This window comes from Perognathus longimembris, chromosome 28 (assembly GCF_023159225.1).
Source record: "Perognathus longimembris pacificus isolate PPM17 chromosome 28, ASM2315922v1, whole genome shotgun sequence".
NCBI lineage: Eukaryota > Metazoa > Chordata > Mammalia > Rodentia > Heteromyidae > Perognathus > Perognathus longimembris.
In genome coordinates, this window is record NC_063188.1 from 12,385,898 (window position 1) to 12,530,076 (window position 144,179).

The 144,179-nt window shown below is 38.8% G+C and overlaps 1 protein-coding gene across 1 annotated transcript; it reads right to left on the reverse strand.

The window, feature by feature from the left end:
* Window positions 1-2,042: 2,042 nt before the first annotated feature.
* Adgrg4 (adhesion G protein-coupled receptor G4) lies at window positions 2,043-116,493 on the reverse strand. Its single transcript, XM_048336485.1, has 23 exons — window positions 116,424-116,493; window positions 102,050-102,664; window positions 61,660-67,587; window positions 60,174-60,268; window positions 57,959-58,023; window positions 56,374-56,413; window positions 54,711-54,763; window positions 52,761-52,924; window positions 50,414-50,546; window positions 48,478-48,596; window positions 38,573-38,789; window positions 36,825-36,984; window positions 33,862-33,996; window positions 29,672-29,791; window positions 28,290-28,335; window positions 26,432-26,535; window positions 22,812-22,933; window positions 20,497-20,765; window positions 16,368-16,446; window positions 13,359-13,639; window positions 5,823-5,924; window positions 4,183-4,350; window positions 2,043-2,224 (listed from the first exon to the last, which is right to left on the reverse strand). The coding sequence occupies exons 1-23, from the start codon at window positions 116,491-116,493 to the stop codon at window positions 2,043-2,045; spliced, it is 9,267 nt and encodes a 3,088-aa protein (XP_048192442.1).
* Window positions 116,494-144,179: the final 27,686 nt, after the last annotated feature.

The window sequence follows — 144,179 nt, forward strand, 5'->3', positions numbered from 1 at the left end:
TTTTTGGGTGAAGGTAATTTAATGCTGCCAGTTCAAAGACATGTCGAACATTGTGTTAGTTCCTACACACACACACACACACACACACACACACACACACACATTCACCCTCCGTTACACAAAACATGTATGAAACCACATGGGGAACAATAGGTATAGAATTTGCTTACCACAAAAATATCATAGGAAAGATTCTGATATAAAAGGTACTCTGAGTCTTTAATGTGATGGGTCAAAGGAACCCAAGAGTTCTACATAATACACCAGGCACATGCTCTGGTCTGTTTAGTTACCAGAAATGATTTTTTCTTAGACGATCTAATGTGATACCTTTAGTGGAGCAGACATAGAAGATGGGGTCAGGAGGGGGTGAGTGGTGAATGTAAAAATAGAAAGAAGGTAAAATATACTATGGTTTCACTGGGCTAGAAGATTTTCAGAGCTCATGTTATTTAAGTTTCCCTTCAATTATTGTTACTTCTGGAGGTGATGTATTTAGGAAATGACAGACTGGAGCCAGGTCTACTGTCTCTGTGGTCTTCATTGCATCCCACATGTTCACAAGAGTAACAGGAAACTTGATTTACAGTTTAAAAAAGTCAAGAATTTAGCTTTCTTATTGGAAGAGTCTGTTTAAAACTTCATCTATTCACTTATTTATTGCTCAAATTTTTTTCTCTTGCCACAATATATCTAGTTCCCCTTTTGGAAGGCAATCACTAATACTACTTATGCCTATATGTCTTTCCATGATAATTAATGATTTATGCCTTTATACCTAAGACTAAAATATGAGTACTCTGCTTTGCTTGGGAATCTCAGTGGTAGTATTTAGGATGAGAATCTGAAGCCTTTTCATCTTGCTTAGTCACAGAATGCAAAGCTAGCAAATTCTATATTTTTTTACTTACCTTGGTTGCCTTTGAGTGATATTCTCTTCTCTGTTTCTCTACTGTCCTGCTCACTTTTCCCTATCCTTTCCTTTCAAGGGATAATCATTAGCTTCAGATAGTTTCTGTTCTGCTACAGTCCTTAGGATTTGTTCATCCCTGTGGAGTTTCCATGGCTGAGAAATCAGCCCCTACTTTGAATTCCTTATTTGTGAATTAGTGAGCCACCTTTCCCCCCAAAAATATGCTTATATTTTACTAATTGTTTTCCATCAAAGGGAAGACTTGAATAATTGGAAATTTAAAATCCTTTCCATAACAAACACGGCAACATTTTCCCACAAATGCATGACATCATGACTCTTCTTATCTATTTCCCCTGTTGCTATCAAAGCAGTTGGCCATTCTGATATTCTGAGCACCCAAAATAGTTTGGTGTCCAAGAAAGGGCAGGATTTTTTTTCTTTCTTTTAGGACATGAACACTTAAATTTTTTTTTTTTTTTTGGTTTTGGTTTTTGGCCAGTCCTGGGCCTTGCACTCAGGGCCTGAGCACTATCCCTGGCTTCTTTTTGCTCAAGGCTAGCACTCTGCCACTTGAGCCACAGTGCCACTTCTGGCCATTTTCTATATATGTGGTACTGGGGAATCGAACCTAGGGCTTCATGTATATGAGGCAAGTGCTCTTGCCACTAGGCCGTATTCCCAGCCCTGCATACTTAAATTTTGAAAACCATGCTCAGTGCTGTAGACATGTCTCCCCTAATATATCCTTGATAGGTTCTAACTTATCTTAAGAAAGAATGGATAGGGAATATAAAATTCAAGAGATAAAGTGTAAAAAGACAAACCAATGCAACAGCAATACTTACAAAACTATATGCTGTAAATCAACTGTTAAACTCATGGTGGGGAGGGAAATGAGGAGGGGAGAAAGCGGGCGGGGGGTAAGGAAGGAAGGAGGGACGAGTTGGATAAGAAATGTATGCACTGCCTTACATATGAAACCGGAACTCTTCTGTACAGCACTTTGATAATAAAGAAAGAAGCAACTATAACACTGTATAGAATTATTCTCATTTTAATATTCACTAACTAGTAGCTCATGCTGTCCCTTCCAAAACAATATTTAGAAGCAGACTGTTTTACAAATTTAACATTTTCCCCAGTCCAGAGTTGGGGGAAGATGAGCATCTGTGCTTAGATTTATTGAAAATGATCCTTGTTTGTGAATAGAATTCATTTTGATTTCAGCAGGTAATATTCTTCTTAAACAATTAGGCATAGCTTTACAACTCGAGGGAGAGAAACAATAGGGATCTCCATCAAAATCATCTGCATTAAAGAAAAAAAAAGAATTTCAACTGGGACATTAAGGACTTTGCATAGTGGAAGCACAAGAAAATTTCATGGAATGATGGAATGAGTAATTACGAGAGTGAAGGCTGTGCTGCTTTGTTTAGTTGTAATATAAATCTGCAGCAAATGAATTCATCCTGACAGCACTGCTTATACAACACCCATGTGTGTTCTTCCTTCTCTGTAAATAACTGCTGTCAATAACAGTGGATTAGTAACTTTAACCTTAACCTAGGGGAGGATATTCACAAACCTTAGAGGCCATCAGACAGAGAGCAAATCTTCATTCTTTATGGATGTGGTATACTTGCACTGCAAGTTTGGCTATATCTCAAGCTACAGAGTGTGTGTTGGTGTAAAGGGCATGATTTTTTACTCTGACTAATAGGATTAAGCTTCCAACTATCATAAGTTTGATGACAGCACTCAAAGTTCAGTTTTAGAATCTATGGTGTCTGTCTACCTGCCCACTTGCTGAGTTAGTCACAATTTATGAGCACTTTGAGAAGTAGACCCTCAGGTCAATGACTTGGCACAGCCATATTAAGATTTTTTATCTGTATTTGCTACCATTTCTTTGCAGGCAAATAAGTGTATATTTACACTGTTTATTTTGTAATGAGACAATATACTCCAAGGACAGCAGGAGAAGTAAACTTTTTGCCAAAATAATATTTCTCCATCAAGTTCAAATATTGTCTGCCAATATGCTTTCACAAACCAGGTCTTTTTTATGTTATGGCTCCTCATCACCTTGAAATAAGCACCAGAACATACTCACAGGTTCGTGGGCCAGAATTGGATAGAAGCTTGTGGCCATGGAAAGATTTGCTCACACACATCACTAACTTTTCCATATAAAGATGGAAACTGCCAGGCACTAGTAGCTCATGCCTGTAATCCTAGCTACTCAGGAGGCTGAGAGCTGAGAATTGTGCCTTGAAACCAGCCCAGGCAGGAAAGACTGTGAGATTCTTATCTCCAATTAATCACCAGAAAACTGGAAGTAGAGTCATCTCTCAAGTGGTAGATCACTGGTCTTGAGCAAAATGCTCAGAGACAGGGTCCAGGCCTGAGTTCAAGCCCTAGGACCAGCACAGAGAGAAAGACAGACAGACAGATACAGAAAGAGAGAGAGAGAAAGAGAGAGAGAGAGATTCCTTGCAATACTCAACCAGTCTAAACAGAAAATACCACTGCCTCACACAGGCCTTAAGCTTGTAGGAACTTGGAAGATTATCCATTCTCCACTACTCATACTAAAGGTAGACTTAATGTAGTTCCAAATACGAAGGTGGAGTAACCAAGGCCACTGCCAGTGTGAGAGTTAGGACTTGACTTCAAACTTTCCAACTCAGAGTTTTGTATTCTGTCTCTACCTACAAGCATGCTTTTATATGGAAGAAGGTAAGCATCTCAGAGTTACATGTAACTCTGTGGTTTAGGTAGAGTTCATAGTCTTGAGATCCAGAGAGCCTGAATTCTGGCTGTAGATTGTAGCTAATAGATTGACTATTCACAACTTATTGTTTTTACCCCGATTAAAGTTCTGCATCTGTACAATGAGAGAACTAGACTAAACAATGACTATGGTTCCTCCTGGTTTCAATACTTTGTGGTGATTGTTTTTAACTTCTCATGAATTTTAACTTTCTATTTCCTATCTGCTCCCTTAATTTAACAACCCATTGGATTTGTATGTACTAAGTTGTCTAGGTTAGTTTATACACACTTTCTCAACCAAGAATGACATTGAATGGGGCGGGGGGTTATGTATCTAAAGGAGGAAGTAAGTACATGGCTTACATTACTTACATGTGCAAGTACAAATATATACTTGGTCTTGATGTAGGCATATTATTCAAGACCCAGTGCATATCCTCACAATAATATAGCATCAATCTAAATATAGACAACACATTTTCTCCCCTCACCATTTGAAAAGCTTATTTCAGAAGGTGTTCCTTGTGCAGAGCCTATAGATTTGAAAGTACAACTAGTTGCAGTTGACTTGAGGGATGGTGCCAGCAATTTGTGCTCTATGGTTTTCTTCATTCTTTCTTGTTTAAACCCAACATGTATACCACATCTGCTGCTCCCACCTGAAATAGCATCAAAAAGTTAAAATATAAAACTCATACAATTTTACACTGAAAATGAGTTGAACTTTATAATTTGTACTTTATTCCTCTGTCATTACTCCTATGGAAAACACAAAGCAAAATGAACAGTGTTTGTTCATGATGGATGTCAAGTTTTCTATAAAACTATACTATAATGTATGGTGTAGGAAAAACAATGCACTGAGTGTGCCTGCATTTTATAGAATATAAGGACCAGTGGTTTACTGGTATGCCATTATCAAAGAGGAAGACCTTAGTGGTACTTAGAGAACCTTGGACTTGATTTTTTTTTTTTTGGCCAGTCCTGTGCCTTGGACTCAGGGCCTGAGCACTGTCCCTGGCTTCTTCCCGCTCAAGCCTAGCACTCTGCCACTTGAGTCACAGCACCATTTCTGGCCATTTTCTGTATATGTGGTGCTGGGGAATTGAACCCAGGGCCTCATGTATATGAGGCAAGTACTCTTGCCACTAGGCCATATCCCCAGCCCAGAATCTTGGACTTGATATGCTGCTTTCCCTAAAGGAAACAGGCTGTAATATCTTTTTCATACATAGGACATCAGATTCCCTGCACCAGAAGTAAGCAAAGAATTGGTCCTCAAAGGAAACTTAAGTGCTAAGAGGCAACATTAGAGTCCATTGCTTCTCTCACTTTGCAGAGAGGGCCATGAGAAGTATCACCCACAGAGCCCCCTGGCTAGATACCTTAGGAATGCCAATAAGCTTTTTCCAGTGCCACCATTACTCCCTATTGCTCACATCCAGTCCAACCACTGTTGGATATTGGCCAGAAGTCACTGCAACATGGTAGGCACTCAATCAATATTGTTGTGATTGAATTAACTGTATGTTTTTTGGTCTTTTCTTTTTTGGTACTGGGGATCGAACCCAGGATGTTGCACTTGCTAGGCAAGCGCTTTGCCACTGACCTATATCCCAGCCCTGTTGTCATTGAATTAAGACTGAGCTGACATAGATAAGAAACAATGTAAGGAGCCTGGGCCAAAACAAAAGCTCCACTAGGTTACAATATGTCCCAAGTCATGTTCCTCACTTGACTTTATTCATCTTAGCACAAAAGCACAAATCATTTTCATAACATGGAAACAGCCTCAAGTCTGATGTTCTTTCTGTAGAAACCCATTAGGAGGTAAGTAAATCTGATCAGTTTCATAAAACATGTAAGAAGGGAAGGGGAACAACAAAATGGTGAGACAAAGGAAAAAGGGTGAAGTAATGCAACAGCAGTACTCACAAGATAGCATGTTGGAAGTGAACTTTACAACTTGGGGGGAGAGGAATTGAAGAGGCAGGGAAAATGGGAGAAAAATGAGAGAGGGGGTAACAATGTTCAATAAGAAATATACTTACTACCTTACATATGTAACTAGCACCTTGACAATAAAATTATATTTAAAAAATTCAAAATCTTACCCAGAGTAGTAGCTTACCAGAAGAGTTTTCCAGTCGCAGCCACCTGCAATGGAGGTGCATGTGCCACTGCTTCCGTACACTCTCCTTCATCACACAGTAAAACACAAAAATGAAGAATCCTAATCCAGGAAAAGGAAGTCAGTTGTTTTCAGCCTGTCTTACCAACTATCACCAGTGTCCACATTCACGTCTTTTCTTGTTACCATAAATACTACCTCCCCAAACCCCTGGACCATTACTGGATTTCTCTTCTCATCTTTTTAGCCTTTCCAAAAGCATCTATAACTTTATATGGTCTCTTTTCACATTTATCAATAGTAGAACCAATTTACCAATGGTAAAAGTAATGACATGCACTTCCAAGATTAGGCTACAAAAGACACTTAAGTATCTCTCTCTGAGTCTGTCTCTGTCTCTGTCTCTCCTCTCTCTCTCTCTCTCTCTCTGCCTATCCCTGCATATTTCCCTCTCCCTCTCCTTTTCCTTCTCCCATTCCCCCTCCCTCTCCACACTCCCGTCTTTCAAAAGAAGCCAAGTATTTTATCCTGGAGACATGCAGGCATCCCTATGAGAGGCCCACATAGTGAGGAATTGAGGCCTGTGGCTCACAGTCATGTGATTGGGCCTTCCTGAAAGCAGATCCCTGGGTCAAGTCTTGAGATGACTACAAGCCCAACTGACAGCTTGACTCCAAATTAATGAGAGTCTCTATGCCAGAAGTATCTAGCTAAACTGTTCTTGGATTCCTGACCCTCAGACACTATAAGATAATAAATGCATGTTGTGTTGAGCTGCGGAAATTCATAGTAATTTGTTACACCATCATAAATAATCTATATACATCTCTGGTGCCAATGACACCATCAGGAAATCATGTATTTGGTGCCCTCAATTCCCACTGCCAGCTCTAATTTTGTTCTGCAAGTGAGAGGGAAGTGCTAAACATATCTGTCAGCAATATGGACACTTTTCATCCCCATTCTCCAAAATATCTCCTTAGAAGATAAAAGAAGGACTTAAGATGGTCATGACTATAAATTTTCTGAAGGGCCAATTGGCTTTCCTAAAGTTGGAGGGGGAAGTTGGCAAAAATAACTCATGCCAATACTCTGATTTTTATTTATGGTCCATGTTGAAGAACTTTATTCATAAAGCCTTTCTAGATGTCTCAAATTCAAACTCCTCTCCTCCCTTTGAACTCCCAAAAAACTCCTTTTTCTCCTAATATTTGTCATATTTAGCCACATGAGTCTCCATGTAATACCAATCACCACTTAGCTGCCAAGACTTTGATAGATTGAGGCAGGTTTCCTTTTTAACTTTTTAAATTTTTTTGGTACTTTCATTTGCTAGGCAAGTTATGCCTTATACTTGACCTATTTTCAATCTTACATCACCTTTCCCTTTGCCTCCACTACTATGTATGGTAGCTTAATAGATGATTGCTAACTTAAGTCCAAGGCACTGATGGATGTACAAATTCTCCTAGCCATCTACAGCGTTAGCAATACTTGCTTGGGCTTCAAAGTATATGTTTTAGCCTAAGTTTATTTTTTATCTTTTTTCCCCCAGGAAATTTATCTAAGTACCAGAACAGGAACATCCAACATTCTAGAGCATTGGTGTTAAGAGATTTGCTTAGTTCCCTTCTAAGGGATTTGAATTCCTCCCCTCCCCCCATTATTCACTTGGTCTAGCCCTAGAGAATAAAACTCCAACCAGGTGTATCCCCCCATCTCTTCAATATGGGCTGGCCCAAGAGCCAAGCTTAACTCTATTAAAGTAGATTCACTCCCGTTAATGTATATAGGCTGGCCAAAGAGACTTGCTTAACTCCTTGTAGATGTATCATCCCACTCTCACCCATCCCTCAATGTGAACTGGCCCAAGAGACAAGCTTAACTCCATGTAGGTAAATTATCCCCCCTTTAATATATAGCCTGGTCCATGAGACTTACTTACCTCCAGCCAACTGGATTTGCATGTCCCCCCCTCCAACCATTCAACATGGGCAGGCCAAAGGGGGAATTACTTAACTCTATTCAAGTAACTTCCACTGACCATCCCTTCAGTTGGGATGGTTCAAGAGGTACTTAACTCCATTCAGGTGGATGTACATCACCACCTTCATCTCTGCAATGTGGGATGACCAAAGAGGTTGCTTAACTCCATCTAGGGATTTGTATCCCCCTCCTCTTTGATGTGGGCTAGTCCACAAGGCTAGTTTAACTCCATCCAGGAGCTCCCACACTACCCATTCTTTCAATATGGGCTGGCTCACAGTGTGTATAACTCAGCCCAGGTGGATCTGCACCCACCTTTTTGCTAACATTCTAGAATATTGGAGCTAAGAGACTAATTCCCTCCCATAGGATTTGCATTTCCATCCTAGAGCTCTTCAACGTGGGCTAGTCCTAGAGACTTAACTCCATCCAGGTGTAGCCTCCCATCCCCATTTGGGTCAGCCCAGGAGACATGCTGAACTCTATTTTAGCCTAAGTGTATTTTGAAAGCTTTTATTTTCTATACAGAATTCAATTTGTTTCCACATTGGAAAGTTGTCCACTAGGTAAATTATTCATCTCACAATGGTCTTAACTCACTACAATCTTAGCTCAAAGCAAAAGAGTAATTCTTTCAAAGCTTATTTCAGTTACTGCATTAATGGAAGTTAAAGAATCTTGATTAAGGCCAGTAAGAGGCTCCTGTTATCTGATCTGGTTTGATCATCTCTCTTGCATGTTCATGTTGGAGGGCTTTGTTTTAAACGGATACCAACAGTATGAAACTGTAACCTCTCTGTACATCATTTTTGACAATAAATAAGAAAAAAAAACAAGAGACAAAGGGTAAAAAGAAAGAAAGAAAAGGATACCAACAAGGAGATGGGAGGTATGGTTTAATTGTCACAGTACCTGCCTAGTAAATGCAAGGACCTGAGCTCAAATCCTACTAACACCAAAGAAATTAATTCAATCCTAGGAGGATAATGACAAATAGAAGTAGTTAAAAAAACAGACCAAAGAAAAACAGTGATGAGCTGTTGTATGTATTTGGATTAAAAAAAACTTAGAGTGACAAATATAGTGTAAGGAGAAGTGTAGAATTAGTCACAGATCTGAAAGGACTTTCAATGAAAAAAATTCCATTGTTCTATATGGTTGCCAGGTTGTAACCAGAAGCAATAGGAGGAAGCAACAGCATAATCATTTAATAACAAATCACAGCAGGTGTTTCCTAAGCAATGATACTATGATATGCAATGTGCTATTAGTGTCAGGCTTATAGATGAGAAATTTCAAACTCCAAGAAATCTAGCATATTGATGCAGGTCACAAATCTCATACTGAGTTGGCAGCAGTGGGAAAGAAAACATCTATGTGATATAGAATCCAAGATCTTAGCCACTATACCACACTCCCTCAAATAAGGAAGCCTGCTATATTAATCAGAGATGATTTGGAGCTAAATGTTCTGATTTATGGAACAGTGAGCTTTTTTTCCCCTGGAAAGTTTCAGGCACAGGCCAGTGATTTCCTGTCAACTTGGAATAGGAAGATCTTGGTTCCCTGGCCCCAGCCCTGAGGCTCTCTTGTTCCTCTGATTCCAGAATAGCATGTCTCATTAACTCTCCAGAGGGCTTCATCTCCATTTGTAATCAAACATCTATGGCAACAAATTCAGCAGCGATCACTCTTTTGCTGAGCAGTGGCCACCTGGAAGGCAGTGTCACAAGCTGATGAGAGTCAATCCCAGTCCCAGAACAAGTAAAACTCCTCTGGCTTCAGTACAAAGAAGGGACAGCAGTGACACCAAGCACCTACGACTGCTCTGATATCCTGCATGGCCTTGACTTAGTTTTCAGACTTCAAAGTTTATTCTGTAAATTACAATGAGTTGCCCGCCAAGTCTCGCTATCCATCTGACAGCCTCCCTTTTCCTTTCCAATACCAGACTGATTTGCTTACCCACCAGAACATAGGATGAAGGACGAGGCCAAGGCTTTAACAGAAATATGGTAGATTCAGGGGAGAATTTGAATCATGTAATTCCTTAGAAAGAAAATCATAGTTTAATGAAGTAAACACCAGGAAACAGGTACTTGAAAGGGGTGGAATGGGGTCAAGGGAAGAAGAGTAGATGAAGAGAATGGGGAGAGTGCAATCAAAAAATCCAATGTATATCCTACAAAATTAGAAGAGTGAGAGAAGGGGCGGGTAGAGGAGGGATGAGTGAGAATGTTGAAAGGGGTGACCAAACTGCTTTGTTAAATGGAAAATCCTTTGTACAACTATTTAAAGATAATAAAAACAAAGAAAAAACAACAAAAAGTATTTTGGCTTCTGCTCATTGTGAGTGTGATTTTTTTCCCACTTGATATTGGACACTTACTTTCAAGTAATATCCCAAATTTGCCATTTCTTATTTAAATAAGTAGTTTCTTCAATATAACCTTGTTTTGAAGTTATTCAATGTGTGTGTGAGTGTGTGTGTGTGCACATGTGCGTGTGCTCATGCGCAAATTGGAGGCTCTGAAAATACCTTCACTACAAGATGGTACATTTTATTTTATAGGCAGGACTGGGAAGTTGGTAATTGCCTGACAGGAAGCATATCTGACAGACAAAGACAACTTCACTTGGTTGATGCTTGATCTAAGGGACTTTGGTTTCTATCTTTAAGAAAGGATTCAATAAAAAAAAAGAAAGAAAGGATTCAATCAGGGGGCTGGGACTATGACCTACTGGTAGAGTGCTTGCCTTGCATGCATGAAGCCCTGGGTTCAATTCCTCAGCACCACATATATAGAAAAAGCCAGAAGTGGCGCTGTGGCTCAAGTGTTAGAGGTGCTAGCTTTGAGCAAGAAGAAGCCAGGGACAGTGCTCAGGCCCTGAGTCCAAGCCCCAGGACTGGCAAAGAAAAGAAAGCATCCAATTAAATTCTGCTTGTATCTATGGAGGCTCCCTGCTTAGATACTACTTCCCCTTTCCACAAAAAGAATGGAGGACTGTTGAAAGCAACTCCCCTTTGAAGCTCAGAATTGTTTTTGCTTTCTTGATCTTTTGTTAGCCTTCCTCAAACTCTTCTTTTGACACAGTAGCATATTTCTTATCAGATCAATAAGCCAAAAAGAAACCTTGAGTTAGCATCCAGAAAACAATCTGTACAGGTGCCTGGTTTCTAATTCACTTCTGTGGACACCACATCAAAGTTGTTTAGTTCTTGAGATTACAACATCATGCTCGAATATTAGGTTGGAGCACTTCAGTATGAACCAGGTGGTTACATCCAGAGGAAAAGTATAGAAGTATCATATGGATCTCTGTCAGTAGTCTAGATTATAACCAAGGGCTATTAGCTTCATAAGGCAGCAAATGAGTGTGTGTGTGTGTGTGTGTGTGTGTGTGTGTGTGTGTGTGTGTGTGTTTCATCCCTACTGGCAGAGACAATTAAAATGGCATGGAGAGGAAAGTTAGCATATTTTTGCATTTATATAGTCCATTTGGAATATGGATATATAGTAGACCCCCCTTATTAAAGGGAGATGCATTCCAAGAACCCCAATGGAAACTGTGGACAGCTCCAAACTCTTTACACACTACTTTATTTATAGACACAGCCATGATAAAGTTTGGTTTCTAGGTTGGGAACAGTAAGGAATGAATAACACTAATTAGTAACAAAAGAGAACTATCATAACATACATGCTGGAATAAAATTTTTTAAGTTTTGAATTGTAACTTCTGGATTTTTTTTTCATTTGATGTTTTCAGATCATGATTCATCCCTGGTGGTGACTGAAACTCTACACACTAAAACTTCAGATGAGGGGCTGGGGATATAGCCTAGTGGCAAGAATGCCTGCCTCGGATACACGAGGCCCTAGGTTCGATTCCCCAGCACCACATATACAGAAAACGGCCAGAAGCGGCGCTGTGGCTCAAGTGGCTGAGTGCTAGCCTTGAGCGGGAAGAAGCCAGGGACAGTGCTCAGGCCCTGAGTCCAAGGCCCAGGACTGGCCAAAAAAAAAAAAACATAACAAAACAAAACAAAAAAAAACTTCAGATGAAGGGGACTATTATATTGTTAGGATCTAATAAAATTTCTGTAGATTTTTACTGTCCTAAAATGAGATGGATTTTGGAGACAGTCATAAGATATGAGAGAAAAAACTATACCTTATACTAGACCAGTCCACTACGTGCCTGCCTCACTTTACTATATAATAACTGCATATCAAGTCATATTTCCCAAAGCTCCTTGGGAATTAACAACCACAATAAGAAAGGGTTCTGAAGTTTTATTTTTTTAATTTAATGATTTTCCAAATCATGTCAGTACTTTTACCACGCTGATAATTATTCCTGAGACTAAAAGAATATCATTTGGCACATTTCCCAAATGTTTTTAACCATAGAACTCTTTTCCTGCGAGATCATACCATGAGACCACCAGTGAGCTGCACTTTGGAAGTGGGAGCTTACTGAATGAAAAACAGGTTGCCCAATAGGACAATGGATGTGAGAAGAAAAGCATGGAAAACAATTTCAGGTTTCCATAAAAACATTCGCATGTACCCCAATCTAATATTTTCATAGGCAAAATCAAGTTCAATTAACATCAGTTAAATAATCAGAGTATAGATGCCTAGATTTTACTTCTTGTGCCATCTTTTGTTTATCATTAATTACCTCATTGATCATTTGTTTCTTCACTACAATGTAAATTTAAGAACTCTGGATCTTTTAGTTTAAGATGAATTCAATATCTCATGGTAACATTTTAAGGAAGTTTAATGACAAAAGAAAAACAACAAGACTAGAGATCTGGTCTATTGCCTTGTCACATAGCTCTTTGCTGTCAACCTTTACTCCTCTATAGCTCTACAATTTCTTATCCTGGATCTTTTGTAAAATATAAAGGCAAAGCAATGCAACACCAATACTTACAAGACAATATTTTGTAAACTAACTGTACAACTGGGGGGATGGGGAGGAGGGAAGGTGGGAGAAAAATGAGGGAGGGAGTATCAAGTTGGATAAGAAGTGTACTCACTACCTAATGTGTGTAACTGTACCTCCTCTGTACTTAACCTTGCAATAAATAAATACGTTTTTAAAAAAGATATATGATGGAGACAGAATCTACGGGCTTTACATTTCAGTATTTCTATTGTCCAGTAATTGCTATGTTCAAGCAGATTGTGCATTTTAAAATATCAACACAAGTATGAATCTGTACATTGATAAATACAGTGGGTAGACACATGAGTTCTGTACAAAGTATTATCAGTAAGTGCTTGCGATAGATCTTACCAGTTAGGAAGAGTTGGGTTTGCTTCTCTGGGCTGCTTCCTATGTCTCTAAGAGAGAAGTTTGTGTATTCCTTTAGTAAAAGCTAGCATCTAGCTAATGTTTTCCAGTGGCTATATAAAATCATTACGAGCACAGGCATTTTGAAATAGTTTCTCCTTCCTTGAATCTCCATTAGGCAATATAAGGCCCCACTGGAAGTCTAGCTAGCCACAGGAAATTCAAAGAGGTAGAATTTACCTTGCAAAGTGTTACAAATGGAAAAAAGATACATGAAGAAGATCCTCACAGGTCCCCAGGCAAAAAAGGCAAACCCCCAAGTAAGGCCAAGTAAGAATGTCAGGCTTATTGTGCCTTTGAGGTCATGTAAGATCATCTTTCTCCGAGTCTTCTGGCTTTGGAACTTCACAGAATTCAGTTGAGCAAGAACCGTACAAAACATGGAGAGATTCATGAGAAATATGAGGCCAAAGTAAGCCACCACTGAGATATAAAATATAGAATCATCTTTAATCCAACAGCTGTAAGAAACAATGAAAAGAAGACTTGTGAGGTAGGGGAGCATAACCTTTCTCTACAGAATCTCTGGAGATCACCTAGCCAGTTTCATTCACTCTAAGGATACCTAGACCTAGTGAGGTCGGACAATGTGACAAACTTGACTTACATACACTGGAAACAGAGCATAGACTAGAACCACACTCTCCTGAGCCCCACTTCAACGTTAGAAATTTGAGAGGCAATTTCTGCCCTACATATGGACAAGCCTCTTAGCTTTAATTCCTTAGTAGACTATTGTCTTCCATAACAGTAGAAAGACAAATTAGGTACTTCCCAACGAAGTGGCTCTCTTCCTGCCACTTCACACCTGAGCTTTTATTTGCAGGATGAAGTCTGCTTTGCATGCTAAATATCATAGTAAAAGTACATGATCCATGGCTGGCTTTTCTGAACATAATATCAAACAATGATGAGATGGTCAGAGTTAATAAAATACAACAAAAAGAAGACAGTTCTAGTTGTGCCGCTTTAAAATATGATGTATTTGTAATCCAAAAGGCACCCCTGGCCTATGCACGAACTAATGGCACTACAATTGCTCTAAAAGGAGAAATGTACAGTGTTGTTCGAATGCACATACTCCATTATTCGGTTACCAGAAATGTTTGTGGTTTTTAATGGATTTTTAAATACACGCCAGCTTAACTAATGCAACTGTGTATCAACTTAGCTGTGATCACTTTTCTAGACAGAAGAATTCTTTTGGACATGTTATTCACAACTTTGTATTTGTGTGAATTCATATGCATGCTAGTTGGTAGGGTGTGAAATAGAACATTGAATTTCCCTAATGGAATCTAATACTTAGGGTTTTCTGAATCCTACGACTTCTTCAGCCTTCAAGGAAGGTATAGAAAACTTAAAATAAGGCACATAGTCTAAGCTTTGTTAAAGAATCATCCTTGAGAGACATCGTTCAGTGAAAACATATACAAAATGGCCTAAATCTATCATTCAGCGAACAGAGTGTGTAAGTCACTCATGTGTGGAATCTGATAAAGGTGATCCCATAAGAGTAGAAAGTAAAACAGTTAGCAGTGGCTGGGGAGAGGGGAGGGAGGGAGAATTGGGAGGAGGTTGCTTGATATAGTACAAAATAACAACAAGCAGAAGGAAATAAGCTATGGTGCTCTATTGCACAGTGAGTTGACTATAACTAACAATAATGTATTGTATACTTCAATCTAATTGGCAGAAAGGATTTTGAATATTTAACCACAAATGATAAATGTTGGAGGTGATGACTATGCTAATTACCTCAATTTGGTTATTATATAATATACATTATATATACATACATATACATACATGTGTACATATGAACACAGGTATATATGTATATATATATATATATATTTGGTCATCCCAGGGTACTCTATAAATATGTACAATTTCTACATGTTGATTTAAATTTAAAAACTTTAAAAATAAAACAAAAAAGCATGCAAGATAATAGCTTCATGCTTAACTAATGATAATAAGAACTACCTTGAAGGTGAGTATGTAAGGGCCTGAATGGGGCTTCCTTCTCAGCCTCTATGTTTTTGTACACTTGGATTATGTACTATGTGATGTATCACCTCTCAAAATATAACTATTAAGAAAACAAAACAAAACTCTTAGAGAAATTTGCCTCTTACTAACAAATTCGAATGTGAAAAGGTTCTTTTGGGGGAGGTCTGAGTTGATTTTGTTCTGTTTTTGTTTTGATCATTGAGGAAGAATCAGCATTTGCTAGATGCTAGGGACCTTTTAAGGCACAGAACAGGCAAAGAGAAAGGACAAGGAGATAGAGCTAAGAAGAAAGGGAAGGGAAAAGGGAGAGAAAGAATCGATAACAAAGAATGCTAATTAGACAGCATCTGGCGGCAAAGGACAATATAAATTTGACCTGCAGGAAACTGTCATCTCACTATAAAAGACAGAAGTCTTAGGAGCAGGACCTCTTACATTTGATTACAATCCAGCAGGAGAGGAAATCTATAGTGGACATGATATTCAGAAGCAACAATAATGGGAATGTAAACAACAATAATGGGTAAGTAAAAAAACAACAAGTCTTAAGTGATATTTTCCAGTCAAAACGATGAAATGGTTGTAAAAGAAGGTCATGAAGAGGTGGAATGGAGTGAATGTTGACGCTCTGATAGCTAGGATTGAGAGAACCATTGAGCTGAGCTTACATATCAAATGAGAAAAATGGGATCAGAAAGAAGAGGACATGGAAACTAAGCCAATTCCAAAGGAAAGTTTTGCTGTCTCCTTTAAGGAAGATCTTTGTTGCTGAAAGGTAGGAAACGTTTTCCAATTTAGCTCAGTATTTCATGAGAGTAGTCACTAACTCTTCAGTAATCTGTGAATTATGTAATCCTAATAGCTTCTAGATATATAGCACTTAACCAAGATCAGGCAACAGGCTGAACACTTTGCTTATGGAGACAGTTTAATCTGCACATGAGTTTGAAAATAAGATAAACTTAAGAAAAAACCGGAGAAGGCAATTTGCTCAATGTCATACAGAGCCTGGCACCTAAGGATTCTGTTCATGTGCTCATGACTGAATGTAGGCAGAAATGCTGAGACTGAGTGCTTCCTGAAGCTAGTGTTAAAATGAAATCCAGGATCATCCCACCATAGCCAGACTGGCCCCAGCCCCAGCACCTGAACAGCAGAATTGCTGATACTTACAATGGAGTTGTTGGACTCAGAGTTCCATACAGATCTTTCCTCACAATGAGTATGACTGCTACAGTAACAGCTGGGATTCCTACAGTGGGGAAAGAAGCCAAAGGATCTCTTTAAGTCCAAGGAAGGGATCCAGACCAACGATTGTGGGTGCTGGTATTTGTTTCCAGTAGCCACAGATGTGTAGGCATCAACATCCTATTGTTTGCAAAATGTTTGTGAATTCTTCCAAGTTAAAAAAAACATTTCTAGTTCTCCAATCTGCTAAACTAAACAGTATGCCAATGGGTCCAATAGAACACCCACTGGTTATTAAAAAATAGCTCGTGCCAAAAAGAATCAGCTTGGCGATACAAGTATCTAATTCATCAGAACGTAAGTCCACATCCAGCATTTCTTCTCAGATGCTGAACTGTCAATTTTTTTTGTCTCCCTTTTAACACTGCCCCTTAGTTCCCACGATCTTTATGTCAGTCACCTTGGAGGAAGGGAACAAGCAATCAGCTGCAGACTTCAGTGCTTTCTTTTTTTTTTGAAAGGGAAGCTGTTTCCCCGTATTACTAGTTTGACCTTTTGACTCCATTGACCAGTTAAAAACCAGTCAATTCAGCCAGACTATAATAAGGCAATCAGTTCAGACAAAATGGCCAAACGTGATGGGGTCTTCGACATGGGGTTTAAAAATCCAATTTTATGTACATGTACAAAACTTAAATGACTTCCTTACTTATAAAACTGTATTTCTCCTAAACTAAGAGCACACACACACATACATTTGAGCATTCTTATATGATACTTTCTAAAACTGTTCCAAACACCAGGGTGCTAAACATCTCAAAAAATCCTCTATTATTCTATTGTGTGATCATCAGAATAGCCCACACTCAACATAGTGTTTATCCTCCCATTCAGGCTGTAAGGGAAAGATGGGGGAAAGCCTGATATATAGGATGGAATTATCTGTCTGTCAATCATCTTCAAGCTTATATGTTTCTATTGGTTATTTTTTTTAGTGTAGGCAAATCTATTGCCTTACACAGTGATTTAAATAATGGAATATCTTCACAACAGGTTGCTTTTGCATCAGGAAAGCAGAGCTTCAAACTTAAACAGATAATAGCTATTTTTCTTCCAGTTAACTGCATTTGTCTAATGCATAAATGCTCCAAAATTCCCCTCTGTGGCTCAGCAATGGCTCTCTGGTAACCTTGAATGTAGCTACATAGGCCACATAGACAAAGGCTTAGATCTCAGCTTATCTAAGTGTGTGTGTGTGTGTGTGTGTGTGTGTGTGTGTGTGTGTGTGTGTGTGTGTGTGTGTTTGAACTCAGGGCCTGGGCACCGTCCCTAAACTTTCTTCCTCAAGGCTAGCATTCTACCACTTGAGCCACAACTCTACTTCCAGTTTTCTGGTGGTTAATTGAAGATGAAGAGTCTCACAGACTTTCCTGCCCAGGCTGGCTTTGCACCTCCATCCTCAGATCTCAGCCTCCTGAATAGCTATAATTACAGGCATGAGCCACTGGTACCCAGCAGTTTATCTGAATTTTTTTCAGAGTGCTCTGTAATCCTTTCAAATGGGAAAAGATGAGAAATCTTTTAGAAGGGGCTCCAAGGCCACTGTCTCCCTGTCTCCTCTGGGAGGCGGCCATGGGACAGTTTCTCATGGCATCCAGGTTCTGAGAAGGTGTGGAGCTTGATATTCTTCCCTCAGAACAGGGCTGCACAATAGATCACATAGCTTCTGCTTAGAACTGGCTTGTCAGGGAGGGGAAATCCCACAACTTGTGCAGCAAGTTCCTCTTTGTTTGAGTGTCTTTGCAAGTATAAATTGAATGTAACAGTGTCTCACGCTGTCTTTCAATACTGCTTGAGCCAGTCAGGCCTGGGCCATGGTTTGTCTTGGTTTGATTATGTACTTAACCTTTCTCAAGATTCTCTTGTCTACATATGAATCTGTAACCCCTCTGTATCACACTTTGATAATAAAGAAAAAAGTTTAATAAAAAAAAAAGATTCTCTTGTCTCCAAGTACCAAGCTTTAGCCTTTCCTGGCACTCTTCACAGCCCAGAAAGTATGTGTAGAATGAGAAAAGAGCAGAAGCAAGCCCTGAAAAACCCCAATAGATAAGAAATAAGTGAAGGAAGAAGGATCTGCAAGGGTTGCTGACAGGGAGTGGGGATGAGGAAGATGGAAAGCCAGGGCCCAGTTGTATTTCCACTTTCACAGAATTGGGCCTTTGTGTGCTATGTGAATTGAATTTTTCAAGAAGATTCTTCTGTGACATTTTTCAGTCGGCTGGTTGAAATAAGATAAGGGGCGCCAGGTACAAAGGAGGTATTACAAATGCTTTGGGCTCTGTTTCTGGTGAATTCCAAGGTATATTGAGATATATTTTAAATTATTCTTTGTTTAATATTTTTTATCTTTACTTCCCACTGGACCAAAGATACTAGCACTGATTACGTAGCCAATGAAGGCATGAACTATTATTAATGAAACGAAGGCATGAGAGCTAGTTACAAAACTATTGTCTTTTCACAGGCATTGGGAAGTATTCTATCTTCTTTTCTTTTCTTTCATTCTTTTTTCTAGGTCCTAGACTGGGACTCGAACTCAGTACCAGTGGCCACTTTCACTCATTGGCTAGTACTTTAACAACTGAACCATGTGGTTATTTCTTCTCTTTTTTTTTGGGGGGGGTGTATTCTATCTTCTCATGTACCCTTTGAATCCTCTTTCACATACGTCTCTCTATGCATCCAACACATTTTTGAACACCAAATATATTCAGACAAAGGAAGACAGAAAGGATCTAAGCTGATAGTGTCAGAAATATGAAAAAGTAAACCAATAGGAGGGTATCCATGTTAGGAAATGTCCATGCTAAGTTCCATTCCTCACCTCTTCCAAGGACATCCGTTATAATCATGGTCAAGAGGTATGGCAAGACACCTTTTGCCTATTTCAAGTCTTTTTCCTGTTTCTTAAATAATATTGCATGATCAGGGGGATTAAAAGTCCAGCCTATGCAAACAGACTCTCTTGTTCTAATCTCATGGGTGCCACTTACTAGCTGTGTGAGTTTTGGTGAATTATCTAATCTCTCTGTGTCTCAGTGCCCTCAGTGGGAATAACAATGGAATCTATCTGTAGGGACACAGTGAAGACTAAACTACTATGTAAAGAACTGAGAATAGCATCTGGTACATGTAAGGACTAAGTGTTATTTATTATTTCCGTAGGTATTTGACCTGAGTGTAACTTTCATAAAGAAAGGGTTAAAATGTGACAGGCTCACTATTGTAGATAATTTATCACACCATACATAAGCAAGTACTCAACTAGTATCTGAGTACCAACTCTTCACTATAAATGTAGAAATTTAAATTGATGGAGCAGAAGAAGTCAACACTAGTAGCACAATTGCTATTTCCTTAATTGTGCTATTAACAAATTTTCATCTCAAATGATTTGCCAGATGGAGTTTCTGTAGTTTGAATGTATCCCCCAAAGTTCACAAGGTGGAAATGATCTTCAGTGCAAGTATTGAGAGGTAGAATCTTTAAGAATTGGTTAGATCATAAAAGTTCTGTCCTCATGAATGGATTAATACTATTATTACACGACTGGGTTCTTTATTTTTCCAGATATAGATTGCACCTAAAAGGAAAAATTATGTCTCCTCTCTTTTACTCTCTCATTTGATGTCTTCTACCATGTTCAAACAGAGAAGAAAGGTCCTCACAAGATATAGCCCATTTTCTGTTGGACTCTACAGATCTAGAACTTAAGAAATAAATCTCTTTATAAATGACACAGTGTCAGTTGCACACTACTGGCTAGTGCCTATAGTTCTATCTCAGTTTAAAGCTAGTCTGCGGGGAGAAAAGTCCATGAAACTCCAACTTGTAAATAAAGAGCAAAAAGCTGGGATAGAGTCAAGTGTTATAGTACCAACTAAGCAAGCCAAACAAGCTCAAGGCCCTGAATTTAAATCCCAGTAGAGTCAAAATCATTTAATCTCCAATCTTTGGTTACACAGTATAAAACAGATTATGAAATAACAGAAATAATAAAGTCAAGCAGGCTTTAAAAAAAGACATTAAGGTAAATGGAAGCTATACTTACCCCAACCAGCTACACAAAATTTAAGGATATAATGTGGAATATATATGTTGAAAACTTTGACTAGAGCAAAATACATGTGAACTGCCTCCAGGCCCATCCAAGTTAAAGAAACGAGCAAGAAGTAATGAAGTGCTACTGCAGCTGTAATGCATAGTCCCTCTTTCTGAAATGATGACAACCAGGAATTGACCAGAAATGCTAGATTTAGCATCAATAGTGCTGTGCACAGATTGATCAGAATTTTGGAAGGATAATCTTTTCGAAGTTTACTAAAAAGAAAAGCACAATATTTAGTAAGGTAGGCTCTGCATCCTTACCTGTGTAGTAAGAATTAAAAAAAAAAAACAACACTGCTTATTATAATTAAATTACTCATCAGGGATAGCAGTAATACATACTTATAATTTTAATAGTTGGGGAGTTGAGGAAGGAGGATTTCTAGATCAAAGCCAACTTGGACTGTGTCGCAGGACCCTCTCTCCAAAGAATTAAATCAACTATTCATCTTACCTTACGTATATTGAATTTCTCAGTTTCTCACTGTCTTTCTAGGTAGAGTCAAGTATACTGAAGTATGGTGACTTTTACAACTAGGATTAATAGCGTCTCTCAACTAGTCAGCCCCTGTTTTCTTCTCATTAGAAAGAAACACGTTTCCTAGTTCATGGATTTCTGTCATCATCAGTTTAGTAGACTGCATCTAGAGATTAGTAAATAGTAGGATGACCATGGAAAACAGTTCAAGTAGAGCAACTTGACCATTTCCAAAGATAATAGCAGCGCTTGTCATCATGGAAATATGGCCTTGGGTTTCCCAAACAAATCACAAATTTCATTTTGGAAATTGGCCTAGTGTTTTTAAAGTTTAAGAATAGAATTTTAGAGCTAGGTGCTATCCTCCTGGGTAGCTAGGATTAGATATGTGAGTCACCAGTGCCCAGCTTTTGTGATTTTTTTTTTAACTGAGGCAAGTTGTAACATGCAGAGGTCTTGAGAAAGCCCTCAATGTATCTTTACCTGTGTACAGGCCTGTAAAACTTTCATTCAGATAGAAAGGTGGACAATGGGTGTGGTGGTGCATGCCTGTAAGTTTTGGGGAGGCTAAGGTAAAAGGATTGAGAGTTGGAGATCAGCTGAACTACGTTAGTGAGAGGTATCTCAAAAATAAAACAATAACAAGGGATAGAATATTTTCAACAACCCAAAAGGTTCCATTATGCTTCTCCCGATTTGTGAAAAATTACTTCTCCAAATAAAAAAAAAATCTAAAATTCAAGGTAAAAGTGAATGGGCTAACCTTAAGTGATAAAGTGAAAATTTGAGGTTTGTTGAAAGGTGGTATGTTTTTAGCAAAAGTTGGCACTATGGGAAAGGTGAAGCAAGCATCCACATTACTACACTGAAACTATGTACCCTGAGCATTCCTGGGCTTTCTTCAAGGGATCTCCTTGAAACCATATTACTGTGGATACCAAGGGTCTACTGTATATGCCTTGCAAATAACTCTCAGTCTGTGGTTGGTCTTTTCCCTATCATTAGTGTCTTTTGATAAAGGAAGGTTTAATTTTTTTTTTTTTTTTGCCAGTCCTAGGCCGTGAACTCAGGGCCTGAGCACTGTCCCTGGCTTCTTTTTTGCTCAAGGCTAGCACACTGCCACTTGAGCCACAGCGCCACTTCTGGCCATTTTCTGTATATGTGGTGCTGAGGAATCAAACCCAGGGCCTTATGTATAGGAGGCAAGCACTCTTGCCACTAGGCCATATTCCCAGCCCCGGAAGCTTTAATTTTTAATGAAGTCTACTTCATTTTTGAGTTCAATGAGTTTTTGAGTTCAATGTTCTTGTATCCTGGTAGAGTGTTTCCTATTCCTACCTTTAAAAGCTCTCTATTCAAATCATATTTAAAAAATTTTTGCTGGGCACCAATGGTTCATGCCATAATCCTAGTCCATGAGATTTTTTATCTCCAATTAGCCACCAAAAAGCTGGAAGTGGAGATGTGGCTTAAGTGGTATAGTCCTAGTCGTGAGCATGCCCAGGCCCTGAGTGTAAGCCCCAAGACAAACACAGGAGGTTTAGAGGACTGGGAGCAATATGGGAATGGAATGAAGTCTTCAACTCAAGCCCCAGTCCTGCACCCCCAAATCATTGTTCTTAGAGCTGACCATTGTTTTGTTTTATCTTTAACCTGTCCCACTTAATAATCCAGTGATATGATCTCTTTCTAATGTGATGTACTGGTAAAATTAACAGGGTTACAATGACAATCTTATCCATGAAATCAAATTAAATTTAGAGCAAGGCTGTAACACTTACTGAAAAGCTATGTATGTCACCATTGCAATTCCCAGGAAAATGGAGGAGATGCCACATCCAGTGTATGTTATAATCACTAATATCCGTTCATTCACTGCATCCACTGTAGACCTAGATAAATCCTAGGAAATCAATGTGTTTTATTTTACACATCTAACAGAGAAGGTTTATAGAATTCTTCCAGTGCTCATTAACAGGTAGTTCTTTGCGTGCATAATATCTCTGTATAGCTCTTACATAACCAGATTGTGTGGCTGGATGTGTGATAAGAACATACAATGTTGACTATACCCAGTTCAACTGGCTGTGTAGAGGGCATGGAGAGCGCCATCTACAACACTGGAAAAATGTGTTGTCCTTGGTTTCATTGTCATTAACATGTTCCACACTTAAAATGTAATGAAGCTAATAGATTTGAATTTGGAATGGAAAATGAATCATTGTCTGATCTAAGAACCCAAACATTATATAGAACATTTTCTTAGATGTTACATAATGTTTGCAAACTTAAGACATAATCCTGTAGGTCCTTAATGTGAGTTTCAATACGAGTCATGAAATGGCACTCAAAATTATTTGAATCTATAAGTACACTCTCCTGGTTTATTCTGAAGAAGACTTCCAGCTGGAAGGAATTTTGTCCCTTCAGGACATTTGATAGTATGTGGGGACAGTTTGGCTTTTAACAAGTAGGGAAGGTGCTATACTGGCATATAGTAGGAGGCTTCAGAACATTTACAATGCAATAGTAATAATTGGCTCCCACTTATGGGTCAAACAATTGTTTGATGAAAAATAGTGTCAAGACTGAGAAATGCTAGTCTCTTTCAGACATTCACATTTCAGAAGAAAAATCTATGTCTCAAACAAAAATCACAAAGCCAATTTCTGAAAGAGCTAGAACATGAGCATGAAAATTTTGATTCTTACTTTAGCCAGTTGGAGAGAGCTGAACAAAATATTCATAATTTTGCTTTGAGGACTGTCCAGGCAACAAGTTAGGGAAATGCTATCTCAAAAGAACAAATGGACATGGTGGCTCATGACTATGATCCCAGTTAGATAGGAGAATGATAGTCTGAGGCCAGCCTGGGAAAAAAGGCAACACCCTGTGTAAAAAACAAATAAGGCAATAAGAGATTAAATAATAGTATCACATCTTATTTTTTTGAATTATATGCTTTTTTAAAACAAAGAAAAATGTAAAATACACTGTCAAGCTAGCTGTGGTAGTACATGCCTGTAATTTCAGCACTTGGAAAGTGGAGGAGTCTGATCTACATAGGGAATAAGAGGAGAGCCTGGGCTACATAGGAAGACCCTGTTTCTAAAATGTTAAAACAGTGAAGTACTCCTTCATCCTAGCTTCCCAGCCCTCAAAGGCCTTACCATTAGTTGTAAAAAGAACTCACCTAGGATACATTCAGATATCAGTCTATAGGAGTGAATTAAGAGAACTAATAAATTACTTGTGTAAAGATAGAAAGGAAGGGAGACATCTTGAGCCATTTGGAAGGAAACCTCAGCAAGTTCTGATGGGAATGAGGGAACTAAGAAAGTTAGCAATGACACTAAGACTTTAAGGGTCAGTATACAAATTGATCAGATAACTTTCATTAGGTTAACAACTACAAATATTTAAAAACATATCTTTATAACCAGGTTCAGCTGGTTCATGACTGTAATTGTAGCTACTCAGGAAGCTGAGATCTGAGGATTGTGGTTTGAAGCTAGCACATACAAGAAAGTTTGTGCGAGGCTTTATCTCCAATTACCTACCAAAAATCCAGAAATAGAGCTGTGGCTCAAGTGGCAAAGCAGTAGCATTGGGTGGGAAAGCTAAGGAACAGTGTCCAAGCCCTGAATTCAATTCCCAGCAATGGTGTACATACACAAAGAAAATGCATCTTTTAAAGATTTCAATTTGACAGCAACTATTAATTTTTTGTTCAGTACTAGGGCTAGAATAACAGGGCCCAGCATTTTGCTGGTTATTTGGGGGATGGGACTTTTTAAGATGTTTCTGCTTGGACTGATCTCAACCTGAGATCCTCCAGATTTCTGTTCCCCAAGTATGAAGGATAATGGAAATGAGCCATCTTAGCCAGGCTCAAAGTTTTATTTATTTTTAATTATTTTCAACCTTAAAAATTTTTTTAAAGTTTTTATTATAAAACTGATGTACAGAGAGGTTATAGTTTCACACGTTAGGCATTGGGTACATTTCTTGTACTGTTTGTTACCTTGTCCCTCATACCCCCTCCCCCCTCAACCTTAAAATTTTTAATGTTCATGACTTTTAATCTAGCAGTTACATTTCTAGTTTCCTTGGTGTTTGAAGATGAATAAATAAGGATGGGTATTAAGGCAAAGTTCATTTTTTTTGCCAGTCCTGGGCCTTGAACTCAGGGCCTGAGCACTGTCCCTGGCTTCTTTATGCTCAAGGCTAGCACTCTGCCACTTGAGCCACAGCACTACTTCTGGCTTTTTTATATATATATACGGTGCTGAGGAATAAAACCCAGAGCTTCATGTATGCAAGGCAAGAACTCAACCACTAGGCCATATTCCCAGCCCCAGAAAAGTTATTAGTAATGAAAAACAGCTAAGATATCCACTAACTGGTGATTTGTTAAATTCATTGTGTTAAGTCCACACACTGTTGCTATGCCTTACAAGTACTTTAAAAATTGGAATAAACAAATGCATATTTCCTAGAAAGGTGTGCAATATGCAGTGCTAAATGGAAAAAAAGTAGTCAAAATATGAAGGAAGTGAGAAATGTGAATGAGTCTGGGAGAGAGAACAAACAAGATTGGGGAGAATAATGGAAGGGTGACTCCGATCAATAATCAGTCAGTGGATACTTAGATGGGCATGTTAAATGGTAACCCCTTTGTACCACCAATTGAAGTTCAGAAAGATAAAATTTTTAAAAAGAAAATTTGAATCGTACCTTTTATTTATTGGGTTTTTTTTTTTGTGCCAGTCCTGGAACTTGAAGTCAGGGCCTGGGCACTGGGATTACATAAGTCAAGAGTCGGGCTAGGATCCCACTTTTTTGTTGTTGGTCGTGGGGCTTGAACTCTGGGCCTCGGTGCTGTCCCTGAGCTCTTCAGCTCAAGGCTAGTGCTCTACCACTTGAGCCACAGCGCCACTTCTGGTTTTCTGGTGGTTAATTGGAGATAAGACTCTCATGGACTTTCCTGCCTGGGCTGGCTTTGAACCGTGATCCTTAGATCTCAGCCTCCTGAGTAAGTAGGATTACAGGTATGAGCCATCAGCACCCAGTTTAGGATCCCACTTTTATAAAACAAAAACATATGTTAATATACACAATTAATGTAAAACTATCAAAGGTAGTAATCTCTCAGGAGGTGATGGTATGAGGACCTTTCCTGTATTTCTGAAATTTAAATAACAGGCATTAATCTTACAAGGAGAAAAAAAAATGCATGTCTGTTTCAATTTGTCTACTTTGCATGAGCAAGATGGAAGGAGAGGATGTCTTTTCTGTGTATATATCACTTTTCCCATAACTTAGTTCATAAATACATTACAAGTTTGAATCTAATACAACTTTCAAAACCCTATAGAGGTGTGATAAAGACAGGACTCACCATTAAAACTCCAAAGTGGGTAAGGTGGTCACACAGACAGATTGTATAATTCACATTTGTTTCCTTTACTTTACAACCTGATGAATTCCATCCACCTAGCCCATCTGCAGGAGACAGAAGGGAATTTCAAAGCAATTTTAAATTTCTCAGAAATGTTTAACTTTTCATTATATGCACCACCCGTACGTGTGTTATAATTAGCATTGTTGGTTAAGACAGAAAGATAGAGATAAAATTGAATACCAAAATTAAATTAAGTCTAATAGAACAAATTGACTTGGGAGGGGGATTCATAAATGGCATAACTTCTGTCTGTCACTTTTCCTATTCATGTACTATCCATCCCTCTACAGATTAGGGCAGACTCTAACTATAAACAACAGTTCTGCCACATGCTGGAGTGATGAGATTGGTTTTAATGGCCAACAAAGGAAATGGGAAGATCTTGAACTGTGTGAAGGACATGAACCTGTAGAATATAGGCTAGCACTTGAACCTCTTTAGTAGTATTGGAAAAGAAACTTGCAACAGCCAGTTCAACCCAGAAATTAAAAGATCTCAAATGCTTCAGGCCCAAGCAAGATCATTGTCTAGAATGCCCAGTTAGGGCATCTGGTCTACTGGACACCTGAATGGCTTCTCCTGAGCATGCTTAAGAGTTCTAAAAACAACTCTCATCTGCCCTTGCCTGCCGATCCTGGGTCTAGAGAAATTTTAGCATAGAACTTCCAGGGTAGCATTAGACCAAAAGGGTTTTCTCAAGGCAGTATTCCAATATGGCTAGAATTGTCTATTGGTGGTAAGTTTAGGGTTTTTGTTTTTGTTTTTGTTGTTGTTGTTGTTTTTGTTTGTTCTGGAAGTTTTGGGTCCATGGGCTAGAAAGGCAGAGAGAAAAAGATACTCTGGGAATATTCACTAATTGGCATTAGTGAACACTGAGGTTAACTTTATTGAAGATGTTGCAACAAGACACATTATTTTACAGGGTCTTTTTCCTGAGAGATTTGAAAGAGGCCTGGCAAAGAGAGTGTTGTTTCTGTTTGTTAGAAATGGTTGTAGTTATGCATCCCAGAAAGCTTAGAAGGTACAGGATTTTCCTTTTATCCTAGAATATTAAGGATAATGGGGAAAAAAAGAAATTCCCAAGACAGAGTTTTCACAGATAGAAGGACCGTCTTATAGCCAGGCCCGGCATTCTAAGGGAAGTTAATCCTGTGTAAGAATTCTCTGATATTTGTTGCTGGCTTGAGAAATTCCAGTGCAGGAAGCAATTCTAAAAGAAATACAGCCAGTAGCAACCATCCCTTTTAGCTGGACTGTTACCAAATACTCATATTTACCCAAAGAGGAGGGGCCCTTAGGGACCATTCAAGAAATCTCATCATGTTAATGGAAACATTTTTAAAAAAAATGGAGCCCTAAGAGAGTAAATGCCTATCCAAGGTCACATGGTGGCTTTACAAAGGGTGGGAAGAAAAAAAAGAGGAAGAAGATGATCTTATGCTTTGTAAATTCCCACAGGAAAGTATAGATAAGGAGTCATGTGATTATTTCTCAACTTGCTTTAAATAGCTCAAAGATATTTTGCACTGATTCTTCTGGTTTCTTTCTCCCAACTTTGCACACCACTATGTTGTGTGATTTTAGTAATTTTCCTAGTAATTGTCTTAGCAAAAAGGAATTTTTCTTTAAAATCCTTGCCTTAATTTTCTATAAAAATTATATCTGATATCTTATCCATTCACTATCCTTTGTAGGGTCTAATAAGATCACAGCTGCCAGACAAGACACTTCCCTTCAACTACCAAATAGGAAAATGATGGGGACAAAGTTAAAGTTTGCTTCTAAAAATACTTACTGTTAGTGTCAAAATCCCAAAAGGCACAATAAACTTGATCATAGTTCTGATAGAGGAAAAAAGAAATCAGAGATAAACATCTATTCTTGAGAGGGTTACCACAGAGTAACAAATACACACAAGCCCTTTTATTTTTAGTCAGTAGATATGTATGTGTGTATTTCATTAATTGTTTTTAAATCAACCCCATCCAATCCTGCATTTACTACCAATAAGACAGCATGTTACTGCATGGTACTCTGACATGTGCCATTCAAAACAGTTGAAATTGCCACATTGCCAGACCATGGTCCAGGAGGCTATGGGTGGTCAGGCAAGACTGATGTGTAGCAAGTATTTTTTATGGAGCTCTATAATTGGAGGCTCAAAGCTAAGTTAAAACCTATGGACAGAAGATTGAGTTTCCCCCTTCATTAGGACTATTAAATATTACCAGCAACTGGAGACAAGAAACAGTTACTGGGGATGATTTGAAAGTCATGGCCCCACCCCAGAATGAGAGATCTTACCCAACTAAACATGTTTCATTGGGTATCTTTTTTCTAGATTCCCTCTGGTACTCTCCCTCCCTTTTTTCTAGAATCAAGACTAGTGAAAAATATGTTACACCATATGGTCTTTTAGATTGCAGATGAAGACTTCACACTGGACACACATTAACATCACAGAATGGAATAGTAATTCATTCTTGTACTATGGCTGAGTTTGGTCATTTAGTAATGCATGCCTTATGTTATGCCATATGACTATGGTTTTAGTCCTTTGATGATAATAAATATACAATGTAATGCTCTTCATGGAAGTCCAAATACAAATGTTCAGTTGTTTTGATTGAAGTTGCCTCACTCAACCATATATGTAATTAAATACCATTAAATTTGATAGGACAACCAAGAGACAATCTATCCTTAATCATTGCTTTGCCAATGTGTCATAATTTTAGAATGTCCACCATTCACTATCACTATTAGTTTAGAACATGACATTGTTTCTACATGCCCCCCAGTTTCATCACATCTCTGCCACCTGGAATGGAGCAATCACCATTAAATCTTTGTATTATATATGTTAATTAACCAATTCTTTTTTTTTTTTTTTTTTTGCTAGTCCTGGGCCTTGGACTCAGGGCCTGAGCACTGTCCCTGGCTTCTTTTTGCTCAAGGCTAGCACTCTGCCACTTGAGCCGCAGCACCACTTCTGGCCATTTTCTGTATATGTGGTGCTGGGGAATCGAACCGAGGGCTTCATGTATACGAGGCAAGCACTCTTGCCACTAGGCCATATCCCCAGCCCCATTAATTAATTAACCAATTCTTTTTAACAAGAAAACAAAAGAGAAGTTCTGAGGTAATTTGGTCCTCAGACAAAAAGGGATAGGTTACCCAGTTTCCATCAATGTGCTGTAGAGTGATAACCACTGGATCAGCCAGATTTTGAATGGATGTATCTGATATGCTGGCACTCACAACATATGTGGCTAATGCCTTAGTGACATTTTTGATCTGTATGTGAAACATAAAGAAGAAGAATTTGGACCCTAAATTCATAATTTGTTACATATTCATTGTCCATAGGAATCGTGAAGTGCTATGAATAGTATTCATTTCAGAAATATGGAGACCAAAACCACAAGTTAAAAATTTGTCTTAATTACACTGAACTGGAAACAGTGATTCACCCATCCATACATTCCCATTATCTATCCAACCAAGCCAACCAACAGTGCGTTGTTGTATCTTTTTTTTTTTTTTTTTTGGCCAGTCCTGGGCCTTGGACTCAGGGCCTGAGCACTGTCCCTGGCTTCTTCCCGCTCAAGGCTAGCACTCTGCCACTTGAGCCACAGTGCCGCTTCTGGCCGTTTTCTGTATATGTGGTGCTGGGGAATCGAACCTAGGGCCTCGTGTATCCGAGGCAGGCACTCTTGCCACTAGGCTATATCCCCAGCCTGCGTTGTTGTATCTTAACACTGTACTAGCAATGAAACAAAATTATTGCCTGCTTGGACAACTCTGCAGCTGCTAATATTTCACAACTTCTCTAGTTCTAATCCTCAACCATCTTTATAAAGAAAGTATCTCCTTATAAGGATGGTAACTTTATTATGGATTAGCTATAAAACACTTCCTCTTCTGTCTTCAATGGAGATGTAAGCAGGCTGATCAACCTCCAATTTGAAATAAGTGTCTGAAGATAGTCACCTCCTTTCCTTGGGACTATGAGCTCAGAGGCCATAACTCAGGCATTGTGCATCTTAGCAATTCCTGCATGAAGTACTGTACAACATACATTTTACCTTGTGTCCATGGTAGGTAGGTACTTTGCTTAAGTGTTTTCTGAATGCATACAAGCTTCAGTTCCTCACTGGTATTTTTTTTTAATATTGAACATTTTCCTCACTGGTATTATATTGACACTTTCTGATAAACAGAGACTTGGAGTAGCTCAATACCAGAAAGTATAACAGTCATACAGCCAGTAAATGACAGGGAAGAGATGGTTAATTAATGTTGGTTTAAAGGCAACAAACTGAATGTCCCTTTTGAGATATGGGGAGTACGAATTATTTTTTGAGACCAACGTACCAAAGGACATGGTAAGGTAAGGTAAGACAGCTGAGCAATTGCCTCCTCCTGGGAACATATGAAGAGACCACAGACAGGAATGGGGAAAGACAGCATGGAAAGGAAGGATATACTTGACTGATTTGCTAAGAAAGCCTAGAGGAGGTATAAAATGGTGTGTTTTCATATTCCTGAAGAAACAGCGGATGCTACCCACTTGTTAAAACCCACTAAAGCACTACATATTTGGATACCTGGGTAATTTTGAATGAAACCTTGAGCCACTAGGAAGCCACTCTCTTCCTGTTTCCTAAACACTTATGTTCATCCCAAACTAATTTAATGGCTTAGTGCTCCCTTCCCACTGCAGGTCCCTGGGGACCGCCTGAAGAGAGAGATCAATAGCAAGCTAGAATGGAAAGGGTCCTGTCTCACACAAAAGACCAAGTGTTAGCCCATGCCCTCTTCTTATTCCTCCAATGACCCTCCAATTCTAGGTCCTTGGTGACATAGGGAAGGACAGACTGAATGATCTCCAACTACCCTCCCAACTTAGCCTAAAAGATATGTTTTTCTATGGCGGAAAGGAACAAAAGGATAGAGATCCACAATAACTAAGTACAGAATTAACCTCTTTTCTGGCTTTCTTTCTATTACTTACAAAATGGTGGACCTGCTGGGGTGGAAACAAAATCATTTCTCAAGCCTCCATCCTTTGTGCCCTTGACTCAAGTTTTACCTGATACACTTCTGAACTATTACACAAACAGTTCTGTCTGCCATGAAGCCCTCTTCTCCCCACACCTGTCCCTTCTTTCATCTTCTAGCTCCTATGTAACCTCAGGTGTAAGCCGCCAGCTCTTTTCAAGTGATTCCTACTCTCTCTGATGAGCGGTGAGGCCCTTTTTCAGTTGCACAGCCCCTATAACACTGTGCCCTTGCCTAGAGCATTTCACCTCCCTGAGAACCAAAGCTAACTAGTAGAGGAGTGGAGGAGGAGGTACAAAATGTTCTTATCAACAATTTCAAAGGTAATATGCTGTAATGACAGTTAAGATTTTGATCAAAAGATGTTAGAGGAAACAGTGTGAAAGCAAGGCTGTGAGATTTGGAGACTGAAGAAAAAGGTATGTAAAAGGTATCATGTCTTTAAACACTCTCTTCTCTGCAGTCAATGGCATACATCCCAGTCTAGGTTCCCCCTTCAGAGTGAAACCTTCCAGTTTCGGCTCAACTGCATCCCACTGTGTTTTCCATAATGGCAGTCCCTATGTCTGTCTTGCTTGGCATTATGTCCTCAGCATCTAGCTTCACGAATGACACAGTGTAAGAATGTGATGGCCATTTGCTAGATGAATAAAGGTACCTTCACCAGGTACCTGCCCTTGTCTGGGCTTCAGTGTCCTCACCAGTAAAATGTGGACATGAGGCACTGAGTTATCAGAACCAACACCCCCTCAGCTCTGAATTTGATGGCAGGCTAGTTCTAATCCTTCTTCATGTGGCACTATGACGTCTGTAGGCTAATTTTGGCAAAGATCTCTAATCCCTTTTGGTGGAAGGTGTTAGTGAATAAAAATTGCTTATTAAGTGTGAAATCTATGCAAAACAAATTTATCTTTATTCTAAGATATGAGCACAGCTCTGTGAAGAAAGGAGTGAAATTAATAACAAAAATAATGGTGTCTCAGATGATACAGAGAAGTGACAAGCCTATTAAAAGGTTTAGACAGCTACAAAACAAATTTTAAATTTTTATGTGTACTAAAAACTCTTCTGTCTAGGGAGCAGGGAAAAGCGGAAGGAAGGATTCACTAGTTCTAGGCAGTCATCCTGGGTAGGATTTCAGCTAACTCTACAGGAACAAATAGAATTTAAGAAACAAGTGATTATAGAATTCCAAAGGAACAGACTGTTTTTCAGATGTAGTTGGCAGTGGTGTGGTATATTTGAGTTGGCAGATGGTAAAGGTGTGTGATATATTTTGAACTGCTCTTCCTCAGAGAGATTCACATTTGTTTAATGTATACATTTTTGACCACTACAAATCCAGTGCTTTGGATACACTCCTTAGAAACATAAATACACCTCGAAAAATTAAGGCATTAGCTTCATATATACATGCGTTTGGAGTCAGACATCCTGAATTGGATTCTTGGCTATATTACATCCTAGCTGTGTGGCTTTGAGCAAAAATACTTAATCTCTTTGAGTTTTTGATTCTTTTAAGAAATAGATGAGATGATAAATGTAAATATGAACAACTAATTGTGTTTGCCATCATCAATGTCAGTTAAAATCAGATTGTTCTTTTCCTAGCAGCTAGATGAGATAGCACGATCTGAAGGACCTTTTGTTAGGCAGACATCCAAGACAGGATACTAATAACAGCAATGCAAATCGCATATGGTGGTGCCAGGCAACATTGTAATTATTTTGTGTATACGATAACTCCCTTAGTCCTTCAACATCTCTTCCTATTCAACTTCACACAGGAGGAAACTAAGGTACATGGTCCATGGTTGGCTTCAGGCTCCATGAGTTTGGTTCCTGAACTGGTGTTCTTCATGTATCACATTGTATCTGTTTTCCATGGGTGGGGACTAAAGTCTTCAGAAAAGGTTCTGTGATGCAGGGAGAAGAAGTAGTAAATGTCTGTAGGCAAGTGTCTAGTAAATTAGCCCCCTGAAATGGGTAGAGTGGCTTTGATAAGCCAAGAGAGACTAGGAAAACACTGGAAAACCAGAAGACCATTCCACTGGGATAATGGGGCCTCTGCATGGTCATCACATAATCCTTAGTGCCCCTTCCAATGCTGAGAAGTTGTGAGAAACTACAACTGTATAACATCTTTAAAATACATGTGGAGGGCCAGGGCTTGTGCTAGGTAACACTAGTGGAATCAGACAGATATTCTAAAATAAACAGAACAATTTGAAAGTAGCAGGAGATTATAATTGCAATGAGTCACCATGTGCCATTCATGACAGCTATCAGAAGCAAGAACTTACCTTAAAGAGTGAAGTTTGGCCAAAAAAATTGAAGAGAAGAGTGTGTAAGCCATTAAAAGGAATTCTTTCCCTTAGTGATTTAGGTAAATATATAGAAGCTAAAACTTTCCCCAAAGGGACATCACCTAAGTAAATCTGCCAAGAAAAGACAGGAAATGAAAACTTAGAGAGCTCATCCATTAGTGTGAAATGTTTCTCACTTTTCATCCTATTCTTTTCACAGACTATCCTACCTAACACTAAAGGCTAGGAACTGCCTCCATAAACCACGCCACCTCCATACCTTTGCCCATGCATGCACATGCACAAATACATTTCATCTTCAGAAGCACAGACCAAGATATGATCCTAGAGCATGTAGACAGACACATCCATTGACACTCAGAAACATAAAACAAGCTGTGATCCCAGTGCAAAGACAGACACACATTCTCAAAAACACAGGCTAAGGCATGATTCTAGTGTGCACAGAAAATCACACTCCCACCTGAAATCACAAACCAAGAATCACAGGCCAAAAATTGATCCTGGTGTATGTAGACAGTTAAACACACATATGGATATTCACACTCAGAATCAACACCCAGACACATATATACAGACACACACACACAAACACATACATAAACACAAACACACCAGAAACATATTTAGAATCACAGCCAAGACATAAACAGATAGACAAAAATACAATCACAGTCCTACTCAGGATCACAGGAATTGACATGGTTCTATTGCTCACAGACAGACACAGGCACACGGACATAGGTTTTCACACTTAGAATCAAACTCCATGGCATGACCCGTGTACACAAAGGCAGATGACATGAATAGAAGAAATAAACAAAGTAAGATATAAAACTGGACAATTAGATGATGTTGGCTTGTACAGAATCTTCAGGAATCTGCAAAACAATTACTGGTAACAACAAGTAAACCCAGCAAGTCCATATAAAAAACCATATATACAGGTTTAATATCCCTTATTCACAAATACTTAGGAACTGAAGTGTTTCAGATTTAAAAAAATTCATTTGCATAGAGTTTGCCAGTTGAAGACCCCTCATTCAAAACTCAGAAGTCTGAAATGCTGCAAAATCCAAAACTACAAGTTAATTTTAGACCCTGGATTTTTAAATTTAAAATTGTGCAGTCAACCAGTATTACATATGTAATGCAAAATATATAAACTATGCATAATATATTTTATACATAACCAATTGCATTTTAAGTATTAGCAGCAAATAATTGGAAAATCAAAATTTAAAATTATTCTATACAACAACATAAAAACAAATACTCAGGAATAAATATGTCAGAAGATTTCTAGGCATGGTGGCACATACTTATAATCTCAGTATTTAGAAGTCAGAAAGAGGAGGCTCCCGAGTTCAAGTTCAGTCTGAGAAACATAGTGAGACTGTCCTTAAAAAGTAAGTAAGGGGGGCTGGGGATATAGCCTAGTGGCAAGAGTGCCTGCCTCGGATACACGAGGCCCTAGGTTCGATTCCCCAGCACCACATATGCAGAAAACGGCCAGAAGCGGCGCTGTGGCTCAAGTGGCAGAGTGCTAGCCTTGAGCGGGAAGAAGCCAGGGACAGTGCTCAGGCCCTGAGTCCAAGGCCCAGGACTGGCCAAAAAAAAAAAAAAAGTAAGTAAGGGAGGTCTGGGAATATGGCCTAGTGGTAGAGTGCTTGCCTTGTATACATGAAACCCTGAATTCTATTCCTCAGCACCACAAAAACAGAAAAGGCTGGAAGTGGAGCTGTGGTATAGTGCTCGCCTTGAGCATAAAGAAGCCAGGGACAGTGCTCAGGCCCTGAGACAAACCCAGGACTGGTAAATAAATAAATAAATAAATAGATAGATAGATAGATAGATAGATAGATAAATAAATAAATACATGCATACATACATACATACATACATGTGAACTAATTCAGCAGTGATACTCACTACATGTTGCATTGAAAATTAACTACACAACTTGTGGGTGAGGAGGAACAAGAGGGAAAAATCTGGGAGGTGACACTGTCTAAAAAGAAATATAATCATTACCTGACTTATGTAACTGTAACCCCTCTGTAAATCACCTTTACAATAAAAATTTTAAAAATAAATAAGAAACAAAAGTATTTTCATCATTTTCTGGTGACAAAAGTTTCTTCTGTGTGTGTGTGTGTGTGTGTGTGTGTGTGTGTGTGTGTGTGTTCTTGTCCTACTTAGTGTTTGACTTCAGGGCCTGGTTGTTGTCTCTGAACTTTTTTGCTCAAGGCTAATGCTCTAACACTTGAACCACAGCTCCATATCAGGACTTTTGGTGGTTAATTGGAGATGAGTCTCACAGACTTTCTTGCCCAGGCTGGCTATGAACCACAATCTTCAGGTCTCAGCCTCTTGAGTAGCTAGGATTACAGGTGCGAGCCACCAGTGCCCAGCTGACAAAGGTTTGTTTAGACAAGCAACATATAGTTACTGAGGAAAAAAAACACTACAAGATAGATATAGGTACTGGCTTAGCCCTTAGGGTGTGTATCCTTAGACAAATTCTGTAACTTTTTTTGCTTTTTTTTACATATTCACAAAAGACTAACAAGATACATACGTATATATATACATACACACCACATACACACACATATATACTATATATTATATATACATATACATATATATAGTAAGCACTTCATAAGTGATGACTGACACAGGAGATGATTTTAAGTCATAAAACTAAATTTGACATCTCACAAACATCATTCCAACTAAGATGTTAGTATATACAGGTTATAGGAGAATCTTCTATAAGGGTTATGTGAGAATGTTCTTGGGGATATTTGGATTTTCATAAAGTCCCCTAAAGAAACTTCCAGTAGTGGTCTTCCTCCTACCTCAGAAGTCCCTGAATGATAGATACCTGGAAATGGTACTTGGATCCCTGGCTGTGTTTCCAGAGCTGCACTCACCTCAGGAGATGTGACTTTATAGGAGCAGGCGCTGAAAGCTATACCTTCGAATCTGTTATCCATCCGCAGCACAGCCAAAGCCAGCCCACCCACTGTGAGATTTGCTGTCCTCCCTGAAAACTCCATCTTGTGACCAGCACGCTCAATTATCCTGAGAATTCTGCAAGGAAACATGGGTGAAGAAGAATCTTCCTACTTCATTAATGTAAAACCCATCCTCTTCAAAAGATTCCCTAATTGCAAGACTTTGCTCTGTGCCCTAATTGTCAACTTACACTGTTAAAGCATGATTGCATAAAAACACTGGCTTTGGACATTGTGACTTCCATCTTCTTGGGAGGGTGAGATTGGGAGGATTGTAATTTGAGGCCAGCACAGAGAAAAATGTTTGTAGCATTTTACATCAATCAATTGAAAAAGTTGGTCAAGAAGGTCAGTGTATGTGTCCTGTCTTCTAAGCTATGCAGGAAGCACAAATAGGAGGATATTCCAGGCAAGCAGGGGAAAAAGTATGACCCTATTCCAAAATGACTAATCACATACATAATAAATCATAGAGCTCCTGCCTAGCAAGGGCAAGGCCCCGAGTTCAAATCACAGTATCATGACAACAAGATTGCTGGCTTTAGAACTATGCAGAGTAATATCTAACTGTGGTGCCAGAGGTGGTAGCTCAAGCCTGTAATCATAGCTACTTGGAAAATATAAAGTAGAAGGAGTGTGGTTCAAGGCCAGTCTAGGGATAAGAGTTCTCCAGACTCCATCTCAACCAATGGCTGAGTGCATAATCTGTCATCCCAAGATATACAGGGGAAGTTCAATGACTGACTGGGCACAGTGAGTTGTGCCTGTCTTCTCAATGATAAAAGGAAGCACTAATAGAAGGATCACAGTCTAGGCTGTTCAGGGCCTACTATAAGATGCTTTCTCGAATAAAATGACTTATACAAAAAGAGACTACTGAAGTAGCTCAAGTGGTAAAGTGCCTGGCTAATAAGTATAAGGCCCTGAGTTCACACCCTAGTAATGCCAAATTATAGTAGTAGTAGTAACAAACAAAATTCCTTATGGGCAAGCCAAATGACTACCTTGAGCCACAGTTTCCGTGCCTGCACAGTCAGAGGTAACAGCAGCACACATCTCATACCATAAAAATTAAATGCTTTAGGGCCTGATACACAACAGAATCCAACTGAGTGGTTTTAAACATAAGACATGCTCTCGTATATGCATTAAATGATTGCCCTGGCTGCTGTGTAGAAGATAGGCTGTAGAGGGACAGAAGACAACATGATGCTGGGACTGAAGATGAAGGGAGAGATAGAAATAGATGGATTCCAATGAAGTTTTTTTAAAATAGATTAAAAAGTATATTGCAGCAGTTATTGTTGGCAGTGAATGAGAAGGATCTAATTAGTACAATTTCCAATATTTTCTCATACACACTGGTTACATGCATTTTATAGAAGTGTGGAATACTGGCAAAGGAACAGGTTGCAGAACTAGGTTGGAGGTTTGGGTGTGGGGTACGTATTGATTTTAAAGTTATTATTACTAGTATTTCATTCAAATTTGAGGGTATCCTTTCCAACTAGGATTGAAGTAAAATGGCTCTCTTGCAATATACTGTGTTTTGATTGTATAACTACTTGACCATCAACATTCGTGACAACTGCAGCCTAAGAAAATAAAAATAAGTCATTTACATTTTATGAAGTAAATTCTCTTACCAACATGTTACTACTTACTCATTGCTTACTGGATGCAGATTGGAGGGTGAATCACTTTGTTTTTCTGAAACTGCACTGATTATTTGTAGTATAATATGGGTTAGGTTCATACTTATCTCATCACATTTTGAAATTTCGGCCACTTTAGAAACAATTATCTTTATCTCTTCTTCATCCAGAAGTGAAGATTCCTTTACCAAGTTTAAAATGTGCTCTGCAACATCATCTGCATTTTCTAGAAGGGAACAATTTAGAAATGTACAGCCTATAGTACCGAACTTAGTTGGGGTGATACTAGTTTGCCTGTTTCCCTTTAAAAATGAAAAGCAATTCTCGGTGCCAGTGGCTCACACTTATAATCTTAGCTATTTGGGAGGCAGATATTGGAAACTTCATGGCTCCATGCAGAAAATATTCACAAGACCCCTTTTTAACCAATAGCTTACATCTGCCATCCTACCTATGTGGGAAGCTGAGATAAGATGATAGGTTCAGGCAAGCCTGCGCATAAGAAGTTCATGGGACACTCCTTCAACAGAAAACCCTGACTGTAATCGTAATCAAGCTACAGCAGGAAGCATAAATAGAAGAATCACAGTCCAGTGCAACCCAGGCACAAACAGTTTAAAAATTGTTAAAGCAAAAGGCGCTAGGGGTGTGGCTCAACTGGTAGAGCACCTGCATAGCAAGCCTGAAGGCCTCAGTGCCACAAAAAAAGGAAAGCCAATAAAGTGGTAATACATACCAAGTTCACACACAGAAAAATTAAGACTTCAATTTCTACGATAGATTTAGTCCCAGAAAATACCACACAAGTCGTACTTTTATTCATCAAATCTTTTTTTAAATGCACCAGGGAAATCTTTTTGTCACTGAAGAATTATCTTGAAATTTGATTCTAATTAAGTTAAGACTTTCAAGTATTGGATTGAGTTAAGTAGATGCCATCTATAGTCAAATATCAGCAAACACTCAGTCTAAGTTTTCATAATCAAAGGTGGTGGTTGTAATTTCCTGTCAAGAACCATCAACTCACAGGTAAGAAGCACATGTGGACCACATAATAAAAAGCAGTTAATTGAGATTTTTCTAGAGAGGAAGAACAATAGGTATTAACTCGCCCACTTTTTTCTTCACTTTTTATTATGGAAATTTCCAAGCACATACAAAAGTTGAAAGAAGAGTATAATGAATCCCCATGTACCTTATGAATCACCCAACTTCAGCAAGTATCGACGAAAGGCTAATCTGATTTGATCTACTTTATCTTATATTTTTCCCCAATCCCAGGATGCCATATCATTTGTTCCTTTAATACATAGCTTTAAAATAAAAAGTCTTCAAATCTAGATAACACCAGGAATCCCGACAACTCTAGAGGCAGAGACTAGGAGGATCACAGTTCCAGGTCAGCACAAGCAAAGCAAACATTTTGTAAGATTTGAATCTCAATAAATAAATTGTGCATAGTGGTATGCACCTGTCATCCTAGATGTGTGAGAAGCATAAATAGGGAGATTGCAGTTCAGGAACTCCTGAACAAAAACCACAAGACTCTCCTTGAAAAATAACTCTAACCAAAAACATGGGGCTCAAGTGTAGAGTACCTGGCTATCAAGTTCAAGGCCCTGAATTCTAACCTTACTACTGCCAAAATAAACTAAAATAGAATAAAGAATGTTAATTTATCTTAGGTATAATTCTAATTAAATTAAAATTACAAAACTCTGACTCTGTCTTCTTCCTTTCTTTTCTCTCTTATTTTCTCTATTTCAATGACCCCTACCTCAAGTTCCTCAGGACACCATCTACACAGGCTACACTGTCTTTCTTCCTTATTTTTTATTCTTTTTTCCCTGTGAACCACTGTCCTCCTTAACAGAAATTAAGTAATCTTTACTGAGCTGGTCTCAATTCCCTCACTGCTTACATAGACACTGACGTGGTCACCACCCCAAGTCTTTGGGAAAATGGAAAGAGATGGACTACCTTCCGAATATTATTTAGATTAATATTTTATACTTATTAATAACTACCTCCTAGCCAGTTAGAGAAAGTGAGCAAATCATAAGGGGGGGAATAAAAGAGCAATAGATGAGGTTAATCTGATGAAATTACAATATATGTGCTTGTGAGTTACCATGTGAAAACCCCTGGGTACAATTAATATACATTTTAAAATGAGTGTCACAAAAGTTAATTCATTTGTTTTAGATCCTCCTATCCCAACTTTCCAAATGTTGAAAGTACAGTCATCATACCCAACCCAAAAGACATAAAATTCTATAAAATAGCAAGAATACAATATATATCCTACAAAATTAAGAAGAATGAGGCAAAAGGTGAGTTGGTGAGGGATGGGAGAGTGTTTGAAGGGTGATATTGATCAAGATATATTGTGTTCATAGCTACTTTGTTAAATGGTAACTCCTTTGTACAACTACTTAACGATAATAAAATAAATAACAAAAAAGTGAGTGATAGAAAAGTAAGCCAGATTTTCAGTGGGAACAGGAAGGCCAACAGAGTGGGTGAGGGTGAATATGATGGAAGTACTTTACATATATTATTGAAATTGTTTTAAGAAGGGGAAAGAGAGGAAGAGTTTGATCAGGATACATTGTATGCATATATGGAAATGTCACAATGATCTCCCTCGTATGCACAACTAATAAAAAAACTTTAAGACTATATGAAGAAGATAACAAGTAAAAGAGTGTTTGGTCACAGGTTGTCTAGTGCTCTTATTAAATTGTTCAAGCTTTGTTGAAAATGGAATCTCTGAGGCTGCCTAGTCATAATTCTTTGGCCTTCAGTGGTGTGACTTCACTTCACACAGTACCTGCTGTGGCAGAATGAAAGTAAACAACAGGCCAATGGGAGGCTAACTATACTGTGGAAAGTAATTACAGAATTTTCAACTGGAGTTGTAAAGTTTTTAAGGAAAATTCAGGATAAATTATACTCATTGTGTCACAATTCTATGTCCCTAAACAACAGCAACCGATTAATTGCAGAATAAATGGCTCCCCATTGCTTGAAATGTTGTTACAATTAATCTGCAAATAATTGTAATGATCAAAACAACAATAATATCATATTTATTGAGAAAATTCTTTGAGTCCATGTTGTAGTTATCTATTGATATGTAATGGCTTTATATCGTTCGCCATTATCTCTTGTAGTTTTGTGTTGAGTAGCTAAACTAAGCAATTCTCACTTGGGATGGCTCTCTCAGGCAGTTGCAGTCAGATAGCAGTTGGAACAGGGCATATGTGATAGAGAGCATGGGCTGGAAGTTTAAAGCAGAAAACTCACATGGCTGGCAGTTGGTGTTGACTATGAGCTAATCTATTGAGGTTGTGGACTGACTGATTATATATATGATCTCTCCAGGTGACTTAGGCTCAGCAGTGGGCTGGATCCAGGCTATAACATACTTGAGTCAGCTTGTACTAGTTTACAAGAACCAATTGTAAATTTAGGGATTTTTTTCCTTTGAAAATTTTATTGTTAAAGTGATGTACAGAGGGATTATAGTTACATATGTAAGATAGTGAGTACATTTCTTGTTGAACCTTGTTACTCCCTCCCTCATTTTTCTCCCACTTTCCCTCCTTCCCAGGCCCACCCCCCAGTTGTAAAGTTAATTTCCAACATATTGTCTTGTGAGTATCACTGTTGCATTAGCTCACCCTCTGTCCTTTGTCTCACCATTTTGTTGTTTCCCTTCCCTTCCCCAATTCAGATAAACACATATATACAACACATCAAAATCAAATACAGTGTCAACAGGGGATAAACCAGAGGGGAAAAATGAAAGAAAAAAGAAATAACTTCACATAGTACACTAAAAACCGTGCCCCATTCGTAAGGAAATGGAAAGATTTGGGGAAAAATCATATTAAATGAAGTAAGCCAGATCCAAAGAAACAGACTCCATGGTTTCCTTCATTTAAAGAATTAGCATATGTCTAACATAGTGCTAGAACAGGATCACAATAGCTCAATAGCTATGTACATATGACCATACAAGATGATGCTAAGTGAAATGAACTCCAACATTTGGAAACGAAGAGTTTTTACTTTGTTGTTGTTGTTTTTAATGTACTGTGGGAATTTTTTTGAGTTGCTTATTAAACACAGCCACCAGGAAAAATTAAAGTAAGCCAGGCACTGGTGGCTCACACCTATAATCCTAGCTACTTGGCAGGATGAGAATGGGAGGACTGTGGTTTAGGCCAATCTAGGCAGAAAAATCCCCAACATTCCTTCTCAACCACCAGCTGGATGTCAATGTGTGTGCCTGGTTTGCTAAAGCTACACTGGAGGCTGACATTGGGAAGACTGAGGTTCCAGGCCAGATCAGGCAGAAAAGTCCACAAGACTATATCACAGGAGGGAGGCTGGACATAGTGGCATGCACTTGTGATCCTGGGAACCACAAGAAGCCTAAAGTAGGTGGATGACAGGCTGAGTGCTAGGTCAGGAAATTAAACTCAACCAGCAAAAACTAGAGTTGAATGTGTGGTGCACTGGTGGATGGTTTTTTTGGGCCTAGCAAGTGATAGGGTCCTGAGTTTAAACCTAGTGTTACACTAACTTACAATTAAATTAATTGCATTAAAATGATGATGATTTCCTAACCCACTATTTCCTAATTATTTTGTCACATTTTGTTAATAAATACTCTTGTGATTATTTATATCCATTGTCTCTTAGTGACTATATGCTATAGTTTGGATTCAGGTATGGAAGGACTATTACATCATGAAAATTTGCAAAGGCTACAAATGAATGTCTTTCTTTCATAGAACTAGGTGTAAATATTTTCCAACATAGCACAAGGTTTCTTTTTTGTTGTTGTTTTTGTCTTTTCTATTTTTAAATTTATTTTTATTGTAAAGGTGATGTACAGAGGGGTTACAGTTACTTGAGTCGGGTAATGAGTACATTTCTTTTTGAATAGTGCCACCTCTTCCTTTGTTTTTTCCCAGTTTTTCCCTCCTGATCCTCTCTCCCTCATAAATTATACAGTTCACTGTCAATATAGTGAAGTGAGTACCACTGCTGCATATGTTTACTCCTTGTCCCACCATTTCTGAGCTTCCCTTACCCTCCCACAAAAGATAAACTTACATACAAGACAAAAGGTACAGATTTTAAGAACAGTGATAAAAGAGGAAAACAAAACAAAAACAAAAAGCAAAATAACAAAAATCCTGTTGTTTCCATTTCTTGGAGTTCATTTCGATAAACATCATTTTATATGATGATAGGCACATAGCTCTGAGCCTTTGTGATCCTCTCGTAAGAATATCCTTCTTTGGTCTCACTGTTTATGGAGTTTTGTTTAGTTTATCTTGTCCAAGTGGATTTTTTGGTCTTTTATCATCCATTGTGTTTACTTGTAGATTTATAGGCACATTCTACAAATGAGGGGAAAACATAGCACCTATGTTTCTTTGGTTCTGACTTACTTGATTAATATATTTTTTAAAAAATAATAATTATTTATTGTCAAAGTGATGTACACAAGGGTTACAGTTTCATACATTAAGCCATGGGTACATTTCTTGTACTATTTGTTATCTCCTCCCTCATTCCTCCCTCCCCCTCCCCCTTTCCCTCTTCCCCCATGAGTTGTTCAGTAGGTTTACACCAAATGGTTTTGAAAGTATTGCTTTTGGATTCATTCGTCTTTTTATCCTGTGTCTCTCAATTTTGATATTCCCATTCACTTCCCTAGTTGTAATACCAGTATACACAGTTTCCAATGTACTCAGATAATATACAGTGATTGTGCAGGTACAACTACAGGAAGGGGATACAAGAGGATCATCAATAATAGAAGCTACAGTTTCACATGGCATGTTGAAAGTAATTACAACAGTGATATAACACTCATTTCCATAACATGGAGTTCATTTCACTTAGCATCATCTTCTGTGTTTATAAGGGCATAGCTATTAGGCTCTTGTGATCCTTTGCTGTGACTAGCCTAAACCTGTGTTAATTATTCCCTATGAGGGAACCAAGAGTCCATGTTTTTTTGGGTCTACCTCAGCACAAGGTTTCTTCCAGTGAGGTATCTGGGGTCTCAGAGCAAGCATCCCAAATTAACATGGACAAGAAGTAGGTAGAAACAACTAAAGTTCTGCACAGTTAGTCTCATTAATAGCCGTATCATTATCGCCAAATTCCACCACACCAAGCAATCACCAGCCAATCCTGATTGATGAAAAAAAAAATGAACTGATTCTTGAGATTTTAGAGAACAAGACATTTTCCATGCATTTTCTTATTTAATCACGTATTTAATAACACTATGTGACAAGTCCTCTTAACGTCTCCTTTATACTGATTAAGAGATCAAGATGTAAAGACATTCTAACTCTCTTTGACTCCAGAGCTCAAGTTTTCTTATGTGACCTTGTTAGTAATAAGGTCCCACATGACCATCTTTGTGAATTCTAGCCTTTATTTATTTTCTTCGTATTGTTGGGAGTTGGAAAGGCAGTGTTTTGCAATCCTTCTATCTCACCTCCTGGGAATGGAAGCTAGTTTCTCCCCTGCTAATCAAGCACTTATCACTGAGCTTCACCCCTGCCCCCCATTCCTGTGTTATTTTCTCAGCCCTTCTTTATTCTGTTTGAGAGAATGCTGAGACAAGTCCACGCCAACTTCATTAGAGTTGGGGCATGCTACATTCATATCACATGAATGACAAAAACTGAGCACAGAAAAGAACTCAAAGAAATGTGAAACAAGGGCAGTTTCTAACTCTATGATACAAAGGTGGTAAGAAAAATGAACAGCTAAGGGAGAGAAAGTGTTCTTCTCCTACTTAGAGATCTAATGCTCATTAGCAAGATTGAAAACTAAAGAAACTAACTGAACATAATACATATTTCTTTACTTTGTACTCACTGCTCATTATGTTACCTTAGAGGAAGGGGATTCCTCCAGAGCTAATACTTGCTAGTTCACTTTTCAGTTACATACATTATAATCACCATCCAACTGTTCTCTCACTCTATGGTCACTTTTCACAGTCAATTTTCTAAAAATCTCAACATGATACAGTGCTTTTGTTGTTATGGCTGTTTCTTAACTTTTCTTCCACAAGAGAAAATTCTATTAGCATGTCTAAAGAAAATGTGTCACTCAGAGGGAGGGAGGTCAGCAGGAAACACAGCCTTGTCTACCATTCCCTCAACTCTCTCCAAAAGGCAACACTCCCTCCTGCCCTGACTCATGATTTCCCACGTAGAAACCTTCAGAGCTGGACTTGCTTTTCTAATTCTTCTACATATTCTCCTGCAATGATCTCAAATTTGTAGCTTGGGCAAGGAAGACAAGTCTGAAAAGTTCACTGACAGCAGGTCAAGTCCTCAGCCCTTGTAGCTCAATTTTTGACAATTCATTAAGGCAGACCCCCCAATGAATGTATTCAGTGCAGCTACACCTGGAAAGTTGTATAGAAATTAAATTCTCCCATGAATAGACATTTGCTGTCCCACCTGGCTGGCTCCCCCCCCACATCTTTTTACTATAACCTCACATGATGAAAGGGGCTAATAAGTTCCCCCAGGCCTCTTTTATGGAGGCATAAATCTCATTCGTGAGGGTTTTACTTCATGATGTAATCAGTTCTCAAATGTCCTAACTCCAAATGCCATTATCCTAGGGTTAGCATTGTAACTCATATATTAAAATTCATGTATAGTGTACATTTCACCAAAATAGATATACAAATGATGCCAAAGTCATTATAAGGAGACTAGAATAAGGAAAATTCATACAGAAAGAAAATGAAACTAGAGGGTGAGAAATGGAGAGGCTGCAACTGGGGTACAAAGTTACTTTTCAGGGTAATGGAAATATCTTGATGATAATTATACAGCATAAGAAATGAGCTAAAAACTCCTTGAGAAAAAAACACCATGGAATTGTACATATTACATGAGTGATATGTGACTCGTTCCATTAAAGATTTTGTGAACTATATGGAGATAACAATCTTGTGGAATTAAATCAGCAAAGGTCCAAAAGTTGGATGACACACTATGTTGATGAAGGCATTTGGAATCAGACATTTTCCTACTTGGAAAATGGGAGTATACATTCGTGCCAGAATTCTGGACAGTATGTTGACACTATCAAAAGTGTGACTGACCTAGCAATTGCATTTTCATGAACTTATGCTTCGGGTATATCGTATTTGTACAATGCCTCAACCTAAGTGTGTCATCCATTATAGAAGTTTTTCTTTTTTATTCTGTTTGGTTTGTGTGTGTGCTCATTCCTAGGGCCTGAACTCCAGGCTTGGGTGTTGTCACTGAGCTTTTGTGCTCAAGGCTTGCACTGTACCACTTGAGCCAGAGCTCCACTTTCAAATTTTTTGGTGATTGATTGGAGATGATAGTCTCACAGACTTTCCTGCCCAGGCTGGCTTTGAACTGGAATCCTCAGATCTCAGCCTCCTTGAGTAGCTAAGATTATAGGCATTAGCCACCATACCCCAGCTTCCATGTATTTTAAAGAGATGAACTTAATTAGAATCCCTTTTACCTAACAATACAAAATAGGGTCATAAAATGTCACAAACCAAAACTGGAAATTAACTCATTTCTATGAAAGCATTTGTGTGTCTATGAGGATGCTGGTACTGGGTCTTGAACACAAGGTCTCATGCCTTTATTTCTCTATTTTACTTTTTGCTTGTTTTTTTCACTCTACTACTTGAGCCACATCTCCACTTTTAGCTTTTTGATGGTTAATTGGAGGTAACAGTCTCTTGGACTTTTCTACTCAGGGTGACTTTGAACCAAGATCCTCAGATCTCAGCCTCCCAAGTAGCAAAGAGTATAGGCATGAGTCACCAGTGCCTGGCCTACAAATACATTTTAAAAAGAAATGCAACCTTCCTGTGGTTGTACCTGCACTATCTCTGTATCTTATCTGAGTACATTGGAAACCATGTATACAGGTATTAGAACTAGGAAAATGAAAGGGAATACCAAAATCGAGAGACACAGGGTAAAAAGACAAACGACTACAAAAGCAATATTTGCAAAACTGTTTGGTGTAAATGAACTGAACATCTCATGGGGGGGAGAAGGAAAAGGGGGAATGAGGGATGAGGTAACAAACAGTACAAGAAATGTATCCAATGCCTAAAGTATGAAACTGTAACCTCTCTGTACATCACTTTGACAATAAATAAGAAAAAAAATAAACTGCAGTGAGCAAAGCAAAAAAAAAAAAAAGAAAAGAAATGCAACCTTAGATACCAGCTGCTTAGAGAACGCCAGCTCTGAAACGTTTTATATACCAATGACAATGTGTTATTGAGACTGAGTCCAGTGGCTCACTCTTACACCTTCAGCTACTCGAGAGGCAAAGACAAGAAGATTGAAGTTTGAGCTAGAACAGAAAGTTGGTGATAATCCCTCCCCATCTCAACAAACAAGCTGTGTAGGACATACCTGTAATTAAGCAAGAAGTATAGGTAGGAAAATTGAAGTTCAAGACCAGCCTAGTATGAACTGTGAGAGGCTATCTGAAAGCATGAATAAAACAAAAACCTCAAGTGTTCAGCATCAACAGAGTAAACAAGCCAAGTGAACATAAGGTTCTGAGTTCAAGGCACTGTACTGCAAAATAAGTAGTAAATAAATAAAATGGAAAATGGTAATGAGTCCTAGTTATAAAATCGAAATTATCAAACAAAACAAAAAATAATAGCCCCAACTTCTCATGCACCTCCCTTCACATCCAGTCTCTCGTTTCTGGACTGGAATTTGTTCAAGGAAGATCTTAATGAACTAAGTTTTGCAGGTAGTCTTGCTGGTCTCAGGAAATATAGACAAACTAACTGACATTCCATGAGTTCTTTGAGGTATAAAAGACAATCTTACCATCACTTATGGTAACATTAGCAAGATCCACAATTTTATCAGGAAGTGATTGAAGCAACTTGCATTGCTTAAACCTAGGTTTGTCCCACCGGGATTTGCCTGTTTGGATGTTGATTGAACTGGAAAGGAAGAAGGAAAGGAATAAGATGCATTACTTAGTTTTCTCATTGAAGGATGTTATCCCCCTCTCCCACCCTTAGCCTCTTGGCCAAGTGGAAGCCCAGTAACTGGAAATGAGGCAGGGCAGAGGGAACCTCTATTCAGAAATGCAACTAAAGTCTCTATCTCAGCATCTTAATTTGGGCCCTGTCACCGGTGTAAACCCTCTGTACCTTATCCACTCTCATCACCTGTCCTCCCTTGTGCCTCACCCAATTCAATGCACTTCAAGGCACCCAGTGCACTTTTTGAGCACCTGATACACCACAGGAGTGATAAGAGGTAGTACAGATAGACCGGGCAGGACTGAACTACGGCTTCAATTCCAGGCTTGTTTGTTGAGATGGGGAGGGATTACTGCCAACTTTTTGCTCTAGCTGACCTCAAACTTCAATCTTCTTGCCTCTCTCTCTCCAATAGCTGAAGTTATGAGAGTGAGACAGGATTCAGTCTCAAAAACACATTGTCATTGGTATATAAAGAGTTTCAGAGCTGGCATTCTCTAAGCAGCTGGTGTCGAAGGTTGCATTTCTTTTAAAAATGTATTTGTAGGCCAGGTACTGGTGACTCATGCCTGGAGCTTGCAATTCAGTGGTTTCAGGCTGAATGTAAAATCTCTAAAACTAGGCAAAATAGAAAAGATGTTTTAACAAAAGTACATCTATCAAACCTCCAAGCAAGGAGAATTTCTGTCCATGTTTGAATTGAGAGGGGCTTCGCACTGAGAAGGCAGAGATGGCGCAGAGACATGTAGCACCCATTTGAACCTCTAAGCAGAGAGACACCCCAAAGTGCCCACTGAGTCCACAATAACAATAGCTAGTGGGCCTGGGGGCATAGTAAAGAACAGAAGTCTAGTGGATAAGCCAACAGGAAAGGGAATCTGAAGTCTTAAGGATGACATGTAGTGGTGAGGATTTCATTCTTCCACAAGAGTGTGTCACAAAGGCAACCAGACTTTCAGAAAATCATGCTGACAGCAGTGGGGAATATAGGAATGGAGTATGAGATGGTTGGAAGGCATGAAGACTGCCCTAATAGCAGACAAGAGCTACTAAAGGCTTCTATCAGGCAATGGGTTAAAGAGGAGAGCCTAGATATGGGCTCCAACTGTGGCTGTCAAAGCTACCTACCATGACGACTGATTAGATGCAGGCAGGAAAAGATAGGGTGCAGTCTGAGATGTGGCTTTTTATGGGGCATTTAAACCTCTATTGCTGCCCTGTAGTATTGCCCACTTACATTAATGGCATAGAGCATTAATAGCAGAAGAGTAAGAGAAGAGGGATGATTTTTTTTAAAGGAAAATGGTAAATTCAACAATAGAAGAGCAATTTAGTAAATTATTATGGCCCATCCGTGACATCGCATCTGAGGCCATTTGTTTGAACTGATCATTTAAAAAATGAATGTAAAGCATGCAGAATGTTTGATGAACTATTGAGTGAAAAGGTAAATTGCATTATTGGTTTGAGACTGATGATTAGCACTACAGAAAACTTAGAGGTGTATAGGCAAAGGTAAGATTGAGAGAGAGTGATAACATAAAAGGACATGCCAGCTTAAAAAAGAGCTATTCAGGTGGCTGAATAAGTGACTTTCTCTTTTCTCTTCTTGTAATTTTTTCTTATTATATCGCAAGTGTATGTTTAAGTGCAAAGGGTGAAAGAAAGTCCAGCAGAAGACAGGAAGGGGAGGGAGCACACTCAGACAAATGACAAAAACAAGCAGATCTGAACGTATGTAAACTAGCCACAAGAACTTGAGAGGTACATACCAGATTCTTGTGGCATTTCCATTCTTGTTTTTTATGCATCTAGTCTGAGCTGTCTCAGTAGGGTTAGTTAACAGCCATTGATAAGTTCCCTTGTATATAGATGGTGTTTCCTCTGCTTCACACTTTCCTGGCTCTGCAGAGAAAATGTGGGCACATTTTCAGAAGAAAAAGGTACTTATAAATATCATAAACATTCAGTACAAACCATCATTATTACCTTGCACATAAACAGCAGCAAATACAAAGAGGAAATGGTTTCAATCAGGATATTTAAACCAGACATCACTGAAAATAGCTTTAAATGGAGTCTTTTTATTTAAATAAGTTATCCATTATAACCACAACAAGTTTAGTCCTTTTCATTAAAACCAGCAATTGACAGGAAAGACTTTCATTTTATGGCTGTTTTTTAAATACAACATACACACACACACACACACACACACACACACAGAGAGAGATTAGATAAAACATTTGACAATTGCCTTTCTTTTCTTTTTTGTCAATCATGGGGCTTGAACTCTGAACCTGGACACTATCCCTGAGCTCTTCAGCTCAAGATTAGTGCTCTATCACTTAAGCTACAGTACCACTTCCTTGCCTTTCTTATAAAGTACCTACAACTACTAGTATGATGCACAAGCAAAAGGAGACTGACTGGCTGTAGGTTGGAGAGTCACCTCCTCCTTAGTGGACTCTGGGATGGATTTGGTTTTTTAAAAAGCAGTGGATCTGACATGACCAGACATGACCAATGTAGACAAGGAATCTATCTTTAATGTGGTTGAGGAGGCCGAAGTAACTCCTTCATGGAACACTGCTAGGCAGAAGACTCTTAACAGGCATTGTCCCATTAAGGGAGATTGGTTTGAGCTAGTTCCATGTAGTAAGTTCCCAGTTTAATTAAGCACTGCTACAGACATGATTTTGACCCTGGAAATCTTTCCCTTGGTTGTTTACAGAGTGGCTCAGGAAGTGATCCAAGCAGACTTGCACAGTCACCTCATCCTCCTCTGTGAATAAGAGAGAAAGATACTTCCTGATCATTTTCAGGACTTATTTCTTAGTGTCATTTGCAGGGTGGGTTGTATGTAGTCTTTTACAGTTCTTTGCCTTTATCCTATTTATTCCTTGCCAAATCACAGCCTGTCCTCTGGTACTTAATTAGCTTGTTGTCAATAATGGTGACTTCTGGTGGCTATGTGTTTGGTGGGGGGCGGGGGGTGAGGTAAAGTTTTTACAGAAGACTACAAAGGAAAAAGGAATAAAGCTGGCAGCAACCAGAAAAGGTTGGAAGGGCTTGGTAGCCTTTCCCTGTAACATTAAAATTTCCTTAACTGGAAAACAGAATGCCCATGAAAGAAATCAGGGACAGTTCCCAGATCACTTCCCAAGAAGCATACAATGGCTGAATGAATCAGTACATTAGCAATATCTACTAGGGCATTCCAAGTGTATGAGAATTTATGCAGGAGAGAATCCTTTAGCTTTGTGGATGGACTGTCCCATGGTAATATCTACAGGCAAGCAACAGTCTCTTTTTAAGTCTCTCATGGCCCTTTCTTTCTTTTAAAAAAATATTTAACTTATTATTTTTACCGCTATTATAAAGGCAATATACAGGGGCTGGGAATATGGCCTAGTGGCAAGAGCGCTTGCCTCCTACACATGAAGCTCTGGGTTCGATTCCCCAGCACCACATATATGGAAAACGGCCAGCAGGGGCGCTGTGACTCAGGTGGCAGAGTGCTAGCCTTGAGCAAAAAGAAGCCAGGGACAGTGCTCAGGCCCTGAGACCAAGGCCCAGGACTGGCCAAAAAATAAATAAATAAATAAATAAAGGCAATATACAGATTGGTTAGAGTTACATAACTCAGGTAATGAATATATTTCTTTGTGGACAATGTCTTCGCTAATTCTCTCTACTCTTTTGTATGCTTTGAAAATTAGAAAGCTCATGCCGGGCGCTGATGATTCATGCTTGTAATCTTAGCTATTCTTGAGGCTGAGATCTGAGGATCCTAGTTTGAAACCAGCCCACATAGGGCAAGTTTTTGAGACTCTTATCTTCTCTTTACCACCAAAAGGTGGAAATGGCACTGTGGCTCAAGCAGTAGAGCACCACCCTTGAGCACAAAAGCTCAGGGACAGTGCCCAGATCCTGATTTCAAACTCCAGGACTGGCACATGCACACACATGCACACACAAACACGTCATTGGGGGCGAATGAGTATTGAGGATGTGGAAAGATGATTCTTCTTCCTTCACAACTTCATAAAATATGCACAACGAATTCTGTAATAAGGAAAATGAATTCATACTGAAAGGCCCCACCCAAATAATTACCTAGCTTTTTCACTACGACGTGATTAGACTTTACTAATAATGTCAGTTGATCTTGTGTGAAGCTCCCATGTGTGAAGTTGCCATGTATTTTTCCTTTGATTTTGCTGATCAAGTCATTGGATGGTAAAGAGGAGTTGGCCTTTATAATAACCTGACAATGACAGCTAAAAGAAAACAGGACACAAAAGAAAATGCTGCCATTATATCAACAGAGAGCAACTTTTCCTACAATGCTGAAATTCTGCATAGTTAGCTTAATTGCTTGTACATAAAATTTCATTCTATAGCTATTAAGGGAAAAATGCTAAGAAAGACAGTATATTGAAATCTGACTAATTCTCTTATATCCGAAATGGACAACTCAAAACTCATTTTCAAAATAATAGCCAGCAACATTTGTATTAGGTTGAAATTGACTAGCCATGACATTTCTCTAGGAGTTTGTAATAAGTAAGAGAGAAGATGGAGAATTCCCAAATGATTTCAGAGAAAACCTTTTATTGTTCTGGTCTCCAATTTATCCATCATTACTGCAATAAAGCAAATAGGCATGTGCCTAATTAGTCTATAAAGATATGTTCTGCAGACAGCTTATTCTACAGTGATAGCTAACATCTGTGGAGCTAACATCTGATTAATTCATTTTCACAACAGCCCTTTGAAGGAGCAGTCTTATTATTCCCATTCTACCAATGGAAGAAGTAAGGTTTAGGGAGATGGCATTCCCCTGATCACAAAGACCAAGCCCATACTTCTGTCCACTTGAAAGATGCAATATGAAAGGACTGTTGTTAACCTTTACCTTGACCTCTGTAGTGAGGTCCTTATGTTTCAAACTTACAAACTTCTATCGATTTTATTTGAATTTGTACACATAGCTTTTTAGAAACACTTGCTGAGTTTCCTGTTTACTACTAGTTAATTAGATATCCCTGTCCTTCGCAAAATTTTTTTGTATAATCTAAACAATGACCCCCCCCCATTCCTTGATCCTACATGTAGTAAAGTCCCTGCTTGTCCTGTCCATTCCAAGGGGTGCTCTCCTTGTAGCTGTTGTATTTCCAGCTTGAAGAGCAGTAATTTTTTTTGCCAGTCCTAGGGCTTGAATTCAGGGCCTGGGCACTGTCACTAGCTACTTTTTGGTCAAGGCTAGCACTCTACCTCTTGAGCCACAGCACCACTTCCAGCCTTTTCTGTTTATGTGGTGCAGAGGAATCAAACCCATGGCTTCATGCATGCAAGGTGAGCACTCTACCTCTAAGCCACATTTCCAGCCCTGAAGAACAGTAATATATTTAATAGTTACCTTTTAAGACAGGCATTAGAGACTCACACTTGAAATCCTCATTTCTCAGGAAACTGAGATCTGAGGATTGCAGTTTGAAGTCAGCCCAGGCAGAAAAAGTCCATGAGACACTTATCTCCAACCAATCACCAGAAAACTCGAAGTGGAGCTGTGGCTCAAAGTGATAGTTGTGCTAGCCTTGAGAGAAAGCACTCAAAGACAGTGCCCAGGCCCTGATTTTAAGCCTTAGGACTGGCACACACAAAAAAATTCTTCTTTTGCTTGTAAGAGACCCTCTATTCTGGTACCATGAACATTCTAGTGATCTCTTCATGCACTTTCTTTGGCTATGTATCCTTCATCATATATATCAAGCAGATAAAAGCCAGTGACTCCCTTTGTCTCCCCATCTCCAAATTGTAATAACTTTAGACCCCATTTTTTTCTTCATACAAAGAGCGAGCAGGCTGGCTGCTAGACTGTATCATGACCAAACCAAAACAAGTTATTTTACGAAAGCAAGAGCCCAATTACAGCATCTGAAAAATAACCACAGGTACTTTGATCTCCTTCTGACACATCTGACCAATGCGTTACACATACAGAATTAAATGGAAGGAAAATCAGAACTAAATGTACCCGCTACGAATAAATTCAGCTCCTACCTGTATGGTACACGGGAAATTGTCGCCATTTCTTGCCCTTCTCTCTGTCCTAACTGATGCAAAAGAAAAGTACATAGTCATCGAAAATTTTTAAACAAATGTCAAAACTGAGTAAGCAGATTACTGTTAAAACAACAACATTCCTAAATCTGATTTACAATTACATAACCCATTGCCATCTGCAAATCACCCTTAGAAATGTTAATGCAGAGAAGTGCCGGTGGCTCATGCCTGTATCCCTAGCTACTGGGGAGGCTGAGATCTAAGGATCATAGTTCAAAGCCAGACCAAACAGGAAAGTCCATGAGACTATTAATCTCAATTTATCACCAAAAATCCAGAAGCAGAGCTGTGGGAGAGGGCAGGCTTTGGGCAAAACCAGCTCAGAGACAGCACCCAGATCCTGAGTTCAAGACCCAGGACCAACACAGAAACAATATTAGCGCACTTAGTTCTCATACCAAGGTTTTAGGGTGGGTCATACAAGGCTTGGTGTGAGGTAATTATCAAACTATTTTCTTCCTTTTTTTTTAAATTGTAAAAGTTATGTACAGAGGTGTTACAATTACATAAGTAAGGAAATGAATACAATTCTCCCTTGTTTTGTCCAGTTTTCCCTCCTCCCCACCCCAAGTTGTAAAGTCCATTTCCAACATAGAGTCAACCCATTTTCTAGAGGAGTAAGTTGAGTCTCAAAGCTAAATAATCTGCCCATTATGACACAGGGGACGAGTTACATCTAGTTGTAAACTAGTTACAACTAGGAGTAAAATATTGTAGATCTAGACTTTAACATTGTAGTGACAACAATCACAGGAAGTGTGTAATGCTTCCTAAGTCCTGTTCTAAGCATTTAGCACAAATTATCTTATTCTTTCTATCAGCCCTAATTTTACAGATAACAAACAGGTATAAAGAGGTTGGTTTACTTGCTGGGTTCTCACAGTCAGGAAGTGTAGGAGCAAGGATTCCAACCCAAGCAACTTGACCAGATTACTACCATAAAGCTTTTACACCTATTGTTTGACAAGAATATCAGTTCTACCACTATCTATAATGTTAAAATTCTGACATCTATTTACAGAAAGTATTTTACATGATGGCAGGGGATTTGGAATGCAATGTAGGCTTGACTGTATTTAGTATAGTCAAAATATTTATCTCATTTAAGTACCTTAAAAGCTATGTGCTTTTTAATCATTTTGGAGAATACCATTGTAAAGCTTTGAAGCACTGGAAGAAATACTGAGATTTGGGATTTGGGAAGAAATACTAAGATTGGCTAGATTATAATGGGTTTAAATTTATTATGTGTATGCTATATAATGTAAACAGTGGTGTCACTTTTGAAAAAGAGAGGCATTTTTGTAAGATATTTACAATCAAACACAGACTTCTACTGTCTTATATAAAATCCTCAAGCCATTCCACATCTCATAGACCATAAAATGTGCCTCAAGAAACGATCATGTTCTGAACGGAAGGACATGATTTTCTTGATAGGTTCTTGTGCCATTTCCAAAGGAAATAATATAATTTGACCCCCCAATTGTCACCATTGCACCTTTTCCGATAAATGTACTCTTGGGAAGAAGAGCTGTTTTCTTATATCTAAGCATATATAAAATATTCTCAAGTAGACTCATTTTTAGAAATTACTTACAATATATTGGTACATGGCCATTCCTTCCTTAGAAGTGTCTCTGGATCAAAAACATCGCAAAATTACAACAGCAACGAAATGTAGTACAACATACACAATGAGAAAAATCAGGATAAAGACAACTCTGAGACAGAACAGCACAGTACCCACAGCTCAGAATTCAAATAGTCTTGTGCTTCCAAAGGGACCCTTGAAATGAGTTTGGTTCAGTTATCTTTCCAGGAAGCTATCCTATAATGGTACAACCAAGTGATACACACACACACACACACACACACACACACACACACGTGTGCACATGCACACACATACACACACAAATGAAAGGATTACTCGAAGATTCATCACTAGACAATTGAACAGATAGATCATATTATCCCCATGCAAAAGAATTTAAGCAATGATTAAAATGTATAAGCTAAATTTTTACATACTGGTTTCTAAGAAAAAAGTTATTAAACACACACACACTCACACACACACTCTCTCTCTCTCTCTATATATATATATGTTTATATATATATATATATTTATTTATAAGAAACTCATTCTCTTACCAAACACACAAAAGAAATCTAGAAAGCATGTAAAATAGCTGCCCACAAGAGAACTTTCAGGGGTGGGGAAAGGCAATGTTTTAGAGATTTTAATTATCCCTGTCATAGATTTTTATAAACCTGTAATATTTACAGTGGACACAATAGTACTTTTGTAATAAGGAAAAACTACACACAATTTTTAAAAAGAATATTGTATAGCCAATTTTCTTTTCATAACTGTTATGGATTGAATATTTTCCCCCGAATTCATATTTCAAAGTCTATGAAGGGAATATTAGAAGGTATGGCCATTGGGAGATAATTGTTTCATGAGGGTGTAGTCTTTATGAACGGGATTATTATGTATGAGACATTAGGGACGAAGAGCTACCTCTCCCTGTTCTCTACCACATAGGGATACAACAAGGCAATCTTCACAAGGACTTGACTATGTTGACTTTCAAGCCTCCAGAGCAATGAGACCTAAATTTCTGTGGTGTAAGCCACCCAGATAATAACCAGTGATAGGGTCACTTCTATTAATTTATATAACTCTGCTTTACTCTATTCATATTTGAACATGTAAAAGAAACCAATTTCTTAGCATGAGAAGATCGGCAGTCTCATGGTGAGGCATGCTACTCTATGTGGTAGTGCTGGAAGGTAAGGTCTAGTGACAGTGGGGTTCATGGAAACAGAGGTCTCATAAATGAATAGATAATTGATCATGTGAGTGAGTTCTCATCTCATGGAACTGTATTATAACAAGTCACCCTCAAGAGTAGCTTGTTATAAAATGAATCCTATTTCACTGCAACCTCAACTTACTTTTTTCCTGGGTTTTTTTCTTCCATTGGCTTTATTCTCTCACATAAGACTAATTTCATCTGCATTCCAAAAAAATGTATGTTCTCAGAAGAGAAGATACATCTCTAAGTGTAGCAGTCTCTAAATCCCAGGCAAAAACATGGGAAACCTCTTTTGGGTAAGAACAGATCCAGGATGCTCTCAAATTGCCATTTAAATCCCCCAAATGACTTACATACCTGCCTTTAATCTGAATAGCCAGATTAGTAAGAGAAAATTCACTGTCCTGAAATATAGAGTTCAACTGTAAAAGAAAAAAAAAGAAGTAAAAAAATCTGCTCTTCTGCTTTAATCCAGCAAAGCCATGTGGCAGCATCCATTATTTCAGCAGGATCAACATTTCCACTTAGTTGACTCAATTTGCCAATTTACATTTTGCACCTTGTTATGAGCTAAATTGTGCTCCATCCGATTCAAATGTTGAAAACTCCAACTCCCAATTTGATTGTATTCAGAAATATGGCCATTCTACAAGTAACTAAGGTGAATTAAGGGAATAAAAGTGGAATTTTAATCCAATATAATTGATAGTCTTCTAATACAAAAAAACAAGTGATTCATGCAAACAGAGCATTTAAGGACACAAGAAAAGAGGCATCTGAAAGCTACACAGAGACATGCCACCAGAAACCAATCTTGCCAGTATCTTGATCTTGAAGTTTGATACCTCCTCCCCGAACTCTGGGAAAATGTCTGTTGCTCTGTTCTCTTTTCATGTCACCCAGTATTGTGTACCCATGTACAGCAACCTGAACAAACTGGTATGATCCAGTCACCCATGTTTAGACACTTGCAGTGATATCATATACACTTTAAGGTAAGGGCCAGTGGGGAGAAAAGAAATACATATGATCATTCATTCATGAATTGAAGGTGCAAGTTGGTATCTGGAAGGCTGTTTAAACATAACTTTTCTTGTCACTTGTGGTGCTTGAACTCAGGGCCTGGGGGCTGTCCATGAATGACTTTGTGCTCAAGGGTACCACTCTACCACTTGAGCCACAGTGTCACTTCTGGTTTTTGAGTGGCTAATTGGAGATAAGAGTCACATGGGGAGTTTCTTCCCACCTATCTTTCAACTGCAAGCCTTAGATCTCAGCCTCCTGAGTAGCTAGGATTATAGACGCGAGCCACCTGTGCTCAGCTAGGTAAAGCTCTTAAGATGTAAAATGTTTGTGACTTTTGATTCAATAATCTCAATTCTAACAATCCTATAGAAACACTTAGGTGTTCCAAAGTAACATGCTGCAAGAACATTGTTTCCAGAATTGTTTAAAAACAGAAATAATCTAAATGCCCACCTATGCATGTTTGGATTCAAGAGCAAAACAAAACCTTATGTTACAAATATAGAAGGAAATATTATGCATCTGTTAAAGTGTATGAAGTAGCTGAAAATATGCTCAAAGGTGCAAGTTTAAGGTCTAGAGGTTTATGCAGAGTACTTGCTGAGCATTTGCAAAGACCTAGGGTGTACTCCCTACAACACATACACCAAAAAACAAGAAAAGGATACATGGGTAGGTAGGGGTGGAAAAACAAGTTGAAGAATAGCATAAGTAGTATGATTCTAATTATTTTTTGTGAAAATATATGTGCATCAGCACATTTGTATAAAAATATAAAGGCATATAAAGGTATTCAAGTTAGGTAATGCAAGCTGGGCAACCATGGCTCATGAGTATAATCCTACCTATTCAGAAGGCTAAGATCTGACAAGCAAGGTTTGAAGCCATCCTAGGCAGACAAATCCATGACTCTTATCTCCAATTAACCATCAAAAAGCCTGAAATGCAGGTATGGCTCAAGTGGTAGAGTACCAGCCCATCATCAAAAAAGCTTAGTGAGATGTCAAGGTCCTGAGTTGAAGGCCTAGTACTAGCAAAGAGTGTTAATGCAAACAAGAGCAGTAGAAGACATGCGTTTTCTATTTTGGATGTCAATATGGGACTTATTTTGCACAAATTATATTTTAGTGTCACTATAAAATATAAATATAACTAAAATATTTATTATTTTGGACAAAAAGTTAAAAATACCGAAAACAGATACTTAAGTACAATGTCATAAACTTTGTTATCACTGCTCTCCTATTTCCCTCAAATAGGAAAATTTGGCAATGACTCAGAATTTGTGTCAGTGGAAGGAAATGTGCACATCTGAAAAATGAAAATAATAACATTCCATAATGCTTTTAGCACTGGTACTATGAAAGAGAGATGGCATGGATCTTCCGAGTGCTCCTTACAGTGTAAGTATATGTGCAGAGAAAAAAATCTCAAAATTATCTGTGAAATGTATTTTAAGTAAGAAAAAAGCAAAGTCTGGTGTTAATCTACTCACTCTTTGTCACGCACATTTTGTATATCACAAATATTTAAAAGAGTATTTTACCCAGTCTTTTGTAAACTCATGTATAACACTGGTGATTGGGGTCCTTGGCTCTTCATCAAAGACAGAGAAGCTCATTTCAGTATTATAGAAGGAAACTGTAATTAAAAATAGGGTGATTAATTTTATCCATTTGTTTGAAGAAATACAAATTTTGTAAATGTGATCAAAAGAATTTGCCATTTTTTTGCCAGTCCTGGGACTTGAACTCAAGGCCTGGGCACTGTCACTGAGCTTTGTTTTTTGCTCAAGGCTAGCACTCTACCTCTTGAGCCACAGCACCACTTCCAGCTTTTTGTGTTTATGTTGTACTGAGGAATTGAACCCAAAGTTTCATGCATACTAGGCAAGCACTCGACCAATAAGCCACATTCCTAGCCTGCCACTTGGTATTTATTCATTTTTTTGGTGCCAGTCCTGGGGCTCGAACTCAGGGTTCAGGTTCTGTTCTTGAGATTTTTTGCTGAAGCCTAATGCTCTACCATTTGAGCCACAGCTCTACTTTTGATTTTTTTTTGGTAATTTATTGGAGATAAGAGTCTCATGAACTTTCCTACTCTTGCTTGGTTTGGACTTTGATCATCAGATCTCAACCTCCTGAATATCTAAGATTATAGGCATAAGCCACCAGAGCCCACCTTTTAAAGAAAAAAAATGATTTCTCATTTCCAAACTTTGCCAATGCCAAGAATTGGAACTTGTAAGTCCATATCCAAAACCAAAACAAAGAAGATTTTACCATCTTGTTTTCACTTTTATTATTTAGGCATTTTCTTTGTTTCTATACAGTTGGTGGACATACTAAAGCCCTCCCTCCAATTCTCTACTTTCATTGGTCAAAACATTTCTAGTCCATTCCATCTTCAACCTAAACATTATCTCAGAAGATCATTTGTCCCTAGGAAATAACTATTTTCCCCTCTCAAGCCTTCCTTTCTACTTTGGGGGATTCTTTCTTTACTCCCCTCTTGATCTTGTATATCTTTCTGTGTTTCTGTTTTGAAATCTTAAAAGTTGCAGGAACAATTCAAAATTTGAACTATATGGAAACCACATACATCCTGGTTATGGATAAACATTCCTGACCAGTTGAGACTGAATAATGTTAAGACCCCCTGCATGAGAAGGCAAGATAGGATATCTTCTGGTATTTTCTGGTATATGGTTAATAAGATCATCCTTAAGGCCATATAATTCTCTTTCTTAGTAGGTACAAGGTTCCTAATCTGCATTACTATAGAGAACAAAGCAAGCCCTAAAGGATGCTTTGAACGATACATTTGCATTACATTTCAATAAAGATAAGAAACATAAATAGACCATTCTGTTTAGATATTAGCTATTTTACTCAGTGTCTAAAGGACATATAAAATTCATACCCCTCTGCCTACATTTCTGCCTCCAGAGAACTGATCACCTTTGAGAACATATGATCTATAGTTCATGCATTCTGTTATCTGTTATCAAGATACAAATAAAGGAACAGTACCTGTGGACTCAGCAGCAACTGGTAAACTCAAAGATTCTGTAGATAGAAAAGTCGATATGGAGTTTGGCTGGCTTGTCTCAAAAGAGGAAGAGACCAGTGAAGACACAGTTGTAGAAAGATGTGTCACACCAGTAGATACAAGTGGAATGAATGCTCCAGTAGTAGTGGATATAGTAGTGCTAATAAGGGATTCTGATGTTGACTTGGGAGGAATGAAAGAAGGTGATGGTGATGCAGCTGGAAATCTGCTCAATGCCAATGTTTTTGTGGAAGTAGGGATGCGCATGGAACCAACAGATAAAGTGTGCTCAGCTGTAGATGGTGATAAACTCATTCCACTAAAGGATAGAAATTGAGACCCAGTCCTGGAGTTGTCAGTCACAGTGGTTCTGGAGGAAGTGTCAGGGGATGCAGAAATGTATATATCACCACCTGAGTTTTTTGTAGACATAGGAAAAGAAGTAGCAACATTGCCAAGAGTAGGTGCAGGACTGGTTTTAGGGAGTATGGTGCTTCCAGAAGAAAAGGGTGATGTTGTAAAATTAGGGAATGGATATGCTGATAGCATGCCAGAAGTAAGAAGCGTGGGTTTTGATACCTCAGAAGTTTGAACAGGAAGAGCATTCAGTACAGTTGTCAGGGACACGCCTGAAGGAAGATTGGATAAGATCCAAGTCCACGTGGGTAAAGTAGTAGCCTTAGCAATTGCAGAAGGATTTGATTGTAGGGTTGTCCCAGAAGTTACAGATGTGGCTGTTTTCTCAAATGGATGCTTGATGTCAGATGTGGTGGTAGGAAGAGCTCTTGAAGATATTGATGATGAATGGCTGTCAGAAAATCCAAACGCAGGAAATATTTCTGATGTAGGAATTGATAATGTTGTCATAACATCACTAGAGTTGAGACCAGTCTGGGAGGATGTAACTGTTGACAAAGACCCAGGAATAAAGTGTAGAGTTTCTGATGCTATCTTGTTAGGTGTAGGCACCAGAGTTTTGGTGGAAATAGGAAACAGAGAATCTTTAGTTGTGGGTGTGTTCCAGGAAGTTGTAAGCAGAGAATGGGTATCACTGGAGGTGACTTGTGTTCCCAGTACTGGAAATTCACCCATTTGTGACGTAGGAGGAGGAGAGGTCTTCAACGTAGAGGACTTGACCTCGGTACTATGAAGTGAATAAAGAAGAGATGTTGAGGAAGGTGGAGTTGCACTCAGTGAGGTACAGGGATCGTATAAAACAGAAGTATTCACAGATGGGTCACTTTTTGTTAGCTCAGTTGTTAAGAAAGTACTTTCTGATGAGGAAGTGAGATTTCCAGTATTCGAGGAAAGGTACGTAGTGGTGGTTTGTATATTTTCTGTGGGTCCAGGAGTGCTCTTAAAACTTACCAAAGATGGTTTAGAACTTTGAATATCTAAAGAAGTATGTATATCTTCTGAAGGATTAGGTGAAAACACATTTTCAGGGTTAGTAATTCTAGGATAGGTATTTTTGAAAATTGTCATTCTATCACTGCTCACAGTAGATTGGGAATTGTAAGTAATCCCAGGTAACAGGCCAAGCATTGTAACCTCATGTGATGATTGCTGGGTTGTTGATAGTAATGATGAAAATGTGGTATGTGGAATGGAGGCAATAGCTTCAGTGTTCTTAGAATGGAGTGGAGAGAAAGTAGTAGTATGTACAACTGGAGTCATTCTCTCATCCACAATAGTGGATGGAATGGTTTTCATGGATGGAAAAATTGGCTTTGTTGGAGAGAAAACAGATGTAGGCATGACCTTGGAGGACACCTGTGTCATTTTGGAATTAGTGAAATCAGAAGAAGCTATTGTAGTATATTTTGAAGTATGCCCAGTATATGTCACAGGTATGACATCCAGTGTAGATGTTTGTATAGTCATAGTAGTCATAGGGGAATTTGAAGACAAAAGTGTAGACAATGATTCACCTGTTATAGCAGGGACAGAAGAAACTGCTATAGATGAAAAAGAAGGGTCACTAACTGGCATTGAGGACATCTCAGACATAGGCCCAGAAGTATCTGGAAAGGGACCTTTCAAACAATCTGATTGTGTGGTTTTAGAAGACTTAGTCACTGATACTGTGAGAGTATCAGAAACGGTTTTGGCAGTGAAGTCAGTGACATTAACTGGCAATGAGGACATCTGGTAAATAGGAATTGATGTTTCCATAGACGTTTTCTCAAGTGTTGTAGCTACATTTGTAACAGAAAGCGCTACAGTGGTCCCATTAGAGATAATTGTAAAATTGGCACTGGGTAGTCTGGTTGTGAAAGAAGACAAGGATTTAGAGGAAGTCTGTGTGCCTTCAGAAATGGTAGAAGCAATTGAAGTTACTTTAGGTTGAGTTTTAAGTGCTGGCAAGTATGAAAGCGTTGTGTTAGTTGTCCTGGAAGTTGCATTGTCTACAAATGAAGTATCCTGGTGAGAGGAAATTGGGTGAGTCACAGAGGAGGACCTTACTATTACCTCTGCAGTCCTGGGAGTGTTCAAAGCAAGGGCACTTGAACTTCCTTTGTCATGAGGCACAAATGTGGTTGTCAGAGCTTGTGAAGGGAGAGATGTAGATATTTCTGAAATATCAACATTAACTGAGTTGCTTGAGGTTAAGATATGAGCTGTCTGTGTGCTCTCAGAATTGGGAGATGCAGCTAAATTCCCATCTGATACAGTCCCGAGTGGAATCTTTGTTTGGTGACTGGAAATTTCAGTGGTGTCAAAAAATGTCATATCTGTCATTTCCAAAGGTGAAGTGCTCCGGGAGTAGAAAATAAAAGAATTGTTTGATGGAGAAATTTCTGTCACCTCCATAGTTGTAGGGATTTCTCCTACAGAGATGGACATCTGTTCTTTATCAGAAAATGAAGTAGATGTACCAATCATCAATTGGGTGGAGACTTGTGTGTTTACAAGACCTGTGGGAGATTGAGAAATTTCATTGTACTTTGAAGTAGTAGGCTTGTTGGCTGAAGTGTATAAGGACATGATCTCATCACCAGCAAAGTTCTCTGTAGTGATGGTAGCCAAGTTAACAACATCATCACCACCGCCAGAAGTATATAGAAAGCTAAGGGCATGGGTGGATATCTCCTCCCCTTGAGATACAAGTCTAGTTGCTACTGTTGGTGATGTAGTGGAGATCACATGAGTAGAGGACACAAAAGGAATGTAATCAGGAGGTTTTGAGGACCTAAGAGTGTGTGCTGATGGAGTTACTGTGCCCATGGAGGTAGGGAAAAGGGTAGACTTAGCCTTAGTTCTTACAGGGGTAAGGGGATTCTGTGAGGGAACCACGGTATTTGTGAGAGAGGGAACTTCTGTGAATGTCATCATGGTAGAAGTCACTGTGGGCTCTATAGTAGTGTGGATTGAATCTCTGTGGATAGACATGGTTTTGCTGATTATGGAAGCTGTTTGACTTAATGGTGGCACTACTGTTGTGGTTGTTGTAACTGAGGACAAAGGTAAAACATCAGAGAGCATAGATGTGGAAGAATCCTTGGTAGGAGGCCCTGGTTTGGTCACCGTAGTCTCTTCAGACACCACCATAGAGGTTACAGCAGACACATTAATTGGTGGTGAGCCCATGTGGGTTGTATGTACAGGGGTTGTGGAGAAATGAGTAGCTACATTATATGGAGAAAAGATACCAGCAGACAAGGATCCAGCTATCCTGTCTGTAGGGGTAGTGATGAAACTGGTTTCTGATTTCCTTGTGGTGGTAGCACTAAAGGGTTTGGGGAATGTCTGGGTGCTCCCCAAAGTGGGCAATGGGCCGGAATTCTTCTCAGTTGTCTCTGGCATCCAACATGTTGTATAGGTGTGTGTCGAATTAAAGATTTCCATAGTTCCATTGTATGAACTCTTGGGTGTAGTTTCCATGAGTTTTGTTGAAAGCCAACTCCCTCCCAACTCAAGTGTTGCAGTTTTAACATCCAATATGGTACTCAATTTTTCCATGTCAGGGAAAGGGGAAACAGTGACAGAAACTGTCATCATTTGTGTGGATTCATCTGTTGAGTCCGGCATTGCTGAAAATGGAGAAACCTCAGCTTCTCTTGCTAGAGTTGATTTTCCCTTAAGATAGTAAGAAGTTGTTTCTTTTCTTGTCACAGGAATATCAAATGTCTGGGTTGTTGTAAACATTGATACAGGGTCTATTGTGTCCCCAATTGTGCTTACTCCATTTGCTTCTGTTTTTGTAGTCTCAGAAGTGCTCTCCTCAGTAGGAAAACTTAGTTTCATGTCAGTAGATTTCCCTACTGATGGACCAACTGTCTCGCTTGATACTAAAGAAAGTTCATTGGTATCTGCTGTGGACATAGAAATGGTTTCCAGTAATGAAGTGGTAAGTTGAAATTCACTTGGATTGGTTACAGATGTGGTTCTGAAAGTGATGGACACACTGGCCAAGCATGGAGATGTCTGTTTACATAGAGTTGTTGAATATATGACTGCAGTAGCATCAGCACCAGTGGTAACTTCACTCTCTAAAGATGGTTCTGGAGGCCTACTCGTATCAGTAGTTGAAGATGAATGGTCTGTATCAGTAGTATTGCCATGGAATGATGATGTGAAATTTTTATTAGGGACAAATGTGTGTATGATGCTTGCATTCATAGAGGTCAACAGATTCTGACTTGGCCTAGAAGTCCAAGAAATTGCATTGGTAGAGAACTGCTGAGCAGTTTCATCAGGTACAGATGTAGAACCTGATTCAGATGCCTGGAATGTGGGAATTGATTGAGTGGAAATCAAAGTGAATATGTGTTCCCCAGCTGTGGGTGTATTCTGGGTGTATACAGACCCTGCAATGGTCAGGGAGGGCATGGTTTCAACTAGTGTAGGTGCAAGTGTCATTCTAGGAGTAAAGCCTGTATGGGAATCCTCAACATCAATAACTGTCTGTGCACTCTGAGTTTTAGTGATTGGAGCAGCAATCATGGAAGAAAGAGTCATAGAAGAGGTTCCTCTGGGCATGAAAGTAGATATGGCATCCTCCATGCTAGGCAAAGAGGCATCATGGAATTGTGTAGGTGTCCATTCTGTTTCCCCTGGTCTTGGGCCAGATGTGGTCTTTGTGGGCATCCCTGAATGAACTTTAAATGCTGTCTCAATTTCAGTTGTTGCCAATGTTGGTGGCACTTGAGTTATAGGAAGCACAGAATTCACTGGAGCAGCTGTAGAGGTGATTAGATCAGTTTGGATGGCAAATGGAATCCCAGTTGCAGTAATTACAGCTGAAGTCTCTTCTACTGTGGACCAAGGTACAGTTTCAGCAGCTGTAGAGACAAGAAATTCTTGTCCGGGTGTGGCAATAGGGAGCACTGAAGTATCTGTGGATTTGTGTACAGGCCAGGATGTTGCAGACATGAATGTTGACTTGATAGTTGAAAATAATGTTTTCATAATGGTTGTCTGAGATTCAGTTGCTGAAGTTTTAGGTACAAATGGATTGGTAACTCCAGGTATAGGAAAGACATGAGTAGATCTAGGTGGATGAAAAGTCTCATGAGGCATGGCTTCTCCCATTTTAGTTGTCCTGGTGCTTTCTGAAGATGGGTGTTCTGTTACTTTCATAGAATCAGTGGTAGCACAGGTAAGTGTATTCTGAGAAAGCAAAGTGATAGCTGTGGAAGTAGTTAAGACATCTGTAAAGGTAGCTGTGTCAGATATAGATGTTTTCAGACTTTTTGATAGAGTCGTAAACAGAGGTGGAGATGTTGCATTGGAATGTGATATATTTGTATGATCAGTTATAAATACAGGCATGCTTTTAGACATTACTGTAGAGGAATATATAGTCTTTTGTGGGTTTAGTCCAGTAATTTGGGAAGAAGTTGTCAAATGTATTTGCTGTGAAAGATTTGTACTTGTTTCTTGAATTGTCATATTTTCAGAAACAACTGAAAAAAATCAGAAAGGATATATTTGTTAGGTCTTCCCAGGAGAACAGCCTCTCTCCTTTCCTCTTCACTTGCTTGAAACCAGTCATCTTATGACTGTCAATCACCTGATTGTGAGACAGCAAAGGATCCCAGACTTTGTTGTTACTTCCTCATCCACTGAGGTCATTTCCTGAACTGGCCCAGTTATACCTTCCTTAGACAGTGAGAGGTTCCAAGGGCTCTGAGATCATTTCCACATTTGCTGTGGTACAGAGTCCTGCCTTTCCCTAAACAATCCAGCTTAACACAATCCCCTCCTCTCCCTTTTTCTCTCTCTTCACATTCCTCCATCTCTTGCGGGCCAGCAGTTTGCTCTACCCCCAATAAACTCTTTTCTGCCTGCACCATGTGGCTGTTTCCTTTTGGCAAACCTTACATCTGGTGCTGAAACCTGGGGGTTGAGCCGGGGGAGAGATCATGTCAAGAGTCACTGGATCCCCTCCTATCCCTGAAAGTCAATCCACCTCCTTGACTGCCCCTCCTCAGACCAATCTGATGGCTTTATAACTATCAAAAGCCTCAGGAAATCCACCTCAGACTTCTTGCCATCACCATTGCTGGCTACCCATCCACCACACCATCTCCTCTCCACATCTTGTGGATGACTTCCTTCCCCTCTAAGTCTGGTAAGTGTCTATTCTACAAGCCATCTGTTCTCTGTCTCTCTAAACATGGTGCCATGCCACAGGGTTCCTATGCCTCCTTGGCCAGTCATTCTCTGTTTGGGGGATGCCTAAATTGGGGAATCTGACCCTCACTCTAAAAGAAGCACTATGGATGGATAGGATTACCTTCCATTGATAACTGCTAACACTTACCAGACTCCTCCCCTGTTACATTCTACAGGTCCATGTCCCTCTATGTCCTACAGGACTGGGCCCCTCTAAGTCCTATGGGACCACATCCTTCTAGGTTCTACAGAACTCCCCTTCTCCCCCCCCACCCCAACCACCACCACATCCTTGCCAGACCTCCTGCCAAGTTTCTGGTTCCTATGGGGTGCCACCAGTCATGACCAAGCCGGGACACTCCCTTGGGATTTCTCCTTCACTCTTCAGATATTCTCCTATTCAAGAGAAAATAGGGGGGCTGGGAATATGGCCTAGTGGCAAGAGTGCTTGCCTCCGACACATGAAGCTCTCGGTTCGATTCCCCAGCACCACATATATGGAAAACGGCCAGAAGGGGCACTGTGGCTCAGGTGGCAGAGTGCTAGCCTTGAGAGGGAAGAAGCCAGGGACAGTGCTCAGGCCCTGAGTCCAAGGCCCAGGACTGGCCAAAAAAAAAAAAAAAAAAAAACAGAGAGAGAGAGAGAGAGAAAATAGGCTAGAAAATCAGTCTCAATGGCCCCATATTTTGGCTTGTGTGGCACAGGCTGGGTCCTGGGGACACCCCCCCCCCTCTAAGATTCCCCCTGAAACACTAGCCATGCTGGGCTTGAAACCAAATCTAAAATCAAAACAAAAATAAACTGGTTAGAAATTTGGCCTTAGTACCAATTGGCTAATTGTAATCACTGACCTAAATATACTACTTTTGACCCCACAATATTGTGATATTTGGACAATTTCTTCCAATGGTCAGAGTTTCCATATATTCAGGTTTTCTTTGCCTGCCCTTCCCTGTCTCTCTAAGCAAACTCCCTCTCTCAACCTTCTCCTGTGCCTCCCAGTCATCTCCTCTAGAAAAGTAACTTTCCTTGTCTTTCTCAATCTCCCTCCCTCCCTCCCCCTTTCTTCTCCTTCTCTCTCTCTCTGTCTCTCTCTGTCTCTCTCTCTCTCCCTGTTGACTGGCAATCATTTAAAATTGTCTCTCTCTCTCTCTCTCTCTCTCTCTTTCCTTGAGAGTACCCACATTCTGTTAGTGTGCTCCTTCCTTTCTGCTTGGTTGTTCACTTGCTTGTTTATTTAATAAAGCTCTGCCAAGTTTTCTTACCATCATGACTTGTTCATAAATTTGCCATCTTGGCCAGATGGTGGGTTAAGGGTTTGGCCTTACCTCACCCTCACCCTTCCACCAAACTTACTACACCTCCACCCATTTAGAAGGCATTCAGTGATCAATTCTAATGGGCCTTGCTAACAAAGTTACTGCCTCTCTTCACAGGCCCTGGAAACTTGAGACTGACCATCTTATGTGCTTGTTAGCAAGGATGTCTAAACATATTCTGTTCTTGACCATCTAGGTCTTGGTTATCTGTAAGAAATTCTGTTCGTGGTTGGTGTTCCCTCTTTTTCTCACATTGATCACATGGTTCTATCATGCAATGGGCAAAAATGTGTTTTGCCATTGGAATTCCAGAAAACTTATGGTTAGTTTTCTTTTTTTTTTTTAAAAAAAACCTAAGTGTGCCTTAAAACTTGTTCACAGTGTGTGTGTGTGTGAGAGAGAGAGAGAGAGAGAGAGAAAGAGAGAGAGAGAACATGTTCAAAACAAACTCATTTTAATGCATAAAATCTGTTATCACGTATTATCATGGTGTAAAAAAAAAGTCTTTTCTACCAAACTAATGTGCATTAAAATGTATTTTGCCACTGGAATTCCAGAAAATTTATGGCCAATTTTCATTTTTTAAAAATCTTCCACATTCTCTGTGGTCTCACCTCCCACCTTTCCTATATAATTCAGCTCAAAGTAAATCCCTTCCTCTCCCCATTTCTCTTTTTCCTTCCCCTCTCTCTACACATACCTCCATCTGACGTGGGACAACAGTTCGCTCTCCCCCCAATAAACTCTTTTCTGCCTGAACCATGTGGTGGTTTCCTTTTGGCGAACCTTACAAAGTTAATTTGGGTTCACTGTTAGAAATCAAAGACAATTCTTTAAGGATGAGCTTTATGATTTCTTTTAATTTTTAAGAAAGATGAGTATCACAAGTACAATCAAGTCAACCTGATTACTGTTTTTCATAGGATGATTTTCTACTTTATATAGTATCTATATATTTCTTATAAAACTCTAGTTAGCTAATTAATAGTATATTCATTGCATAATATCTCCATGACAAACATAGGTACTCCTAGAAAAGATACACATGCTACAGTGGTACACTGATAAAGATGATTTTCTTTGGGAAAGGATCCAAGTACTTCAAAGATAAACCATCAAAACTCCTTGAAAAGAAGTAGAGAACTTGATTAATTCTCTATCTAGTTAAGAATATGAATTGTGCACTTTAAAAATCTTCCAAAAAAGCTCACTTTGGATTCAAATACATGCAGTTGCCTGATGCCAGGGACTTATACCTGTAATCCGAGCTCCTCAAGAGGCTGAGATCTGAGGATCACAGTTCAAAGCCAGCCTGGGCAGGAAAGTCTGTGAGACTCTTATCTCCAATTATCCACCAGCAACCTGAAATGGTGCTGTGACTCAAAATGGTAGAGAACCGGCCTTGAACAAAAGCGCTCAGGGACAGTGCCCAAGCACTGAGTTCAAGCCCCACAACAACAACAAAAAAATGCATGCAGTATTAGATCTGCCTTCGTCATTTGTTTATTATAAATTTGGACTCATTACCTAGTTTCTCTGTGCTTCAATATTCTCCTCTGTAATGTAAGAATTATAAAAACATACACTTTATAAAATTGTTGAGAAAAATGAGCTAATGAGTATCAAACACTAATCTTAGAGCCTAGGACACAAAAAAAACCCATTTGATTGATATAACCATCTTCTTTCTTCCTTCCTTTCTTTCAGGAAGGTTGCCTCTATTTCATAGTCCAAAGGAGCCTCAAATTTGCAGTCCTCCTGCCATGTGATGCGACTGGGGCATGCATCACTATGCCTGGCAAATGGTAATTTTTCTATTCATTTAAATACCATAGATGGAAAATGATTTTATATAGAACATTAGGATTAAAAATGCCTTGAACATCACTATTTACAAAAATATAAATTTTAAAAGGATATCACATTAGAAATAATAATAGAAGTTTTAATAATTTCCTTGCACTATAGCACATTGTCTGTACACACTATGCAATATGCTCCTTATTTTGATCACTAGAATCTAGCTTTATGCCCTCACAGCAGTCAATTAAATTTAATGATGACTGTGAACACTATTCTAAGTGTGATAAATGCAATGACTTGTAAGATGATTCTCTCAAAGACACCCTTATTGGAAAAATGTCATACTACCAAAATATTTTTAAACCAAAAGTAAAATACTTGTTATTTTCAATGGTATTTAGAAGTGGTGCCTCATCAAGGACAGTACTCAAGGAACCAATTATTTATTATTATTATTTTCTGAACTTCAAAAGTTGTACATGTCTGTCTAGTGCTTCTTGGTCAGAGTCACCCTTTCTGTCATTCTCCCTCATCTGATCTTTCCCTCCCCCCAGGCATTTTTCACATTTGTTGCATAAGTTGAATATTCTGGATGTATTTGTTCCTGGTTCCCTTTTCCATTTATCTCTCACCATTCCACAAACCCTCCTTATAATCTCATTTCATCTTTAAATGAAAATTTTAGAACAACATTGATTTTGGCACTGGTGGCTTATACCTGTAATTCTAGATGCTCAAGAGACAGATTTGAGGAAGATCACAGTTGCAAAGTTACCTGAGGCAAAAATGTTTGTAAGATCACATCTCAACAGAAAAATTTGGATGTGAGTTGATGGTCTTCAGCATAGATACAGCTGGGAATGTAAGTAGGAGCACTGTGGTCCAGGCCAACTCAGGCCAAAAAAGCAAGACTCAATCTCAAAAATAAGCAGATCAAAACTGACTGGAGTCATTGCCAAGCTGTAAAGTGTCTGCTTAGCAAATAAAGCCCTGAGTTCAAATCCTAGTACTGTCAATAAAATAGATGATGATGATGATGATGATGATGATGATGATGATGATGATGATAGTTACTAATAAAATAAACCATGGAATATAACCAGGTTCTAAGTATACCCAAACTGCACTGCACTGGCTCAGTGCAGTGAATGAACAAAAGTAGCATCAACTTAATAAGGAGGCTTTCTCTTAGAAGATGTACATCTTTTAGAAATTTAAGTTTTAGTAGAAAAGGGAAAGGAACATGGGAAATATGGAAGCAGTAAAAGGTAAAAAGTTAATCTAGCAAGGTGGTAATAGAGGTGTTTCTGTGTATTGACCACTTACTACAAGTCAAGCACAATGTTGCATGTTATCTCATTCAACCCATCTAACAAGCATATATGGTATATGCTACAGTTTATATCATTTTAAAGTTGAAGAAAGGGAGTATCTGAAACTTCACATGGTTTGCTCAGTTTTACTGTTGGAAGTCGAACTGTTTATCATCTGTGCTCTAAACCACTATACTATGTGCAAGAAAGAGTGTTGAGCAAAGTTATGAGCTGATGAAAAGGTAGTCTTGAGGAAAGTGGATGTCATAGTGTGTCCAGGTTGGGTAGACATGGAGGAAACTAAAGGCAACAGACTTTGAGAAACTAGTAGAGTCTCCTATCCTTACTTCCCTCCCATCGAGCTCTAGGCCAGCCCAACTGTCCACTGCTTCCATACCTACATTTGAATAATCCATCATTGCTGAATATAGTTAAGTCACAAAAGAGAAAATGTATTTTTTATAAACTTATGATCACCAACCTCAAATCAACATTTTCTGCTTCCTTGCCTCCTACTGATTTTCTCCAGTCATCTAATATCCCTATTTTGCAATAATACTTAAATATTCCTCATTCTCAAGTTCCATCCACATGTTTATCAGATAATCATGCTTCCTACTTCAAAGGGAAAAATATCAAAATTATTAGTTGAAATTTGACTGTGTCTTAGATTCTATCACCTCCTGCCATTTCAGACACTGTAGTTATCCTTTCCCTAGGGAATCTTTCCCTCTGGGTTTAAACACATTCAGTCTCTTGTAGGACTGAGTTCTAGTGACTGGAGCAGCAATCATGGAAGAAAGCATCATAGAAGAGGTTCCTCTGGGCATGAAGGTCGATATGGCATCCTCCATGCTAGGCAAAGAGGCATCATGGAATTGTGTAGGTGTCCATTATGTTTCCCTTGGTCTTGGGGCACTCACATCACATTGCAGCCACTTATCTGCCTTTTTCTTCCTTACCTCACCCAAAATTCCTATACAGTCTTCACTTCTCTGGTCATTTCTCCTCAACCTCATTTGCATACTCATTCTATTTTAGCTGGCCAAAGCCTTGTCATAGCCCCTCTTCTCTTGTCACTTTATAGTTTCTCCACATCCGCTGTTTGTTCCTTTCTATTTATTTATTTATTTATTTATTTATTGTATTTTACTTACATAGCTGCATAAAGGGATTTCAGTTCAACATGTCAGTTTGTAAGTATCTTGATCGGTGTCACCCCTTCCATCATTCTCCTCCAATCCCAATTCCACCCATGCCCTCAGTGTACCAGTTCCATGCTCACTCTATTTGCCTTTTCTCCTCCCCTTGACCTTACCCCCAAGTAGCACATGTGCCAGATTCCTGGTATTCATTTTGTTAAACTGAAAATTAGCTGTTTAAAGGAGGTGCATCATTAGAATTCTACCATTTCAATTTATATTCTACACAGATGAGTCTTGGAGTTCTATCTTCAGAGAAAATCTATATTTGGAGCTCTAAATTTCTAAAACAAATTGTTTACTTCACATAATCGTTTAGATCATTAGTATCTTAAATTCTACATAGTCAAACTTGAACTCATTATCTTCTCACAAATCTAAGACAACTTCTAATATTCCTTCACTGAATGGCATCGTTGAATTATACAAGTAAAACCCTCTCCATCTGCCCCCTCCATTCTCTCATTTACTTGCCAGAGTCAACCTGTGATCTCATCTTTTGGTTCTTATCAACTTAGTATTTGTTGACCCCATCAATTTTTCTAGCTCCCATCACTGACTACCTTTACCAAGCCACATCATTTATCACCTGGATTACTGCAGCACCTTCCTAACTGAACTATCTGTTTTAGATCTCCTCCAATCTGTTATATAAGCAAGCAGAATAATCTTTTTAATGTGAACATGGTCTGGCAACACACACACACACACACACACACACACACACACACACACTCAGATCCTTCTTGTAGCTTTTACATTTTTTATAGGATAAGAAGAAAAGGTTTTGTTTCCTTATTGTCAATGTGAAGTACAGAGGGGTTACAATTTAATACGTAAGGCAGCGAGAACATTTCTTATCCAACTTGAAAAGTTTTAAATAGGTTTATAAAGCTAAATATGATTTGATCCTTTATCCCACTGTAGTCACTTTTTTACTATCTTTCCTATCTTCTAAGCTTCACCCCAAGTCTTGCTACTCCACCACGCTTAACACGCTTTTTCTACCACAAGAACATTGCATATATTTTAGAGATGAGGCCTTTGTCCGTTGTATGGCCAGTAAAGATCTTCTCTCAGTCTGTGGGCTTTCTGTTTCTCTTGCGAGCTATGTCCTTTGCCCTGCAGAAGCTCTGCAGTTTGATGCAGTCCCATTTGTCCAACCTTGCTTTGATTTGTAGCCTTTCTGGGCTTTTAGTAAGGAAGCTTCATTGTGTGCCGACGAGCCCAAGTGTTTCTCCTACTCCTTCTTGTGGTGTTTTCAGAGTATCTGATTTTACTTCGATGTCTTTGATCCATTTGGAATTGATTTTGGTGCAGGGTGATATATAAGGATCTAGTTTTAGTTTGTTGCATGTGTTGAACCAGTTTTGCCAGCACCATTTGTTAAAGAGGCTATCTTTCTTCCAGACTATTGTTTTAGCTCCTTTATCAAAGATTAAGTAGGCATAGTTCTGTGGGTTCATTTCTGGGTCTTCAATTCTGTTCCATCGGTCTTCGGGCCTGTTCCGGTGCCAACACCAAGCTGTTTTTATTACAATAGCTTTATAATACAGCTTGAAGTTCGGTATTGTAATTCCTCCAGGATTGTTCTTTCTGCTTAGGATTTTTTTTGCTATTCTAGGTCTTTTATTGTTCCATATGAATTTCTGGATTGCTTCCTTCATTTCATTAAAAAGTGGTGTTGGGGGTTGGGGATATGGCCTAGTGGCAAGAGTGCTTCCCTCCTATACACGAAGCCCTCGGTTCGATTCCCCAGCACCACATATATAGAAAATGGCCAGAAGTGGTGCTGTGGCTCAAGTGGCAGAGTGCTAGCCTTGAGCAAAAAGAACCCAGGGACAGTGCTCAGGTCCTGAGTCCAAGGCCCAGAACTGGCAAAAAAAAATGGTGGTGGAATATTAATGGGTATTGCATTGAATTTGTAGATAGCCTTTGGCAATAATTGCCATTTTGATTATATTAATCCTCCCAATCCAGGAGCATGGGCGTTTTTTCCATTTCCTTAGTTCTGCCTTAATTTCATTTTACATGTTTTTAAAGTTCTCATCATAGAGGTCTTCCACTTCTTTGGTTAAGGTTATTCCTAGGTATTTTATGTTGTTTGAGGCTACTGCAAAAGGAGTTACTTTCCTGATTTCAGCCTCGGTCTTCGGGTCGTTAGCATAGAGAAAGGCCGTTGATTTTTGTGGGTTTATTTTATATCCTGCAACTTTGCCAAAGTTTTGGATCAGCTCTAGTAGCTTGGGAGTAGAGTCTATGGGGTTCTTTAGGTATAGGATCATGTCATCTGTGAAGAGAGAAAGTTTAACTTCATCTTTTCCTATTTGGATCCCCTTTATATTTTCTTCTTGCCTAATTGTTCTGGCTAGGAATTCTAGTACTATGTTGAAGAGAAGGGGAGAGAGCGGACATCCCTGTCTTGTTCCTGATTTTAATGGGAATGGCTTTAGTTTTTCACCATTTAGAGTTATGCTTGCTGTTGGTTTGTCATAAACTGCCTTGATTATATTCAGGAATGTTCCCTGGAATCCCATTTTTTCCAGGGCTTTTAGCATAAATGGATGCTGTATTTTATCGAACGCTTTTTCCACATCGAGTGATATAACCATGTGGTTCTTTGCCTTGCTCCGGTTGATGTGGTGGATTACATTAATTGACTTGCATATATTAAACCAACTTTGCATCCCTGGGATGAATCCAGTTTGATCGTGGTGTATGATTTTTTTGATGACCTGTTGAAGTCAATTGGCCAGAATTTTGTTGAGAATTTTTGCATCTATGTTCATCAGGGAGATCGGTCTGTAGTCCTCTTTCCGTGATGAGTCTCTGCCTGGTTTTGGGATGAGGGTTATACTGGCTTCATAGAATGCAGAACTAAAAAAATTACCTTCCTGCAAAACAAAACCGCAAAGAACCAATAGCCCCCTCATCAAGTGGGCTAAAGACTTACAAAGAGACTTCTCTGATGAGGAAATGAGAATGGCCAAGAGACATATGAAAAAGTGCTCTACATCACTGGCCATGAAAGAAATGCAAATCAAAACAACATTGGGATTCCATCTCACCCCAGTAAGAATGCCCTATATCAAGAAAACTAACGAACACCCCATCAAGAACCCAGCAAAACCAGTAGCCAGAAGCAGTGGAGAAACACAGGAAAACAAAAAGGAGCAAAAAAGAAGAGCCGAAAACCTACACGGAGCCGGAGAATCTACGGGGCACCCTCCCCCCACCAGCCGACCCTGGCCCGAACAGGGCCAGGCTGGGAAAGGGGACCCAGCGATGGGCAGACCGACTGCCAGGAGCGCAGAGTCCTGACAGCGGGACTCCACAGACACCAGGGAGAGTGCGGACCAAGACACACGGGGACAGTGGCGACGGGAAGTTTGAGTCCACACCGGGAATGGTCTTTAGCAGCTGGGGAACCCAGTGGTACAGAACAGGAGAGCCGGGGACACCACCACGACCTTTCGCCACCCCCGAAGGACCAACGGCTGGGCGGGACACACACATAATCCAGCATCAGTGAGTACCCCATTATCCCCTCCCCCAATAGGAGACCAGCTATCAGAGACCCAAACCCTACAAAGAAGCTAGATCTCCCTCCCTCCACCTCCCCACCCCGAGGGAACAAAGAACCCCCAAATCAGGCAGGAAGCTCCCATCAGGCGCTGGGAAGTCAGTTTAGCAGGGGAAGGGCGGAGCAGCCCCAAGGCCACACAGGATCCTGAACCGGCCGAATCGGCCCTGCCCCCTTCCCAACAGGGTCCCGGGGACGGCCGGCAGTGCAAGCCCCACTCGAGGCGCCTGGACCTTGTGGACCTTTACAACTAAAATCACAGGCGCTGGTGGGCAATACCAGCACAGCAGGGACACCTGGGCCTGATCACGCGCCCCCCTCGCAGTAGAGGTGAGGTCTGAGGGCGCTAACCTGCACCTGGACAGTTGATCCCACTGGGCCCCACACATACGGCCCCCCACAGAGGACTCGTGGGAGGGCGCAAGCAAAACCCAACAACCCAGGGCTCGCTCTGGTAGGCGTACCCCGCTTGGGTGGACGGGCCGCAGGGGCAGTGCCCGTGGTAGTGGGTGCACAGCACACAGGTGGGCGGGGCCCCCGGCGACAGCACCCGCTCTGGTAGGCGTACTCCGCTCAGGTGGGCGGGACCACAGCGGGAGCGCCCGCTCTGGTATGCATGCCTACACAGGAGGGCAGAGCTCTCCATTGGCCCGTGCCCACTCAGTTAGGCGCATTTCGCACAAGTGGGTGGGCCGCACCCCAACAACACCGGCCCCGGAGCAGTCCACACAGGAAGACGAACTGCCTGAGAGGTGAACTCCTCTGACCAAGATAGAGTGGAAAAACGAACCAAAGAAGAGATAAGCCTCCACGCCATGCTGAATCAGCGACCAGCAAACCCCCCACCAGGGGCACGCTAGGGTCAGCACAGCACAGCGGCAGGACACAGAACCTACCGGCCCCCAAGTGCAGGGAGAGTGACCACCTCAGCAACAACTGAGAAGGTCACACTCACCCATTGGGAAGAAAGGTTCAAAGCCAAACCCAAACCCAGAGCCAGGACACCAGGACACAAGGCTCCCACCGGCGGACCAGCACAAAACCAAACCAGGGAAGCCACCCACAGATCTCCAGATGCGAAAATCACAAAGAAATATAACACAGTTCATCAAAGGGCAAGCCAACTCGCCAGCTCCAAAGAGCAGCACGACTGAAGAAGAGATGGAGAATAAAAAAGCAACTGAGGCCATGTTAACAGAAATGATGGAAAGTGTCAGAAACAAAATCAGAAAACAATTCCAGGAGTTTAGAGGGGAAGTCTTCAAGGACATCCAGGAAGCCAAGAAAGAAATGGAAGCAAAAATGGATACAATGCAAACCTCCATTAAAGAAGACCTTAACATCCTGAGAAATGAAATGCATGAAAAAATAGATTTAAAATACAACTCTTTAAAGGAAGAAATTTCCACGATCAGAGCTGATCTGAAAACCATAAATAGCTCTCTGACATCCATAAACTCCGCAATTGAATCCACAGCACAAAGAATTGACCATATGGAATCCAGAATCTCTCGCTTGGACAATGAAGCAGCCGACAACAACCAGAAAATTACCACACTCCAAGAAACAGTGAAGCTTCAGGGAAGACTAATCCAGGAACTAATGGACAAAGACAAGAGATATAATCTGCGCATAATTGGAATAGAAGAAGGAGCCAAATACCAGAGCAGAGGGCTTCATCATATTTTCAATAAAGTTATTGCAGAAAACTTCCCCAATCTCAAAAGGGACCCCATCCAGGTAACTGAAGCCTATAGGACACCTGGCAGGCCAGACCCCAGAAAAGCCACCCCAAGGCACATAATATTCAAGACTTCAGATCTCAATAAAGAGCAAATTCTGAATGCAGCCAAAGTGAAGAAAGAAATTTTCTACAATGGGAAGAGGATCCGAATAACAGCAGACCTCTCCACAAAAACCTACCAAGCAAGAAGTGAGTGGAAGAACACCATCCAAGTTCTACAGGCAAACAATATGCAACCTAAGATTAAATATCCAGTGAAATTGGAGTTCACATTCAAAGGGAAAACCAGATCTTTCCATACCAAAGAGGATCTAAAGGAGTATGTGACTAAAAAAACAGCCCTACAGCGAATTCTAAGAGGGGAATCCCACCCAACATAGATCGTACAGGACACAAAGACAGAAACAGAAAGAAACTACAATAGCCAGAGCCCAACAGAAAGAGCAGCTCACTAAAGACAAGAGGAAAAAAAAGAGGAAAAAACAGCCCAACAAGAAAATGGAAGGAGAAAAAACATTCTTATCCTTGATCTCTTTGAATATAAATGGTTTAAACTCTCCGATAAAGAGGAGCAGACTAGCAGAATGGATCCGCAAACAAAAAGTTGGCATCTGTTGTCTACAAGAGACCCACCTTACAGCAAGGGACAAACACAGGCTCTGAATGAAAGGTTGGAGCAAGATCTTCCAAGCAAACGCACCTACCAAAACGGCAGGTATAGCCATCCTGATCTCAGACAAGCTGGACATTTCATTAAAATCAACTCAAAAAGACAAAGAAGGACACTACATATTAATACAAGGAAAAATCCAGAATCAAGACATCATGGTGATAAATGTATACCCACCGAACAAAAGAGGCCCTACATATGTCAAGCAAATTCTCACAGAATTACAGAACAAGATAGACGCAAACACAATCATAGTGGGTGACTTTAATACCTCACTCTCTCCAAGAGACAGATCCAACACCCAGAGGATCAGCAAGGGAGCTGAGGACCTAAGTAACACCATATCCCAAATGGATCTGACAGATCTATACAGAATCTTCCACCCTACAGAGACCCAATACACCTTCTTCTCAGCAGCCCATGGATCATACTCCAAAATAGACCATGTCATAGTCCACACAAAGAACCTCAGAAAATACAAAAGTATTGACATCATCCCATCTGATCACAGTGGATTAAAGGTAACCTTCAATAACAACAGTTACCACAGAGGCTATACACATTCTTGGAGGCTAAACTCCACACTGTTATCCAACACGGGCCACAGACCAAATTAAAGATGAAATCAACGAATTCATAAGCCACAATGACAATGAAAATACATCACAAAGAAACCTATGGGACACAGCTAAGGCAGTACTGAGGGGCAAGATCATTGCCCTCAGCACTCACATTAAAAGAATGGAAGCAGGGCAGATGAATAAGCTCACGATGAAACTAAAACAACTGGAAAAACAAGAAATGACCGAATCTAAAGTGACTAGGAGGAGAGAGATCACAAAGATTAGAGATAAATCTGATTGATAATAGAAAGACCATTCAACAAATAAATAAGACTAAAAGCTGGTTCTTTGAGAAAATAAATAAAATTGAGAGACCCCTCGCAAGACTTACAAAAAAAAGAAGAGAAGAGACTCATATATGTAAAATCAGGGACTCCACCAAAAAAATTACAAGTACACACGATATTCAAACAATCATAAGGAGCTATTTCCAGAACCTCTAATCCCAAACTCATTGTATGAAGCTAATATCATACTCATTCCCAAACCAGGCAAAGACCCAACAAAAAAAGTGAACTACAGACCAATATCACTAATGAACACAGACGTGAACCTCCTCAATAAAATATTAGCTAACAGGATCCAGAAACTGATCAAGAAAATTATACATCATGACCAAGTAGGCTTCATCCCACAGTCACAAGGATGGTTCAACATCCGTAAATCAATCAACGTAATTCACCACATAAACAGAACTAAAATCAAGAACCACATTGTTATCTCAGTCGATGCCCAAAAAGCTTTTGACAAAATACAACATCCATACTTATTAAAAGCTTTAGAGAGAACAGGAATAGATGGAACATTCCTCAAAACAATCAAAGCCATATACAACAGACCAACTGCTAACATCATATTAAATGGAGAGAAACTAAAATCATTCCCCCTAAACTCAGGAACAAGACAAGGATGCCCATTCTCCCCACTTCTTTTCAACATAGTGCTGGAATCCCTAGCCATAGCAATAAGGCAAGAGGAGGACATCAAAGGATCCACATCGCCAAGGAAGAAATCAAGTTATCCCTATTTGCAGACGACATGATCTTATATCTGAAGGACCCAAAAAACTCAGTCCACAAACTCCTACACCTAATAAACCACTTTGGCAAAGTAGCACGATACAAAATTAATCCACAAAAGTCAGCAGCTTTTCTGTACACCAGCAATATACAAACAGAAAAGGAAATTATGGAAACAATTCCATTTACAGTAGCCAAAAAAAGAATAAAGTCCCTAGGGATCAACTTAACCAAGGACGTGACGGACCTATTTAATGAAAATTATAAAAATCTAATAAGGGAAATCAAAGAAGACACAAGGAGATGGAAAGGCCTCCCATGCTCATGGGTAGGCAGAATCAATATAGTGAAAATGGCCATATTGCCCAAATTGTTATACAAATTCAATGCAATCCCCATCAAAATCCCAGCTATATTCTTCACTGAAATAGAGAAAGCAATCCATAAATTCATATGGAACAGCAAAAGACCTAGAATAGCCAAAGCAATTCTAGGCAAAAAAAGCAGTGCAGGAGGTATCACAATACCAGACTTCAAGCTCTACTACAGGGCCATCATAACAAAAACAGCCTGGTATTGGTATAAAAACAGATCGGAAGACCAATGGATTAGAATTGAAGATCCAGAAATAAAAGCGCACTCTTACAGTCAGCTGATATTCGACAAAGGAGCTAAAGACATAAATGGAATAAACAGAGCCGCTTCAACTACTGGTGCTGGGAGAACTGGGCAGCCACATGCAGAAAACTCAAAGTAGACCCAAGCCTATCACCATGCAGCAAGATCAACTCAAATTGGATCAAGGACCTCAATATCAGACCTGAATCCTTGAAACTACTGAAGGACAGAGTAGGAAAGATGCTAGAACTTATAGTCACAGGAAGGAACTTCCTGAATAGAGTCCCAGGGGCACAACAAATAGGGGAGAGACTCGACAAATGGGACTACTACAAATTAAAAAGTTTCTGCACAGCTAAGGACATAGCCACCAAAACATAAAGACAACCAACCATATGGAAAAGGGTCTTTACCAGCACAGCAACAGACAAAGGCCTAATATCTGTCATCTACAGAGAACTCAAAAAACTAAGCCCCTCCAAGCCCAATAAACCAATTAGGAAATGGGCAGAGGAGCTAAAGAGAGACTTCACAAGAGAAGAAATAAAAATGGCAAAGAAACATATGAGGAAATGTTCAACATTCCTGATAGTAAAGGAAATGCAAATAAAAACAACCCTGAGATACCACCTCACCCCAGTTAGAATGGCCTATACTCTGAACTCAGGCAACAACAAATGCTGGAGGGGGTGCGGGGAAAGAGGAATCCTTCTCCATTGTTGGTGGGAGTGCAAATTAGTATAACCACTGTGGAGAACAGTATGGAGGTTTCTCAAAAAGCTCAATATAGACCTACCCTATGACCCAGCCATACCACTCCTAGGCATCTGTCCTAAACAGCAAGTCCCAAGATATCAAAAAGACATTTGTACTTCCATGTTTATTGCGGCACAATTCACAATAGCCAAAATATGGAAACAACCCAGATGCCCTTCCACAGATGAATGGATCAAAAAAATATGGTACCTATACACAATGGAATACTACATAGCGATTAGGAATGGTGAAATATTGTTATTTGCAGGGAAATGGTCAGAACTCGAACAAATAATGTTGAGCGAGACAAGCCTAGAACACAGAAAACAAAGGGGCATTATCTCCCTGATATATGACTGTTAAGAATGGGAGATGGAGAGACAGTAGAGACCAAGTCTGTGAAACCAAAAACTGCTTGTCAAATGGTATTTCCCACAGGATTGGGGCAGTGACCCAACAGTATGTAACTAAAACCAAACAACTACTCAACATATAAAGGTCAAAAATTGACCTCTCAGTGGAATACAATAGCTCAAAATCTATGTATGTACGTTCATATAAGACTACTGTCAACATATTGTCTAATATCGACATTACATTTAAAGCCCTACGTGAATTTTCTTGTGCTTGGCCACGTGGCTACTGTATATGTTCTTGATACATTGTATATTGTATATATGTCTATCTGAAGGGAAAGAAAAACAGGGCGAAAGATATCACAAAAAATGTACACAGTGCCCTACTATGTAACTGTACCCTTTTTGCACAACACCTTGTCAAAAAAAATTGTGTTCAATTAATAAATAAATTAAATTTAGAAAAGAAAACAATCAAAATTATCTTTAAAAAAAACTACTTGAATTAATAAATGAAAAAAAAGTAACAATAACAATTGTTGGAGGGGATGTGGCCAAAAGGGAACCCTACTTCATTGTTGGTGGGAATGTAAACTGGTTCAGCCACTCTGGCAAGCAGTATGGAGATTCCTCAGAAGGCCCAATATAGAACTCCCCTATGACCCAGCAGCCCCACTTTTGGGTATCTATCCAAAAGACCACAAACAAAATCACAGTAACGCCACCAGCACAACAATGTTCACCACAGCGCAATTTGTCATAGCTAGAATCTGGAACCAACCCAGATGCCCCTCAGTAGACGAATGGATCAGGAAAATGTGGTACATATGCACAATGGAATTTTATGCCTCTATCAGAAAGAATGACATTGCCCCAGTTGTAAGGAAATGGAAGGACTTGGAAAAAATTATACTAAGTGAAGTGAGCCAGACCCAAGGAAACATGGACTCTATGGTCTCCCTTATTGGGAATAATTAGCACAGGTTTAGGCAAGTCACAGCAGAGGATCACAAGAGCCCATTAGCTATACCTTTATGACCACATAAGATGATGCTAAGTGAAATGAACACCATGTTATGGAAACGATTGTTATATCACAATTGTAACTACTTTCAACGTCCCATGTGTATCTGTAGCTTCTATTATTGATGATGTTCTTGTATCACCTTCCTGTGGTTGTATCTACACTATCTCTGTAATCTTATCTGAGTATATTAGAAACCGTCTATACTGGTATTAGAACAAGGAAATTGAAAGGGAATACCAAAATCGAGAGACACAGGGTAAAAAAAAGACAAACAACTACAAAAGCAATACTTGAAAAAACTGTTTGGTGTAAATGAACTGAACAACTCATGGGGTGGGGTGGGGTGAAAGGGAAAGGGGAGGAGGGAGGGGAATGAGGGAGGAGGTAACAAACATTACAAGAAATGTATCCAATGCCTAACGTATGAAACTGTAACCTCTCTGTACATCAGTTTTATAATAAAAATTTGAAAAAAAGAAATGTATCCAATGTCTAATGTATGAAACTGTAATCTCTCTGTAATTCAGTTTGATAATAAAAACTTTAAAAAAAAAAAAAAAAAGAACATTGCATGCGCTGTTGCCGCTAGTTAGAACATTTTGCCTGTCTTTCTTCATTTGATTGACTTCTATTCATCCTTCTTATCTCAGCTCCTTCCCTGACCTCATTGACAAGAACAAACTAATATATTCAAGACTATTATGTCACCATGTTCCTCTTCATTATAGTTCTTGTCACAGCTGCAGTTTTACTTGTCTTTTTATATACTTATTAATGTCTGTCTTCCTCACTAAATTGTGTGGGCAAGGACCTCATCTTTCATTGCTCACTTCCTGTATCTATCTTCAGTTCCTAGTATAGTGCCTTACACATAGTAGATGTTCAGGGCATATGTGTAAGCAAATTGAATAAATGGAAATGAGTTGATGACAATATGAAGATTCCTAATCCTATAGTATGGAAGGGAAGAATTGTCAAGGTTTCATAGCAAAGAAGTTAAAGAAATAAAAAGACAGAGAACTCTGAGAGAACTCCAATTATGCATTTGAAAAACTCATAGAGTAGTTGTAATATTTGTAGAAATGGGAAAATTGAAAAGAAAGCCCTATTCTGAAGACAAATACCAAGTTCAGATTGGATAAGTAGAATTTGATGTGATGATGGAGCATCCAAGTGAAAATTGTGCATAGTATAATTCAAGAATGAGTCATAATCTTTTTCCTATTCAATTTACCCCAATGAAATCATGCATATTTATCTAGGGAAACTAATATTTTGAATTATCCATCTGAGAAGCACATTACCTATGATGTAGGTATAATTGTGGTGGTAGACATTTTCCTAGCTTATTTCATTATCTTGAGCTTTCAGATTACTTTTAATTTGTACTTATATAAATTCCAAGTGTGTGTACAACATTCTTTGGAATTTTGTAACAAGTAAAATAATTGACAATCAGAAGCCGACATTTGATTGTATAGATGAACTGAAAAAAATGCATACATTTACAAGGAAAAAGGAGTCAAAGTTACATAAGAAACACTTCTAAATTTTCCGACATCATTTATTTTTCAGAGATTCACATTATTAGGCCTCATCAAGAAATCAACATATTTCAGTGACACAAAATTATTTCAATCTCTCTGCTTTTAAATTTTCCCATAACTACAAATGAAAGGATAACTTGAAGCATCTTGGTGTCTATTTTTTTGCACATAGTTTTATCTAAGCCAATTGGCTTTTCAAACCTTCATTCTTAGCATGTAAGAGGAAAGTGGCATCCCAAAGCTCACAGCCTCTCTGTTAATATATTAATCATTGATAGAAGAATCCACAATTCCCACTTATTTTCCAAATTATGGAGCATTCAAAAAGCAGTAATAATCATAGCAAATAATGGGAAACTTTTAGAAAACAGGGGCTAAGCAAGTGCCAGTAATCCTAGCTACTTAGGAGATGAAGACCCAGATGCCTGCAATTCAAAGTCAGCTTGAGAACAAAATGTGAATGAGACTTACTCTCCAAAATAACTACTAAAAGGCTGGACTAGAAGTATTGCTGAAGTGACAGAGTGCCAATCCTGCAAGAAAGTCAAATGAGTATGAATTCTTGAGTTCAAACACTGATACTGTAGAAACTATGCTGAAAATGAACTATAAAACTTGTGAGTGTTGATGAACAGAGGAAGGGGTGACATTGTTCAAAAAGAAATGTACTCATTACCTGACTTATATAACTAACTCCTCTGTACATCAACTTTATAATAACAATTTAAATTTTAAAAAGAAAGTAGACAGTGATAGAAACAGAGAAGTTTCTTGCAAGTTCACCATTGTATGGACTTTTATGCAATGTCCATGGTACATCTGATGTGTCCTGTGCATCCTTGTAAGGTGAAAGATTGAGTTTTTGAATGCAGAGTATTTACAAAGGAAGAACGTTAAGAATGTGATAATATGATCTATTAAAAAAATTGAAGAGTTTTACAATCACACACACACACACACACGAACACTGATACTGGTAAGAAAAAAAGGAGAGAAGGGAAAGAAGGGGAGAATTAGGGAGATGGAGGAGGAGGAGGAAGAGGAGAAAGGAGACAAGAGAAGAGGAGAAGAGAAGAGATATGAGATTGTTAACATTTCTAGGGCATATCTCAAGGAGGAACATAGATTTAGAAAAATAAATACAAGGAAAATGAGCAAAATTGTCTAGCAGGTGGCATCTTAAGTACTAGGATCCCTTAGGAAATAATGCACCTACATTGTGCCATTTTAACTGGAAGTCTGAGTTTGTATATTTACAAATCCCTCCACTCCCACTGAAACATTCAGATGTAATGTTTAGTCTCAGAGAGACCTCTGCATCACATTTTTCTCTCTGGAGTGATTAATAATAAATATTCAAATCTTTATTCATTAAAAATGACAGAATTTTTAAACTAAACTGTTTCCAATTCTTTTTTTTTAAGAGATGAAGCCCAGAGAGGCATAGTGATGAGAAGATGAAATTTTCACAGATGAAACATTCACAGAAGACATAAGACAGTGTGTGGCAATACCTCAGTGACTGATCACTCATAAATGCATACTCTCAATTTACATGGAACCACTGCAGAACCAGGAGAAAGAAGTGAAACGATTACTCACAACAACTAAGGAGACATAAATGTTGTTATTAAAGACCAAGTTCTGCAGAAACTGCAATCATCCAAAAATGGATTGCAAGATACATTCTTCAGAGGAGGTCATCTCACTGCTAAACAAAAACACTGAAGCAAACTCATTAGCCTAGGAATTGAAACCCAACAGGGATCTCAAATTATGGGCATTTATGGAACAACATCTCAAAGAATCATTTCTATCCCAGATCGAAAAATGATGTAATCAAGTTATCAGGAGATTTTTTTAGAGTCAGAACCCCTAAGAAGTAAAGACACTTTCAAATCCTACGTCTAGCAATTTATTACAATGGATTGGCAAACATGCTCAAGATCATTAGGGAGTAGTGAGAGCAGATAATGAATGGAAACTTCTTTTGTTATTTATTGATGCTCTTTTGACTTAGTTTATATGTACTTCTGTGTTCTAAAATTCAATAATTCAGATTTTTCTGCATATCCATCATTTCTAGTCATTTAAATTCACTGCAGTTCTGTCTCATCATTCCTTTGCTTTTCTCTATATGCAGTAAAGATGTTTTTCATACAGTCTCTAAATGCTATACTTATCTCCACTGAATATAATGACTCTCATGCTCAGAAAAGAAAATGTTGTAATTCAGGTAGCTGTAAAGATAGCCATATCATCTCAATCATTCTACCACACATATTTGTTTAAACACACAAACACACACACACACACACACACACACACACACACACACATTTCCAGTGCCCAAGAACTGATATGAAATGCAAATGCAGATGCCTCAACTGAATGAGATGGTATGGATCCACTTTGTCATACTTCTCCCAACTAAATACAACTATTAGTTCTGGAAATAATCTATGATAAAAAAGGGGGGAGAAAGTAAACTGGTTTACAAGACCATGAGTAGAGGAATGAAAAAAATGAAAGGCCTCCCTCCCTCCCTCTCTCTCTCTCTCTCTCTCTCTCTCTCTCTCTCTCTCTCTCTCTCTCTCTCTTTCTCTCTCCATACCTATCATAAAAAGCAACTCACACCCCCAGTCCACAGTCTCACAATAGAGGATAGGTAGTCCAAGTAGGCCTATTCTGGAACCAAATGAGAAGCCCTCACTGTCCAACCACACCACCAGCAAGGGGAACTGACAGGAGCCTGGCTAACAGTAAGCATCCAAGGTTGAGCCTCCTTTCCAAAAGGCACTGGCTCAACAGCACTGGATCTGGCAAGATTCTTGATTCACATCAGCTCAAAGTACCTTCACCCACTCAGAACCACCAAGGCAGGTTGACATAAGACAAATAAAGAAGGAAGTAACAAAAAGTTGACTGTTCTTCCTCATCCAGAGACCTTCAAGCAGGCAGCAGTACAAGAAAAAGGGGTCCCTCATTACTGTGGCTATGGGCCATTGCCTCCCAACCAGCTCCCTTCCAACCTCCAGGCGTTGCTTCTTGCAGTTGTCTTCATTCAGTTCCATTCAGCACAATACACATGGGCTATCCCTGGAGTCACCATCTAGGCCATCGTCCTGTGCTCTCCTCAGTCCTCTGGAGAGTGGCTAAGGCAAAGGTGCAGAGCCTGCTTCTTACTAACATGTAGAGAGGGAAGTCAGTTCCTTGGGTTGGTCTCATGTATACTGAGTTTTCCAAAGTCACATCCTATTCTCCTCAGCCTTCCTTCTACCAAGCCAGGGCCTGGTGATGGACTCCCTGTGTGGAATCAGGTTAGATCAAGTCTTAGTCTCCTTCCTTTTCTAGAATGATCTCCCTGCCCACATCCCACTGAAGGTATTTGCTCAATCTCCTGAGTATGCGATTCTGCTTTACTATTTTGGAACACCATCAGACATGCACAAAGCAGGGTTTCCCTTCTAGTCTGTGCACTCCTTGCAGGCAGACAGGTGCTCTACCATAATCACTGCTACATCATATTGTTTTCCACTTACTGCACATAGAAGAAGTCAGTTCTTTTTTGGTGACTGAAGCATCAGAAGGCACTTACGGGGTTTCAACTCTGGGATCAAAAGGTAGTAAAGAGGATGCCTATCAATCACTTGCCACATAAATAAAATCTTTAAAAGGAAGAAAGAGGATGGGGAGCTCTCAATCCAGTCTATTTTACTGGAGTGAACTCGTTCGTAACTGCTTGCATAGCACCCAGTGTGTTTACTTACAGATTTATAGGCATAAATAGTACAGTTCTTTAGAAAGACTACATACAAGCCCAACAAAATAAATAGGTACTTGCAAGGGCTGGGGGTGGAGGTCAAAGGAACAGAGATGGACAAATAAAGTAGGAAAGGGGGAATGCACTCAAGAATTCATTACATGTAACACAAAATTCAGAAAAATAGGGGAAGGGGTTGAAATGTTGAAGAGATGACACACAACAGATGCATTGTATACATGGGCTGCTTTGTTAAATGGCGAACAAGTTCAATACATAGCCTAAAAAAATTGAGAAAAGTTAGGTTGGGAAGAATGGGTGAGTATGTTAAAAGGGGTGACATTGATCAAGAGGCACTGTGTTCATAAACTTCTTTGTTGAATGGAAACTCCTTTGTACAACTACTTAAATATAGTAATTAATATTCAAGAAATAAAAAGGAAAACAGGGCCCACTAGTAATGGGTGACCTAGTCAGGAAGCTTGCCCCAAGAGACACCAGGAAGAAAATCCTACCACACTCTTCCCTGACTGAGAGACACATGTAGACCTGGCCTAAGGACAACTTTTGTTTCCAGAAATCTCAGAAAGGGTCCAGTGGGAGTTCCAAAGGCATCAAATAAAGTAAGCAAGACAGGCATGTACCAGTTGCTCACATCTGTAATCCTAGCTACTCAGGAGACTGAGATCTAAGGATTGCAATTCAAATCCAGCCCAGGAAGAAAAGTCTGAGTCTTTTATCGCCAATAAACTACCAAAAATCTGGAAATTGAACTGTTTCAAGTGCTAGAGCAGAATCTTTGAGCAAAAGCAAAAGAAGCTTCAGGATAGCACTCAGGTCTTGAGTTCAATCCCCCAGGAATGGCAAAAAATGAATAAATGAAAGTAAGCAAGACAACATACTACCACAAGGACTCTGAAAATTGATCTGTATTTGGAAGCACAGCTCACAAGGGTGGGAAAATGCCTGTGTGCTAAAGGTAAAGACAGTTTAATAACACTCAGATTTCTAACAAAATTGAAAAAATATCCAGAATACTATTTTGAAACTCACCTACCTTGCCGAAAACCAAATAACTACAATTTCAATGAGAAATAACAATCTACTCATGGTAGCCACCAAGATGAACTAGATGTTGGAATTATCTAGGATGAATTTTTATTGCATTTTATTAGCCGATATAAATTGTACAAACTGATGGTTTCCATTGTAGAATTTTCATGTATGCATATAACATCATTATACCAATCTGATACTTTCTCTTTTCACCTCTTTTCTTTCCATCGACCTCTTTCCACTTCCCTGATCAGTAGTCCTCCTTCTATTTTCCTATCTTTTATTTTTCTCGATTACACACACTAGAATAAACATTTTCTACTTTCTACTTATCTTTTGAATCTGACTTGTCTTACCTGACATAATTTCTACTTCCATCCCATTTCCTGAAAACAACATGATTTCAGTTATTTTTTTTCACTGCCATTAAGAATTTGACCTTCAAAAGGGAGCCCTACTACACTGTTGGGGGGAGTGTAAAGTTGCTCAACCACTCTGGAAAGCAGTGTGGTGGTTCCCCAAAAGCCTAAACATAGAGCTCCCCTATGACCCAGAAGCCCCACTTTTGGGCATATAACCAAAAGATTACAAGCACGACCACACTAAAGCCGTCACAACATAATTTGCCATTGCTAAAATATTGAACCAACCCAGATGCCCCTCAGTAGATGAATGGATCAAGAAAATGTGGCACATATACACAATGGAATCCTATGCCTCTATCAGAAAGAATGACATTGCCTCATTCATACGGAAATGGAAGGACTTGGAAAAAAATCATACTAAGTGAAGTGAGCCAGACCCAAAGAAACATGGTTTCCCTCATTGGGAATAATTAGTACACATCTAGGATAGTCCTAGCAGAAGATCACAATAGCTCAATAGCTAGTACATATGAACACATAAGATGATGCTAAGTGAAATGAACTCCAAGTGAAGGAAATAAGTGGTTTATCGTTGTTATTTTCAACCTACCATGTGAAATTTCGCCTTTTTCTTTTGTCTTTCTTCCCCAGGGTTTTACCCCTGATGTCACTGTAACTGATCTTGGTGCCCTGGATACTGTATTTATGTGTATTGGAACTAGAGAAGGGAAAGGGATACCAAAATCAAGAGACACAGGATAAAAAGACAAACCATTGCAACAGCGATACTTATAAACCAATTGCTATAAAGCAACTGTACAACTCATGGCGGGGAGGAGGGGGGAGACGGGGGAAAAATGAGGGAGGAGGTAACAAGTTGGATAAGAAATGTGCTTGCCTTACATAAGAAACTGTTACCCCTCTGCACTTCACTTTGACAATAAAGAAGAAAAAAAATCCTAATTTAAAAAAATCAGAGGCAAAGGGTAAAAGGCAAACCAATGCAACAGCAATACTTACAAAACTATATGCTGTAAACCAACGGTATAACTCATGGGGAGAGGGAAATGGGGAGGGGAGAAGGTGGAAGAAAAATGAGGAAAGAGATAACAAGTTGGATAAGAAATGTACTCACTGCCTTATGTATGAAACTGTAGCCCCTCAGTACATCACTTTGACAATAAATACATTTTTTAAAAAATAAAAACATATTAAAAAAGAATTTTACCTTCAGAAAATGAAGGATTTAGTGAATTTTTAACATTAAGATAAAGAAAAAATTATATATAATTTTTTTCCAGTCCTGGGGCGTGGACTCAGGGCCTGAGCACTGTCCCTGGCTTCTTTTTGCTCAAGGCTAGCACTCTGCCACTTGAGCCACAGCGCCACTTCTGGCCGTTTTCTGTATATGTGGTGCTGAGGAATCAAACCCAGGGCTTCATGTATAGGAGGCAAGCACTCTTGCCAGTAGGCCAAATCCCCAGCCCAAAATGGCAGTTCTATTTTTAGTATTTTGGGGAACATTCACACTGATATTCATAGTGGTAGCACCAATTTATGTTCCCACCAACAGAGTAGCTGGGATTATTAGCATGAGCCATCAATGCCTGGATTCTTCCAGAATCTTTTTCAATTTATTTCTTCATATCTGTTATGGTTTGGTTTTCATTTTAGAATTCTTTCAACTTCTAGATTTTTACAGGCTATTATGAATGAATTATTTTTATGATTTCTTTCTTTATTTGCCAGTCCTTGGGCTTGAACTCAGGCCCTGAGCACTGTCCCTGGCTTCTTTTTACCCAAGGCTAGCACTCTACCACTTGAGCCACAGCACCACTTCTGGCTTTGTCTATATATGTGGTGCTGAGGAATCGAACCCACGGCTTCATGAATATGAGGCAAGCACTCTACCACTAGGTCATAGTCCCAGCTCCCTGATTTCTTTTTATGCTTGCTGATATATAGAAATGCTACTGTTTTATGTTGCTACTGTTTTTTTTAATTCTACTTCTTTGCTAAAAGTGCTTATAAGATTTAAGTGTTTTCAGTGGTCTTTATAAGATGCCTTCCATTTTAAATAGGGATAATTCTACTCCTTCCTTTCCTGTTTGTATCCATTTTCTTTCTCTTGCCTTATTGCTCTGGCTAAGAATTCCATCACTGTATTAGGGTTGATGGGTGTGGAAATCTTTTCTCACACCTCATTTTAGAGAAAATTCTTTCATTTTTTTCCCATTTACCATGCTTGCTATACTTCTGCCGCATATAGACTTAATTACATTGAGATGTTTTTAGTTTCTTCAGAGCATTTATTATAAAGAAATGTTGAATTCTGCCATTCTATTCCTGAATCTATTGAGATAATCATGTGACTTTGTCCTTGATTCTATTTATGTGCTATATTATATTAGCATATGTTGAACTATCCTTACATCCTTTGAAATGAAAGTACTTTGATAAGAGTGTGTGATCTTTTTAATGTGTTATTGCCTTTTTTTCCAAGTATTTTATTGAGGATTTTTATGTAGTTATTCATCAAGAATGTTGGTCTATGTTGTTTTACTGTATCTGTATCCAGTTTTACTATTAGAGTAATAATGTATCATAGAGTAAGTTTGGAGCCATTTCTTACCTTTCTAGTTTCATGGAATACTTTGAGGAGCATTAGTATTAGTTCTTTAAAGGTCTAGTAAAATTCAACAATCAAACTATCTGGTCATGATAGTTTATTTTTTTAATTTAATTTTATTGTCAAGGTGATATACAGAGGGGTTGCAGTTGCATACATAAGGTAATGAGTATGTTTCTTGACAAACATTGAGATTTTCTTTGATGGGACAAATTATCACTACTTCAATTTTATCACTTGCTATTGGCATATTTAGATTTTTTTATATTCCCTAGGTTTAACTTTGATAGGTCATATGTATGAGAAATTTGTTCATTTTTGCCTAGATTTTCAAGTTGGATATAAGTTTTCAAAATAATCTTTAGTAGTTCTCTGGATTTCAGTGGTGACTGTTATGGTATCTTCTTTTTCACATCTAATTTTGCTAAGTTGGGTCTTGTCTTTTGTTTACCTTTAATAAGTGTTTTCCAAATTTGTTTGTGTTTTCAGAGATCTAATTCTTTGTTTCATTGTTACTTTGCATTGCTTATTAATTTCAGCTCCAATCATCATTATTTGTTTCCTTGTACTGGGTTTGGGCTTGGCTTATTGTTGTTTTTCTAAGACCTTAAGATGCATCATTTCTGATGCAGATTTTAAAACAGCCATCATAAAAGTTATTGAATAAGCAAATACAAATTCTCTGGAAGTGAAAGAATAGGAAATCTTAGGAAATAAATAGAAGTTATTAAAATTAACAAGTGGAAATAATAGAACCAAAAACTATAATAACCAGTATCTTTAAAAACTAGTGGATGGATTCAATATTAGAGTGAAGGTCACAATAGAATCATTAAACTGAAAATAGAATTTATTCAACTGAAATAACAGAGAGAAAATAAATTTTTAAAAACAGATTCTCAAGTATCTATGAGACAATAACAAACAAAATATCCAACACTCCTACCATTAAAGTCTGAAAAGTGGAATAAAAGGACAATAAGTTTGGAAATGTATTTAAGAGAACAAAAAATATCCGGCATTTGTGGTTCACATTGTAATCCTAGCTACTAAAGAGGATAAGATGTGTAGGATTGTGGTTTGAAGCCAGTCTGGGAAGAAAAGTTCACAAGACTCCAGCTCCAGATAACCAGTAAAAATCTGGGCTAGAGGCATGGCTCAAATGTAGAACTCCAGCCATGAGCAAAGAAGCTGAGCAAGGGCATAAGCCCTCTGTTCAAATCTTGTTACCAGTATACACACACACACACACACACACACACACACACACACACACACACGAAAATCAATCAACATAATTTACTATATTAACAAGCTTAAGTACAAAAATCATATGCTTATATCAATTGATACAAAAAAGCATTTAACAAAGTCCTACATCTATTCACAGTAAAATATCTCAGTAAGTTAAGAATGAAAAGATTTACAGCAACTCTAATGGTGAAAGACAATGTTTACCCACTAAGATTGGGCAATGGTACCCATTCTCAATACACTTAATTTAATGCTGGAAGCTAGAGGAACTCCAGTAAGGCAAGAAAAAGGTCTTTAGTATCTAGGGTAAGGCAAAGAGTTCTTAGATTTGATATCAAAATCATGATCCATTTTTAAAATACACCAATATATTCAATTTTCTCAAAAAATTATTCAGTGAAAGCCCATGTGACAAAGGTTTTGTGAAAATTCTATGAAGAGAAAATATTTGTATAGTACATATCCAAAAAAGGGATAGAATAGGTAAAGAACTTCCAAAACTCAACAGTAAAACAAGCAAGTACCCTAATTATTCGACAACACACACACACAAAAAAAAAAAAAAAACAGAAAGACTTTTTTTTCGTTTTTATTTTTTTTTAATTGGAGATAAGAGTCTTATGGACTTTATCTGGGCTGGCCGTGAATCATGATCCTCAGAGCTGAGCTTCTTGTGTAGCTAGGATTACAGTCAAGAGCCCTAATTTAATTACTCTCTTACTTTTAAAGGCAAAAGATGAAGTACCTGCAGCAAAATCCTACTATTAGTAGATGGCACCTACTGCTTTCTCTTTCAAGGCTCAGCTACAGTGTGACATAACACTTTCCCTCCATAATTTCCCTAATAACTGCAAAGTGGCTAAGTCAAACCATATTTGTTCGTGAGAAAGGAAAATAAAGTTATAATCTAGAATAATGAATCTTCTCATTGCAAAATGCTACTTGCAAGAGTTGGGAGTACTAAAAATAGTTTTATTTTCTTCCTTGCCACTTGTGGCTTGTATTTTATAAATACAAGTGCATGCATAATGATATCCTGATATTTATAGGCTTGAAGATACTTAACAAAAAACAGACTTTTAACCAATGAAGACAGACTAATGACAAGTAAGGAGAGAATAAATATGTTCAACATTGTCAGGCATTAGAAAAATGCAACTTAAAATTTCAAGGAGATAATCTTACAAATTTATGAGAAAAAATTAAAATAAAAACTAGAGAACACTAAATGTAAGGATATGGAGAAGCTGGTTCAGCCACACATTACTGGTAGGCATGTCAAACAGCAACATTCTTCAGAAAATAGTCCAGCTTACACTTACAAATCTGAACTTGCAACTACTATATGGCCCCCAAATTACACTATAAGCATTTATCTCAGAGAAATTTTTTAAAGTTTTTGTTCACACAAAATCTGTACATGAAAGTTCATAACATTTTTGTAATAGCTTAAAATTGCAATCAACCCAAATGCTTTCAACCAGTGAAAGACATTATTTTAAAAAATCTAGGTGCATCAATATCATGGAAGAGTACTCTGCAATTTTTTTGAAGTAATAGAATTTTAGAAATGGAGGAGAGTTTAGTGGTTGTCTATGGTAACAGATTCAAGGAATGAAGTAGAGTGGAAGGAAACGATGGGAAGGACAGCATGGTTATAAAGGGGCAGCATGAGCGTTGTTTGTGGCATAAGTATATTTCAGCATGTCTATTCTAGTGGTGGATGCATGGACATACATAGGTGTCAAAATAGTACAGAACCTAACATGCATACAGTAAATAAGTTCAAATAAACCTAAAGAAATTTGGTGGGGTGTAGGTTGTACTACTGTCAATTACCATTGAGAGAAATTGTGCAAAGTATACAGGAAAATCTCCAGAAGCATGTATGAAATGCAATAAAACTTTCTGCTAAAGAAAATTCCTACATTGTCCAGGTATGGAGTAGTGGGCAAATAGCCATTTGTACTGGAGAGACCACAGAAGCCATAGGATTTGGCTTCCATGTTTTGCCACATTCACTCATTTTCTTCCTATATGTGACTACAAAATCATTTCCACAACTTCTTTCCATGAATCCCATGGTCTCTGCATATTAATCCACACTAATTTACAGGGTTCTGTGGACTTAAGTGCCACTTGCTCTTTCACTCTAGATAAAACTTGTATTATTGTAATCATGGAGCTGGAGAATAGGGGTATAGAGTAACTGAATATTTATGAGACCCTTTGTGGCAGATGTACCTGCCAAGAGAATATTAAATAGAACATTTGCTAAGGTACCAAATTCTGGTTGTGATTTGGATATATCAACTCATATTAAATCTGTGTGTTGTTCTAGTTCACATATTACGTCTTTTTCTTTGAGTCATGACTTCCATAAATATAATTCAATGTGTTGATTAGATTTGGAAGAGATAATAGTGACCAGAAACTGCCACAACCAGATCTGCCTGTGAGGTACAAAACACAAAATGAGTATTTTCAAAATAAGGCTACAAAATTGTAAAATAGTGTTTAAATTCAGTTTTTAAGCAAGGGCATGAAAATTGAATCCTGAGGAAGGGGAGGGGAGGAGAGACAAAGGGAGGGGAAGGGAAAGTGTGATGAAAGGGGGAGGGGAAAGAGAGGGGAGAGGCAATACCAATAAGGGGAAAGGCCCGGGGGAATACTAATAAGGAAGCTTTAAAAGAACTACAAAACAGCTAGCTCATGGTTATCTTTTGTGATGAAAAATGGGCACAGCACAGAGAATTGATGTAGAAGGGCAACACCAAATTGTCTGTTAGCTATAGAGGCCATCAAGGTGCAACATTCCTATGAGGGCCAGTAATTGGATGGAGAGATTAATAGTAGGCTAATCAAATACCTTTAGAAAGCATGCAAAATATACAAGCCATCACTGCATATTTTACATAAGTAATTTAAAGCAGCTAGAGTACTAGATCACTTAACAAACCTCAACCAATGACTCCACAAATAGAGGAATTTATTTTAATTTGTGGTAGATTTCTTAGAATGGACTCAATTCATGTTATTCTGTTCTTTTTAATGCAGGAGACTTCTGAAATGCATAACCAAGGGAAATTTAATCTGTATATCATGAGAAGACTCCTCATCTTCACACATTAAAAGGTCAGAACAAATTCTTCCTTGGATCATGTGTCTGAATTGTGAGTAGGAAATTATGCTCCCCCATAACTATAGAGGAGCTTCAGTTTGTGATTAAACTAAAAGTCTAAATCTCTTAAGGATTGCTGTAAGACACTTCTGTCATTACTCGTTACTTTCAAAAATCTTGTAGATATTTGTCATAGCTAAAAACTAGAAACAAATTTTAAAAAACTACTTCAAATGCAGTTGTTGATAGGGTACATTTAGTCTATTGTACCCTTAGGTAGAAGCCCAACTCCAAAACTAATCTGATTGATAATTTCTGATATAGAAATAGTTCCAAAATGTATTGTCAAATTTTAAAAAACAGGTGAAAACTAATTCTTTCAAACATGAAAAAAATCCAGACTATTTGCATGTAAACTACAGATAGATAGATAGATAGATAGATAGATATTCTGCAACTATGCCTGATAACTGTTCAGAAACATTACTTTGGATACTTAGGATACTTGGATACTTAGGATAAAGGATTGAAATAAAAAGAGATTATTACTTAGAATTTATGCCTTTATATATCTTATTATATATCTATTAATTTTACTTGCAGAGGCACATTAATTTTAATGAATACTTAAATGAATAAAATAACAAGTTAAAATAACAAATTAAATTGCAAAAGCTTATCTGCTTTTGCTGCAAATGTGTCCTGCAAAATAGTGATAGGTAAATAAACATATCAACAAATAATGTTACATCTATGCAAGGAAAAACAGATTTAAATGTACTTATGTGTCCATGATAATACTGTTAAAATTAATAAAGTTGCAGGACAATATGCATGTATTTAAATTTTACTTCTGGTTTTAAAGCCATACATACTCATGAACATATATGTTCATGCACACTTGTAAACCCATGGGGGGGGGAAACCCTTTAATATAGACATCTCTATGGAAAGAATAGAGCGGGGGCTACTTTTTACTTCATATACACTTATATTTTAAAATCTATTTTATTTGAAGTCATCTATATTGCATTTTAGTATTTAAAAATACAGAAAAGCTTTAGTGCCTCCCCTAAATAAATTCCTAACAAGTACCTTTACTGGTATTATCACTGCACTGTTTAAATATTCCTGTTATGTCTCCAACTACAGCGAATACTTGTTTATTAAACCTAGGTAGGTCTCATGGCTTTTAGCAAATGTTCTCCCCAAAGCCTTCTAGTCATGAATATAAATATACACATATATAATTTATGTGTGAATAGATTTATTGATATTTGAAACCTAGCAATGTGCTCATTAAAATTTATGTTTAAGGATCATAATCCTTCTATGGACCATAAATACCAATCTATTAGGCAAAAGCTAAAAGCTAGACGTTTTGTAATCACTTATATTTATTCGTCTATTGCCATCCTTTTCCTAGATGTCATATGGCCAAGATGGAAGGAGAAGAAATTCTATTGTGTTCCAGCTCAATCAGTGGTGAGGTCAGCTGTGACTCTAGCTGGAGGCCAGAAATTCCCTTCAATGGAAGTTTCCAAGGCCTCATGACTTTATAGGAGTCACAAACTCCCTTGGGTTAATCTGCAAGGTGTGGGGTCAAGCTTTGCAACCAGATACACCTTTGTCCACCCCAGCTCCTCTTCTTATTTGACTAGCAACTTAGAAGAGCTTTTTCATGAAGTTCCAGCAAACCCTAGTGCTTGTTTGGCTGGTATGGTACCAGTTGAGCCATGCCACCAGTTCAGATTTTTGTGCTGGGTGTTTTGGAGATGGAGTCTTGTGACTTTTTCTGCCAAGAGTGCCTTAAAGGTGAGATCTTCCAGATCTCAATCTCCTGAGTAGGTAGGACTACTGACATTAGCTACCAGCACCAAGCTTAATTTAGAGCCATAAGAGTAGTAAATAACATCCAGAAAAATCCCACATTGATGCTGTTATCACTGACTATTCTTCAGGACCCTGATGGTAGCGTGGAGAGGACTGACTGGCATTGAGGACAGACTGAGGCTGTACAAAGAAAACAATCCTATATTTCCTTCCCAAAACTGGAAAGGAGAGCTGGGAGCTGGTGGCTCACACCTGTAATCTTAGCTACTCAGGATGCTGAGATTTGAGGACTGTGGTTCTATGCCAGCCTGGACAGGAAAGTCTGTGAGGCTCTTATCTCCAATGAACCACCAGAAAAACCAGAAGTGGAGCTGTGACTCAAGTGGTAGAGCACTAGCGTTAAACAAAAGGGACAGGGCCCAGGCCCAGAGTTCGAGTTCTGGGGATAGCCAAAAAACAAACAAACAACAACAACAAAAAAACCCAAAACACTAGAAAGGATAAACACATATGTATAATTTGAATAAGACAGGTTTAGTTACTAAACTCAATTCCTAGCAGATTTTCAATATAATCATTTTACTCACAAGAAATGTGAAATGCTTTATAAATACCATACAACATGAAAAGGAACCAAGGCCCCTTGGTAAAATGGCTGATTATTAGGCTGAATAGAAAAAGTACAAGATGAGCCTGGAACATCATGTTGTGCCAAAAAAAAAGTAAGGATCCACTCAAAGGAGAGTAAAATGTCTCCAAAAGCCACAAGAGCCAGATTTAAAGGCTCCCACTGGACAAATGTGAGCAAATTTCACCATCAAAATAAGCAATGGGAATGGACTGTAACTTAATGACTAAAATTAAATATCATTGAATTCACAGTCCTATAAATAAAAACAAAAATAAATGAATGAGTACGTTTTTAAAAAGAGAAATCCTTTCCTTACATTAGAAAACAAACTAGTAAAAACTGTAAAACTGTAGTAAAAACAAACTGTAGGAAATAGAAAACTTTCAAACCTCATCATTTTGCCACAATTACGGTAGTAATCCAGGCAAGAATTATCATCATATTAGAAACTGATGGGTGAAAGTTTCAGAAGAACAGAATATCTCCCCAAAAATGAATTCGTAATTTCAAGGGGAAAAGGTGATAACATCATGGTGGAGAAAATCTGGCAGGCATCAGAATCAAGAAATCAAAGTTACCACCACAAATAACGGGACAAATGGGCACCATGTATTTCCTGAGAAAACAACATCACTTTTATTTTTACCAAAAATACATAACCTAAACCTAACCAGAAAGAAATATTAGGCAAAACCAAATTCAGGGGCATTCTACAAATAGAATAGACCATAAACTAGAGATTAATGCTCATCCTAAAGACAAGGAAAGATTGTCTGTTCCAAATCAGAAACTAAAGAGATATGGTAACTAAGTGTAATGTATGATCCTGTCTGAGATCTGAGACTAAGAAAAAGTAGCTATAAAGGAAATTGGTAGGACAACTGACTAAATTTGAATATGCACTATGAATGATGTATTAACTGTTGCATAGTTGCTACAATTTCTGGTTTTGATCATTGTAATGAGGTTAAAAGAATTCCTTCCTCTCAGGGTACACACATTAAGACAGTGTGGTAAAAGGGAATCCAAGCCTGCTCCTTAGTCTCAGATGAGTTAGAAACAAATAAGGAGTATGATGTGTGTGTATATGTGTGTACATAAAAGTATGTGTAGGCATGCATGCATACATGAGTATGTACATGTATATGGTGTGTGCATGTATGTGTGAAGGAGGAGAAGGTGAAGGAAGCATTGGAAGAGAGGAGGAAGAGGAAGAAAAGAGACAAGGGAGACATTGAGACAGGGAGAATAATGAAGCCCGTCAATAGAAAGTGCTAATCACTGATGAATCCCTTAGTTCTGTTATTCTTACAATTTTTCTATAAGCTTGGAAACATTTGTAAAATGAAAGAGAAAAGCAAACCATATTGACTTTACATTAAAAATGTAGATGCAAAAATATTGGTAACCTTGTGGGCTCCTTATAGGAGGACAGAACCCCGATTCAAGAATGGATTATTTAGTGTAGGGAACAGAGGGAGCTATCAAAATAGAGGGGAAAAAATCCATGTTACTCACAGCAGCGCAGTTTCCTGTCAAGTGTTGGGATGATCTTGTGGACGAGCCAAATATCTTCTTCCCAACTAACTACATTTCCATCTAAACACCTCCTAAACTCCTCATGTTCCAGGATGTGATCCCAGAGTTGAAAGTAGTACAAGCTGCCGGTAAAGTGAGGTGCCACACTTTTAACCTGGCCCTTTCCATTCTTAGGAATATGTCCTAAGACCAGTGTCCCATTAGCTGTCAGGCAGTGAGGCTGATCCATTATTATCAGTATTCTTTCTTTATTCACAAAGAGTTCTAATTTGCCCTTCACACCATCCCATATCAAGCATATTGTATGCCATTGAGATGGAGTCAGATGGTGCCAGATATAAAACACCTTGCCCAAGCTGTATAGAATTAGCTGCTGATGGTTCCCTGCAAGTCCAAGATGTATATCTTCTCTGCCCAGGAGAGTGTTCTTAGTAATATAGGAGAAGGCCATCCAATGAGTGGAGCGGTCTGCCATGAAGACCACATCGATGCATGCTGTGAATCGGCTGAGCTCAGGAATGCTGTTGGCCAGGCTTACATACCTGTTACTTCTTCCATCAAAATCCAGCCTCTTTCCTTTTAGGGAAAGTGGATCTGTACAGATTTGGGAGGAGAAAACAAATGAAATTTCACTTTAAGAAAACATATCATCTTTGGCACTATAGTCCAATGGCCCAATATAATTATGAGTCAAATCTGATACAAATAAGGAAATGGTAGAAAGACAAAAATCATCTCTATTTGACATTGGCATGCTAGTTTTTTGGCAGAAGAGGTTTTTTTTCCTAATTGTATTTTCCTGGACTAATATAAGAAGTTAGATTCATGATCCCCGAGAACACACCAGCTGGACAGTTTGGAGAGAGATTTAGAAATATATGGCTAATGGGAAGGGGGAGGCCAAAGAAAGGCCTGGGCTTCAAATTTGCTACACATAATCCTTATGCATATAATCAAAAGAGAATGATTTCCACCAACCTAACTGCCTTATTACATTCATGATGCAGTGGCAATTTGTTTCTCTGATGCCTTTTCCTGGGCCAAATTACTAGATTTATTCTGATTCTGGAGACTGCTCCTCATTGAAAGAGACTGACTGAGTCCGGAAGGATGACCAGCTGGGCATTACTGGAACTCCAGAGCACTGCTCTCGGACATCTTATGCCTCCTCCCCCTGTCCTCACTAAGGGCTGCACCAGCACTAAGGCCCTCCAGGAAGTCATGGGCCCACTTACCATTGGATCTGAAGTCAGACAATAGCTCTGACACTCATGAACTGGCCTACTTTGAGCAAGTAACTAAACCTCCTACTAAGGCATCCATGGCTGCTTCAGTAAAACGAGATTCATGTTTGTCTCCCTGACGAAAGGAGCTATCATTCACATTCTAGTCGATGCCACATCATCCCTACCTACTTACAAGACTACTTGAAGATTAGGGTATACTCAAAGTCCTCTCAACCATTGCTGGAGGATTGTTCCATTAGTATAGCCTTCTGACAGGCATGTCCCTATATCAAACCTTCACAGACCTTCATCACTACCAATCTCACAGCTCAAAGCCAACAGGCAAATATCTGAGGATCACCTAACCTCAACCTAGGAACAGTCCCAGTACATCTAAACCAAACCAAAAAGTGTTGTGGGAGAATGGAATAGTAAGCTCCCCACAAACTCTAATTTACTATGATGTTGGTACCACCAGTCAAAAACAGTGAGTACAGTAGAGACCGACAGGAAATAACCATATTCTATAGATAGTCATATTTCGATACCTGTATTCAAGGATGCCAGTACAAGAATATTTATTATAGCATTGTTTTCTTATCAAGAAAAACTGAGGGCTAGGAATGTGGCTTAGTGGTAGAGTGCTTGTTTAGCATGCATGAAGCCCTGGGTTCCATTCCTCAGTACCACATACACACAAGAAGCCAGAAGTGGCACTGTGGCTCAAGTGGTTGAATACTGGCCTTGAGCAAAAGGAAGCCAGGGACAGTGCTCAGGCCCTGAGTTCAAGCCCCAAGCTGGCAAAAAAAAAGAAAGAAAAACTGAAAACCCCAATGTGTCTATAAGAAGTGTGTAGTTAGATTTTCAACATCCCATGTGTATCTGTAGTTTCTACTATTGATGATGTTCTTGTATCACCTTCTTGCGATTGTATCTACACTATCTCTGTAATCTTATCTGAGTATATTGGAAACCGTGTATACTGGTATTAGAATTCGGAAATTGAAAGGGAATACCAAAATTGAGAGACAAAGGGTAAAATAAGAGAAACAACAACAAAAGCAATACTTGCAAAACTGTTTGGTGTAAGTGAACTGAACACCTCAGGGGGGGAAGGGGGGAGGGGGGAGGGGGGTATGAGGGACAAGGTAACAAACACTACAAGAAATGTATCCAATGCCTAACGTATGAAACTGTAACCTCTCTGTACATCAGTTTGATAATAAAAACAAAAAAAAAAGCCTTCCCTAAAAAAAAAAAAGAAGTGTGTAGTTAGGAAAATGATTACTTTACACAATGGTGTATTAAAGGAGAGAACTGCATAGGAAGAGATTTTTCAAGGCTTACTTTTATGTAAATTGGGAGTTAGGAACATATACTATAGTATTGTCTTATTAAATAAAATATAAATAAATATAATTTAAATGAATAAATTAAATATTAAATGCAAAATGTTTGTATATACATAAAAATCTGAAAGAACCTACATTAGTTAAGGATGATTATCTTTACATGTAAAAATCAAGAGGTTTTTATTTTTCTATATGCTTATTTCAATGATACCTGCATTTTGAAAGCAATTAGGTGTTCCATTTATAATCATAAAAACAGATAGATGAGTGGGTAGATAGGTAGACATACAGATAGGACCACTTGCTGCTTTACTTGAGAATCTGTAGAAGATGAATCCTACTTAGACATGAACAGAAGAGTGGTGTCATAATCTGAAAATCCACACTGGTGTTCCAATCTTATATCTTACTAGCTGTGAGAGTATAGGCAATGAATGCATGTGGCTCTCTCAATTTGGCAGGTAGTGAGCACTATGTAAGTGTTAAAGGCACCTCACTTCTTTGTGCCCCATTCATCCATATTACATGGGAAGTATAATTGTCTGCCTCTCCGAGACAATATGTTTATCAACTGTGAATCACCATCTCCAAGTCAGCCTCTTTCATACCTCTCTCTCAGTCTCTCAGTCTCTCAGTCTCTCTCTCTCACACACACACACACATATACAGACAAGGGGGGAAAGGAGAGAGAGAGAGAGAAAGAGAAAGAGAGAGAGAGAAAGAGAGAGAGAGGGAGAGAGAGAAGCACATCTGCACTAAGCCTTCCTGCAGCCTCCCGACCTCCATCAGGGCCCCAAGGAGGCCTGGGTATGATGAGGCCAAGAGCAGTTTGGCAAATCTCTGTCTCATGCCGGCTTCTCAAGGGCCTGCTTCAAAGGCCACTTGTGTCTTTGCATACGATTTTGCTATCCATTGCAGATGTCTGCTTGGACTCTGCCATCTGTTCCCTGACAATTTTCAAGTCCAAATTATATGACTGCTCTCCTGAAGTGCGTTCTCTCTTGGTTTGGGCTTCTCTGTGTCTTTTCGCTCCTATGTGTTATTTCCTTTTACTTGAAATCCCATTTGTGGTTTTCCCACTTGCAGAAAAAAAAGAAGTGTTTTGTGCCTTTGTAAAAGTAAGACTACTTTTCTCTTAAAGAAAGAAGTAAAACAATGAGAAAATTAGCTCAAAAGTTCTAGTACCCTGTTTAGGCTAATTGTAGAAGATCACAATAGCCCAATAGCTATGCCCTTATGAACACATAAGATGATGCTAAGTGAAATGAACTCCACGTTATGGAAACAAGTGTTATATCATTGTTGTAATTATTTTCAACATGCCATGTGAAATTGTACCTTTTTTTGTCTCTCGTATTCCCTTCCTGTGGACTTAGCCCTGCTATGACTGTATCTCATCTGAGTACCATTGATACTGTATATACTTGTATTAGAACTAGGGAAGGGAAAGGGAATATCAAAATCTAGAGACAAATGATAAAAAGACAAATGATTCCAAAAGCAATACTTACAAAACCATTTGGGGGCTGGGAATGTGGCCTAGTGGCAAGAGTGCTTTCCTCGTATATATGAAACCCTGGGTTTGATTCCTCAGCACCACATATATAGAAAATTACCAGAAGTGGTGCTGTGGCTCAAGTGGCAGAGTGCTAGCCTTGAGCAAAAAGAAGCCAGGGACAGTGCTCAGGCCTGAGTTCAAGGCCCAGGACTGGCAAAAAAAAAACAACATTTGGTGTAAACCAACTGTACAACTCATGGGGGGAGAGGGATTGGGGGAGGGAGGAGGCGGGGGAAAAATGAGGGAGGAGGTAACAAGTTGAACAAGAAATGTACTCACTGCCTTACATATGAAACTGTAACCCCTCTCTACTTCATTTTGACAATAAAGGGGAAAAAGTTCTAGTACCCCGTAACAACAATCAGTAATATTTTAGTATATTTCCTCTGCTCTGACTTGTTTTTCTGTGCCCAAGTTTTGCTTGTTTCTGTGACACTGTATTACATGGAAATTTTCATCTTTTTGCTTTGCTGAGTGAACATTATAAGTACGGTCCTTGTTAAGAAAAATCCATTATAAGCTTTGTTTAAATGCTATGTTACAGCAAAAAGAGCATCAAGCACCATTTTATTGTACTGGAAAGTCCAGCATTTTAAGGTGTAGAATTTAGTAACTTTTATCATATTCACAAAAGTATACAACCACCATCATTATCTAGCTCCAGAACATTTTCTTCACCTCCTAAAGGAAATTGTGTACCCATTATGCCATCGATTCGTTTGTCCCTCCCCCACCCATAGGAACAATTTTTCTACCTCCTGTCTCTATGGATTTACCAATTGTGGACATTTTATACAAATGGAATCATTGTACAATATGTGGCTTCTTACAGCATCAGGCTTCTGTCATTTAGCACCATGTTCATCCATATTCTAACGTATATCAATGCCTCATTCCTTTCCATGGCTGAATAATCTGCCATCATATAGACTCACATTGTGTTGATTGACTCATTGGCTAGTAATTAGGTTGTTTCTATACTTAGCTATTATGACCAATGCTGCTATGATTTTTTTCATTCATTTTTCCATCTATTATGACATTCATTTTGTTTCAACATACCTTTACATTTCTTTTGGCTATATACTTAATACTGGAATTACTTGGTCATAAAGATAACTCTATGTTTAACGAACTGCTTTCCAAACTGACTACATCATTTCACATTCATCCTAGCAAATAGATAAGGGTTTCCATTTCTCTACATCCTCACCAACACTTGCTGTTTTATACTATAAAATTACCATTCTAGAAAGTATGATGCAATTATTTCGTTGTAAGTTGCATTTCCTTAGCAATTAATAACATTGAGCATCTCTTCATATTCTTATTGACCATTTATATATCTTCTTTGGACATAAATCTATTCAAATACATAGAACTAGGAAATTGGAAGGGAATACCAAAATTGAGAGATACAGGATAAAAAAAGACAAACAAGTACAAAAGCAATACTTGCAAAACTGTTTGGTGTAAATGAACTGAACAACTCATGGGGGGGTTGGGAAAAGGAAAGGGGGAGGGGGGAGGGGGAATGAGGGACAAGGTAACAAACAGTAGGAGAAATTATCCAATGCCTAAAGTATGAAACTGTAACCTCTCTGTAATTCAGTTTGATAATAAAATATATATATTCAAATACAAATTGAAGTGTTTTTAAATAACACATAAAAACTAAAACACTAGTATATTAAAATATTTAAAAATGAATTTTTAATTTTAAATATTTTAATATACTAGTATTTTAATTTTTATAATATTTAACTAGTTGCAAAAAACAGTTTCAATTCAGCATACCAATTTATGTATACAATGCATCTTGATCAGTGTTATCCCTTGTATCATTCTTTCCCCAACATCTATCCCAACACCACCATCCCTCAGGTTATCTGGTTCTATTTTCACATATGTGTATTGTGTATTGAGTATTAAGACTATTTCACCCACCTTTCCTCTCTCTCTTTTTTTTTTTTGGCCAGTCCTGGGCCTTGGACTCAGGGCCTGAGCACTGTCCCTGGCTTTTTCCCGCTCAAGGCTAGCACTCTGCCACTTGAGCCACAGCGCCACTTCTGGCCATTTTCTGTATATGTGGTGCTGGGGAATCGAACCTAGGGCCTCGTGTATCCGAGGCAGGCACTCTTGCCACTAGGCCATATCCCCAGCCCCCCACCTTTCCTCTCTCCATTCATCACCTCCCATCCACTTAACCCTGACCTTCCTCAGGTAAGACATGTCTTAGCTTTCTGCTACTCATTATGTAAGCATTTCTTTTTATTTCTCTGGACACTAAAATCTTATATGATCTGCCAATATTTTTGTGCATTATCAGGTTCTTCTGATAATGCCTTTGGATATTTAAAAGGTTTTAATTTGGATGAAATCCAATTTGTATGTTTTTTCTTCTGTTGATTGTGTTTTTGCACCATTTCTAAGAATTTATAGCCAAATCTGAGGCTGTGAAATTTTGTCCCTAAGTTTTCCTTTGAGAGTTTTGTCGATCTGATTCCTACATTTAGGTCTCTTGGTGTAGTTAGTGAACTTTTGTACAAATTTGTGAGGTGAGGAGGTCCAAATTCATTGGCCCACAGCAGGTCCTTATATCTTTTTTTACTGCATAAATAGTTGGACACAGATGGGGAGGTGGATGGGGAGGTTGATGGGGAGGCCAATGGAAGGCTATCCCTTGTGCAAAGATACCGTGATGTGGATAAAATATCTGGCAGAAAATGAGCACACTAAAATTTTGTCTTGCCCTCTGTTTCAGGAAACTGTTGGCAAAAGATCAGCAGAGAACTCCTCCCTAGCAGATGCCCAAAGTAATAAATAAATTCTTCTAAAATTCAGTGGGTAAAATATTTAGAACGCCAAGGTTTAAAATCATGCAAACAATTGTTTCAACTGAAAACAGCAGTAAGGAGGCTGGGAATGTGGCTTAGTGGTAGAGTGCTTGCCTAGCATGCATGAAGCCCTGGGTTCGATTCCTCAGCACCACATAAAGAAAAAAAGCCAGAAGTGGTGCTGTGGCTCAAGTAGTAGAGTGCTAGCCTTGAGCAAAAGAAGCTCAGGGACAGAGCCCCAGGACTGGAAAAAAGAAAAGAAAATCTAGTTTGCTGATGAAAAGAGCATTAAGTAACCAGGGGATATGTTCTTTAGTGAGTTTTCTACCCTTCCTTCTTGTTTCTCCTTAAAAATTTAACTGTTGCAAAGGTTGTGGACTGAGATTCCAAGTGTATTGTCTCCTATGATCTGAGAGAGAGTGGACAGATGAAATTGTCACATGATTAGGCCTTATGAGCATGAACTCCTCACTATTTCTCAAAAAACCCACAAAGGAGTAGGGCACAGAAATGGTGGGACAGAGTGAACAAATGCAACTGTGGTTCTGACTAGACACTGTTTTAAAATTCACTCATTACCTGATGTATGTAACTGTAATTCCTCTGTACATCACCTTAATAATAACAATAAAAAACATTCAGAAAAAATGATTTAAGATGAAAATTCTAAATATCTCTCAAAACTGGTATTTTAATGAGTGTGTCAATAGACATGCCTTCAACTTGATGATATATATATAATGTTTATATACCTGTATAATATATAATGTACTAAGTATACATAATATAATAAATATATAATATATAAATATACAAGTACATTATATACATATGCATATATAAACATACCATATATTTATATATGTAAATACATAGTATACATATTATGAATACTGGTATATACAAGTTTGTAGACATATAGGTATATTTAAGTATTACCATCTATATATGTACTATGATAATTACATAATAATTAAACTGCACCGAATTGTAACTGAATTGCTTGAGTTCTTTTCTTTTTTGTTGGTAGTGGGACTTGAACTCAGGGCCTGGGTGCTATCCTCGAGCATTTTTTGCTCAAGGCTCACACTCTCACTTTGAGCCACAGCACCACTTCTAAGTTGAAGTAAGGGTCTCATGGCCTTTCCTGACCAGGCTGGCTTTGAACAGCAATACACAGATCTCAGCCTCCTGAGGCTAGACTTAAAGGCATGAGCCACCAGCGCCCAGTTTGAGTTCATATGGACATACTTTGCATACATTGTCAATGGTATATGTAATTTTAAGTGCCTTATATCTTATTAATTCATACAGTGTTTTATATTGCAGTGGTAAATACATATCTAATAAATATCTGTACATGAATTAATAAAATAAATGTGTAAGTTTTTTTTAAGCCACAAGGAGACTTGCTTTGTTCTTTTTTCTGAGCCTGAGAAGCATCAGTGTCTGATTCTTAGGGCTGTCATAACAATGCTATGAATGGGATTACTGCAACAACAGAAATCTACTAACTCACAGTGTGGGAGACTAGAAGTCCGAGGTCAGGCTGTTTCAAAGTCTCTTCCTTCTTAGGACTATAAAGAAGAAATCCTGTCTCTCTTAGTGTATGGTGGTTTTCTGGCTACATTTAATCTGTGGATACATTGATACAGTATTTTCCTTTAGCTTTATATGATCTCTCCTTGTTCATATCTGGGGTTTAAATTTCATCTTTTGATTAAGAGACAATTTATATTGGATTAGGGTCCTAGTCTTATCCAATATGATCTCATCTTTGCTAACTACACTTGAAATGACTTTATTTCCAAAGTAGATTCCATTCTCAAGTTCTAAGAGTTAGGATTTCAACATATAAATTTGGAGAAGACACAATTCAACTTACAATTCTATGAAAGACTGAAAGCCTAACTAAATTTTGGACTCTAAATCTATGTCTTACTGTTATGTAATGGCCTGTGTTGAGGGCACTTGTGGTGGGTCTGAAGAAAATCTGTTTGTAAAAATAAAAAAAAATAGGGGCTGGGGATATGGCCTAGTGGCAAGAGTGCCTGCCTCGGATACACGAGGCCCTGGGTTCGATTCCCCAGCACCACATATACAGAAAACGGCCAGAAGTGGCGCTGTGGCTCAAGTGGCAGAGTGCTAGCCTTGAGCAAAAAGAAGCCAGGGACAGTGCTCAGGCCCTGAGTCCAAGGCCCAGGACTGGCCAAAAAAAAAAAAAATCAAAAAAGATAAAAATAAAAATAAATAAATCTATGTCTTATCTCACAAAACAGGTGCCCTTAGTCATAAAACCAGAAGACCCTTAGAAAAATGTATCAACAAAGTTGGTCGTTGAATAATACACATAAGTATTTCAGTGCACTTATAGAGTGAACTTGTCAATGGGAGAAGAGAAGGCAGAACAGTTGTGAGGGGAAAGCAGACCAGAGGTATTAGATGTGTCTGTATTTTGGAGAATCTAACCACTCTAGAGGTGAGTAATCTGCCAAAGGCACTTTATATCTGCCAATTGGAAAACATCTCTACTTATCAATAGTAGGCAAATAGCCATACATTTCCATATTATATGAAGATTTTACTTGAATAAGATCTATGTTGCTTCTTAGTATCATTAATCCTTTCAATGGTTTGGAGCTTTGACAAATTTTATAGACCAAATTTTGTTCTAGCAAAACCATGTTTGTCTGAACAGATGTAATAGATAGGTGCCGGATAGTAGGGAACTCTGCTATTCACATCACCAGGGTCAAAGGTGGGCAGCCACAGAGAAGCAGAAATATTATCTGACACCCAGTGCCACAGTTATGAGTCTCATATGTAAACATGTAAATCCTTAGATAAACCACATCTACCACATATAGAAGCAGCCAGTCCTGAACCTTGTTTCTGTCACCAGTCACAGAGTTATCAAACACACTCCCTCTCCTAGGACATATGCAGCCTGACAAAAGTTCTTGGAACAGGAGGCAGAGGAATTACTCTCATATAGATAATGTGATTATTCCTTCAAATATTGCATTCAAGGTTCATCTCTCAGCAAACAAAGTAAGGTCTGTATTGGGGGAAGGGGTAAATAAAGAATTTGATGTTTCTGTTTGGGGCAATGAAAATCTAGAATTAAACATTGGGGGGAATGAGGGAGGAGGTAACAAACAGTACAAGAAATGTATTCAGTGCCTAACGTGTGAAACTGTAACCTCTCTGTACATCAGACAATAAAAATTTGACAATAAAAATTTGACAATAAAAATTTTTTAAAAAGAAAAAAAACATTGGTGATGGTTGAAACAATGTTGTAAATGCAGTAAAAATCATTAAACTTTACCCTTTGAATGAGTAGATTTTATGATGTGTAAGTTATATTTCAGTAAATCTGTTTTCTTAAAAGGTCTTTTCTCAAAGGACCAGTCATCATAACCTTCTAGAGTAGTATTCTCCATTTCCATAACAATATTCTATACCTATATGGTAGCAGGATAGATACTTGTGGCATCTGACCAATTCAAATGTGGTTTATGTGACACAAGACTTAAAGAGCAACATTTGACAAATAATTACTATTTAGATAGAACAGCTCTACAGTTTATACAGAAATATATTCTTTCTTCTCAAAGTTCACCCCCAGCACACTCTCTCTCATCAAATAAGTGCTTTAAAATGGGGCTTTTCCTGGTGACATAAATACCTTTTGTTGCCTCTTGAGTCCTACCATACCCAGGACTGACTTGATCATGCTGTCCTCCTCCACAGCACAATGGACTGATGTTTGAACATGACTCTAGGGCTCTTTCATATCAAAAGGATTTCAGTATATGTGAGAATTTATCAAAAAAGTTCACTCTAGCCCAGAGAGGAGCAAAACATACTAAGATCTAAGATATTAACCACATAGGTTGTCTTCAGAATCCCGTGATCATGTATCATTCAATACCAGTTGTCTTGGGCTGGGAATATGGCCTAGTGGCAAGAGTGCTTGCCTCATATACATGAGGCCCTGGGTTCGATTCCTCAGCACCACATATACAGAAAATGGCCAGAAGTGGCGCTGTGGCTCAGGTGGCAGAGTGCTAGCCTTGAGCAAAAAAGAAGCCAGGGACAGTGAGTCCAAGGCCCAGGACTGGCCAAAAAAGAAAAAAATACCAGTTGTCTTCTCACGCATCAAGATAATAATCCTAGCTACACGGGAGACTGAAATCTAAGAATCAAAGTTTAGAGACAGCCTAGGGAGAGAAAATCTTCAAGAATGTGATAATCAAATAACCAGCAAAAACACTAGAAGTGGTATCATGGCTCAAGTGACAGTGTCAGTTAAGAGCCAAAATTTAAAAAGTCAAACAACAGCACAGTGCCCTGAGTTCAAAGCTTCAGAGCTTGAACTTGAGCTTGAACACAGAGGAAAGAATGCTCTAAAGGCCAAATATAGTGACACAAGGTTATAATCCTAGCCACTTGAAAGTCAGAGATCAGAGGGTCATCATTGGAGGCTAGCCAGAGCATGAGTTCACCAGACTCCATCTAAACCATCTAGACTCCATCTGGACATGTTGACACACACCTGTCATCCCAGTGGTATGGGGAAGGACAAATAGGATTGTGATTCAGGATATAAAGTGAGATCTTGTTTCAAAAATAAGCAAGGAAGCACTGATGGCTCACGCCTGTAAACCTAGCTACTCAGGAGGCTGAGATCTGAGGATTGTGGTTTGAATCCAGCCCAGGTAGGAAAGTCCAGGAGACTCTTATCTCCAATAAACCACCAGAAAACTGGGAGTGGCACTGTGGCTCAAAGTAGTAGAGTACAAGTCTTCGGCAAAAGAAGTCAGGGGCAGCATCTAGGCCATGAGTTCAAGCCTCATGAGTAATAAGAAAATAACAATAATAATCAAGGCAAAATGTGGCTAGTGGAGTAGCTCAAGTAATAAAAAGCCTGCCTAGCAATAGTGAAGGGTGCTCTAAAATACATTACACTGCTTCATAAAAATAAAACCTTTCGCGATACTTTCTCTGTATGTCTCTGTCTCTGTCTTTTCACTATCCCCCTCTCCCTCTCTCTCTCTCCCTCTCCCTCTGCCTCTCCCTGAAACTGAGAGAAGATAGCCATTTGAATGTCCAGAAGAGAATGCTCATCAAGAGCCAAATTGGCCAATAACTTGATCTTCCTATCTTTTGTAACTTTGGGAAATAAATATCTATTGTTTAAACCATTCAGTCTATGATATTCTGTTATAGTAGCCCAAGCCAACTAAGACAGAACAGCACGGAAAGATGAGTTCTTCTGACAGCCCAAGTCTTGGGCCCACTCCATTCATTCTGGCTTCACCCTTTAGGTCATGCTGCATCATGAACCAACCTAACTACTCAGTTTACTTGGTTCCCCCCTTGCTGGCACTGCTCATGGCAATTAGACTTTATGACACATCTAGTTTCTTCTTCTTGACCTTTGGTATTCTTCTATGAAAACACTTACTTCACTCTGGCTCCATCCAGTTAGAGCATTTCTGACTCATACTCTGTTTGAGCTAGTCTTAATCTCTGTCCCACAATGATCCTCACAGTTAGGAGGCTGGTGACTGGTCTGGAGCCAGAAGGGAACTAAAACCTTAGTTATATTACTGTTTCAAGGACAAAAGGCTTTTTTTCCTGGAAGAAAATGATGCATTTGTCACCAATCGAAGGACAATTGTACTTAATTGTTTGCTAACCTAGAAAGAATCATTGCCTTGACTCATAAATTTGACAGGAAAGCAGTGACAATCTGGTGATGCTTTAGATTAACTTCTGCCGAATTTGTTGGGTGGAAGTAGGATTTGAATTCAGAGCTTTGTGCTTGCAACACAGTTACTGTACCTCGTCAGCTATGCATCTAATCTTTTTGTTTTGTTTTAGTTATTTTTCAGATACAGTCTCACACTTTCTCCCTGGAGCCAGCCTTGCACCATCTATCTTTGGCTATGCCTCCCATGTGGCTGAGATTACAGACATGTAGCTTGTTTGTTGAGAAAGGATGTTGTCAACTTTTTGCCTGGGCTGGCCACGGAACACTAATCTTCACCTTCAATCTTCACCTCCTGAGTAGTAGAGACTACATGCATAAACCCCCGTGCCTGGCCTCTCTTCAGGATTTTAGTCTACATATGTATTGTAATTTTCACTGATCCATAGCATTCCTCAAAAAAAAAACTTGTCCAGTTATTCAGGACCACATACTCTTCTATTTTTAATTCAACTATACTACTATATCCCTGTGTTCCTACATGATTCTGTTCCATAACCACCCATACAAAAGCCATGAAGGTTTGTATCGTATACATCCACAACATAAAGATGTCTAAAGAATCATTTCAAATTGCATTTTATTTATTTAAGCAGTTTGTATAAACCAAGTGTCTAATTTCTGCATCAAGACTTGTGCTACACATTTTGGAAATAGAGACAATGTCATTTCTTGCCTGTGCAAAAGCAGACAGGGGAAAGATAATTCAACATCTTAGCAGGTAGGCAAACTAGGTGACAGAGTTGCCACTATGCCTTGTAGGCCTCATTTCAACTTGTATTATAAGAAACACAATTTCCCATCAGGCCCTGCACTCAGCAAGGAGCCAGTCTGTGTTTGCTAGTGGTAGAGATGATGGCTTGGTATTTTTCCAGATTAGCTCTGAAACCTAAACATTGTTCAAATGGCACTTAAGGTCAAACTTCATCAGGTACTGCCATTCACTGGCAAAACATGACATCTCAGGTAAACACTGATGAGATAAATGAACAATGTTATCAATTGATTTTTTTAACACTACTGAGATTGCAATTTTTCAAGAGAACCTCTTCCTCAAGTCTCCAAATTACCAACTACGTCAGTGAATCATCTTAATCATATTCATTGGAAAATAACAACAAAGATGCTACCTGCACTCCTGTCACAGGGTACAGGTAAAGTCTAGACCCTTTCCGATATATGCCTGTTTATCATCATGAATCAGCTTTGCCTGTATTCTGTGATCATTGTCACACACGTACAATGGACAGGAAGACTGTACAATAGGTTGCAGGGAACATTACATAAACCAGTATGTGTGGGAGGAAAGAGCCCAAAAGAAATTCAAAGTCTTTTGTTAGGGGTACATTGCCCATCAAATGGCATTTCAGATTGGTTGTAAGGGATATGAAAGGCAATGATCCAAGCTTTTGCCTCCTTAAGGTCAGTTCTCCAGCAGTCCTGCAGAAAGTTTAAATGAATACTAGAGTTCCTTCTTGCCCCAACATCATATTTGACCAATAGGAGGCAGTTGAGAGACATCTCAACAATTCAAGTACTTTATTTCTAAGCTCTACTGTATATGAGGCAGTAGAAGAAATAATAAGAATGCATTTTCCTACCTGAAAGAAAGATAAAACTTGACATGAGAAGCAATCCATAAAGCCTCTGATATACGATGTGTTCTTTCATTGTCTGAACCTGCATTCAAAAAGTCAAAATATGCCCAGCTCAATTTCAGAACAAAAAAAAATGTGTCTAAGTGTATGTGCCCACTTCTTCCCACTCCATCTTAGGCTTTTCCTATTGCTTAAAGTTGTGTCAGTCAACCCCAAGCTAGACATGTCTTAGTTATTCACCCTGGCTGAAACCTCACTGATTTATCTGTATAGCTGCTCAATGAATGTTATTAAATTCCAACTGTGTGTTCTTGTTCTATCCATTGGGAATACAGGGCTGTGTCAATAAGATAGAAACTGGCCTCAGAGGAGCAGTTAGCCCAATGGGAAAGATAGACTTTATATGCATAATTACTAAGTATGATGCACTTGGGACTAGAGATATGGTTAGTGGAATAGTCCTTGCCTAGCATGCATGAGACTCTGGGTTTGATGCTCAGTATTACAAAACAAAATGCAATATATTCAATCTTAATTCACAAGATTGCAACTGAATTATTTGCTGTTTTAATAGTCCTTAACTTTTTAGGTGGTTTTTGGTTTTTTGTATTTTTCTTTAATTTATTGTAACCATGACATATAGGCCTTTTATCTGTCACTATTTAAAAAATCTGAATTGTAAATGAATTCTTGGGCTCAAATCCATCATCAGCTTGTTCAACTTTAGCACCAGCCTCATTCCCAGTATCTTTTCTAGAACTAACATCTTCACCATGAGGCTCCAGGAGTTTTCCCAATTCAAACTCAGGCTTCTTACCTATTTTTACTTTTTTTTAATGAAGACATCATGAAGTGGATAAATATACTGACAAGCCTTTCACATGTGTTTCCCAATGCTGTCTGCCTGTGAGCAGCACTGTGGTAGTGGGCAAGAACAAATCCTTAACAAATGGGGGCAAAAAGGGAGCCAAAAAGAAAGTGGTTGATGCGTTTTCTAAAAAAGGATTAGTATGATGTAAAAGCACCATTCATGTTCAATATAAGAAATATGGGGGGGGGGGGCTGGGAATATGGCCTAGTGGTAGAGTGCTTGCCTCACATACATGAAGCTCTGGGCTCAATTCCTCAGCACCACATAAATTGAAAAGGCAGGAAATGGTGCTGTGGCTCAAGTGGCAGAGTGCTAGCTTTAAGCAAAAAGAAGTCAAGGACAGTGCTCAGGCCCTGAGTCCAAGGCCCAGGACTGGCAAAAAAATATTGGGAAAACATTTGAGTCACAAGGACTCAAGGAACCAAAATTACATCTGATAGCCTCAAGGGTCGGGTGTTTGAAGTGAGCCTCGCTGATCTGCAGAATGAAGTTGCATTTAGAAAATTCAAGCTAATAACTAGGATGTTCAGGGCAAGAACTGCCTGACCACTTCCATGGCATAGATCTCACCCCAGACAAAATGCGCTCCATGGTCAAAATGCAGCAGACCATGATGGAAGCTCATGTTGCTGTCAAGACTACAGATGGGTATTTGCTTCATCAGTTCCATGTTGCTTTTACTATACAGTGCAACAATCAGATACACAAGACCTCCTATTTTCAGCATCAACAAGTCTGCCAAATCTGGAAAAAGAGTTTTCTTTAATTTTCAATGGACACACATTTATATATTTTAGTGGGAGACAATATGAGACTTTCAATGTAACCACTGCGTTATGATCATGTCAGGATTAAAAGATCGCTATGCAAGACCTTATTGACAAAAGTAACTGATCAACTCATGTCTATTGAAGAAGATCTATGTAGAGAAACCTGACCAGCTTTTTAATACCATCTATTGTATTTACTCTTCTCTCCTTAATTAATTGTACCTGAAGCTTTTTATTTAGGGAAAAAGCACAGAAAAGTCACCTTTTCTTCAATAATAGTTGTGGTTGAAATGCAAATTTTGGTTATAACCACAGATTCTACTGGCATATATTACAGAAAGCTGGCCATACAATGCTGATGGGCATTTTCAGATTTAAATAAAAAATACTTCAGAATGGCTCACTTCTGACTTAAGCATTTCCTTTCCTATAGGATAACTCAACACACTGTATTTCTTTCCACTTCTGAGTGGAATCTGAGCTACATTTAATGTAACAGAAGCCAACTAGGAAATCAAATGAATCTTAAGCTGGCCATAACCACCAGCCATTAATCAAACTCTTCATATTTACCAAGTATTCAACTACTATTCTCATTAGAATAATAAGAGAATTCGTATGACTTGGATGGATTTTCTAAACTATGAGATTAGAAGTAAAGGGATGTCTAAATCTTTTATGACTTTCAAGATGAAATGCAGCTTAAATTTATAGTGTCGTAAGAGGACCACACTGAGAATCAGTAACTAGCTATGAGACTGTACATATTTCGGTTCCTTAATTTCCCTGGGCCTCAGTTTCCTTATCTGTAAAAATGTAGATAATAATCAGCCTATTTCCCAGAGCTGCTCTAGAAGAAAATCAAATAAGATGATATTGCAAAGGCAATTTTCAAAGCATAAAGTGCTATAGAAATGGATATGATTGCTATCTATAAAATGGAATTTTCAACAGCAAACAAGCCAATTTATATGTTTCTTACGTTTCTTCTAAACTTTTATAACAATTCTAAGGCATGTTTCAAAAACTTACCTGGCATCCCATAGTAAATCAATGGACATTCAACAACAGAATACGATTCAGCCACTAAAAGGAATAAGGTAAGTGTGTATGTCAAGCATGGAAAGGTGGACTAGAGAAGTTTGAGTAGAGCCAGAAAATGTTTCTTCTGTATACATTTCCATATTGCTTTAGTCTTTCTTGGTGGGAATGCACTTTGGGGAGGGGGGAGGCCTGGGGCTTGAACTCAGGGCCTGGGCACAGTCTCTGAGGTTCTTTTCCTCAAGGCTAGCATTCAAACACTTGAGCCATAGCACCACTTCTGGGTTTTTCTGTTTATGTGGTACTGGGGAATCGAACCCAGGGCTTCATGCATGCTAGGCAAACACTCTACCACTAAGCCACATTCCCAGCCTGACAATGCACTTCTCATATAATTTTTAGATTTTAAGGGAAGAAGAGAAAGAAAGGAAGAGAAAACAGGACAAACAAGGAATAGGAGATTTTCTTTATACCACATATGATTATGTACTGTTTATTTTCCAATAGAATGCATGTTTCATCATTTAAGAGAATAATGGAAAGAATCGAGAGAAGAAAAGAAAGAAGAGAGAAAGAAAAAGTGAAGTTTGAGGACCTGCATAATTCATACAATTAAGTGCAATCTGGTTCCTTTTCATGAGTAATTGTTGCTTTCATAATTTAAAAAAGCTTAAAGGAAAAGGCTGAGGAAGAAATTCTGAGTTTCCAAGTACCATCAAAAATAGTAAAAGAAGAACGAAAAGAAGGAAGGCAAGTAAGCAGAGAACATAGGAGGAAAGAGGAGAAAGAAAGGAGGAGGAATGCTTACCTGAAAACAGAATCTCTTTAGCTTCCTACCCCCTTTGTCTCTGTGGGGTCTCAAAAAAGAATTCGCTTCACAAGTGACCAAATCTGCTCATTTGACATTACATGGTACAAGCAAAAAACAGGAGCCTCATAATCTGTCATCCATGCTTCAATCACCTTCTCTAATCAAACCAACCTCTCTGCTCTTGGCTTTATGGGGCATATTGACTGGGATAGATCCTCTTTTTGTGGCTTGCAACACGTCATGGGGCTGTTCTCTGGAGCATAAAATCAGCCTGAGCAAAGTTCTCAGGTTATTACATACCTGTAATAACCCACTAATTCAGGGCTCTTTCCCACTTTTCATTAAGGATTATCTTGAATTCCTAGTTAATTATTGCTTCAATTAAGCTGGATATATTAAAAGGATACTTGCTCACTTAATTAAGGCTCATTGCACTTTATTGAGACAAAGGAAGGTGGAGATACTCAAAGACTATCAGCAGAAAGCAAAGGCCAAGAAGACACGAACCTATTGACCTCCTCCACTGTTAGACTCTAAACATCACAGATGAGGACCCTAACATCCAGCAAGTAGAGTGACTCGCTCACCATCACAAGCTGGTAAAGACAGAGCAACAGCTAACCCAAATCTCCTGACTCACAGACATAGTGCATTTTCCTTTATGTCTCATGTGTTTAGTAGGAAATTTTCCATCTAAATAGGCTGAACTAAGCAATCTGTAAGCCAGAATTCTCTGTAAAAGAAGAGAGAACAAGGATGTTTGTCACAATTCTCCATTATTCACTTTCAAGTCCAAAAGCTGTGCTTGATATGGTAGAAAAGATTTGAGTCTTGGCAGAAAGACAAACTCAAGATGAAATCTCAGCTGTGTTATTTAAGTCCAGTTGCTTGACATCTCTGGATCCCTGATTGTCCTCATTTGGAAACCATGGATAATGGAACTCGTTATATTGTTGTGAAGATTCTGAGACTACGTGTATAAAGCCTAATGGCTCAGTGCCTAGCACAGAGTTGCAGTGCTATAGCTCTTATGTAAGATATCAAGGTATTATAACCTCCTCTCCCTAATCCATTGGCTCACAAGAAGTTGTGGAGTAATTGTAAAGGATCATCCCTCATCCATTTGTTTATACTTCACAAATGCTTATTGGTATCCCACAAAACCCTAAGTCCTGGAAGGACAAGAATTCTATGTTACTTAGTAGTTCATACTTTGCCTGGCACAGAGAGAGAGTACAAAATTAATATCTGGTAAATGAATGAGCAGGTCTTTCTACCCCAGTAGTGTGTACATTTCTTAAGGACAAGGACTTGCCCCAAGAGTTAACATCATGCCTGACTTATGACTTACAATAGCAGTTTACCAAATACTTGCTGAATTGAAGACAGCTACAATTTGAAGATATGTGGTGTCCCTCAATTTCATATAAAAAACTCTGGGTCCCTAGTATGGTAGTATAGGGAAGTATTGTGGACCTCTATAAGGTATAGTAATAGATCTTTAGGTCATTGAGGACAATCCTTGAAAGGGATTGTGGGACTCCAGTCTTTCAATCTGCCTCCTAAGTAGCCTGTGCCAGGAATTTCATTATAGTCATGGGAAAATGAATAACCATCCTGTGACAAGTATTTTGTCAGAATGCCAAAAAGATAATACAAAATGAAGATAATTTGATTAGTGTATAGTCCTACATGGTTGGGTACATCAGAAAAATGCTCTGGAAGGAAACTCTAGTGAGAATAGTTGCTTCCAAAAAGACTGAGGGGTCTTGGGTGGGAGGAAAACTCACTTTTCCATCACATATGCTTTTGTAATCTTAGCATTTTAATCATTTGCATGTGTTATGTTTTCAAAGAAAACCACTATTCAGTTCTTCTGAGAAAATCCAATATAATTCAAATGAAATAACTGGAAATAAAACTTGTGCAAAATAAGAGGAGTTGGAACTCTTTACTTGGGAAAGTAAGTGCCATTTTGGAGTGCTTCAGTGAGTATTTTTCATTCTCTGGGAGGTTACAAGGAGAATGATGACCATCTGTTCCTCATATCTACAGAGTAACAGGAAATGGACTAAAATTACAGTACGAGATATGGACTATATATAAATAAGTCATTATTGACTATAGGAGTTGATAAATCCCACAAAAGGCTATCACAGGATGTTAGGAGCCATCCGTCCCTGAAAACTCAAAGGCCTAGATAACCATATGGCTCTGATGATTTACTTGTCTTCTCATAGACAAGGCTGAGCTGAATGATTGAGACTCTGTTCCTACTTCTGACACTAGAAAAGACCCTAATCTGCTGATGGGGTTAGGCTGTCAGTCTTCCCACTTGCCTTTCTAGGTGCAAGCATCCCAAATGTCAGCCAACTGTTGAACTTGGGCCCAACCATAGAAACAGTGAAAGGAACAATGCTGGATGGAAAGTCACACATGTTGATGACTTCCTAAGTGATTTTGGAAGACAATTTTAATTATATTTAATTACTACCTCAAACATTACCAATCAACTTGTTTTCTAGTTATCAGTCACATGCATACCTGCATACTTTCACTACATGCTAACCTCCCTTAATGTTATGTAGTATTGCTTTGTACAAGCTTATTATATGTGTTTAAATATCACATAAATTAGCATGATATATAAAATGTGTCATAACTCAATAGAGATAGCACAGCACAGGAGTTAATAAAATAGACTCTAAAGCCAGGCTTCTTGCATTCCCTAATGCCCTATTCCCTGAGCTTTTCCATCTGCAAAATGGAAACAATGAGGATGATGGGTGATGGTAATATTCATTCTAGAGTGGTCCCAGTATAAATGTGGTAATATACAAAATCACTTTGTTGTTTTTTTCACTTTGGTTTTTAATTAATTCTAATTTCTAACTTATAATTGGCAGGGTATACATTTTTGTATACATTTTACTCAAGTCTGATGCTCTACCACTTGAGCTACTCCTCCACTTTTGGCATTTAGTTGGGTAATTAGTGATAAGAGTCTCTGAGAATTGTCTGCCTGGGCAGGCTTTGAACCATGATACTCAGTTCTCAGCCTCCTGAGTAGCTAGGAATACAGGCGTGAGCCACCAGCATCCGGCAGCTTTCAGTACTAATTTTTTACCTGACAGTTGCCAAATGATGATTTATTTCTGCTTTTATCATTTTTCTACAGTTATTAGTCATCTTTCTCCTGAAAAGAATATTCCCTACTTTCATATTCATTAATTCTTTTTTTTTTTTACCAGTATGAACTCATGGATTCCTATTGAAATCAGTGGATTATACTCTAACATAAAATGTTATGCTGATACTCAAATTGTCCCCAATTCATGCAATGGCAGCCCTTTCAAGCTTGCTTCTGTGTCCTTTCAATGTATTTTCTATGATTTTTTGAGCACTTCTTTACTTCCTTGCACAAGATGTTCCAAGGTTAGGTTGCATTTCCCCCCCTAGCCTCATAGCTAAAATACTCAGTTCTTCTAAGGAGTCCTGATTCCTTTTAGAAAAAAAAAATGGGATGCAGAATTAAAGACCCCTAGTCATGGCAAGCGTGAGCAGAAGAGTAACAGGATCTAACATATTTTAAAAGGATCACCAGTCTGCTGTGCTTAAAGATGGACTCTGAGACAACTAAAGGAAAGGGAGAAGATGCTTCTGTATTATCAGAGAAGACTTCCTTCTCTGCATGTTTCACCATGTGTTCTTTCTGTCAAAACTCTGACAAATAATTTCACTTATAAAACTAAAGTCCCATGGCATTGCAAAGGTGTTGTTCCTTGGTCTTTTCTCTTGGCACCACTTTCACTTCACCCCCACTGCTTTTCTTCTTCATTTTTTCCTGTAGTGAACCACTAAGAGTTTCAAAGACACATATTGTTTTTCATAAGTGTATTGTTTTTAAAATGCTATCTCCTTTGTCTAGAATAGTCTTTCCAAAACTTGCATCTGACCTATTATTATATCATCGTTTAAGATTCAACATAGCTGTCATTGTGAAAACTTCCCTGAGCAATTCCTTGCACTTGTATCCCAATGCAGGAATGAATGCTCATTAAAACTATGGTAGTCTCACTCATTTCACTATGGGTGTCTCTTTACTCGCCTTTCTTGATTGCTAGGAAAGAGAAAAACACTTTTAGGGATTCCATTGTCCTAATGTATCAAGGATGTTAGAGGTTGGCATGAAACCCAAGGTAATTCCAATTCATAGAAGCCATCTTCCAAACAAAAGTCGACCCTTCAACAGGAGAGTGCTGAATATCTTGAGACTGAACAGTGGAGTAGAACTTATAAGAGGGAAGAATCCTGTGCAGATTTTCGTGGAGCTGTAACTAGATCAGATATCAAAGGTTCAAAGGTTCCTAGACAATGTGAGAGAGAGGCAGGCCTGGTTTACTTGAAGACATAATTTTTTATAAAACCACACTTTTTCCCCTAATGCCCCCCCCCCAAATCTTATCAGAGTTTTTTGTTCTCTTGTTCTGTTCCAGCCAGTTGTAAAACTGTAAAATACATTAACTTTGTTCTTTGAAAAACTTCTAGCTTCCTGAAAATTATCTTCAGTGTCTTGGAGATGAGTCTCATTAGCAGCTCTTAGCAACCATCAAAGTGATTGGAACTTGAGAGCATCATGTTAAGTGAAATGAGCCAGTTTCACAAAAACAAATAATGCATGTTTTCTCTCATAGGTGGAATCTAGTGGAGGGAAGGACACAAAAGCAAAAGGGAAACTATTACAAATGTGGACAGGGAAGGGGAAAAGAGGAAGGAGGAAGAGGATAAGAAGACTAATAATGAGTATGAGTGTCATCAATGTGCATTATATGTGTGTATAGAAATGTCACAGTGCTCTATGCCCACTACCACTCACACTGCTTTCTGCAGACCACCACTACCTTCACCGCTGCCAGGGCTGCTCCTGGCACCAAAGACAACAGTTCACATTGAGCTTCTCCCACCACAGCCCTCGCAGCCACCACAAGCCACCGGAACCATCACAGGGCAATCCATGCCACCAAGTGTGTGCCCGGGAGCCACTAGACCTACAATCACTCACCCCTCCATGTGTGATTGCCATCACTGCCACTGCCATTGCTACTGCAGGCATCGAAGCCACCACCACTACTGCCACTGGCATACAGGTAAGAGCTCCTCCCAAGAACGCTGAGGCTGAGTGCCAGGGCCTCTTTGCCTGCAAATGCCCCTGTTGCCTCTGCCACTGCCACTTCAAACATCCTGATCCCCTCAGAGGCTGAGCAAGACTGCTGGGGCCACTGCGCTGGCTACACAGCCCTTGCTGTTCAGTGCAGCTGCCACCACTGCTGCCACCTCTGGCTTCACAGCTACTGGCATCAAAGAAATTGATGCAGGGGTGGGGGCAAGCCTCTGAACAGGTGTGCCAGGACAACTGTGCCTGCTACCACCGTCACTCCCCAGTACAGTCATCCCCAGAGGCTGCTGACGGGGCCTACATCAGCACCTAAGGCAAGACCCCTCCCCAACGTCTCCAAGTCCTAGGGTCACTTGTCCTACCAGCACACCTGCCACGGGCACCACACACCACTGCAATCATCACAGGGAAGCTGAGCAAAGATTAACAGAGGAATGCATGACTTCCAAGAGAAAGAAAGGGAGTCCAATGAAAGGATAGCCACTCAGCTAAAAGATTTGAGAGAGAACACTCAGAACCAAATTAATGAAGAAGTCCGTACAGGACCTAAAAGAAAACTATAGCAGAGAGATGGAAGCCATAAAGAATGACCAATTAGAAGGAAGAGAAATAAAAACAAAGTAGAATGTCTACAAAGCAGATTAGATGATTCCAAGATTGAATCTCCAGAATTGAAGATAGTCTAGACTTTATGGAGAAAGAACGAAAAAATTCAAAATCAATCAAAAAAGCAAGACAGATTGCTTCAGGAGCTCCAAGATACAATAAGGAAGCCCAATTTAAGGCTAATAGGTATTGAGGAGAACCTAGAAAAGGAAGTTAATGGAATAAGAAAATTTGTTTAACAGAATACTAGCAGAGAACTTCCCAAATATCCAGAAGGATAGGCACATTCAGATAAAAGAAGCTTTTAGAACACCAAACAGACCAGACTTGAATAGGACATCCCATTGACACATTGTAATCTGAACAGGATCAATAGAAACCAAGGAAAGAATCCGTACAGCTGCCAGGGAGAAGAGAACAATCATATATAAAGGGAAAACAATCAGAATTACTCCACATTTTTTATCAGAAATGATGAAAGCAAAGAGGGCCTGGAATGAGGTTTGCCTCTAAAGAAAAATAACTAAAAAACAATAACTACTAACCAAGAGTTCTGTAGCCAGCTAAGCTCTCATTCATAGCTGAGGATCAAATAAAAACCTTCCACAGCAAGAAAAATACTGAAACAATGTATCTCCACCAAACCAGCAATACAGAAAATTCCCAAAGATGTTCTACACATTGAAAATCAACAATACCATAATACTGGCAGAGAAATGGACACAAAATAGGAAACCAGGTTATTAGAGTGAAAATTGCAAAGCACAGCCCTTAAAAAGATAGATATAAAGAAAGGAACTAACAAACACCTCTCAATTCTAACTCTCAATATTAATGGACTTAAATCTCCAATTAAACAATATAGACTGACAAGTTGGATCAAAAAGGAAGATCCATCTTTCTGCTGTCTTCAAGAAACACATCTTGCCCACAAAAGCAAACATATGCTGAAAGTGAAGGGCTAAAATAAAATCTATCAAGCAAACAGCCCCCCAAAACAGGCAGGAATTGCAATCCTAGTATCAGATAAAACTGACTTCAAACTAAATTCAGTAAGAAGAGACAATGAATATTATTACATACTAATAAAGGGATCTCTCCTACAGGAGGATATAACCATACTAAATATCTATACACCAAATGCTGGAGTACCCAACTTCATCAAACACTACTGACTCTAAAAAAAAAAAAAAACATAGATCCAAACACATTCATTGTTGGAGATTTTTAGCACACCACTGTCGCCTCTGGATAGATCAACATGCCAAAAACTGAACAAAGAAACCTCAGAACTAAACAATTGCATAGATCAAATAGAATTAATATTCTGTAGATACAGAATATTCCACCCAGCAACAACAGAATATATGTGCTTCTCAGCAGCACACGGAACATTCTCCAAAATAGATAAGATTTTATGGCACAAAGCAAATCTGTACAAATTCAGAAATATTGAAATCATCCCCTGCATTCTCTCAGACCACAATGGGATAAAATTAGAGTTCAACTCAAACAGCCACCACAGAAAATCCTACAAGTCATAGAGACTGACATGGAAGAAATCAGAACAGAAATCCAAATGTTTATGGTATTTAACCAAGACGAGCACACAAAATACCAGCTCCTTTGGGATACAGCAAAGGCAGTACTCAGAGGAAAATTTATAGTTCTGGGCCCCGACATCAACAATTTAATGATGCACCTGAAGCTCCTTGAAAAAGAGCAACAAGCCAAGCCAATAGACGGAAGCAAATAATTAAAATTAAATCCAAATTAAATGAATTAGAATAAAAAAACATAGAAAGAATCAACAAAAAGAGAGTTTGTTCTTTGAAAAAAAATTAACAAAATTGGCAGACTCTTAGCAAATCTTACCAAAAAAGAGAAGAGAGCACAGCCAAATAAACAAAATCAGAGATGAAACTGGAAATATCATGACAGAAACAACCAAGATTCAGATTATAAGGAATTGTTTTTCAAACCTATATGCTAACAAATTTGAGAATGAGGAAGAAATGGATTAATTCCTAGCAAATATTGATACGCCCAAACTTAACCAAGAAGATTTAAACCAACTAAATAGACCCATCTCAAGTAATGAAATAAAAACAGCAGTAAGAGATCTCCATCCAAGAAAATCCCAGGTCCAGATGGATTCACAACGGAATTCTATAAGGTCTTCAAAGCAGAACTCACACCAATACTCCTCAAACTCTTCAATAAAACCACCTTATGATGAAACTTTGGAGAAACTAGGAATCCAGGGAACATTCCTGAATGTAATAAAGGCTGTGTGTGACAAACCTACAGCTAGCATTATACTTAATGGTGAAAAGTTAAAGCCATTTCCTTTAAAATCAGAAGCAAGACAAGGATGTCCACTCTCCCCACTCCTCTTCAACATAGTACAATTCCTAGCCAGAGCAATAAGTCAGTAGGCAAATATAAAGGGGATCCAAATAGGGAAAGATGAAGTAAAACTCACTCTTTGCACATGACATAATCCTGTATGTAAAGAACCCCATAAACTCTACTCCCAAGTTACTTGAGCTGATCCAAACCTTTGGCAAAGTAGCAGGATATAAAATGAATCCTCAAACAAATCAATGGCTTTTCATTATGCCAACAATGCAAAGAGTGAGGCTGAGATCAGGAAGGCAACTCCTTTTGCAATAGCCTTAAAAATACTTAGGAATAACCTTTTTATTTTCAAGTAAAAAGATGCATTTATTGGAGAAGTTCCAGGTGGACCGGTTCCAGGTTTCAGAAAAACATATAACACAAAACAGGACAGCGGCACAGAGACTTACTTCCGGAAGATTTCTAAGTACCAACAAACCAATTCAGCTCCAATGGAGAGCTGAATTGGGACGCCATAGGGACAAGAAGGAATAACCTCAGCCAAAAAAGTGAAAGACCTCTATGATGAAAACTTTACAATCCTGAAAAAAGAAGTTAAAGCAGAACTAAGGAAATGAAAAAACCTCCCATGCTCCTGTATTGGGAGCATTAACATCATGAAAATGGCAATATTGCCAAAGGCTATCTACAAATTCAATGCAATAAACATGAATATCCCAACATCATTTTTCAATGAAATAAAGGAAGCAATCCAAAAATTCATATGGAACAATAAATAGGAAAAACAATCCTAAGCAGGAAGAACGGTGCTAGAGGAATATCAATACCAAACTTCAGATTCTATTACAAAGCTATAGTAATAAAAGAAGCTTGGTATTGGCACAAGAACAGGCCTGAGGACCAATGGAATAGAACTGAAGACCCAGAAATGAACCCGCAGACCCATGGCCACTTAAACTTTGATAAAGGAGCTTAAAAAATAGGATGGAAGAAAGACAGTCTCTTCAACAAATAGTGCTGGCAAAACTGGTTCAACACCTGTAACAAAATATAGCTGTATCCTTATATATCAAAGACCTTGAGGTAAAATCAGATACCCTGAAAACATTGCAGGAAGGAATAGGAGAAACACTAGGGTTCCTTGGCACAGGTAAAATCTTTCTTAATAAAGGTCCAGAAACACAGCAAATCAAAGAAAGGTTGAACAAATGGGATTTCATGAAACTGCAGAGCTTCTTCATGGTAAAGGGCACAGCATGCAAGATAAATAGAAGGCCCTCAGATTGGGAGAAGATCTTCACTGGCCATACAATAGACAAGGGCCTCATATCCAAAATATACATAGAACTCAAAAAATAAGTTCCCCCAAAACAAATCTTCAAAGAAACAACTGACCCCTTAATAAATGGGCTAAAGACTTAAAAAGAGACTTCCCATGGCCAAGAGTCACATGAAGAAGTGCTCAACATCACTGGCCATAAAAGAAATGCAAAACAATACAACACTGAGATCCCACCTCAACCCAGTAAGAATGGCCATTATCAAGAAAACTAATAGGTTAAAAAACAAACAACTACAAACGCAATACTTGCAAAACTGTTTGGTGTAAATGAACTGAACAACTCATGGGGGGGGAGGGAAAGGGGGAGATTTTGGTACCCTGGGCATTGTATATATGTTTATTGGAACTAGGGAAGGGAAAGGGAACATTAAAATGAAGAGACAAAGATAAAAAAACGAACCAACACAACAGCAATATTTACAAAACTATATGCTGTAAACCAACTGTATAACTCATGTGGGGGAGGGAGATGGGGAAGGGGGAAGGTAAAAAAGAATGAGGGAGGAGATAAAAAGTTTGATAAGAAATGTACTCACTGCCTTTCATATGAAACTGTAATCCCTATGTACAACACTTTGACAATAAATTAATTTTAAAAAAAGAAATGTCACAGTGAAATCCCTCACTTTGTACAATGAATATATACTAATTAAAAATGTTTCTAGTGTCAATGCCCTTCAGCCAAATACTAGAGAAAAAATCTTAACAGAGTAAGTTGGATTTATTGTTGTAACAAAGAAAAACACAGTAAGGGGCGAATAAGAAAAGGCTTGCTGGGCTGGGGATATGGCCTAGTGGCAAGAGTGCTTGCCTCTTACACATGAAGCCCTGGGTTCGATTCCCCAGCACCACATATATAGAAAATGGCCAGAAGGGGCGCTGTGGCTCAAGTGGCAGAGTGCTAGCCTTGAGCAAAAAGAAGCCAGGGACAGTGCTCAGGCCCTGAGTCCAAGGCCCAGGACTGGCAAAAAAAAAAAAAAAAAAAGAAAAGAAAAGAAAAGAAAAGGCTTGCTACAGGATTTTGGCTTTGCTTGGGGGAAGTTGAGGAGGAATTAAGGAAATGGTGATTATTTTAGATTCTATCATCTGACTAGATTCTATAATTTGACATCTTACTAAACCTTATCCAGAGGAAAGGTATAGAAGTAGAATTCACTCACAATAACCAGGAGAGGAAGATGTTTGGATTTTGTGGGCTGCACAGTGACTTTAATTTTGTCTATATATAGACAAACTTATGAAAAAGAATCTTTCCATGATCTTACAGTATCACTGTCAAACGCATTCTGTGAGATTATATATGAACAACAGGAGAATAGCATGTTCTGGTCAACACAGTCCTAGCAGTGGACATGAGACAAGTTACTAGCTGTGACAGCATGTTTCTATCTCCATTGACAAGAGCAGATGTAGTCAGACAGTGGTATGATGTCCATATTCTCCACACTGATGTTCAGGAGGTTGTTTAGAGATTAGAGTCAATAGTTGGAATTTGTTTTGTGTTTTCTCCTTGCTGCAGCATGAGTTGTTGCAGTCCAGACATAAAAATGGCTGCCTAGTAAGAACATAAAATTCTTTGTAAAAAGTCACTGGAGAAATTGTCACCAGGCAAGTGTAAGAAAAGTACTTATCATTAAAAAAAACAATAGCTAGTCTCAAAGTCAAGAACATAAATTATGAAACCCAAGCAATGGAAACATATCCTGGTATCTTAGAAAGCCAAGTGACTTTTTCTTTTAATACAACGGTAGTTTTGTCATAGGTATAATAAGTAATTGCAGTACACAGTCCCCCTTGATTAACTAAGGAAATCAAGGGCTATGTGATCAGCAAAGTATAAGCATAAAGAAGAAATTTACTGTTCCTCTTAAAAGTCTCTTGGATAACCTCTGTTTTATCTCATTTGAGATGTTTCTGAGTATCTTTCTATTTAAAAAATTCTTAGCATATTTTAATTCTAGAAGGGTTTTCATTGTGATATTTACAAGATGCACATTGAGGGACATTGCTTTAATTCACCCCATCTGCCATTTATGTTGTTCTTTCTTAGCCCCACTCTTTCCTTCACACTCCTTTTTCATATACTTTAATATGACTCATCATGTTATTTTTTGTGTGTGCGCATGTAGGTGTGTGTGTGTGTGTCTGTCTGTCTGTCTAGGCCTGAGTGCAGTCCCTTAAGTTATTCATTCAAGGTTAGAACTCTACCATTTGAGTCACATCTTTAATTCCGGATTTTTGTTAGTTAATTGGAGATAAGAATCTCATGAATTTTCCTGTGCAGTCTGACTTTGAACCATGATCCTCAGATCTTAGCCTCCTGAATAGCTAGAATTATATGCATGAGCCACTAGTGCCAGATTTCATTATGCTATTTTTATAGATATATAATATACTTTAATCCTATCCCCCCATTGCCTTCTTCTTTTTCCTTCCCCAGTCCTACTGTTCCTCTATCCAGATAAACTCTCTTTTAAAATCTTATCTTTCTTAAGTAAATATAGTCTAATAAAGGGATGGTACTTTTAAGTTTCTAAAAATTACCTCAAACACACAATTGGTGGTAAGTGGCAGGAAGTATATAAACTGGCATATAGGAGATACCTAAGTGGTAGTACTTTACTGGAACATAGACTAGTAGTATAATTACCATTTACTACATTAGGAATGAACCAATTTGTATGTCTTGATGGATAAATCCTTTTAGTACACTTAAATAATCCCTGTAAAGAAATGTGACTGACTAGATCTTTCTGATAGGTTTATGATGGCTTGAAGTAGAACCATTTTGTTGATTTGAGGTCAAGATCCAATTTTTACTGGACTACAGGTTAGACTTAGTGCTGTGAGGGAAACAAGTACCAGAAGAGACCTGTAAAAGAGAATCTACCTCCTAGGTGTTTAAAGAAATAGTTATTACTTTTTTGTCAGCAGGATTAGGCAGGGGGTGACCTGTGAAGCAATCAGTTAACTTGAGAGCTATGGTTATGGGGGAAAATATATGAGAGCCTTATTTTTAAGTGCTATATGTGAAGGTAAAATAATAGGAATAGCATAAGGAATGTCACATTAATATTCTAGAAGGCATATAAGTGGAATAATAAGCAATATTGGTAGAAGATTTAAAATGAAAGAGAAAAGGGTACTGTGAAATTTAAAAAAAATTGTCTTGTTCTTGAATTTGGGTGAAAACTGTCCACCTCTAAAATGATCAGTTTGTGGAGGACTCCTAAGAAACCAAAATTTAAAGTCTTCAGATAGAATAGATGAACAGTAATGAGGATGAAGTTATATGGGGCTTTTGAGTTGGGAAACAGAAACCAAGAATCACCACTAAGGCTAACAAGGTCCTTTCACTTGAGGCTTGATAAGGATGCTTCCCTGGTGTCTTTTTCAAAAGATTAAACAAACCTTCTGGCTTCAGATCATGCACATGCTGGTTACATAGGAATTTTAAAAGTGTAGCTTGTACTTCCTGGTGTCAAAGTTGGAAGTATTCATTGATGTGAGGTCAAGAGCCAATGTTTGCTAGACTACAGGTTGGACTTAATACTTAGTCAAACATATCTGCCTATAACAGAGTAAAAGCTGAGACTACAGGTGAAATCTCCAAATACATAGAGTGGCCTCTTGATTCATAAGATAACTTGTGGATGAATCTCACAGGGGTTTGATCATGCAGACATTAAAACTTATGGTAATACTTTAGGACATGAAAGTGCTGGGGTTTCTGAAAGATTTGCTAGTTGCCATTTTAGAGTTCTATAAAACTTCCCTTTTCAGCAGAGGATCACAAGAGCCCAATAGCTATACCCTTATGAACACATAAGATGATGCTAAGTGAAATGAACTCCATGTTAGGGGAACGAGTGTTATATCACAGTTGTAATTACTTTCAACATGCCATGTGAAACCATAGCTTCTTTTGTTGATGATCCTCTTGTATCCCTTCCTGTGGTTGTACTTGCGCTATCACTGTATCTCATCTGAGTACCCTGGATACTATATATACTGGTATTAGAACTAGGGAAGTGAACGGGAATATCAAAATTGAGAGACAACAGATAAAAAAACAAACTAATCCAAATGCAATACTTGCAAAACCATTTGGTGTAAACCAACTGAACAACTCATGTGGGGAGAGGAAAAGGGGGAGGGGAAGAGAAGATGAGGGAGGAGGTAACAAATAGTACAAGAAATGTACCCATGGCCTTACATATGAAACTGTAACCCCTCTGTAAATCACTTTGACAATAAATTAGTAATTATTTAAAAAACAAACTTCCCTTTTTATAAGATGGTGGGTGACGAGGCTAGTAGAATCTCTGGATAAAAAGTAAAACTTTACAGAATTCCTTAGCAATGGTGTCAATAAAATGAGTTCCCCTGCCTCTAGAGTTGGAACCCCCCCCCCAGGTTGGAAAAAATAAAATCCTTTGTTACATGGTTAAGGTCTACTATAGTTTGAATGGTGTTTCCCTCAAAATTTACGTGCTGAAGCCTAATCTTAGAAGCTCTAAATGTAACCTTATTTAGAACTAGGTTCTTGGCAAAGATAATTGGTTACTTTAAAATGAAGTCATGGAGCATACTCACTACCATACATAAGTAACTGTAACCTCTCCGTACATCACCTTAACAATAAAGTTAAATTTTAAAAATGAAGTCATTAGAGTAGGCCTTAATATCTTGAAAAAGGAAAATCTGGTCATACAGGCACACATAAATGAAAATTGATGTGAGGATACTCAGGAGAAGAAGCCAAAGAGAAAAGTCTAGAAAAGATTCTTTCTTCCATAGCCCCCCAAGAAACCAATACTGCTCACATCTTTATGGCAGACTTAAACAATATCTGCTTACTGCAAACCCCCAAATTTATGATGTTCTATTACAGCAACCCCTACAAATAAATACAAAGAAATAGCCCTCTAACAGGAAAGGTTTAACCCTTCCTCTAAATAAATAATCATCAAATGTATTCATAGCTAGTCTATTGAGCATACATTTCATGAAGCCAATATAGAGGTACTCAAAGGGTCCTAAAGGCTTTTGTTTCTGTCTTAAGAGACAAAATTGTGTTGTTAGAAATTAAGGCATCCTTGAGAAAACTTTTTAAATCACTCCCATCATTGTTGATTTGATATTATGACCAATCGATTGCCAGTTCTGTAGAGAATGTCTCAAGTGTGTTTTGCTGCATTGCATTTGGGGGGGGGGAGGGGATGCCAGTACTGGTCCTAAACTCAGGACTATCACTTGGCTATTATGCTCAAGGCTGGCACTATGCTACTTGAGACATACCTCCACTTTGGCTTTTTAATGGTTAGTTGCAAGAAAAAAAGAGTCTCACAGACTTTTCTGCCTAGATGATTTTGAACCAACATCCTCAAACTTCAGCCTCATAAGTATTTAGGATTACAAGCATTAGCCCCTTATACCTGACTGAATTCCATTTTAAGGGATTTCGTACCAGTTAGCTATTCTGAAAGGAACAAAATTTTCTGTGCAGTGAATCTCAAAAATGTACCCCCAATTTCTTTTTTTCAAAGTAAGGATTTATCTTTGATGGCTAACAACAATTTCATTTAATTTCCTTTAAGTCTTGTCCTTCCTGAGTGATTACTGGAGTAATTACCTTGGTTGAAGCTGCTTGTTTAGCTACTGGTCAGCTAAGGTTAAATGATGAGATTCTAGTGCCTTGTGCTTTGAATGATGTACCACTTTTATTATACCTATTTCCTTAAGTTAACAGCATCTAAAAGGCCCTTCATTTGTCTGTTTTCGTAAGTGTTTCTGTAAATGTCAGAAAAAAATCTTTATTTCAAAGCATTTTGAAGTTAGACTAACCTAAAATCATGTGCTATCACTCTATTTTTATCTTTTCAGGTGGTAAATATGAGTGTTAACAATCAATTAAACTACTGGAACATATTTAATTTCTGTGAGAAGTTTAAGAGTAAACATAAGTCCACAATAATTGGTTTTACTTTTTTCTTTAAAATTTTATTGTTATTGTAAAGGTAATGTACAGGGGAGTTACAGTTACATAAGTCAGGTAAAGACGACATTTCTTCTTGAATAGTGTCACCCTTTCCCTTGCTCCGGTGTTCCATTTTGTTGTTTTTGTTAGTGGTGGTAATGGTCCTGGAGCTTGAACTCAGGGCCTGAGCACTGTCCCTTAGCAATTTTTGCTCAAGGATAGTACTTTGCCACTTGAGCCACAGCACCCACTTCTGGCTTTTTCTGTGTATGTGGTGCTGAGGAATCAAACCCAGGGCCTCATGAATGCTAGGCAAGCACTCTACCACTAAGCCACATTCCTAACTTTTTTATTTTTCACAGAGGTGAGCAATTAGGAAGGTCTTTTTCAGGTAAAGGAAAAATGTTGTAGCAATGAACAACATTTTATTCCATGATTAATAAAAAACTCAGAGTCTCACACTCTCACTTGATTTTTTCACTCAAGGCCCTACTACTTGATCCACAGCTGCACTTTGGCTTTTTGCTGGTCAATTGTATATATCAATTCCATGCTCTTTCCTTCCCAGGCTTATTTTGAACTGTAATCCTCAGATCTCAACCTTCTGAGCAGCTAAGATTACAGGTGTGAACCACCAGGGACCAGCAGCTTTAGTCTTTAGTTTTACAACGTGGCCAATCATTAAATGTATCTGTAATCTTCACATTTTTCTCTAACACTTTGTTACATCATGTAAATAAAGGGACATGTCTCAGTTACTGGGTCTAATGAAAGACTTGAATAAACAATAAGTCTCAGATGAGTCTCATGTAATTCCATCAGTATTTCCAGTGATTGTTCAGATGCTTTATGAACAAGAAGGGCAGTGAGATTTTGAATGTGGAATCTTGGGAAGTTACTGTATTGTTCTTTATGCTTGATAAATGAATAGGCTTCTACTTTGTAAGCAATTCTCAAAATATATTCCGTATTTAAAGTATTCCTGGTGTACTTGTCATTGTTCAGACAAGGTCATACCTAATAGGCCACCTACTATCTAGGAGAGGCCAAGGTAAAAATACAGACGTACCTCAGTCACTATGAAGGAGCTTCACGGAGGACATCACAACCCACTTTCATGGCAAAACTCATTTCAGAGAATTAATAATGCTCATCCACCCACCAAGTGAGTAGTTGCACTTGACATTAATCAATGCACTCAGCAAGAAGTAGAGCCAGCTGATAAGAGGTAAAAGGTAATGACAGGTATAGGAAGTTGAGGTACACAGAATGAGTAGCAGAGTGGACTCATCAAAGCCAAGGCTTAAGAGAGGAACTCTCCAAGAAATATTATTTATTTACTATGTATATATCGATTGCTTATTTTTCCTTCAAAGAGGAAGGGACAAGCAACAAGTGATAATGATGCAGGATTCTGAGTTCCTGCAAAGGAGCTACACTGGGCACTTTAACAATTACTCAGTCCTTTTTAAAAGATTCTGAAGAATGTACACCTTCATTTAAGATAAGCCTCAGGAAAACATGCTGGATAATTGAGTAAATGCTATGTTTCAACTTGAGCACCCTTAATAGGGGTTGCCAGGTTACTGTGATGTAAGTATATGATCCCAGAATGTTTCCATGGTGACTGGATGGGAACAGTAAAGGACGAGGGTAAGATTGGGATGTAGACAGACTTTAAGGAACTAAAGAAAGCAGTTCAAGGGAAGACACACATTGTCTGAAACACATTGTCTAAACACATATCATCAGAAGTCCTTCCTAACAGACTAAAGGAGTCAATGTGAAACAGGAGCCATGATATCTCCATTACAAAACATCAATGAACCCTGACACTAAAGATTCTAGTTAATGGAAGATGAGCCAATTGGTGCCACCTGCTTTATTAAGAAAGTATGCTTTATTTCCATAAAAATAGCTAATACCATGGCATTGGGCTATTAAAAAAAACATGAGTATCCCTAGAGATAACTCTCCCCTCAAGGACATTTGCCAACATCACAAATGAATCATGTCCTGGAGAAAGAAATTTCAATAGATTAAAGTCATCAAATTTAACAACATATTGCTATTTACTTTTCAGGAGGAAAAATTCATTAACTGGCTGAAGGCACACATAGGAAAAAGAGTTGCAATAGCTTCATTCTAAGGTAAGCTGATACATAGAGGTATTTCAGTGGAGGCATGTGGCCAATGGCATCTTCCTATTCAATGACAAAATATGACTTACAACACATAAGAAGTGATAGTTGTATTAGTAAAAGGTAAGACTCTCCTATTAATATCAGCACCTCCACACATGAAATACACCTGACACAATTTAGAATTTCCAAATTACTCTCCAGCCACAAATAATACCACTTTCATTAGTTTACCTAAATGCAATGCCAGTGATATATTTCTGTTCTAGGATCTTGTACTTTCCCAGGGAGAGGAGTTTAGAGGTTTTAGCTATCATCACTAATATTACTCTTCTCTCACCTAAGTGTAATGCTCTCTGATAGTGTTAGGGAGCCCTTACTAGGGAAAAACCATGAAGCTTACATTGAGAGGACTTCATAATATGTTCGCTAAGTTATAGAGGTCTTTTACTTAAGCAAGGCCATCTATAATAACCTACATGAACACTTCTGGTCTAACTCATCATCAGAGAGTTATATCATAAAAGATAAAAGATGCTCTTATAAGGTAATGGTCTCTGTAGGACATCTGAAATTTCACTCTGGGTAACATCACTAAAAGACAAAACTTATAATGTTATCATTCTATAACTAGTGATGGTTTTAAATATATTACAGACATATTTAGATTTCAACTCCACTTTCTCACGGAGAGGGTCCCTGATGCCTGTTTTTTCAAGTATCATGTTCCTTCCATCTACCATTTCCAATTCATGTAAGGTGGACCAATGAACTTGCTTTTGTGTGTCAATCCAGGGGTTGGAACTCGGGGCCTGGGCAACTGTCCCTGACCGCTTTTACTCAGCTACTGCTCTTCCACTTGAGCCACAGCTCTACTTCTGGCTATTTGGTGGCTAATTGGAGATAAGAATCATGTGGACTTCCCTGCCTGGGCTGGATTCAAACCATGATCCTCAGATCTCTGCCTCCTGAGTATCAAGGCTCCGCTCCAGGTGAAATTCCTCCTTGAAAATGACATCAATTACCACTTAAGGTGCAGTATTAACTGCACTGAGGTCTATATAAGATCATCTATTAAGATAGAGGTATACCTAGAAAAACAATTTCTGCATTAAACCCTCACACCCTTAACCATGCAGTCTAACTAGCAAAGATTAGATTATTTCACAAGTTCTCTAACATTACTCTTCACACATCTTCATGTAGTGTTCTCTGAATGGCTGAAGGACCCATTAACAGCTAGAGAGGCCTCAGTGCCTCCATTGTGAGACATCCACTAAGGTTTCCCACTGGGGGAAAGTGGTTAATGGCTGTCCTCCTTCCTAATGGCATTATGTATTGCCACTCCCAATGTGCAGGTTTAACAGTACTGTAGTCTATATCACAGGGGTTACCATTAACACTGATAGCAGTGGTTCTAGCAAATGGCGATGCCAAGGAAAGCTTCCATAGCCATATAATGTACTTTGTCCAAAGAAAAGAGCTTAGAGAGGTTCAGAAATCCCCCCCCCGACTAACCTCTTTACATATCTAAACACAGTGCTCTATTAGAGACTTAAGCAATAAAGCCATGTTTTCATTGTGAGGACATTATGATTTATCCATTGAAGTTTGTCTTTGAGTGTCCCTGAAAAATAACTGTTTCCTTTACTTTGCCCAGACTAGGATTTGAATTCAGGGTGTCACACTTGCTTAGCTTGCCTTGCTTGCTTGCCTGTTGTTCTACCAGTTGAGACATAAGTCTGAAAAATATCTATTTTCTTATTTCATTAAGGCTACGGTAGGAGAGACTAATGGGTTCATATGTACTGTTTAACTCCTCTTCAGAGGGTTATTCCTTAAAATCAAACCAAGATAAACCAGGAACTTCCTTTAGGACATCTGAGACTTCACATAGAACCCTCACTAAAGAATCAATTTAGGGTTTTCCATATTTTACCCATTTTAACTAGATTTCCTATATATTGCTGGTGGATTCTGTTATTGCTGTTGTTATTTCAGATTTTTTGCCTGTCCTAGAGATTGAACTCAGAGTATAGGAGCTGTCTCTCAGTTTTTTGTTTGTTTTGTGTGTTTTTTCTCTACCACTTGAGTCACTTTCAGCTCTACTACTTTCAGTTTTTTTGATGGTTAATTGAAGAAAAGAGTCTCATGGATTTTCCTGCACAGGCAGGCTTTAAACCTCTATCCTCAGATCTAAGATTCCTGAATAGTTAAGATTATGCGTGTGAGCTACTGGCAACCACCTGCTGCTGTGGCTTTGCCACACATTTCTCCTAGACTTGAGGGGAGTAAGTCACAGGGAACAGTGACATATCTTTTGTCAGGCACGTATCTCGTATCCATGTTTTCCATTGTTGGAAGGTGAACCAATGCACTTTTCCTTTACAAAAACATCATCAACTGTGAAACTTAATGTGCAGGTCTATCAGCTGTGGGGTCTATATGCTCATCTCTGTTATTGAGACTGACAGGGATGATATTAGGAAACTGTTTTCCACATTACACCTACACACCTACAGCCTGAACTCTACCTTGGGGAGGAGATTAGACTGTTGGAGAAGCCATCTGACATTACTCTTCAAGCAGCTGAGGGAATTCTTACAGGAAGAAGCCCTATACATCCACTGTGAAACAATACTGCCCTCTCTACCAGTATTACCCACTGGCAGATGGCCAATGGCTGTTCTCCTTCCTAGTGAAATCATCAGTTGCTATATCCACTGTAAAAATATAGCAGTACTGTCATCTGTATCACAAGAGTTACTATTAACACAGATAGATAGGTATGATGTAGAAAGTAGTGGTAACTGCCATTAAGACTGATCGGTGGGGCTGGGAATATGGCCTAGTGGCAAGAGTGCTTGCCTCGTATACATGAAGCCCTGGGTTCGATTCCCCAGCACCACGTATATAGAAAATGGCCAGAAATGGTTCTGTGGCTCGAGTGGCAGAGTGCTAGCCTTGAGCAAAAAGAAGCCAGGGACAGTGCTCAGACCCTGAGTCCAAGCTCCAGGACTGGAAAAAAAAATAAAAGACTGATCAGTATATTTCTAGGAAGACGTGTTTTCTGTATCATATCTCCACAGCCATAGCATTTCCTCTATTTAGGGGAGGAGATCAGATTGTCTTAGTGGTCATCTCTCACAAGTCTGGTCAAGGTGTTTACAGAGTTGCTTAGGGGCCTTTTGCAGAAAGAAACTGTCATGCTTCTATGTTGAGATGTTCTTTCCAGTAAGTTTTACTAATTTGGGGAAATAGTCAACGGCTGTCCTGATTAAGGCCACTGTTAGAGTAGCTGGTATTTCCCAACCTCAAAACTTTACACATAGGTCCACATCATGAATATTGCCAAGGACATATTCATATGTCCTTTTAGGACAGGTGAACCCTCACATGGTGAACCTTCACTATAAAGGACAACTACAGACAGGCACCACTGGCTCATGCCTAAAATCCTAGCTACTGAGGAGGCTGAGATCTGAGGATTGCAGTTCAAAGCCAGCCTGGGCAGGAAAGTCCATGAAACTCTTTAAAAAAATTATTGTGAAGGTGATGTACAGAGGGGTGACAGTTACATATGTAAGGCAGTGAGTACATTTCTTATCCAACTTGTTGCCTCCTCCCTCATTTTCTCCCACCTTCCTCCTCCCCAACACCTCCCCCAGCTGTACAATTGGTTTACAACATATTGTCTTGCAAGTATTATCTCCAATTAACTACCAGAAAATGGAAGTGGAGCTATGGCTCAAAGTGAGAGAGCACTAACCTTGAGAGGAAAAGTTCAACGACAGCACCCAAGCCCCATGACCAGCAGTAAGAAAGGGTAAATACTGCAGTGTTGCAGATGTTATCAGTCCCATAACTGGTCCCATTCTTAGTTTATTCCCTACATATTGCTACTATGATTTCAGCACAAATTTCTGAGGCTGAGAGGATCCAAGCAAGGAAAGGCCTATTATGCCTTCTTTTCAGGCATCATATTCCCTCTACCTGTGGTTTCCTATTGGTGGGAGGTAGGCCAATGACTGTGCTTTGTTATAATGACATCCTTTGTTGCCATGTTCAATGTGCTAGTTTCACAGCAGCACTGAGCTGTGTTTATAATGAAGTGATTTCCACATTATACCCCACTTCCCACAGTCTACCCTAAAGAAGATTACATTGTTTCAGTTGTCATCTCTGACCTTACTGTTGCACACCTGTCAAAAGTGTTGAGTGGCTGAGGGGAGTTTTGCATGAAGAAGACCTAAGACTTATTACAGAGACATTGATGGCCTCTCCACTTAGGGTTTCCATTATGCTAAAATAACTAATGATTATTCACCTACTTAATCAAGGCCAATGAATGAACAGATGATGTGCTACCTTCTCAAGCTAGACCCCTACTCATAGGATTTTGCCATGAATTTTAACAGGATGGACTCAAAAGATAATTAGGACATCTGAAGCCCCTCACAGGTGACTTACTAAAATTCCAGAACGAGTCCCCCTTTTGATTAGTTGCCTATATATTCCTGTTGCCATTTCAGCACAAGCTTCTCTCAGAGCCTCAGGGGACCCAAGGAAGGGAGGTACCATGATGCCTCCATTGTGAGACATCATGCATTTTCTTTCTAAGTTTTCACAGTGGTATAAGATGGGCCAATGGCTGCTCTCAATCCCAATGACATCATCAGTTGCTGCCCGGAGGGTGTATATGTGCCAGCTTTGACATCTACCATAGTGTCTGCCATACAGACTGAAGCTAAGAAAATAATTCTTCTCATACTCCCATACTCATATTCTGCACTCTGCCTAGGGGAGGGAGATAGAATGGTTTCAGAAGTTGTTTCTAATACTACTCTTCGCCTACCTGTATGAAGGGCTGAGTGGCTGAGTGGACCCTTAGCAAGAAGTCATTATACCTCTATTATGAGGCCTTGATGAACTCTCTACTAATTTTTTCCATTGGGAGAAGATGGCCAATGTCCTGTTCCTGCCTAATCAAAGCTCCTGTAGGAACAGCTGATTTGTTTTCTTTTCAAGCTAGAACTCAAGAGTTTTGACAGGTTTGGACCTACGAAGTAAAGGTGTCTTGTGGACATCTGCCACTTCACACATCAATTCTCCCCTTACAGTGTTGAGGATGCTATCACTTCTATGTCAAAACTCATTTTAATAAATCATCTACCTATCAAGAATCATACTTCAGGAGGATGATTTCTGTATGTGTGCCTGTCCTGAGTCTTGACCTCAGGGCCTGGGCATAATCCATGAGCTTTTTTTATCTTAAGGCTAGAACTCTACTACTTTATTCACAGCTCTAGTCCTGGGGCTTTTTTTGTGTGCTTAATTGAGGAGTCTCACGAACTTTCCTGCCTCGTTTGGCTTTGAACCATCAACCTTGGATCTTGGCCTTCTGAATAGATAGGATTATAAGCATGAGCCACCAGTGCCCAACTCAGCAGGATGATTTTTTTGTCAGTTGTGGCTTGAACTCAGGACCTGAATGCTATCCCTGAGCTTTTTTGCTCAAGATTAGTTCTCTACTACTTTGAGCCACAGTGCCACATCCTGTTTTCTGATGGTCCATTGGGGATAAGAGTCTCACAGACTTTCCTGTCCAAGCTAGCTTTGAACCATGATCCTCAGATCTCAGCCTCCTAGGTAGCTAGGATTGTAGGTGTGAGCCACCAGCGCCTGGCTCCAGGATGGTTTTTACGAAGCTATAAGACCAAATATATCATATTCTATCATCCATCTATAGTTTCCCATTGTAAAAAAAATAAGCCAATAGATATGCCACTCTCAATATGCTGACTTCACAGCATTAAAATCTGTATCATATAGTCTTCCATTAAGATTAATAAGGTTAGTTATGATTGTACTATTTCTCACATTGCTCCTTCACACCAATGCCCTACACTCTACCTAGGGGAAATATATTAGAGATTTTCAGAAGTAATCTCTGATATTCCTCTTCCAACTCATGTACATAGTGTTCCCTAAATGTCTTAGGGGAACCTTAGCTTGAAGAAGCCATGACATGAGTTATTGATGACCTCTCCACTGAAGTTCCTTTCTTGTGGGAACTGGCCAATGGATGTCCTCCTATTTCACCTTTCTGTCTGCATTACCATTCATTGTGTTTGATTCTCATCTTGTTAGAGATTCATGTAGGCCTGGAGGGCTCAGGTCTCCCCACTTCAGCGTAGTGCTTTCTACCAAGGGAAGGAGTTCATTGTGTTACAGAAGCCCTCTCAGTATATTATTCATGTATCTAACTAAAGTCCTCTAGTATGGTTAAAGAACCCATTATTTGGAAGAGGTATGGGACTTACTTGGTGTTAAGTGACCTCTGAATTTACAGATTCACATGGATGGAATTGAGCCAATGGCTGGCTTCATACTTCATAATAATGTTCTTACTCTGACAACCACAAGTGTTGGGGTTTATGTCAAATATAAAGGTGAAAAGGTCTCTTTCCCATTATTCCTCTCCTGAGTATAAAAAAAGCATAGAAGGGTTTTTATAAAGAAATTATTTAAAAGCTCCTAGTCTTAAGACATTAAGTGCAAAATGTCACTGAGAATTTGTGGAATAGGATAGACTTTTTGCACACAATGAGAGTGATACTAGAACTCTCTCAGTCTAATTATATGTAAATACATATAATG

Coding starts and splice junctions, on each gene's coding strand:
- Adgrg4 (XM_048336485.1), bottom strand. CDS start 116,493: ATGAAAGAACACATCGTATATCAGAGGCTTTATGGATTGCTTCTCATG. Junction 33,997..36,824: donor ATAAAGTCACATCTCCTGAG/GTGAGTGCAGCT, acceptor TTTTCTTGGCAG/ATTTACTTAGGTGATGTCCC. Junction 2,225..4,182: donor TGAAATAAGCTTTTCAAATG/GTGAGGGGAGAA, acceptor TCTTTAATGCAG/ATGATTTTGATGGAGATCCC.